General features: G+C 42.1%; 3 protein-coding genes and 2 non-coding genes across 13 annotated transcripts; 3 read left to right on the forward strand and 2 right to left on the reverse strand.

Moving 5' to 3' along the window:
* The first annotated feature begins 13,562 nt into the window (after window positions 1-13,562).
* On the forward strand, window positions 13,563-89,099 carry LOC136748656 (band 4.1-like protein 1). Of its 8 annotated transcripts, none has more exons than XM_066702594.1 (24): window positions 13,563-13,904; window positions 49,547-49,689; window positions 50,555-50,728; window positions 53,993-54,097; window positions 56,708-56,750; window positions 56,954-57,029; window positions 57,525-57,743; window positions 61,140-61,227; window positions 61,379-61,531; window positions 62,925-63,022; window positions 63,872-64,047; window positions 64,652-64,791; window positions 68,743-68,781; window positions 69,873-69,908; window positions 70,653-70,802; window positions 78,389-78,439; window positions 79,270-79,620; window positions 80,749-80,889; window positions 81,390-81,467; window positions 81,724-81,795; window positions 82,555-82,650; window positions 83,652-83,732; window positions 84,101-84,217; window positions 84,844-89,099. In XM_066702594.1, the coding sequence occupies exons 2-24, from the start codon at window positions 49,564-49,566 to the stop codon at window positions 84,847-84,849; spliced, it is 2,616 nt and encodes an 871-aa protein (XP_066558691.1). In that variant the 5' UTR covers window positions 13,563-13,904; window positions 49,547-49,563; the 3' UTR covers window positions 84,850-89,099. The 8 variants fall into 8 exon arrangements, with proteins under 8 accessions (XP_066558691.1, XP_066558692.1, XP_066558694.1 ...); XM_066702595.1 differs by having other exon boundaries at window positions 64,667-64,791; XM_066702597.1 differs by lacking the exon at window positions 78,389-78,439.
* A 797-nt stretch (window positions 89,100-89,896) lies between these two features.
* Window positions 89,897-95,434, reverse strand: trim107 (tripartite motif containing 107). The gene has a single exon (XM_066702603.1). It carries the CDS (start codon window positions 92,009-92,011, stop codon window positions 90,494-90,496), a length of 1,518 nt encoding a protein of 505 aa, XP_066558700.1. The 5' UTR covers window positions 92,012-95,434; the 3' UTR covers window positions 89,897-90,493.
* Window positions 95,435-96,337: 903 nt separating this feature from the next.
* LOC136748655 (phosphatidate phosphatase LPIN2) lies at window positions 96,338-116,511 on the reverse strand. Of its 2 annotated transcripts, none has more exons than XM_066702593.1 (20): window positions 116,419-116,511; window positions 108,738-108,938; window positions 108,279-108,374; window positions 107,859-108,079; window positions 107,621-107,728; window positions 107,392-107,500; window positions 106,286-106,949; window positions 106,040-106,133; window positions 105,616-105,803; window positions 104,723-104,816; window positions 103,376-103,445; window positions 103,177-103,269; window positions 102,749-102,822; window positions 102,135-102,270; window positions 101,583-101,731; window positions 101,024-101,110; window positions 100,641-100,793; window positions 98,915-99,029; window positions 98,184-98,287; window positions 96,338-97,921 (listed from the first exon to the last, which is right to left on the reverse strand). In XM_066702593.1, the coding sequence occupies exons 2-20, from the start codon at window positions 108,927-108,929 to the stop codon at window positions 97,777-97,779; spliced, it is 2,892 nt and encodes a 963-aa protein (XP_066558690.1). In that variant the 5' UTR covers window positions 108,930-108,938; window positions 116,419-116,511; the 3' UTR covers window positions 96,338-97,776. The 2 variants fall into 2 exon arrangements, with proteins under 2 accessions (XP_066558690.1, XP_066558689.1); XM_066702592.1 differs by having other exon boundaries at window positions 106,277-106,949.
* A 20,123-nt stretch (window positions 116,512-136,634) lies between these two features.
* On the forward strand, window positions 136,635-136,748 carry LOC136748980 (U5 spliceosomal RNA). The gene has a single exon (XR_010816692.1). It is a non-coding gene; the product is annotated as a U5 spliceosomal RNA (small nuclear RNA).
* Window positions 136,749-141,316: 4,568 nt separating this feature from the next.
* LOC136748979 (U5 spliceosomal RNA) lies at window positions 141,317-141,431 on the forward strand. The gene has a single exon (XR_010816691.1). It is a non-coding gene; the product is annotated as a U5 spliceosomal RNA (small nuclear RNA).
* The last annotated feature ends 2,748 nt before the right edge of the window (window positions 141,432-144,179 follow it).

The following is a 144,179-nucleotide window of genomic DNA, read 5'->3' on the forward strand; positions in this document are numbered from 1 at the left end:
ACCTTTGTGAGTGTATAATAATAATAATAATAATAATAATAATAATAATAATAATACGTTACAAAATATATTCAGTGTCCTGCTCTGAACACATTTTGTCTCTTGTGGAAAATCACTAACTGAGAATCAAGGCTTGAGTTCAAGACAAGATGGCCTCCTCTCCAGCACTCCAGGGGCCTTCCTTATCTGCTGATTCTCAATGGTAGCAGAGTACCTCAGAGCAATCAGAAAGATAATCGGCAATAACGATATTGAGGGACTGAACGACAAGTCTAGAATCACAGGTCTTGTAAGAACATGAAATAGATGTGAATTGGTGAATGGAAGCCCATTAGCCATTATAGTAATTACAATAGTGTCTAGCAGCTCTCTCATAAGTTCGAGAAAAGGACCTTCAGGGGGTTTCTACACTATAAACACCAAACCTGTTCCAGAAGTGAAGCATGAAATCTGATTTAAATTAAAAGAAAAGTTCCAGCAACAGAAATACTCATGTGAAATAACAATCATTGTGGAAATGGTCTTATGTGTCCACTGTTTTCAGATGTCCTGGGAAAGTGGAATGGTATATTATTGCATTGGTTTGGGGTGATGCTCTCTCATACTTTGTGTGTTTTTAACATTTACTAAATGTCATGCTATGATGCTCCACATTAAACAGTGTACTTCATTACTTTCTCAGACTAATTATATTAGGAATCCCCTACTAGCCACAAAAGGCTTAAGTATTTAGGCTGTTAGTACAAATAGGCTGACAGGTCTGCCAGTAATATGATAGTACTCACAACACCAGCATAAAAAGGATATACATACAAAAAAACGTTCTCATGTTAAAAACAGAGTAGCTACTGTTTTTTACCATTTTGGTCAAAGTATTCAATTATGTGAATCTTTTAGTTCGGCGAATCAGCATTTAATGAATTAATTCTGCTTAAGGCACTCTGAAAATATATAATTTAAAATAATTAAATTAAATATTGTTTCAGATGATAAGTGTCAATACTTTAAGCTACAACTCTATCAATTTGTCTGTCAGCCTCTCTCTCTCTATCTATCTGACTGTCTGTCTGTGAAAACCCTTTCCTCTCTGGGTTGAACTTAGCAGTGACAGTGTGGTTGGGAGGCTGCAGTGACAGAATCCTTTCCCCCTGTGAAGCGGATCACAGAGACAGAGCTGAAGCAGACTGGAGGAACCTGGAGCTACGCTGGAGCTCTTGCAGGCAGGGAACTTCAAAAGATGTCGCCTCCCCCAACCCCACTGCTCCCCATTCCACCCACCTCCAAGGCCCCCTGCTGACAAAATTTCAATATCAGAGCACCTCTGTGAGCCTACCTCCACAGCTTGCAACTGGATAACAAGGCCTTTAACTTCAGAGCTTATATCTTCTGTATTTTCACAAGCATTTAAATTGTTATACACTATTACTGAACACAATGAGAAATGCCTCCACCACTCTGGTTATGGATTGAACTAGAGTGGTATACACCTGTTGTTTCTCATTAAGGCCCTGACTGCTAGTATGTATTGAGATATTGTTGACAACAATGTGTTGCCAGTTTTTATGATAATTTGTATGCACATATGTCTTTCCAAATCACATTCAACCTCTGGGAGGGACCAGGATGTTGAATCACCAAAAGACTGGCTTCTCTCACTGCACTACACAATGCACGTCCAGAGGAGTGGCACTGTAATTCCCTCACTGTCTATAGCATTCATGCAGAACAAAAAACAAATTGAATACTTTGTGAACTGCTGTCTTTTGGTAAGTGTCTGTCCTGATACTTTTGATAATATAGTGTATGTTGCATATCGTATTTTTTCATTCTGCTTTGTTTTCAGATCTTTGTATGTTTTGAGTTGCCTTAAGAAAGGCCTCAATAATGTTGTGATTTTAAGTGTTGCACAAGGCTCTGGAGGTCTTGCAGTGTTGACTGAAGCCTCTGCAATTCCTGTGTCATTTCCTCACCCCCTTCTTTCTGCCAATAAACCAGATAGGCATAGAGCAACGGTGCTCTGAGCTACCACACAACATCAATCCTCTGCCATGTCCTGCTCCATGCACAAAGGAACCAACCCTGCATGGATGACTTGTAGGATGTATCCCAAGCATGTGCTGTTGCCAGTTTTGTGATCCATAGACAGTGATTTATTTGCCCTGTCATTACCCCAGGTAGAGGAAAGGAAATCCTCTGAGTTTGATCTGTCTTAAAGACAAAATCAAGATGTATAAAACTGCTAAAAGGCTGCTAACAACAGAGGAGATCTTTATTGTTTTCTGAACAGAATTTGAATCCTGGCACACAAAACGATACACGTCTGAGCTGTATCTTCTCGCTTTTCGCTTTTTTTTTTTACAGAAGGGATTCCCAGTAGACAAGCAGGCGTGACAGTATCACACACCACTGCTCTCTACACCTTCTGTATTCACATCAGGCTGTGGTGGAGCCTTTCTGCATCCCCCCCCACCCCTTGGGACTCTGCTGCAGGGAATCGGAGTGCTTCTGCTCCTGTTCTCGTATCTTCCCCCGAGCAGACGAGGCTAGTGAAGAGAAAGTGAGATGTGGTGAGCCCTACAAAAACTGCAGGTGTGGTAGAGCAGAGTATTGCTTTCTTGATGCCAGTCCAGAGAGAACTTTGCATACTTGGTTAATCTTCTACAGTATGAAGAGAGAGATGGGCACCCTGAGAATGTACTTGTTTCTGTTTTCTTTTTAATATATATATATATATATATATATACATAATGGTATTCTAATTCACCCACTTAAGAGCCTTCCACTTACTTGGGCAGTGCAGAATAGGGGTTGCAACTGGAGCCATTTCATTTTTAGGGGTAAATGCTACCACTATCCCTAAATCTCTCGATAGTGTACATAAAACATCCCATTTTGTAGTACGATTTCTGTTTTTGTCTGTCTATTCAATCGACATTCTTCGGCACATGGTCAATGGCCTTGCCGTTATTTAACAAAGAAACAATTCAGGTCTCTCATGCTTATACAAGTCCTATAGTGTGTAATTTATTTCCAGTATTCAGAGGGTGGGAGCCCAGAACTGACCTTTGTCCAAACTGCTGTACATGTGATGTCCCTTTCCTTAGTTTTAATGCTTACACAGGGTATATTAATCAGGGCCTTGAGGCACTAATCAAGGGGTTACACAACACAGCACGACTGGGTCATGTGGGAGTTCTTCCCAAACAAGTTTCTGCTTTTTTGACTGGGACTCAAGAGTCATCTGAGATTCATACTGAAGCAGAAGAGCTTTCCAGCTGATATGCAAGGAAGAGGATCATTTCTTGACCACTGTGGAGGGGAGAGATGGTATCATTAATGTTTTCCATTCACTATTTTATGTTGAGATTGATTGACAGATCTTAGACCACATTAAGAATTGTTGTTTACTTGCACGTGCTATGGTGCCACTGTTATTGTTATCTGAAGCAACAGCAGCAGTAGTAGCGGGAGCAGTAGCAGAGTTAGCAGAAGTTTGGCATGATACTCACAGGCCAACGTGAATGATCAAACACTTAGTTGTGATGTGCATATGAAATAAGCCTTTAAAATCCAGCAGTTCAGTGAAAAAAAAAACCTGACAGGAGCAAAGGTGTGACAGAGACTTATCTTCTCCCTCTCAGGACCTCATTTGGTTTGCAAATGCAGAACAGCAACCATTCTGGCTTCAGCCTGTGCAAAAGCAGATTTGTGCTCTCGAGTTTTGTTTCGTCTTTGGCTTTTTCCCCCTCTCTGTCTGTCTATCTCTTGCAAGCCAGATTTGTTTCCTCCCTCCCGTAGGTTGGAAAAGAACAAGGAAACACCGGCCTTCATTTGCGTGTGCGAAACATATCTTTAAAGATTGCCGTGGCATATGCAAATCCCATGATGCAGTCGTGTCTGTGTGTAGCTAGTGACATAGTTGTATCAAAGAGTCATGAAGCAGTACTGTGAAATTTTAGTGTTTCTGTCTGTGTCCATATATCTATCTTTCTATCTATCCCTCTGTGTCTCAATTTCTCCATCCACAGTATGTATATATACACTCACCTAAAGGATTATTAGGAACACCATACTAATACTGTGTTTGACCCCCTTTCGCCTTCAGAACTGCCTTAATTCTACGTGGCATTGATTCAACAAGGTGCTGAAAGCATTCTTTAGAAATGTTGGCCCATATTGATAGGATAGCATCTTGCAGTTGATGGAGATTTGTGGGATGCACATCCAGGGCACGAAGCTCCCGTTCCACCACATCCCAAAGATGCTCTATTGGGTTGAGATCTGGTGACTGTGGGGGCCAGTTTAGTACAGTGAACTCATTGTCATGTTCAAGAAACCAATTTGAAATGATTCGACCTTTGTGACATGGTGCATTATCCTGCTGGAAGTAGCCATCAGAGGATGGGTACATGGTGGTCATAAAGGGATGGACATGGTCAGAAACAATGCTCAGGTAGGCCGTGGCATTTAAACGATGCCCAATTGGCACTAAGGGGCCTAAAGTGTGCCAAGAAAACATCCCCCACACCATTACACCACCACCACCAGCCTGCACAGTGGTAACAAGGCATGATGGATCCATGTTCTCATTCTGTTTACGCCAAATTCTGACTCTACCATCTGAATGTCTCAACAGAAATCGAGACTCATCAGACCAGGCAACATTTTTCCAGTCTTCAACTGTCCAATTTTGGTGAGCTTGTGCAAATTGTAGCCTCTTTTTCCTATTTGTAGTGGAGATGAGTGGTACCCGGTGGGGTCTTCTGCTGTTGTAGCCCATCCGCCTCAAGGTTGTACGTGTTGTGGCTTCACAAATGCTTTGCTGCATACCTCGGTTGTAACGAGTGGTTATTTCAGTCAAAGTTGCTCTTCTATCAGCTTGAATCAGTCGGCCCATTCTCCTCTGACCTCTAGCATCAACAAGGCATTTTCGCCCACAGGACTGCCGCATACTGGATGTTTTTCCCTTTTCACACCATTCTTTGTAAACCCTAGAAATGGTTGTGTGTGAAAATCCCAGTAACTGAGCAGATTGTGAAATACTCAGACCGGCCCGTCTGGCACCAACAACCATGCCACGCTCAAAATTGCTTAAATCACCTTTCTTTCCCATTCAGTTTGGAGTTCAGGAGATTGTCTTGACCAGGACCACACCCCTAAATGCATTGAAGCAACTGCCATGTGATTGGTTGGTTAGATAATTGCATTAATGAGAAATTGAACAGGTGTTCCTAATAATCCTTTAGGTGAGTGTATATATATATATATATATATATATATATATATATATATATATATTAGGGCTGGGGGAATTAATCTTTGCGATTAATTACAATTGACACAGCACTTTGTTTGCCTCTGTTTTAATTACTTTAATGACACAATGTCTAGAAAAAGAGAGCTGCTTTGTCCCCTGATAATGTAAACCGACTGGTCTGTCTCAGTTGCTGGCTTAATGTAAAAGAGTAGACAAAATCTTGGGGTGAAAATAAATAAATAAATATTCTCTTTTTGTTATTCATATTGCAAAAACTTATGTACCTTTTTGAAATTCAACTGGCACTTTAACATTTTGTTGTGTTTGATATTGTTGGTGCATATAAAGAAAGTATTTATTTTGGCCTATTGGCTTACATTCTAAGCTAATCCAGTCTTTTTGATAACCTTGATGGTTTTAATATTCAACTTGCACTTTTATTGTTTATAATGTTGCTGCATTCAATATATTTGATGGGAATGACTACTCTGTAGTTATGAGGAGAGTCTGTTTACAAGATGTCATTAAAAATATTATTTAAAATAGACTTCCTTTGTGTTGATTAATTTAATTAGGTCATTCAACGTTTAAATATTGATGATTACAAGCTTGGGGAAAAAATGTGATTAATTGCAATTAATCACAGCAAATTGTGCGATTAATTAGTTAATGTTTTTAATCGATTCCCAGCCCTAATATATATATATATATATATATATATATATATATATATATAATTTAAAAGTAGTTTCCAGACCAGGCTTAACCTTTTGTATTCCTGCACCATTCATTCAGTAATTAACCTCAACACTAACAAAATGACACTGCTGCCCATTGCACAAACAGAGGATGTGAACAGAAAAATAAGAAAACATGAACAGGAGAGAAAAGTAGCAAAGTGCCTGGGTGTGGGCCTTGCTCCTAGTAGTTGGTCATATCAGCAGCTATATCAGGGCCAGCACATGCGTAATCACACCGGTCTCTGACATGCCCATTACTTACCATGCAGCTGCTTAAGACGCCAGGCTAGCCATGTGGAAAGGCTCAAAACAAAAACAGCCCATGGGACACATATGGCCAGCAGAACGTGACAGAAGTGCAGTCCAGTGATCCACACGTCAGCTGACCCAACTGCGATAACAGGCATCCATAGGCAGAAATCTCAAAGCCGCCACTCCTAGATTAGCACGGCGAAATGTGTTACGAGAAGCACAGTCTGCATCCTTGTGCTGCAGAGGCTTAATTGAAATTGTTAAATGACAGCTGGGATTTAGACACCATACTCGCCTGAGCAGAGAACCAATATAGAACTACGAACCTATAGAACCTTCCTATCTTCAGATTTACAAGGGAAAGACATGTGTGTTTGTGTATTTATCTAGGCAAGGTGGTTCACATTGCATTATGTACGTACAAGGAACCATGAGGAGTTGGACAGTGTTCAGTGGGTTTAACAAAATATTTGTATACAGTGAATGAAATAGACCCGCTACAGCCAATCAGGTGCTTGCATGCGATACATTTGAACAGCGAGCATGCAAAACCTTGGTCTAATAATGCAGTAGAAAGCAGAGTGATGTACTGTATTGGGGATTACAGATCATAGGTATGTATAGGTTTACAAAAGAGAGAAGGTATATAGGACATGGAAGGACTTGATGCAAAGAAAGCATCAATAATCAATTCCTTCATGAAATCTTAGACTGAGCCGTCACTGGCAACGGTCCAAAAACTGAAAACTCTTAACTTGGAAAGTCAACATTATTTTGCACGGGGCTCTAGGATGTGCTGTCGTCATTGTAGAAAGTAAACTATTTTTTTCAATAAAATACCTCTGTTGTGTGCAGCTCTCTTCAAGTTTCTGGTTAGTCTGTCATTTTCAGCACTGAATGACTCTTATATTTCAGGGCTTATAAAGGGGCATCTGAAATTCAGATTGCAGAAAAATGTAGTGGGGAAGCAATTTAGTGTTACAAAGCACTCTAAGGCCTGGTGTAGCTGGTACACTGCTAATACATATCTCGGCCTCATTGACATTACAATTAGCGTCTGTGACTGAATCCTTTTTAAATCAGAGTAATTACTAAGGGTGGCCTAGGAAAATGTATGCAGAAAGAGCAAAAGAGAATTAATAACAATCACAGTAGGATTTTGTTTCAGATTATTTTAGTGTAAAGATAATCTTAACAGCTCCCTTCCATCACTGCCATACAACCCCAGAATGACTGAGAGTATGTCTGTTTGTAGTGCTGAGACTATTAAATGGACTCTGTTTGGCTGTAGCTATTTGCATTTAATTTGCTTTGATGGAGGAGGAATCTGAACAATATGAACATTTTGGGAATGAGGTAATAATTAGAAACAACTTAATAATTGCTAAGGCATTTTCCATACCCTTTTGTTTGCCCAGGATATTCACATTGATGTGTATTTAATTCTCGTAAATACAGGAAATACTTAAAAATTGTGTTGAATTAGCATTTGCTCTATTTCAGCAGTTCTGTGGCCCGCAGTGCAGCTCTGGCACTGCCAAGGAGCTGGCTGTAGTTGCAGATTTGGGCACATTTTGCCTGAATGTCAAGTATTGCTAATTCTGGCAATTTCCTGGCCGGGCTCATTTCCAAGCCAGGCTTATGTTGACAATGAAGCCACATCATCTTTAACTCACCAGACCTGGGAGAAAACAGACCAGGAGGCACACCTAAAGAGGCAGCTACCGCACAGAGCCATGGGACTGGCTGAAAGTGAGAGCCATGGTGCTACTGGTTTTGCTACTCTTGATGTGCAGCATGCTTATCTTTTGCATCTGCATTGGCCGCCCCTCTCGGAGTCAGAGAGATGCGCAATCAGATCACTGCACTCTCCACTCAATCTGCATGGTGGAGACCTTCAGTTCACCTGCTGAGCTGAACACAGCTACATCCTGTTCAGCCACGTGCTTTCTCAGTGTGAGGGTCTAGACCAGGTCGACTCAAAATGTGGCCCACAGGGCAAGTTACTGTGGCTCCTGTGAGAGACTTAAAACACTCCTCTTTAATCCTGATTAAATCATGCATTGTTGTGAGTATTATCCATGAAAAGTGTGGTAGTACTGTCAAGTGGTTGCTTTGGTAATATAATTTCAATTGATGCAGGCAATTCCTTCCTCCTATTTCCTCAGCTGCCAAAGTCATGCTCCATGTCACTCAGAAAACAAGCCGCAGTACCCAGAATAAAACCTAGAATAAAATCCAACAATTACCTGCGGTACAATACAGCTGCCCATGTGTGTGTGCAATTAGATACAGTTTAAATCGCACAGACAAAGGTAGTCCTGTTGGACTTTTGGAATAGCTCTGATTTCCTGTGAAACCTTATTTTCCAAAAATGTTCTGAGGCTGCTTTTGTAACACTGCTGCTTACTGCAGAACTTTACAATGGATTCTGATGATACATTTCCATTGAAAATAGGTGGAATTATTGCATTAATTTATTTGGTTGACATCATCATATAGTATTTTGTAAAATAGATTGGTAAATCCAAATCAACAATGAGACATGTTTTATGGAATCCAACAATCTACAAAAAAAGCTGTAAAACATATATTAAATAAATAAATAGTATTTCAGCCTATTAACCAGGATGATGCAGAAAGTGAACCATTTCAACTTATTTGCCCTGCGGTCTTTTTAAGATTAAAAGGGGCAGCATGAAATATATGAAAATAAAAAACTAAAGAAATTCACTCACATTGCCAGACAGCCAGGAATTCAAATGCAGTTCTCAGAGACTATATTATAATATGTTATGTTAATACTATGCTATTAAGGCCAATTACCCAAGTATAGAATAAAAGCTAAAAATATAGTCCTGGTGGAAACACAGTCAGGTGAGGATTTGTAAAAAGTCTTGAGTTTGGATGGCTTTTAAGATCATAAAAATAAACCAGAGGTGTGTGTGTGTGTGTGTGTGTGTGGAAAGTCAGTTCAAACTCTCAGTGATAGCCCAGAAACAAATGCCAAAACATTAGAAATGTGCTGAGGAGGTGGAATTTGAAAAACACTCAAAGAGCAGCTTCTCTCAAGCAGCTAAGAGAATAAGAAAGGGAATGCTCAGAAATTAAAAAATCAAATCACTGCAGTCGTTCTAACCACAGATGGTGTATGCGTAAAGAGTAACAGCACTGCAATCTAGCATGGCAATTACCTGAAGGTATCCAAAGACAACACCAGCAACACAACAAAGATTCTGACATACATGCATTATTTTGTTAGGTAAGGTGGAAACGGTGACATTAAAAGCAATAATAACAGACACTGATGTTTATAAATAGATCACCACTGATACATGCATTTGTTTAGAGCCATGGAAGCCATGCCAGTCCACGCACACACAGCCTTAAGAACACTAGGGGGATAATAGAGGAGAACGATAATGGTAATTACTAATAACCTTCTGTTACTTCTTGCATTTTTAATGTAGACAGGCGAGTTATTCCTGTTGTCACCGAAGCAAATGAAAGGCACGTTCTGTCCCAGAGAGGCAGAAAAATAAAAGACACTTGTTTAATCAGACACCGCGAAACCTTCTAGAATGATCTTCTATTCCTTTAACTTTTGAGAGATTCTTACTGAAACATCCCAGCTGGGCCCATGTTTTGAAGCATTTTAAGAGGGCTGCATCCGTTTGTGCATTTGTGGAACCATGCTGGTTTTGATTGCTCATAAATCAAAAACATATTTTTTTTACTTTTTACTGATTTACTGAAATCTACAGAGTAGCAATCCAAAGTGTACACCCCTGAATAGCCCTATTTCATTTGCATTGCAGTATATTCAGTATATTCATATATTCAGTATATGCAGGGTATATTCCTACTTTATTTCTTTATTGGCCAATGCAAACCTTTTGATAGATGGCAAGAGAATGTATTGCCAGTCATGGTGCTCTACAGAAACCCTGACCCCTGCAAAGGTCATGACCCCTGGCAAAAAACATTATCAGCAGAGATGGGGCTGTTCCATTCAATTTGGTAAAACACTACAGTTGTAGACCACCTCCACACCAGCCTCTCTTTCTCCTGTATGTTGATCAAGTTTCTCACACTTCTGATTGCTGTCCTTGACCTTTCACTTAAAAAGAAGCACACTTTCAATCTGGTTAGCTTCTAATTATAAAGAGACTTTGAGAGCTTGATCTGTTTACTCCTACTATGGCAAAAGCTAATTGGAAAAAGTGAAACTCCAGTATGTGATCATCATTTTAATTGAGCTTCATCTTTTGATAGTTTAATCTTCACATTTTAATGTCCCAGCATGAATGCCTATTTTTTTTATTAATTCTTTCTCTTATAGCCATGTACTACATCTGAGCTATATGAGTTTTAATTAACTGAAAGTTCTGAGGCGCTACTACTTCCAATATTTTCAGGAAATGCATAAATTGGTACTGAGGCAGAGGGGTTTGATTCATTCATTGTTAAGCTGTCCCTTGTCTAGAGAGGAAGGGTACGTTATCCCAGTGCCTAGAAAAATATATTCTGTGCATCAACACACCTCTGAACTGCAAGAACTATGAGACACGTCAGGTAAATCAAACACCTACATGACAAATATGTACAAGAGCCACTGTATATACAGTATATTACCAAAATAATAAGAAAGCTTCTCTCTACAGGTACTGGATTGTACCAGAAGTCAGATGCTATGCAGAGGTTTTTCTATCATGGACGTCAGTATTGTGATATTGTGGTCAAGAGAGTATCGTCAGCATTTTACTGAAGGACCCACGCATATACTGGTATTATAAATCAAATGCTGTATATAGATCTCTAAACTCAAAGCAAAAAATGCTACAGAAACTGCGGATGACACAAAGAAGCAAAGAAGACCTAGAAGACGACAATATAGAAGATGGGAAGATGAAATAATAAACTTAAGAAAACTTGGAAAACGTAAGCTATAAATTGAAGCCAGTGGAAGCAGTTTGGAGAGGCCTTTATCCAGCATGGTTGTGTGTGTGTATGTGTGTACATCACATGCAATTCAAAACCTACCCACTTTTCATTTGTGACCTGGCTGCAGATCATCTACATTCAAGGGAAAATCTGCACACGCGACTAGACTCCAATATTTCTTATCTCTTGGTAGCCGATAAGACTGAATCTGAAGGTGACATCTCTGCATGCTGGAGGGCAACCTTGCAGAGCACTGACCACTGTCCAGCACAGCACCCAGGAGCGGAGCACAGGCAGGCGTAGATCACCAGGTGATTTGGCGGAGAGCTAAAGAGGGAGAAATCCGACTTAACATTGCATGCTTGCATAATGAATAAGCCGAACAGTCACTGCATAGTCTCCAAAGCCACAGCATTGTATACCGTTTTACAGATTATTCACTTTAAAAAAACACACACACGACTGGGAACGTCTGACTTCTAATAGCAGCTCACGGGTGTTTAAATGTTTTCTAAAGCGATATCCAGAATAAACGTCCCAGTTCAATTATAAATACAAGTGAGCGCCTTGTTGAAAAATGAAGGGCCTGGTCGTGATTAATTAGCAAACCTTCGGTAGAATACGATACTGTATACTTCGCCTTAATTCCATAATCCATCAGGCAGCTGCTGCGGTGACACAGTGTTTCTCAACTGCAGACACTGACTCAGGCACAAAGTTGTACTTTTCCACAGCACAAGGCAATCGAACACTTCCCGTGGAGGGGGGGGGGCAAGAGCTGTTATGCTTTCAAGAGACTCTGCAGATCACAATGCAAGCAGGGTGTAGTTGTTCAATATTTTATCCTCTTACCAGGAAAAAAGAGAAAGAGATATATATAAAGCAATTTTTAGAGCCTGAATAGTTTTCCACACCCATAATGTAGATGCTGTAATAATAATCTCATGCATTGTGGATGAGGGCTTTACAGTTTAAGGTATACAGCTGCAACTAAAAATAGTTTCATAGTAGGGTGAAACTTGATAAACACTGCATTTGTCATTGCTTGAAAGTAATACAGAGGTTTACCGGTGGGAAATTCAGTTAATAATTCATTAATTACCTATCAATTATTGTTCAGTTGCTCGGCCTGTGTTCAAGAAATTATACTCAATAATGATCGGAAAATATTGGAAATGCCAATAAAGCCTTCCTTAATTATGCCTTTATGATCAGAAATATATTCTAACTAGACATTTATTACAAAACTACATAGATTTTTTTACATTATGGACTTTTTACCTGCTGTGACATGCCTAGGGTTGCTGTTTTTATTTCCTTGGGGGGGAACACAGGTCATAGTGAAATATGAATAGCCTTCAAACATATCTAGCCATAAAAACTCCTAGATATCTGATTAAAAACCAAAAGCAGAAAATTAATTAATCAGTGTGTATGATTGTACAATGACCATTAGCCAAAGCATTAGAAAACCTGTAAACAAATGTAAGGGTGACACAGATGGTTGTAGGAGTAACAAATGACCCAGTCATGTCATCTCAGCTGTACTCCTTCGAAGTACAACAGGATGAAATCTTTGGATCAACTATGCAACCGGATTGACACTGTTTTTCATGTCCTTATATGTAGAAGAGATGTTGTATGTCTGATTATACGTTGACGTGTCCATGGAATTGGTTCAATACAGCTTTGCATGCCACACAGGTAGGTATAGGTATAGTGTGAAGATCCAAGTTTACATCTATGTGACTGATGACTTGATTGATAAGTTACTGAAAACATACAAAGTTTTTTTCTACAGATGCCCCTTAAAATTATAGTGGGTCGATTCTGGGTCAAAACAGCAACAGAACTTAATTAAAAGCCACAGGTTACATTTTGTCAATAGTGGGTCAAAACAGGCCATGCCAATAATTTGTAAACAACTATAGGAGTTTACATGCACACTATATCTTCATCAGGTTCTATTCATTTGCATATATGTATTTACATGTCTATTTGTTTTTGTATGCTTTATAAAAGATACAAAAAACGCCGTGTCTGCATCTGCATGGAGGCTGGGTGCTGCGATAGTGAGGGCATAGCTGTCTTCGTAAGACAGTAAGAATGGCGCACCGCTGATCAACGCCAAAGCTGCTGTTTCTGAAGACAGGTGAGCGGTGGTGCAAATGCAGTACAAACGTCAAACACCAAATACAACTGAAACGTCATAGATGGTTGTTCTTATTCTTGGTTCTAAAGCTGCCGTCTTGCAGAAGCAGGGATTTCTGGTGCGCTCTGGATGTTGCTGTCAGGGTAGTATTGTGGGAGCAACAGAAAAAAAAAGGAAACGAAAAGAAAGCGAGCCGTGAGCCGCGCACCAGTGAGGGCGCCGACGTGCTCTCATTGGCGTGGCGTTGGCGGAGCGGAGGCAGTCCCTCGCATTTTATTATGCCGATTCGCTCACACCGACGATCTCTGGGATCCCAAGTCTTATGAAAACATCTCTCTCTCTCTCTGCTTCTATCAGTCCCTCCCTCCCTCTCTCTCTCTCTCCCACACACACAGGCACACGCAGCTCTTCCCTTCTCTCGGACTATCTCCCGTGTTAGGGGAAATCACAGACCCAGCGGCGGGGCGGCGGCGGTGGCGGTCCGGGATTGCGTTGCGCGCTGTGCCCCTGACCTCAATGCTCCACACCTGGACGCGGGACTGACAGATCGTGTGGCAAGGTGAGCGGGATCAGCCCCCCACGGGCAATGCCAGGGCAGACCATCGTCGCGTTTTGCCCGTCACTTGCACCCTCTCCACACCCCGTACTCGACCCGGCGCTTGCTGGAGCCTGTGTCCGTGTCCGCGCTGCTAGGTAGGGGGAACTTTAAATGCCGTGTCTCGCGTTGTGTGTATGCGACAGCAGCGGCTTGCGCTTTAATCGCCTGTCCCCACGGCGTCTGGACATCATGTGAGATTTTTCTTTCCGTGCTTTTACACGTATGATCGTGCTGTGCTGGGGCTGTGTTGTGACTGGGACAGGGTCAGGGCGTGTGATCGCAAAAAAGGGCGATTGTGACAGCTGTGCGTTGCAGGCGGACACCGAGTAGGGAACTGCGCTGGTTTAGTGTGACTTGGCGTGGGTATCCATAGATGTTGAACAAAGCGCTTTTGGGGAGGCACCCTGTCAGAGAGACTTGAGACACAGGTATATTTTGCTGGCGCTCTGGCGGTTTACCGGGGGTGTGAGAAGAAGGAGACGGGTTTTCTGCATGTATTGATCCCTACCGGGAGACAATATATAACGACGGGGGAGCGGGCGGGGGTTTATGCGGGATCACAGAGGTGCACAGACACAGGACTGCGCTGTGTCAGCTGGGCAGGGAGTGCCAGCGGGCGCCTTTGTGACTGTTTAATGGGTGGAAATATTGATGGCGAGTGTGATGATCGATGGGAATAGATATTCATTTAGGGGCTAAGGAGGCAGGGTGCGTCCGTTTTTTTTTATTTAATTTTTTTATGTGCTGCTGCTTGTATTGTATTTTTGTGACAGGCGTCCCTTCCCCCGCCCACTCCAGGGGTGTTTTTCGGCAGTGCGGGGGGCTCGGGTATTGAGGCTGGGGGGACGGGTGCTGTGACAGTAGCTTTAGCTGACATTAGTCACATTAGTGATTAGTATGTAAATGCAGTTCAGACAAGTAAACCTTTTAGGTAGAGGCAGTGGCTGATTTTACACACCGTGTCCAAATTGTTTCATTTGCCTTCCATTTCTGCCATTGCTACAGTAGCCTAATGACTGCATTTCTCCCTGGTTTCAATAAATTATAACACAAGAAGTCACGCTGCATTCAATCCATTTGAGTAAAGATGTTTCTCATCCTTCATGTAGTAACTACATAAGCAAGCGCCACATGTATTGTTCTCCTGTGGAGAGTTCGCTTTTTATTGGGAGAAATGTCAGTGAAGATGTAACTGTATGTGTTAGAGCAGGGGTTTTCAAACTGGTCCTGGAGGACCCTCTGCCCTGCTGTTTTTTTTCCAACCTAGGTCTAAATTACTTAATTGAATGCTATATTGCTTTTTTAGATCAGTTAAGGATTCAATTAAGCAATTAAGACCTTGGTTGGAACAAAAACCAGCAGGGCAGGGGGTACTCCAGGACCGGTTTGAAAACCCCTGTGTTAGAGAATAGGGCAGCCAGATAGTGTAGCTAAATATTTGAAAAGTGTGCAGTTGTGGGATTGAAGAGATGAAGTGGTGAGTTTGGAGATGTTTTGTCATGATGCATGTTACTGAAAGGCGCATGTGATTTTAGTGACAATACCCTTCCACAAATTCATCAGTTATATTTTATTGGCCATGGATCCTTGACTTGCGTTACTGCCTTATGTTTAAGTGGAAGACTAGTTCAATCTGATTTTGTGTTTGTTTGTTTGTGTCTGTTGCGAGTCTGTAATTGTATATGGCCCAGCGGGGCAGTGGAGCAGAATGACAATTCGATGCCCCCGTATGTTGCCTAGGGGCACACATTATACACCTGACCGTGGAAAGTATGGGAGGGGAGAAAAAGGCCGCCCACAGTCACTGCTTCACTAACTGCGTCTGACTTTTAAATAATTTCTCGTGATTTCCACCAGCAATCAGGGCTGTGAATGCATGATCGTGCAGCTGGGGAGGAGGAAGGTCCTAGGAGAGTAGATTACTGTGAGCTCAAGTTTAAGCTCTATATGTCTATATGAAAATGTGTGTGTGTGTGTGTGTACTCCATAGATTATAAATGTTTTGTTATGGAGTGATATTCCAAAATATACACCTTCCATGTAAACTGTCTTCAATCACATAAAAGCTGTAGTTTCCTGTAGGCTAAATCAGTGTTTAAAACTCTGAAAAGTATCCAGTTGATAAATATTTATAGTTTAGTGAACAATATTGCTACTAAACTTGTAATAAAGCACATGAAATAGCATAAACTCCTGATCCACACAAAACGAATTGCAACAGAGGACATATTTTGGCATAAAGTGACTGTCATCCTATTTCCTGATTGTGTCCCTCCTTGTTAGTTATGGCGTCTGCACAGAAGAAAATCTATTCCCCACTCTCATTCAAACAGACCACTCCAATCACATGACGAACACATGATTGTTTGCTGTAAAAACTGCTCTAGTCTGGAGGGAGCCTGCCTGCTCACCGCCAACCCGCACAACAGGAGCTTCACGAGTATGGATAGATTCTGACAATGGACGCACATTTTTTAAATTGGGCCTGCTTTTTGCTTCTGCCAAGTTTGTGTCTGGGCACAAACCAGACAACCCAACATGGTCTCGCCAGGCCATGTTTCAGTTGCTTTCTCTAGAGTCCAATTGGGTGAAGAAACTAGTTGTTTTTTGTTTCTGTAGCCCCGTGGTATTATTTTTGTGCTGTCTGTGGTTCCCCAGTGTCCCTTATATCTGGCTTTACTTGCATGCTACTGTTCTTATGTGACCGATGTGTAAAAGGGGCAGAGGGGATCGGCAGAGGATTCTGAGGCCTGCTGAATGCTTGAGCTCAGTCCAACAGGATGCACTTGACTGACCTCAAGTCTCCTGGAGCAGTTTCACATAGCCTGGCCACCTTTGTTTGCCCAGGGGATACACTCCATAAGTTGTGTAGCCCTGACTGACGGCCATCTTCCTGAACTTGAATGCTTTGGCATGTTTTACATCAGCCAGGATTGAAGCAGACTGGAGATTTACGTTACAGTCGCTATACTTTTTTTTTTTTTTTTGTCTTTTTATTCTAATTTGAAATGAGAAACCGCTAACAAAGTGCAAAGATGCTTTCTCCCAACTATAGCTGAGACTCACGGGGTATACTGTCTGGAAGTGTGGTGCTCAAAAGTTCCATTATAAAGCTTTTAACAGTTAGCGTAATCTTTCAGGGCCCCTTTCCTAAATTTGCGAGTGATGACCGTACTTGTACAGTACAGTATGTGGGAATGGCAAATGTACATCTTTTTGCTGGTTGCTTTAGTAGTGTATTTATTTAATATCATAAGTCTGACCCAGAGCTTCAAATCCAGGCCTGCTTTTTACGCCAGCCAATTTAATTGTGTGACTGACTGGTAATGCCCCCGAAATATCTATGTGATGAGTGATTCTGTATCTAAACCAGAATGGCCAGATATTCATCTACTTGCTTTTTGCATGAGAGTGCCAGGTCTTGTTTTCTAGTTTTTCAAGCACTGTTGGTCCTCAGATTCTTTTTTCTCATCTGCATGTCAGTGATCTGTATTGAAGTTGGCCCCACGACACATCTCGGCCCCTAAAGCGGCTCCTTTTCAATCCCCCCCCCACCGTCTGAACCATTACCTAGGATCTCGTTAAAAGAGTCACAGGATTTTTTGCCTATCCTCTTTCAGATGCTGTCTCAGCCTTTGCCATCTAGATAGATAGATAGATGAAAGTAGAGGGGGTCTTAAGCTTGCACTGCTGACACCTTCACATTTTTTTTTCCTTTTTCAAATGTGCTTAACACATTTTTGTCTGCCTTCCAGAGAGAGGGAGAGACAGGAAGAAGCTTCATAGGTTCTGTTCAATTGCTCTCTCTATCATAATTCACTTGCACAGTAGTTTTGCCTGCTGGGTGGCAGACAAACAGACAGACAGAGAGATGGATAGTGAGATGCCTCCTTCTGTCTTGGTACATGCCAGGGCTATTAGCGGTGGTGGGCACCACGCCACTTCATGTGTCAGCTGAGGATCGATTTTGTTTTCTTCCCCGAGTGGATTTTTTTCAGGCTTGCTGTTGAGGCAAATTGGATTTTCCGGCCCAGTGTAAACAGAGGGAGAGTGTCAGCAGTCCATTCATACGCTGCCTCAGAGACACACAGGCTTCAAAAGCACAGAGGTACACTCATAAACAGGCTGCTTGATGACTAGGCCTGTAGGCCGAACAGAGTTAATCATCTCAAACTTTGTGTTAATCCGCCTTCTGTGACTGGCCAGTTTCCCCTTCGGCAATTTAACCACTGCCCGGACATCCAATCCCACATTTGTGCAGGATATTTTGTTTAAGGGCATTTCAAGGGCATTTTTAATTTCAGCTTCTATTTTCCTTTTTGACTTTCAGTGAGTTATGGAGTATTCCCGCTCTTGTACATAGAACAAAAACCTATACCTGTTTACACACACACACACACACACACACACACACAAACTCATGCACACGCAAAGGCAAGTTAAGCCTGCATCCACAGGTACACACGTTGCAAAACAAGTTATTCTACAGGACAAAAGAAGTTACTGAAAATATTATATGTGGATTAAGGACAGAATTAAAGGGGAGGGCCTGAAATTTAGGTGCAATTGTAGCAGCTTTATTTCAATTGCAGCTTTGAAGAGATGACGTGTAGTGAAACTCAAACTGTGATAGGTAGGATTCCAGCTGCCGGAGCTGAACTTGCCATAAGTGTCAGTTAGAATCCCCAGTCTGTTTTCTTTTTGCAAGACATGTTACCTTCTTCCAGACATTTTCAAATGCTTGTTTTATGTCACGTGCTTTACCAGCGAAACCACAACTCCAGAGCAGAGAGTTAGTTTGATGTGTCTGTCTGTGCAGTTCCAGTGTTGAGCGTCAGTAGGTGTGACTGTCTGATGTCGACAGTTGTTTAAGGATCACTTGTAGGGTTTGTTGACAGCGATGAACCTAAGTTGGTAGATTGTGTCATGTTAATGGGACAATATAGGTCTGAAGAACAATGTGATAAGAGGTTTGTGTTGGGCTGAGTTGAACAAAGGCCTGTCCAGAGAGATTGGGGAAATGACAGGGTTAGAGAAACTACCTTTTGTAGGTAGAAGATAAGGAAGATAAAAACAGTGTAAAAGATGTTGCTGACCATAACATAACTCAATAAACTTTATAGACTATCGAGTCCATCTGAGCTTTGTCTTTTTCCTGTACAACTGTGTCAAGCATGGTATAGAAAGATCCCAGCATATAACCCCTGAATCCTATGGCAGTTTATGCTATTTTAATAATACTGAGTGTATATTCTCCTTTGCAATGCCAACAGTGTACTTTTTATTTTAAATCGTCTCTTATTTTCAGTTCAAAACCTTAAAAGCTTGATTTCTCCCCCCCCCCCCACACACACAGTTTGGAATGGCACATCTGGTTTTGTCATGCTGCTACAGACATCAAGATTTGGGGGTTGGTGGTTTGGGGGGGAGGTGGAGAGCGGGGAATTTAAAGAGCAGGACACAATGCTCACCTGAATTTGCAACTCAAATGAGAAGGCAGCGTCTCTGACCTGCAGTACCGTGTTTGACAGGTGGCTCTGTGCTGCGGGGCCTGGCCTTTGTGAACCGTTTTCATCCTCTCTCAGGATCCCAAAAGTGTCTCCAAGCTAGGTTGTCTGTTCAGACTTGTTCAGCGGCCAGGGCTACAGATTAGTGATGATTCCAGAGGTGGGAGTCTGTTCTCCACTTGTGTAATGTTATAATTCCCAGTATCCCACTGTCTTATATGGGCAAGTTTGCCAAATTTATGTGTTCTCACATTTCCTATCCACAGTAACATATCTAAGCAAAACTAAATCGCTTGACTTGTCAGGTAATTACAGAAAACTTTATCTTACATCACAGTATATAGGGTTAGTAATATGGGAGATGTATCCTGGATAGTATAGGGCTGTGAAACCTACTTCAAGTCTTTGCAAAACAAGGTGTTTTTTGTTGGTATTGCTGCTGTTGTTTTTTCCCTATTCAAAATCTTTATCGTATGTGAAAAAACTAAATTTGCACATGAGGTGGTAATTCTATTATGGAGTTGATTTTAAAAAACAGAGTGAAGTTTACTTTTAGTAGGTTGGCTGATGTTGGATTGATATTAAACCAAATAAATTGTGTTATATAGGCAATTTTTGCCCCCTGACTACCATATAACAGTGTGCACCACCATTCTAGGTTGAGAGGTTTACTTACTTCATTACGTTTGGTACAGCGGTCAATTGATGTGGCAATTTAAATGACCGTATTACCTTGAATAAAAGCAGAAGTGTCTGGGTACAGCCTGGACAAAATAGCTGCTATAGAAATAAAGCTCCTTTGACTGGCAGAGAATATTTAGGTTGCTGAACACATACACATACTGAAGACCTTGCTTTCTGATATTTGAACATGAAAGGTGGATGGGAATGTGGGTTTCATGGCTGAGAAGGTTGAGTGTTTTTTTATGTGTTGGATTAGGAGGGGGTTGGCAGGAGGCATTGTGAAGACCCCCAGTCCCCTTATACACCTTCAGCGGCTGAGTGACTAACCTGATTTAATATGACAGGAAGAGAATCATCTGAGGGTCAGAGGCTATTTACAAACATTCAATCATAAGAGGCTAATGGTAGCAGGGGGAATAACTCCAGCTTGCTGGCCAATGAGTTATCTGTCAATATATATCCCTGTCTTCACAAGGTTTGTTTTCCTCCGTCTGTGGTCCTGGGTGGTACCTGCAGCTCCCCAGGCAAGATCGCACCGTTCAATACAATCTTTTTATTAACAACCCCTTGGACATCCATGTTTTTCACTTTGACTTACATACCATCTGTTTAAGTAGAGATGCTTATATTTGCCTTTGGTGACAGTTTATGTTATTTTGCATATAGTGCCTAGATTATTTTACTGACTGAAATACCTGTCCTACCTGAATCTTTATTTCTGAAGCACATTTTTCTTGGGGTTGGGGGGTTTGCTTAAATTTTATGGGACTCGAGTGGGGCTTTTAAAGAACTGCATTCTCATGTGTACCGAAATCACCAGAAGACCAAAGCTAGGAGGCAATCATGCTGATTAGCTTCCTTATATCTAATCAATCTTGCCCTTTCATCTATTGATGTCTTGGAGAGACCAGAGAGTCAGGTTTGATTAGTAATGAGCAGAACTATATATTTTGGTTGTCTGTCTTTTGTGAAAATCCCAATTTTAATCTAATTTAATTTTTAGAATTCAGAAAATCCATCCATCTTCAAAACCACTTATCCTGGTGAGGGTCACGGGGAACTGGAGCCGATCCCGAATGGGCAACACACACACACACACACACACACACAGGGTAATTTAGCATGGCCAAATAACCTAACCTGCATGTCTTTGGACGGTGGGAGGAAACCAGAGTGCCCAGAGGAAACCCACACGGACAATTTGCAAACTCCACACAGACCATGCCACCTGAATTCAGAAAATATTCTTCTGAAATCAACACGAATATTGATTTTAATCTTTGGACATTAATGAGAATGATTTGGCTCTTTGATGTGAATTTTTGTTTCATTATATGAGATGGATTGATAAGGCTTGATCTGAAGGCTTGGTCTGAAGGCTGAATTGTTCTATAGCAGTGTTTCTATACATAGTTTATGGGAATCTGTGGGAATCAATAGTGGCCATAGAAAAACAATTACATGACTGTAGAAAGGGGGGAAATTGTTGAATAGAACCAGGGCCCTGCCATTCTGCTTCATGGGATTACAGTGAGTCAGCAAATTCTGAAACAATGCAGTTATCTCATCCCCCTTTTTTCTGCTTTCCTACTGACATCCCTGAATATGGCTTCACTCTCTTAGTATAGGATACAGGTTTTGGCTCCATTTCTAAAGTCCATCCCTTCTATGGTCTCAGTCCAGACAGAAAAAGCACAAGAAAAGCTATTTGAACGGACCCTTGGACTTGAATTTGTACTGCTGTGGTCTTTTATGACTAAATTCTGCTCCTTGTTTTGGGCCTTGAAAGATTGTAAGGAAACGATCAATACATATTTCCCATCTCAACAACATTTTAAAAGCATGAAAAAAATAAAAATAAAAGAAACTTGTGCCAATACCACAGCAGTAATTTCTGGTGTAGTGGAAAACGAGCAGGAATGGATATGTGTTTTTCAATTTGACACAAACCGTGCCAACGGCCACTATATTTTCTCCGCACGGTAGAATGCCATACGTGAGAGCTGTGTGAATCCCCGCCACAGGAAAAGCAATACATTTAAATTACACCTCTTGTTTGTCAGAATGAATTAGTCAGTTAACGTCAAAGTAGGTTTTAACCAGAAGTGAAAGATCTTGTGTCACAGGCCGGAAATACTTCCAGAGCTTTTTGCTCCAGTCTCAAGTGCACATTTTCAATCGCCAGTCTGTTGATACACTAGTGCGCATGAGAAGAGCTCGTCTTCCAGTCTTGAGTCTCTGTCACTAGGGTTAAACACTGGGCTGTCCGCCTCTCAGGAAACTGCCAGGTATGTGGAATTTCAGCCAGCATGTCTTAGGCCATCCTTCTACACTGTTGTGGTTCCTGGCCCTGCAGCTCTCAGCACAGCAAACCGGTCTGACTGGTTGAGTGCTTGAGTATTCCTCTGAACCTGACTTGGTCCCTGTGGTCCTTCCCATTCACAACATAACCACAGACAGCTCCGTTGTCAGCGTTTTCAGCTAACGAGCACCCAGACTTCAATTTCTTAATAACTGCTGCAACAAACAATGCCTTCTATACTCCACACCCTTAAAAGTGACACCCAGGCCCTTTCAATTTTTGCTCATCCCTGAAAATTATCCCTGAACATCAACATCCAGTGACAGTGAAAGGATCTGACAGACTTTTCCCTCAATAAAATATTCCACTTTCCCCACTCACGATGAACACTGAGACTCACCTTTCCTTGCCTGCTAATGGTCTCACTTCTGTCACGTCTCCATTTTCAGCTTCTCACCTCTCTAACATTAATACTAATACACTCTACTCGGAGCTCTTAAGCCCTGACAGGTGAACTCTACAACTCCCCCCATCCAGCTCACCTTGAACTCCAGCCAGTGTGCCTCATCTTAGGAGTAGCTGGCTTTCCACACCCTGCCCAATGTCACAATGCATAGACCTCTCCAAGTTTCTTTTGTGTTTTTCTTCATTGTTAGTTCATGCAATATTAACAGCAGATAACAGGGCTGGGCTTATTCTTAGGTTAAGTTTATTCAAAAACTGCGAAACAAGCAGCAGCTTGAGCGCCTGACTTCACCCTTTTTCAGTATTTGCGGTGTCTCCTCAGTTCACAAGGAGTGTAAGTTTCGAGAACTGCTCTGGAAATACTAAGGGACTCCATTATGAAAATGTAAATGTTTTTTCTTTAGTGCTATATAAACAAATGGGATGTTAGTTACTGCAGTAATACTACTACTACTACTACTACTACTACTACTACTACTAATGATAATAATAATAATGATAGCAATAATGCTCCTAATAATTATTATAATTCGCCTTGTGGAAGTGAAAGGAAAGCTGCAAGGTTTGAAGTCTACACCCACTCTCTCTCTCTCTCTCTCTTTAAATTTCCTAGTTCTCACTCTTAACGCCAGATATAATCATCCTGGGGGTGTGCTTGTATTTCTGTGCTTTTTGCAGTGTCGGAAAATAAATCCTAATTATTTTTGAAACGTAGAAACACTCTTCATGTGGCGATGGGTTCACTGGGCAGAGTGAGTGTTCAGGAGTGTGGGAAGGGCTCTGTGATTTTAGCACAGAGCCTGACATCGCGGTTATGTGGTTGCCCTGTTGATACACCAGCCCCCCCAAACTTGGTATGCATCGGAAAAGCTAATTAAAAATCTCTCTTCAGTTATAACCACAGAACCAGAAGCACTGATCCAAATGTTTGGGAAATAGTCTTCTGTTCTCCAGTTCCTGCTTGGCAAATGTGTGTGTGTTTCAATCTGTAATTGAAAGTCTCAAGGCCAGTGGAAACAGTTTATTGTTATTTTTGGTGCTTAGTAGTGTTTCCATGGTAACTTTTCGGAATAGGTGCATCCCCCCCACTCCATTTTCTATTGCTGATGTTCTCTGTGAGTGTGTATACATATTATTGGGTTTTCTTTTTGTTCCTGGGAGAATTTCAGGAATGTTCCATCCCTGCTTTTCTGAAAGTCACTGCGAAGTCTGCCTATTGTAGCTTTGATTGACAGGGTGGATGTATTTTTAAAAGGCAACAATGAGAGTGTCAGCTGAGACCTGAGGTGGATATAGGCATGTTTTGCTTGTTAAAGATACAAGTGGAAAGCAGCTCTGTCAGAGGATTGTGCAGATTGGGTGGAGTGTCTTTAAAGGTGTGGGGCTGAATGGACTTAACATACTGTGTTAGAGACAGCCAAGTTTATTTTGGCACATTGTTAAAGCAGTGGTAACTTAACACCCAGGGATGGACTTGGACTTGGAAGTCTAGTAGCTTTTGAGACGGGAAGGTCTACAATTCATGTAGCCTTCCTTTCCGTTAAAAGAGTAAAACTGCAATAGGAAGTTGTGATTAAAGGACTGGTGTTGCCTCCTGAAATAGATTTACTAATGGGGAAATAAACCAATAAACCAGCTATTTTATCAGGACCTTTGTATTGGAGGTAATTGAACAGCATGGTTGGATTTCAAAAATGTTATTGTACTAGTTTTGCATACTCGGATGAGGTCTCCTCAGACTCCAGAAGGTCTTGAAGAAAACTCATTCAAACAATAATGATGTAGAAGGTGATGGGAAGCAGACTTTAATTAGTCCTTCACATCTTGATGTTTTTTTTCCACTTAAATTTAATTAATTGAATCGACTTGTAGTATTATACTGATAATGTGATACCTCTTTTTACTTCCTGTCTGGGAACAAAGATAATAATAAAAATAAATGCAATTGGTGGTGATAGAGAATTATACCAATTTAAATTGAAAGTATAGCTAAAGTAGCAATCAGATGAAGAAACATCCGCTAGGAAATTGCATATGGTCACTGTTTATCTCTTGAATCCTTTGTACATAAATAAACACCGACTGCTGGACCCACAATATGCTAAAGCATCTGTCTTTTTAATATTTTTCCACATTTCCTCTCCTATAGGCCTAATTGAATTCAGTGTAAACCCAATTGTAATTCTGTAAAACCGGGAATGGGTTGTGACCTAGTTCAGTCTCTTAAAATACACTGCACTGAGCCAGAGAAGAATTGAAAATATGTATGTAGAAGCCTCCACTTTAGATGTAAACATGGAGGCTTCTTCTCTTCCTCTCACCATCTTTCTTTGTTTCTTGTCTGTAGTGGCATAATTGGGTGTGTCCTTTACAAATTAGTGTTGACTTTTGGAAGGTATGTCGATTTGTGCTCTTTCCATTAACCTTGCTTTTCCAATTCCCTATTACTATTGCTGTTATTTTTCTTACAGTGGTAATCTTACCTTAAAAAACACACATACATTGAAAGGCACAATATTTTTTCACAAAAGCTGAGGTCCTCATTTTGTTCCTGTGCTTGTTTCCACAGCAACCATAACAATTTAAAGCTTCCAGCCAATTGAATGTTATTTTGCAGCTTTTAATTAGAAAAGAAATGTCCTCATAGGATTAACGTGTTGGACTTTGCGTCTTGTTCCCCACCCCACCACCCCGTGTTTGTAATTCACAAGGAATTAGAAAAGTCGTATTAAAGTTGTTCATGGAATCTGTATCCGCAAAGAATGAGTGTCGTGAGTGTTTTGTGAATGGTCTCTCATTGCTAAAATTGTGCTCAAGTTCTAATGAAAAACATTTGTTTTGAGGGCAGGGGTAAATGAATTCCCCAGTCCAGTTAGGCTTGGAATTTGTCCGACTTGGCATTTAGGCCATTCGAGACAATCTAAAACCCCGTTTACGACACTGTTGCTCCGTGTGCAAAAGCAAGCGGGTGAAATAATAGTATGTTTATTTGATGCAGAGGACTAATGACTGCAAATTAAATTGACAGTACTGCCTTCAAGTGGTTTAAGGAGGGGGGTGAAAAAATCAGTGGCAACATTGGAGGAAGAGGGTTGGGACAACTCATACTGCACAGGGTTAGTGCAGTGAGATCCATGCAAACACCAAAGTAATGCATTAATGGACACTGTGGCATTAAATTATTCATTTGTTTTTTAACATGCAAGATAGATGAGTACCGCAGTTCTATATTCCAACCCGCTTCGTCAAAGGGGGTGCTGTTATGGTGAGGTTTGGCCGTAGGTCTTGGAAAACTCCTTGAAGAACCTTAAAGTAACTCTGCTACTTTCTGAGGAGCATCGTGGCTCTTTTTGCTAATGTCTTCCCTATCACTACAGTCAGAAGGGGTGACCCTCTGTAAATCTGGAGTAGTACTGACAGGAGAGGGTCGTTCTGAGGACTGGTGCGCATTGATTACCCCGGTCGCAGGCTATTAGCTTTCTTTCTGTTTACGCTACAACAGCCTGCAAGCTATAGGACAATTAATACCTGGATAGCTGAAACTGGATCAATGTTGGTTTGTGTGGGATTTCTGCTTGTTTTTGTTTTTCTCTGTTTTTTTGGTGTTGGTGGGGATGCTGTTTAATCATAACTGAATGCTGTGTATTAAAAAGGAAGGAAAAGAAAGATGAGAAATGGGGAATGAGAAACAAAAGCTGGATAAGTTATGGCAGTGATTCCTCTGTGACAAATATGGGGTCTTGTTCAGAGCTGGAGTAATTTATGGTGCGAGTAAAAGCAAACGAAAAGGTAGCTATTGAATCTACCCATCTGTGGGGAAATATACAGTGCCTGCCTTTAAATAGTATTGTATATGAGGGAATTGTTTGTGCTGAGGTTCTTTATAATGTTCAGTTGTGTCGGGCGGACTTGAGGGGTGTTTTCTCTTTTTAGTTTAATACTGTAACATTTCATTTTGAATGTGCAAACATTTACCAGAGGGTTGTGGCATGGGATTGAGCATCTTACCGGCTGTCGCTGGCTCTTTGGTGCAATGTTGTGATCTCCCTGCCGTAACAGTTTATTGCACAGTCGGCCTGATTTGTGACTGACAGAAGTAATGAGAAGCAAGGGGCAAGAGGAGACCTTGTTTGGTGTCAGGCTTGCTTCACTCTGCCTCCCAGCCCTTTCCCACACTGCACCTCTACCAGCACCACCACTCTGATAGGAGCTCTGTGTCCTGGGGTTGCCTGGCACCTGGCCTATCTTGACCTTTTGTTGTGCTGTTGTTTGCCCAACAGCTGTAAAGCTGACACACGAGGTCAGGGAGAGCTGGAAGTAAGCGGCAGCCCAGGCACCTCTGAACTCTCATCTGCAGAGGAAATGTGTATCTGTGAGTCTCCGAGTCTCCATGTTAAGTGAAGCGATGGGGGCAAATGCTTGGGGACTGATTGATGGTGCCAGCCTGGAAAAATCAGTGCTGCTGAGGGGGTACATTTTGAATGCACACCAGAGACCTTTTGTTGTAAAGGCCAATTCATTTGTTTCTGGTGTCTTGCATACGCTGTCAGCTTCCCTGAGCCACCCTGAACCAAACCCCTGTGCTGTGTATGCGGTGCTAGAGAGCGGTCTTCAATACATCATGCAGACTTGTCTATGTATGCATCAGCTTCCAGTTCCATAGCTTCTTCAAACAGGCATTCATGTACCCCCCTCCCTCTCACGCACACTTACATTCAAAGCAACATGCCTACACTGTCCTGATCCTGACATAGTTCTGTTTGCTGTGACTTAAGAATCTGACTATTTCTCTGTGCTTCTCTGGAACGTTGCTCAGTGTCTGGATTGCCTTCAGTGTCTGGTTTTCATGGTTGCTTCCTTTTTCGTTTCTCTCGTTATCTATTCAGTTGATGCTGATCAGATGCAATCTCTCTCTCTCTTTTTCCAAGGCTAAGCTGCAGGGTTACTCCCAACTAACTTCCAGCCCATGATACGGATAGTGATCGGGTTATAAGCTGTTTATGGTTCAATATATTGTGAGGCTATCTAGTGTTTTATTGACAGGGGCCAGCTGGGTGGATTCTGTTCACCTGAGTTGTTTGCTTAGCATTACTGTAGTCTTTCATCATGAAAATGCTATGGACTGCTAAAGGAATTCAGCCCTGGCCACTTGTTCCTGCAACTGTTTAGATTAGGAACTGGATTGGCCTGTTTTTCATACTCTGGATATTTGGTTTTGTAGCACCATCATCGGTTTTATTTGTATAAACTATTCTCACACTCTGATTTAAAGTAAAATAGTTGTGTTTTTGTTGTATTTTTGTTTTTATACTCGCAGTAGTTGTTTTTAGTTGTAGTATTATTATTAGTAGTAGTGTCATTATAAGTCAGTATATTTTTATTGCCTGGAATTGCCTTTTTTCCCCTTCAGGGAAAGCTTAGATTAATCTTATCCTCAACTGCTGCTGCCCGTTTATGAGGGAAGAAGACAAACGATGTGTTCAATAGCCCTCGACACAGCCAGACAAAATAATTGTTTCATCTCCTTCTTCTTGCCCCCATCTCCCCCCTCCACCCCTGCCCCTGTCCTCGTCTTCTCTTTAGCTTGAACCATTTCACCTCTCCGTGCGCTCATTTTAGGTATTTTTTTGGCCTAAGATGTATTTCTTAATCATTTCCCCTTATATTGAGAACGTGCTCCCCTGACATGTACTTCTCTCAAGAAATAATTCCCTTCCCCCTTTTGTGTCTCCCCTACACAGTGCACCAGATCCTACATTTTGCTCCCACGTCATCCTACTGACTGGTGTAGAGTGCTCACTTTGATGAAGCCTGTATAGTGTATTGTTTTTATTTTATTATTATTGCACTTCCCATTGTATCCCATACTGTGTAAACTCCTAAACTGCACTGTGTAAAGTACGGCACTTATTTATTGCCATGGGGATCTTATCACATTGCTGCCGTTCAATGCTATCTTTTCTAAACATTTTTGTTTTCCCTTTTCAGTATTTTTATATATAACTGTACACCCTGCAGGCCACCTCAGATCTATCAAATCTCAAATCTATTCTTATTATTACAGGGGAGGATTTAGGCTGGTTCACATCAGTTCACAAGAACTGTTCAAAGATAAATACAAAGAACATTGATAAACGGGACCTTTGTATTTATTTGTTTTAAATCAAGGAAGGATCTGAATGGGGATATGTATCTAAAACAGTAGAGAGGTGAGAAAGCTGACTTTTTATGGAACTGGAAGAATTCAATGAACCTACCAACCCTGGCCTACCTGTCACCTGTTTGGAAGCTTCGACTCGGAGCAGTTTGGTTGTGCAGATTCATGACAGGGTTAATGTGCCTCAAGTTCAGAGGCTGCGCATATGTAAACACCTGGCGTGCCCTGATCATGCCATTCACAGCAAGCCATGCCAACCTTGTGATGGATTGGCGGAGCAGGGAGGCATTAAAGCGAGAACTCCATTTCTCATATTTGCTGGCCTCCCCTCTCTTCTCCAGCACTGGGACATGTTATATCTGATACAGTAAAGCATAACCGTGGAAGGACTACAAAATACAAAAACATTAGCTGCAGAAACGACTAAATAATAAAAAAAGACATGCGCAACTAGGTTGTTTGGGCACTTGAAGATATTTTTGTGAAATATGTATAGGACGCAGTTCATTAATTGTTTTGCTGTGCTTGTGACTCATCAGCTCTCTAATTAGACTGCTGTATGTTCTCAAAACTGTTTGCTGGAGTGAAATTCAAGCAGCTCGGTTAAGAGGTTAAAACAGACTCGTTTGAACGGTTATTCGTATACACCTCTCAAATGACCTTATATCCTTATAAGGTTGACTTATACTTTTACTGTTAAGAGAGAATTAACAGTGAAAGAAATTGTGATGAATTGCATTGCATCTCTAATGTTACAATGTTACAAGGCATTATTGTACTTTATACTTTGTAGATCACAAAAAGACATTTAACCTGATAATTAACGTTTTCTGACCTCCTGTCATCTCCGCTGGCAAAACATGTCTTTTGCAGGTGGGGGGAAAAAAAACATGTCTCGCAGATCGTTTGAAATCACGTCGATAATGACTCCCAATATTCAGAACAGGGTGGTTAAAGGCTGATTCAAGTCTAGATTTAGGAGACGTGTACTAATTGCAATTAAAGTTTAAAAAACGCTTTTGAATGCTCTCGTCGAAATGGTCCTCGTTATAGCTTTGAAGTTTCTTAGCATAGGTTTTGATAGATTATAATTTGAACTGCCTTCAGATTTAAGCGGCACATTTATCTCAAAAAGATTTACCCTGATCTGTTTGAGACAGCTTGCCGGCCTGAGACTAGATCCACTGTGAAGTTCCTCCGGTCCCCAGCTCCATGGGAGGCCGCCAGTAGGAGGTGTGGAGGACCGAGCCATTTCCCAGAACAACACGGCACCCTGCTGCTGCTAAAGGGATGCGGCGCTCAATATCGGATTGATGCATTTGACGTAAACGACATTAACCTAAAAGTTTACTCAGGCTGCCGCCAAGCATACTAAGCAGGTTGCGCTGCAGGATGATAAAAAAAATAAAAAATACCACCGTGCAAGTGACTAATACTGGAGACATTTTGTCAGGGCTGCTCTTCTCTTCTTGCAAGTAGCTTATGTGAGAACTGAGGGTTTGCCATACACAGGTCTGGGCCCTCGTCAGGGGATGAGATTTTAAGCACTGCCTAAATACCAAAAAAAAAAATCCCCCTCTTCCCTGTTGTTTTTTGCAGTATAGAGTGCAAGAGTACAGACTTGTGTGCCCTGCGTCACCTTGAATTTCAAGATGGCCCGTGTTCATGATTTAATTGTGACTCTGCCAAATCAGCTGCTGCCCAGTCTGATGTTTTGGTAGCCACTTTGAAAACCACACTTCACTACAGTGAAAGCACTTTGACTCAGAGGTGTTTCTAGATGGTCTGTAAACCCAGAGAGCACATTCAGATCCATGCTGCTGCACCACATTTATCAGCTGTGCCACTGGTTGGGTGCTAGTGGTAAAACTGAAAGGGTGTCCCACAAGATTCAGCTAGAGATATGCAGTGTCCATGATTCAGTCTGTAGCCTCCTAAAGCTGTTTGAAAATCCAAAGTTAGCAAAGTTATCTGTGCACCACAGCAAGTCCGCACTGAATTCGTATTATTAATTTATTTTGGGAGCGTGCTCAGTGTCGATCCTGCTCTGCAAACCTGCAGCGTCTCTGGGCTCCGCATGGGCAGGCCTGGTGCAGTGACGGGGGGAGGGAGGGGGGCTGCACCGCTCTGCAGTCGCTCAGACTCGTCCAACCTGCAAGAGTGAGGAGACAGGCTTGGGAAGGTCAGGCCAGAGGAGGCTTTGGGAGTGTGTGATTGTGTGTGTGTGTGTGTGTGTGTGTGTGTCTATGCCACAGCGAGAGAGATACTTTTACCGCAGCAGTGTTTATCACTGCTTAAGAAGCACATGATTCAGCAGGGAGATCTGGCGCATGGACAAAATATGCACAAAGTTTCCATTGCCAGCTGCTGCTGTGAACCAAGCAGTTGACTAAGACACTGGCACAGTCCCTTGCCTACAAGGTCACAAGCCTGTCACATTATAACCTGGGCTCTGTCTTTCTCTTTTTCTATCCAAAGCATATGATGGTACACCTAACTAATTATACTGAGAGTAATCTGGGAGTGCTTACAGTTTGAATATAATGTACAATTTGTTATTGAATATAAGTCCAGTAGAGCTAGTTCTATGATTAGCCACTTGGTCGGCATCTTTTTGGACTCCTTCCTTCAGTTTATGTTTGCTTGGGGTCACCTCAGAGTCCTCTTGTTTCATAAGCATGGAGAATGAATGGAAACTGTGCCATGGATTCTAAAGCACATTATTTGTCCCTTTCTGGTTGCCTTGAACTATTTTAGACTTTCATGCCAGAGATTAAACATTAAAAGTGTGCCGCAAACAGTGTTTCTAAGTTGGAAGTGTTAAACATTAATTCACAAGCATTCATTTTCTTCTGTTTTCTGGAATGCCTTTGCTGATAAGATGTCTGAATGCAAAGCTGTGATTTTAGAGGTGTTTGCTGAAATATCATTATTTTGTTTTATGTGTTTATAATTTTGTCTAGAGAGGGAATGATATTTGACCATACCTCAGTTGACTTCCTACTTCTATTCAGGCCAGGAAAAAACATATTGGCAATTGTGCTATAGGGGATTGGAGCAATTTTATACCATCATGATGCACAAAGCTGCAGTCATGAAGCATTTTCTTGCAAAGTGTATGGTGCATTTATGAAAAAAATGAAAAAAACAATGTTTTAATGTTGCAGAATGAAAGAGAAACCTTTAAACTGCCTATAGGGGCTACTAAATTTGTCCCCTTGCAGATTGATGTGACATATTGCAATTCTATTGTGGTGTTTTCTTATTAGGGGCTAACTTAAGCATGGTGGTAAATGTTTTATGAATATTGGCCAACAGCGTCTTGCTATAAATGAAGTCCTATAAGCTCTGGCGATAATTAGCTCGAACAGCAAAGCTTCTCTGTCTGTACATAAATTTTCACACACCTCCAGCACATTTTACCTCACAGTGTGAGCTGTGTGCTTTGTGCAGCTTTTTATTGACTTGCCTGTATAATTGCATTGGAAATATATATGTATGGGTCGAATGCGGGAGAAGTCTCAACATGCCATCCATCCATCATTTTAATATCTGCTTGCAATTTACAGAGGTGGAACCCGTGACAACGTGTTTATTTGAATAAGAGTTCATCTTTTAATGAGATTATCTGTTACACCAGGACAGAGCAGAGAGATGAACTCACCACTCCCACAGTTTTCCAAATGGTAGGCCCAGATCTGTGAGATTTTGAAATGTCAGCCTGGTTCATTTAGATTTATTTGGTTTGTTCAGTCTTTGTTCTTAGTTTCTGCAGTGTGGAAGTGTGTTTGACTTTGCAGCAGCCAAGGAGCCAGAGCTTTGGGTTGGGCAGCTGGTGTTTACACGCAAAAAGCTCAAAAATGGTTGTTCCATTTCTGAATCCCAGAAACGGGCCTGGATTAAGGCTATTTAGATCTTAACTCTGGTTTTCTTCAGCTCTGGGCTGCAGTATCCTGGAGAGTACTGCAGTGGGATTAATGACAGTGGAGACACTATATTTGGAATGTAGAATACCCATGTTTCTCTGCAGTTAAAATTGTCTCCTAGTACTCATGTAGTGTATGCAGTCAGTCCAGAGAGTGATGTCACAGTAACACACGGATATGAACAGTCAGCCAAAGGTGATTGACATGGACTAATTGGCTTAAGAGCGAGCCCTCTGTATTTCTGCTGGCATGATGTTTCGGCCTTTAAAACATTTGATTCTTTATGTATTTAGTCAAACGATGACTGACAATCAGGCTGACCTGATTGTGATTAAAGCATGCATCACAGACCACTCAACAGAGTTAAATATTGTGGGGTGTCCCCTTTTCTCTCACTCAAACCTCAGAAATATATCTCTGCTGAGTGGATTACTAGAAATATTCCCAAGAACGTCACTTAGGAAGCAAACCTGAGAAGTTAGTTCTAGTACTTGTGTTGTTGTGGAGACCCACTGTGTGTTGTTTTTTCATTTTCCACAAGTCTACTCTTACAAACAGTGTGTTCCCTCATGCTTGATTCTTGTCAGGATGCAGCCTGGGGTTGGAATAACCCCCCCTCCCTACACTTGCACACCTCCTCCCAATGATAACAAGCAATGCTAATGGTACGTTCCTCTTCCCTGCCTCCTCTCCCTGCAGTAGCTGTGCCTGCTGTCATAATTGATTGGTTCTGTTAACAGATTGTTCTACAGATGTCTGATAATTCATTGGGTGGCAATGATTCCCTAAACATGTTTCCCTTTAGCTTGTGAGGCTGCGAGCCTTGGTGGTAGCCTGCCGTGGAGACTTGAAAATTGGTTTTAACAAATGGTTTACCATTGCCATCCTCCTGCAGACAGAAAAGGGGAAAAAAAAGATGGGGCCCATTTCATTGCAGCTTGTGTGTCTATCGCCTCTTGCTTCATTCAGTGCTTCTCAGGTCTGCGTTAATAAACCTTACTGCTAGAGAGAAGAAACTAAAACAAAAAGGCAATATATTAAGACAGATTAGATTTCTGCTCTCCAGGATATCGGTTCCAAAGTCTGTCAGCAATCCCGTCAAAGATTTATGGATTTTTCCATCCCTTTCTTTCTTTCTTACTTAGTGACTTTGAGCAGCAGAGTTGTTGTGGACATTTGCTCTTCAGCATAGGGAACGAGGTGTAATTAATCACCAGAAATTGTCAGCTGTTTGCTGCTTCTGACTGTGAACCTGAATCGACCAGAGTTGGAGCCGCTTTGGTTCCCGAGGCGATTAAATATGAAAATCCAATAGACATATTAATGGCGTATACGGCGCAAGTGTATTTAGTGGATGGCTATGCCATGAGCACAAGCAATCTTTCATATTGTTTAGCTACAGTAAAATGAACTATTGAGTCAGTGAATGATAATTGCATTGTCAGGAAAATGAAGTGCTGTGATATTCTTTTGCAGGTTTACTGCATCTGCTCTGTTCCGATTTTAATTTTCCTTCAGTCAGGCTGCTTTCCTCAAACGGTCCGTTAATCTGCGTTAACCCCCGGTTCCCTGATCATTTATAACTTTGAAATGAATTTGAAGAAAACAACAACTGCGGCAGGTTGCGTCCAGTGGAATGTAGACCGGAGCAGAAGGAATGAAGAGAATACAGCTTTTATTAGCTGGATACTAGAAAGGAAACGGCTTTTATTGTTTAGACTTGGATTTAAAATGTTGCATGGATACTTTTTTGAATGAGTCTCTATAAAAACTGTTGATGAGATCTTTGTTTCAGTTTCCAGTAATTAGATCACAACACATGATCCAGCAATTGGTAGGTTTTTAATTCCATCCTTAGACACAGCTGATACCATTCTAGACTATTGATTTGAGCTGCTTTAATGTACCATGTTCAACAGAGGGCGCTCTGGAGCAAATAACAAAACAACACCCAATGATTCTTCCTGAAGATGCAACACATCTAGTCTTGTCATCTCTGTATTTAAAGGGGCTAAATGAGTCCCATCCAGTTAAAGGCAGTTCCTTTTTTGTTATTGTTTTTTTATTATTTACTTCCCCCGCTTGACATAAATTGCTAACATCACCACTCCGAAAAGCAGGAGTTATTATAGCCTCACTTCCTGAATGCACTGCCATGTAGTAATTAATTAGTCAAACCACAGGCTTTCTCAGCCCCTCTCCATACCTCCACTGCGGCACACAGTCCCTCAAATAAAGTTCCCCATATGCTCTGGAGTGGTGCCATCTTCGTTGTCCACCCCTGAGCGCCCTCTCACAGTGAAAGTGCTATGGAAGGTTCGCTGTTGGGGGGGGTGGGGGTTATTTTTGTCTTTTAATACAGTGTTTGAGGGATTATCTCTTGGCTGTCATCGGAGTTGTTAAAAGGCCCCATGTAAATCTTGTGATCTGTCACAGGAATGCCTGAATGCTCTGATACAATCCCCTGTTGTTTTTTTTTGCTTTTTTGGTTGGTTTATTGGCCTCTCTGGACAAACCAATGGTGGATACCCTGGTCAGGTGGGGCCCACTAGGGTCCTGCTGCGTTGTGTAGTAGGGTGTGACTGGGCTCAGGAGGATCCACGAACAGGAGTGTGTCTGGTCAAGTTCCTGAATGTTTGGGGTGAAATGTTGACCATTATGGATGTTCTACAAAATAAGATAATTAGGATTTAGGGAATTAATCTTTCTTTTATTTTTTATTTTTTTCATCAGGACTGGATGGGTTCTTTCTGTTGGTTCTGGGCTACAATTCTAGATGTTTCAGCTTCTAGTGGAAGTGCCAGAGTATTCTGAACCTAGGAATGATTACATTATACTGTATTGTTCCTGGAGTATTCAACTAACAACAGTGGTATTTGACTTAATACACCCTTTCCCCTTTCTTCCCCCAACGCTCCTTTATTCCCAGTACACATTTTGAGTGCTTTGTAATTGCCCTGCATGGCACAAGAAAATGTGTTAACAATCATGATTCATGCATTATATCAGTAATCTGAATTCAAGCATAGCACGGAAGTTCGGCTTGATACAGTGCTGTGCCGAATATATGTAGCACTTGGAAAAAACAAACCGAAAAAAAAATCTCTCTTACTGTGGACATGCAGGTGCCTGGGGCAATTCGTGAACACAGTGTGACAGGTACGAATGCCAATTATCTGTTGTTTCAGGGGGCGCTTGCTATTTTCCTCTCGGTAAAAGTGCGAGAGCAAATCTGTGCAATACAACTTCAGCACCGATTCTGGCTTCTGTACAGATGAACAGCAGCCAAGTCTTTGATGAAACAATTCAGCATTCACCTCTTTCTGAAGGCTAACTTCTATTAAGTTGACAAGAAATTAAAAGAAGAAGAGATTTGAATTTTTCAGCAGCCTTCTGTTTTGACATTCTGTCACTTTCTGCTCCTGGGAATACTGAGCTTTGGGCCGCCCGAAATGTTGCCAGTTTGTGTTTAGGCTATGTCGTCTCCCACACAATGTCTAAGATGGTGGGCTCAGAGAGGAAAGAGATGCAAGGCTACATCTCTTCAGCTGAAGAATTAGCTGTCAAACCCCAGCCTTCTTAAAATACTGTTTTAATAAATAATCCTGTGGTAAGATTTAATTTTTTTGGGAGGGGGGAGGATCTTACAGATTCCATTCCAATTTCAGGTCTGCCAAGATTATTTGTCAGGTTTTGAAAATACTGCTCAAAACAAGTCAATCAGGAAGGGAACAAAACGAGTCTTCCAATGGTCAAAAGCACTTTGGTTAAATCTTTTGCACCAATGACTGTGCAACACTCATTTCTCCTATTTCTTTGCAGTCAACGGTTTATAACGATCTAAGCAAAAGGAACAGACAAGAAAATATGGCATGCTGTAGGACGTTAAAGATGCCAAAACCCATTCCTTTCAGCCCAGGTTTCTTTGAACCGAGATGTACACACAGAAAGGTTTTAATGCTGCCTGCAACAAAAAGAAAGCATCACAGATTAATGTTACATAAGCAGACTTAAAAATCCCTCTACTTTTAGTTTGTTTGATGCAGGACTGTATTCCCTATGTGTTTCTATTCCTCTAACATCCAATGCGGAGTGTAATGTGCTGTGCAGATCCTAAAATAGCATGGTGTACTGATATATCCCTCACTGACAACATAACACAGTGGGTCTTCCTCCTTCTCTTTCCTAACTCCCTACTCCTGGGAAATCTCAGTCAATACACTGGAAACCTGAAACAAACCGCTCGCCAGAAAGACAACCGTACAGTGTAGAGTACAAAAAATAAATATGTACATTGTATTTGTTAAAATTGGCTGTATTGTATTGCAACACAGTATATGATATGATGGTGGAAGTTCTGTTTGAGCTTTTAGTTCAATCTCTGCATACAGTAATTGCTAATAAGAGAGATTCTTCCAACATCAGACACTTGAGTGCGTTTTATGCGCTTTCCAGTAAGACCGCACTCATAATTGCAGAGTTCATCCGCAGTCCCGCCATGAATTATAAATGGGGCCCATCAATGCTACCCATGTCGTTTCCTGAGACGGGGGTTCACCATGCCCAGTCCCACTGAGCAATTGCGTGACATCTCCTCCTCCACATCACGTTTTCTCAGGTGAATTCGGCCGCCCGCTTTCAATACATCTCCCCTCACTCATCCTTCCTCGTTAACCGGGTTGCGATGCGTCGCTTTTCTCTGGGAAGTCATCTGAAGAATTGTCTGCCATCCGTCTTCATGGGTCTTTTAATTTATGTGGCTCCCGCAGCCATCTGGAGCAGAGGAGACCGTACGCTCAGTCACGGCTGTAACCATGCATCATCGCCGCTTTTCTGAGTGAGCAGAGCCGTTCTGTTGAAACGTCTTGTAATTGTATAAAAACCCATCGGGCCCTTTTTAGAGTGACAGCCCGGGGCCCAATCCTAGTGCTAAAGAGCCATTCTGTTTCGCAGCTGCTTTAATAAGGCAGAATAGGTTGCTGGGATTGGACTGGTTCCAGCTTAATGGACGCACAGCCTCTAGGATGTGAGCCGGCGACTGCAAAGAGGTCACTTGGGGGGTTTGAAGGAGTTGAAAAGACCCATGGCACATATAATCTTCTCCTGCCCTTTTGACAAAGTTGGGGTACAGCATTTGAATGTTTGGTCTTCACATCCAATTAAATGGAGTGAAATAAATAAATAAACAAAAAGGAAATCTTGGTGTGAACGCAAATTCTAATTTCTTGTTTGCCCATGGTGACCCCTTCCTGATTATTGTTTATGTATTGATTTAAAAAATAACTACAAGTGGACAAACAACATTTAGCTTTGGAAAGAAGGGCTATTCTGTTTTCCTCAGGCAGACTTTCCTTATTGAAATGAATAAATTAATAAATCCTCTCGCCTCGGCTTTTCATGTACAGGATGCTGCAGAGATCAGCGTTTGAACAAAGGGTGTTCTGTTGCCGCCCTGTTCTTTTGAAGAAGGTCATGAGAGGAAGTGCGGCGACTGTGCCATCTTAACCCCCGACTCCTTACCTCCCTCTGCAAGTGGTGCTGCATACAAACGAGAGCCGCGCGTGTGCGATTAGCAGGCCCCTGGGTTTCAAGAGCCTGCAAGCGCCTGTTTAAGTCCTTGCGTAAAGCCAAGGCTGGGAGGAGAACCGTTTCCTTTCCACTGCAGGATGGCCATTGTTGTCTGAGATTTTTGACCCCAAATGCTAAAGCGGCAAACTGGGCAACTTGCTCTACTACGTGCTGGTCCTGGCGTTCTTGCAGTGTTTTTTTTTCTCTCTCAGTATTGCCAACTTGTTCTCAGTCTCTGAGGTTTCTTCTGGGCAGGCGATGCTTGGTATCCCAGCAGTAGTATTTTACAATGTTGTCACGTCTTGGAGTCTGTTTTCTTCAAGATCGATTTTGAGTCTGTTGTTCTCCTCCAGCTGAGATTGGGGCTGATTTGAAGTGATTTTTTCCACCTAAGATGTCTACATTTTTAAAACATAGAAAAGGATTCAGTATGGTTTTTTAAATACCATTATGAATGTTAGAATATGCAGACATAGACCAAGGTCATAAGAAATGGCATCAATACAGCTGTCTTTGCCAATAGTCCTCGAACCAGCACTGATATCCAGCCCCGAGGTCACTGTGATGATGATGAACGCAAGGACTGCAATAACATCTTCAAGAGGTTTGGTGGGGCACTGACAGTGAATTATTGATATTGGTTTTCTCCACACCTTTCAGAGTTCATCAATCAGAAAATAAATAAATAAACAACTGATCTCCAAGAGACTGATGAGAATGGATAGGCTGAATATTATTTTTTTTGTTAGTGTGAATAAATCAATGTAATTTCCTGTACGGTTTACTCTTTTAGGCTTTGTGACTGTTGAAGTCAGAGATTAACCAATGAGCCATACAAGCCTAAGTAAGAGTAAATTATAGGTTCTGTATTTTCTGTAGAAATTTGACATTCGGAAGTGTGCATACAACAAAATGTTGATATTTTTATGCGAACAGAAGGTAAGATATTACTGAGCTTTAACAAGCACTTTCGTAGTCCTGTCACAAGGAAAGTAAATAGAGTTGACAAAATGGCAAACCCTGTAGGCTGGATTGTCTCTCTCTGTAGTGTGAACAAACAGATGTACAGTATAAGCAAAAGAGAATTCTCGACTTGCAATTTTCTCCGGTTTGATTTGGCACAAATTATTATGCCACCTGCTTTTTATGTTTGTTCAGATGTCTTTTAATTTTTTTCTGTGTACCCACAATGCAATATGGTCAGAAATCAATATGGTGAGGCAATAAGCATAATAGACCTTTCTTTATGTCATAAGTTTAAAATGTATCGCAGCATATCACACAGACTTAAAACAAATTCTGTCAAAAATAATAAAAAGCAAGAATTCACATTGTGAAAGAGAAGCTGCCAAATCTCAATATCAGAACTGTCTTTGTAGTGAAATCAGATTTGTACCTGCATTTCTAGTGCACTTTAGACAGAAGTGCAATTGCTGACAGCAGCAGACCTTGGACATTTTATGTTTTTTTTCCCTCTCTGCTAGAATAAAGCATTTATCTGAAGGATAAGACTTAGATGAGGCCAATCCATTCAGTAAAATAAATAATAGCCATCCAATTCAGTTCTGAAAAAGGAAGAAAAGAGACCGCAAGAGTAGGGAGGGTGAGCATTTCCAGACAGCCCTGTCAGATTCACTGGTCGTATTCCAGGACCATTAGACCAACTGCTAATTATAAAGCTTTCTGTCATTATTGTTTTTAACAGTTGTTAGCATTATTAAAGTGACAGGATCAGTTGAAATGAATGTAAAACATAACAAACAGACTCTCCAGGGTGTGTCTTGTCTTGAATCCTTACTGGCACTCTTAATGTCGTACCTACTTTGTTTGCAAGCTAAGGATAATGGAAATTGCTTGATCACAGCCAAGGAGATTGGTATCCCCCTTCTGGTGGTGAATGGGAATATGTTTCGTGTGCCCTTGTTTCATTTAGCCATTGTTGGTTTTATATTTGATAAACCCTACTTTGAAAAGATGCTTTCATCATTCCTGACTCTTTGCCTTTTGTTAGTGCACTGAGAGTCAGGTCCAGGGAGTTGCTGGTGTTTTCCACCCCAGAGACTATGCAGTTGTTGCCGTCTAGTTGCTAAGGACATACTTGTCATTCAAAATATCTGTTCCTCTCCTACAAGGAATGCAAGTGAGGCTGTTGCCCCAGGCCTTTACCACAGGGTGGGGTAAGTGGACAGAGAAGCAAGGGAGGAGTTCACATGGGCCCACTATTCACCCCACCCCCTGTCCATTGTAAAGCTTTCCCAGGCTCAGTTGGTGAATATCTTTGTAACTGGTACAGGATCAGCCTGTTCCTATGGTTTCTTTACTCCTGCTTCAGAAACGGGCACCTGGAATGTCTCTGTTGTTTGTGTGCTGGAGCCCATGTTGGCCCTAACTTCAATAGGTCAGTAGTTCTGTGATGACAGTTATCGCAAAGTTTTGGATTAGGCCTATATTGTCAACAAAAAGCCAGTATGGAGAGCAGGCAGGACGCACTAGGGCTCTGTAGATCAGCGAGATCAATGGACTCCTCTATGGCTGATTTGCATGTGGTTCTGACAGCGTTTCTCTGCGGCGTCACTTGGGTTGGCAGATCATGTTCGTTGGCTCCGGGTGGGCCAGTTTAGCTACTGCTTCATGAAGCATTTAACGCAAAAAGCTCCCCGAGGTAGCTCATGAAAAATGGATGCGGCACATTTGTAGTGCTGAAATCGTAGAATTGCTCAGCCCACCACTGGCTCCTGACAAGTGGATGAGGGTGGGGAGGATGCCAGTTGCCTGCCAGGAGGCCTGATTCATTGGGTTTCTGTGGCGCATTTACCACTCTGTTAGAGGCCGAGATTCTGGGGCCTGCGATCAAGACTCATTTGATAATTTATGTCACCGTCAAAGGTTCCTCTTTTTATATACAATCAAAATGCGAAATAAAATAAAATCTGTGATCACATTTCAGAAAGATGTTTATTCTTAGCCCTTAAAATGGCGATGAATAAATTAGTTTGCACATCCCATCCCACCCAAGAGAGTTAACCCTTGCACTTCTGGGAGCTGAAATCAACAGGATTGCTGAAGGTCACATAAGGTTTCCTAATCTCCAGCAAAGATCACTCTCTGATTTGGGGTTTGTTAGCTGCTCTTGGGAACCGTCAGCAGAAAACTTGTGGTTATTATACAAGGGTTATTCAGAAAGACTCAGCAATTAGGCTAGTGCTCTTGGTTCTGCCCCCAGACTGAAGATCTTGAAGATCAGCATGTTTTCTATGCTGCATGATTCCACTTTGAGTAAAAACGGAAGATTGCGAGAGGAATTTGGCATTACCAAGATGTCACCAAGATATATTTTTGTTTTTTTGCCCCCAGGTGTTATTTTTGTCCAGTTTTTGCACTATTGTTTAAAATGAGAAGGCAAGTTTGCTTGTATTGTTCGGTTTTGAATGCATTTTCTTAATGATTCTTTTGTTTGTTTTTTTGTTTGTGTTTAATTAATGTGCCTAGTGCCTTTTTTCCAGGGGTGACTTACAATGGCCAAGTGATCACAATACACTGGGTATTTACAAGGGAAACATCGTTACTATACAAAGTATAGATAATGGGATAATGCCGTTTACACCATGCACAGAAGGCAGTGTTGACAATGTCCAAAGAATGATGTGCAAATGAAAATACAAGTAAAGTGTATGTGGACTGTAAAACAGGACAGCAGCAATGCAGAGCAGCACTCCAGCAGTGGGTGTGAAGCCGAAAGGTAGAATGGGAGGATTTATTTTCTTCCAAGTTATTTTAACATCCAGACATTTATGTCTTTGTGACAGTGGATGGGACAATTTAAAGTCATCGCTGGAAGTGCACGAGTTGAGACATTCCTGTGCGTGACTTTTTTTGTATGCGTTTGTTTCTCAGCCTTTGACATTGCCCTCTCCTTTCTCACCCTGCTTATTAATCCTTTACAGTACGCCTTCAGTCTTCAGGGTAAGCCAAGGGTCTTTATTGACAGCTGGCTTGTGTTTGTTATTGCTGTCCCTTCATTAGAGAGTTAAGGATGGACTGCACTTGGTGTTCTTTGATTCCAGTAAGTGGGCTGCTTTTTTGATGAAAACATATTGTCATGTCATTAGCAGCACTTATTCTACCCAACAACAGCACCTAAAACAGCACCATTAAATTAAGCAGCTAGTGTTCACATCGTGTGAGAGACTCTTCTGGGTAAAGAAGGCTATTGTTATCAATGAGCCAACAGACTGTGTGCACTCTGTTGCAACCCGGTCTGGTAGCTTGAGAGAAATTCTCCAGTGATCTTAAGGATTCAAGGCATCGGAGGACTGTGACTGTTTGCAACTGTGTTCTTAAGAAGGCAACAATGCGAACACAAAAGAACAGAGCTGCAGGGCGACGTGAAATTTTACGCTTGTGCAGGAGAAGGATAAAAAAATCATTACATTTATTTATTGAGAGCAAATCCCCCCAGGGAAGCCATTAATTGGATAAAATATCCAGGGGGCGGGGGGAGCTGCTGTTTGTGCCACCACGATCCATATGTCTTTGAATAATGATTTCATCAGGTTGTTTTGTGGTTGACAAGTTTTATGTGAGCAAATTAAGTGAGCCATTTTTGTTTGCATAGTTATCCGCACACATCTTGTATCCTCGGAGTGCAGCCTGTTGATAACTGTTAGCACACCCCCCTTTCATAAAAGTTAATCACAGCATTATCATAGCATAGCGTATTAAAGCTCAGTGAAAGTGAGGCTTATTGGATCATGGCAGAAACCTGGTGGAACAAAGCAAAGCATATTGGTTCATTATGAAAGCAAGGTCAAAATAGAACACATATGGCGAATTAATGGTACTGTGTTAAATAATTGTAAGGATAATCCCCTCAAAAAAGGAAAAATGGAGTGGAAGACAACATCTCTGCATCGGCCTCCACATCAAATTTAAATAAGTTTCTCTTTCATGCTTTTGTTTTGGCCTTTTTGTATTTCTTTGACACTGTGGAAAACAACTCAACAACATTAATGGCTCTTTACCACCTTGAACTGTTGTTATTAAAAATCAATAGACGGCGAAGAAGCAATTTAGTTTGTAAAACCATGGCACTCTTTCTCCTTGTTCTTCTTCCATACATTTAGAAGATGGTATTGATCCCAAGGGCAGAGCGGATTTTCACTTCTATAGAAACGCAAAACAAAAAACAAGCAAACCTTGAACTGACCATGTGTGTTAAAAATGATGGACATGAGATGAGTGTGGTGTGAGTTAGAGTTACAGCCATGAGGTATGGAGACCTTCTGTCTCCCATCTGTAGCTGTGACTGACCACATCTCCTCACGGAGCTGATTCATCCCACGCTGCAGTCACACTATTGCTGCTGACTTATTAAGTGATGGCTGAAGATGCATGGGTTTAAAGCAGTGTGCTCCAAAGTAAAGCAAAGGGTCTGAATGGCGAACAGGGCTGAGGTTCAGGTGACTGGTTGCATTTGCGGTTCCTGTGGTGATGGCTAGGGCTGTCAGGCTCTTAACCGCCCCCAGCCGCTCCAGGGTTGGCTAAGAGTAGGTGACAAGAAGTGGGATGGGAAGGGGTGGAATCTAGAGACTGTTTCCCAGTGTGGCTGACAGCCAAGGCTAGTGTGTTCCTAATGTGTTCTGCGGTCTCTGAGAAAATTATGGTTCGCTCCACTGCCTTCCCCTCTCCCGTCCCTTCCTACCTCCATGTCCACACCAGGACACCGGCGCTTGCAGGACTGTCTTCTTCCGTCGCCGCTTCTCCCTTGTGCCAAGCCTTGCCAGTCACCTCGGATCAATAGCCCGGCGACGCGTTCTGTCAGATGCTGTTTGGAACGGCGGCAGGGAATACGGGAGGAAACATAACACTTGTGTTGAACTCGGGAGGCTTAAATGGCTGGGGCCTTCAATCTGATTGAATCTCCCATCATCTGCCACTGAGAACCCTGTGCTTCAAATGCAAACCATTATCCAGGAAGCTGCAGTTCAGCTCTGAGATTCACTGTCAGAATTATTGATTGTTTTACACCATGAACCACATCCACGCCACATCCATATCAGGATACCCCTTTGTACTGCACCCCTTCTGTCTATAGCAGGACATTTCTGTCTTTTTCATCAATATTTCTGCAGTAAGAAGAGCGGAGGGCGGTGGCGGAGGAGTGCTGTGGATAATTGTCACCCACAGTGGGGTTCAGAGGTGTACTGGGGCAGCTGCTGAGCACAAAACGCTTCCCTCTGAGGATTACAGTTTTGGCACCGGTGGCGTCCAGAACCTGAATGGACGGAAATCAGAGGGACCGGGTGACTGTAATCAATGAATCAATCAACTGGCCGGCTCTTGCTGCACCAGCAGTGGCCCGGCACTGAACTCGGAGCACCCAGGGCTGCGTGTGTTCTCTGCCCACCCTGCCGCCTCGCAAAGCGGGCCCCTGATGCCCTTCGTTCCGGGGTCTCTTAGGACTGCACTGCAGTAGAATACTAATCGCTAGACTGCTCATCCCGCCTGACAGGAAGCCCTCTCCCTCCCTCCGCATGACATCCCCGCCACATTCGTGTAGCGCCGGGGAAATTGTTTGAAATTCAGAGCCATCTCCATGGCAACCAATTCCTCTGTTCCTAACCAGGCGGGGAGGGCTGGGGGGCAGAGAAGGCTTTTATCTGTGTGAAGAGAGAAAAAGAGGAAGGGGTGGGGAGAGAGAGAAATGGAGACTCAGAGACTGAATTGGTACAACAAGGGAATAGAATACCAAACAGAATTTTTCTTTCTTTTTTGCTGTAAGTATTGTTCTGTTAACAGATCAGTGAAGTGTCAAACCGGGAGCTGTCTTTAACCGTAAAGTGCTAACTCGGCGTGCGTCTCTCACTCTGTTAGGACTGTTGTCTTTTTCGGTGCTGTGGTGGCACTCAGATCCACCCCACTGTCGGCTAGGTAGGGACTGGGTTGAGTCTGAAGGTGTGGCTTGCATCATTTCTCCTCTCAGTCGCACGTCACACTGCTCTTAAGGCCGATGTTGGGAACACTGTAGAGAAGCATCGTCTTTGCACTTGAGATCACTTATGCACCACGGAACAGGGCGAGGTCGGTACTGGCCCCTTTGTCTTTACACGTGATGCCTATAAATCATTCACGAGCAAATATTCTTAACAGTTAAGGCGGTGCACCTGGCAGCTCCATAATTAATCGTAATCCACTCCCACCTCTGAAAAAATAACTTGCCTCTTAAAATAAGCCTAATTATTCAAAGGAGTAATGCAGTTTGCCTTAGTGCTGCTTTACTGACGCTGGTTTTTCCCCCCTCCAGTCTCACAAATCAAGTGAAACCAGCTCGAAAAGATCCGTTGCTTTTGTTAAGAGCTTAGCAATGTCATGAGACCCTGTACTAATTACAGCTCTTCTTATACTGCTCGGCTGGCTAGAGGGGCGTCGATAGGGCAGAAAAATTGTAAAAACTCGGGGCTTTGCTTTTAGGATTCAGAAAACGGTCCAGTTTGAGTCGTCTTGTGTTATTCAAATGGAAGCAGTCTTATGCAGAATCTTATACTTGGGAAAATGATATACACTACAAGAGGCTCCACTGATGGCTTTTATGTAGCTTGGCAACCTTTCCTGAATTACTTTGGGGACCCACAGCTCACTACCTCTGTATGACTGTGCCCAATTAGGTTTTTCTGCTGTATATTATGTATATTTGTGCCTTATATTTTTGAGGCAAGGGGGTGTCTCTATTTTTTTTCTCCCCCTTCTCTGTCTTCTCTCTCTCTTGCATTTTCTTTAAATTAAAATCTGAGTTCGCCTCATTCTGGGGACACATATGTATTTGTCTGTACAAAATGGAAGGTGTAGGTGCTGGCAGAGCCGAATCATGTTCAACCTCAACATCTGCCTTTGTTGTCAAGTCTGTGCAAGTGATTCACATGAATTTGTATACAAGCGAACCCGATTCCCAAGTGAATCATGGGCTGCTCTGCTCATTAAGCCATGTGTCATTTATCACATGCAAATCACAGAGGGGCAGGTATCTGATGGTGCTGAGTCAAATAAAATGGGGGGGAATAAAACGCTTAAAGTACCTTAACCCGTACAGACAAACATTAACAAAGGCGCAATGAGCTGAGAAAACCAAGCTCTGCTTAATACAGAAATGCATATATACTATGGCTGGGATGAATCATTATGCTGATATAGCCTAGTACATATCCAAAATCTGTGGAGAGTCTTCAAGACACAAAACCACGGAGGTAAAAAGAACAGGGAAAATCACATTGTTTTTTTTCCTCTCATCATATAGATGAAATGGCCTAAAAATAAGCTACAGGGCTTTATTTAATGTATTCATAGTAAACTCCATCTCTGACATAAATGAACACCGAAGAAGCGTTGATATTAAAGCCAGATCACTGTATGCTTTTCTGTTTCATAAATAGCCCCGAAGGGATCGCAGCTTCAGTGAAGGTTTGTTGCTTGGTAATATCCCATATTTCAGCTGCTGAAGGAAAATTAATATATAGTTTACCACCAGAAGAGCTCAGCTGGGCTTGACATCAGGAGAAAATTAGCCTCGGAGCATACTACCTCCACACATTTAATTATATTTCATTTTAAAAAGTGCCCCTTTACCCTCAACAAAAAATAAAGGTGTATTTTTACTTTTCCATGTTATTTTTAATGACTTTTTCCTGAGATGGTTTGAGGATAAGATGATGACGGATAAGAGATGGATAGACACACTCCGATTTCATATGCAAATATTCGCTTCAATCCATACGATTATGGATGTAATTATGTTGTCGAATTCAATGTTTTTTGCAGCCTGTGGCCTATCGTGTTTGATGCCTCAGGATTGTTGGACCATAAGGTCAGAGAGGGAGAGAGAGAACATTCTTGGCATGTTTCAAAATGTAAAGCGTTTCTGTGAGATTGAGTCTCCCAAAAAAGTGATTGTTGAGTATAGCTTTCACGGCAGGAAGCTGGAGAGGTAAATGAAAGCACAATGAACAGCCACGCTGGAATTATGTAGAAACACTAAAGGCAATAAATGCTGCAGCAAACCTGGGGTTTCCATCATCCTTCACTTCAGATAGCGGCAGGAGAAAACTTAGATCACCAGATCGAAATATAAAGATGTTTTTCTTCAGCCTTACACAGGGCTGTGTAAATAGTTCCTGTAATATTCCATTGTGTGATGATGCTGTCTGTTAGAATTTGCAGATTCTGAACACACGGAGGCTAAAGGATTGAGCACCGAATGAACCCTGACATGCAGCTTCACTCGCACACCTGCCCCACCAGTGAATCCCTAGATAAATACACAGATAGACATGCATACCAGATTGTCCTGCTCAAGGTGAAAATGGTGACTTTCAATTTTTTTTTTTTCCTGTGCTTCTAATTCTTCCTTGTTAGCCATGCTGCTTTGCTTTCATTTAGGTCTGACATTTTGCTTCTCAAATGCATTTAGCAATGCCTATCAGGTCTTAATTTCACATCCCTTAAATAATAATAATAATAATAATAATAATAATAATAATAATAATAAAGTCCAATTTGTTCCTTTGTTTGGGCTTGTCTTTTTATTCTATATATTTTTTTTCCGATTTATTCCTCTGCCTGTAATTAACAATCCGTATTGGCAGCCAAGGGAAATAGACTCCGACAGATAATGATCTTCCCTGCTACACTCTTCTCTGGGGCTCAGTGCGGCCCCATGCTGTTTGAAATTGCTCATTGTTTTCTTATGCCGGAGCGCTGCACCGTGATTTTCGGGAGGTGCAGGAACAATGGAATCACATGGCACTGTGAAAGCGAAAAGAGATTCGGTGGGGCTCAGATAATGCCCGTTGTAGACCGATTTCATCAGAACCGGCAAGGCAGTCAGACACTCTGTGCACACTGGCACAGGTACGTGACTGGGATGTTGGGATTTCTTCGTCAAGAAGGCTGTCCTTTGTGCGAAACACTTAATCTTCCATTATATCCGCCGAAAACGTAACTTTCCTGAGCAAATTGCAGTTTCTGCTGGCTTTCAATTCATTTGTGTTCATTTGCCAAAGTCAGCTTTCACAGGGTCCTAATGTCATACATTTAAGCATTAAGAAATTTGTTATTTGATCAGGTCAAGAATGACAGTTGGATTTTTCTCCCCAGGACTCCCCCTCCCCATTGACAGTGGTGTAATAGGTAACATCCTGCAGGCGCTGAACAGGTAGTCTTTCTATAGGTGTAGTTAAAAGGCTGCAGCAGCTTGTAATTTATTTCAAATGTATTACTTATTATTTATTGTTATTACTAGCATCTAAACGCCTTCAACAACACTAAAATAGATTTCAAGTAAGGATCTCAGGTCTGTGTGCCTGTTATTCCTGGAGAACTGTACAGTAAAGATTTCTCAGCTCAGTCTCGGCTTCACAAAAGATGCTGACCAGAGATTTGTGGACTGTATTTTGAATGTGCTGGCTTGACTGACGTTTTCTGCCACTAGACTAGGTGCAGACTAGGGGCTATAGCCTATTTATCGCATGCTAGCAGAGGCAGGTGAGAATAGCGCTCATTACAACAATAGGTACATGGATGGTGTTGGTATGTTGCTTTTGAATCGTTTTTCAGATGGTTAGGGTCCTTTTAAACAATGGTGCAGGACAAGGAGAAGGAATGTTTTTGACATTTGTTATATGATGGACTGACAAGCAGATATAGTAGATCGGAAGTTTGTTATTTGCAGGTGATGGAGATTTATCGTAGATGTGAAGGATTTGAAGCATTTTCAGGAAAATAAAACGTGCATATCAAAATCATTTATCTGCTAAGAGCATAATGTATTTTTCTCATACATTTACTTATTTATTTTGCATTTTTTGTTAAAAACCCCAATTTTGTTTTAGTCACCCCACTTTGTCACCCATTTGGGGAATCCCAGTCACAGCTGAGATGCGAACGATGTCAGGACCCAGTCGAACTTGTTAAGAGGCCATGTCCCTTCCCTTTTCTCTTAACAGGATATTGAGCAGTTACCATGACTACCGAGACAGGCCCGGAGTCGGAGGTGAAGAACGCTGCAGAGGAGCCCCCCCAGCAGAAGGGGGCAGCAACAGGTGTGCAGGAGGCCAACACTGCTGCTGACGGCAAGAAGGCTGTGCAGGTAGGGCTGACTCATCTGATTTGGTGGTGTAGGGGTCTGTAGCCCATTTCCTTCCCCAGGCTCCTATCTTCTACCTTCCCATGATGCATTGAATGGTTCTGTCTGGGAAGTTGTGCCCCTGTTTTGCTGCAGTATTTGTGCATCTTTGACATGTTTTGCACTCCAGGGCATTTTGAAATTCTAGAGATTTCAGCCCAGACGTTGCCCAGATGCCTGCTTTAGTCCAGCTTTTTCCAGATGTTGCTTCGTATCAATTAAATCGCAATCCAGATGTTTCCATCTACCTGTAGCATGCAGAGGCCTAGATTCTTAAAATCCACCTCCTGCTTTTACCATGTCTGTATTTCATCGTACACGTCATTAATACATCATTTCAGGTCTATAATAAAATGTATCACATTGTGATGGTACAATGATTTGCCATTGGTGGCTTTTTTCTCTCTCCTTTTGACATATTTTGATAAGGATTCAGAGCGCTGCTCATTCTCATTAATCAGGGTCTTAATTATTGTGTGCCAAAGACCAGGTGGGAAAATACAATGTGTTTTAGCTGTCCCTTGCCCAAGTTTAATTTATGTTTTCACGAACATGTATTTTAGCCAGTGATCATAAAATGAGATCTCCTTAACGACCACATTAAAATGCATCGTTAAGTTGTCTGAAATGGATATGTCGCTTAAAGACCTTATACTGCTTGATAAAGGCTCATACTCTGTGTTCAAGCCCCTTCTTTATGGTGTATTTCCTAAATCACAAGGCATTGCTGTGCTCATCTGGTGGGTGTGGTGTAGTGCTCACTGGTACACAGGCTGTACGCCACTGTCAGTGTAGGATTAAAGGTAAATCCAACTCTGTTCTGCCAAAGGATCATGACACCAAGCTGCTGGATGACAAAGAGCAAAGAGATGCAGACGGTGCCTCTGAGAAGACCACTCCTAGCAAGACACCCAAGTCCCCTCAGAAAACCTCCAAAAGGCCAAAGACTGTCCCCTTCAAAGTGACTCTCTTGGACACCTCCGAGTACGAGGCTGAGATCGAGGTAGGTGCTGGGAACAGAGAAGTTGTAGCGTCAGCATAGCCGACGAAGTGTAGTCTATTGTAATCCTGCACTTGTTTTGATAATAAGACAGCTGTATTATTTACTGTAAGCTGTCTTATTTAATGATTTCAGACAAATGAATGAATAACCTTAATATTATCTTTTACTATTAACTATTATTCAATAACTCACAAGTTCTCCAACACCTTCCTGGAAAGTAGCTTTGAATGAAGGCCAAATGAACTATCGTATTTCCAGCAACCACATTGAATCATGTAGCTGCCATTAGCATAGCTTATAAGTGCTCTACTAAAGTAAAATTAATAAAATAATATCCTGACTGGTCGGTGCTGTAAAACCATTTGCCTTCAATGATGGGGGTGCATTGAGGAGCCGATAGTGTATTACTATGCAGAAAAAGTCATCAATCCAGTTGCCCTTTTAATCAAAGACGTTGCGGATGTGTCCTTTGTAACCAAGATGCTGAGTGACAATAACACGGAAAACATAAAGGAGAGGAATAAAAGTGTAGCGGTGCTGTGCTGGGAACCCAGTATAAGAGCTGCAGTAGGGAACATAAAGGAATCCGTATCTCTGTCTCAAGAGTCAAGAGTTAAAATTTATACAAACAAAATGGATCCTGTCCTCGGTTTCAGAGAGGAACCGTGCTAATCTGCAAGCTAGCATCCTTTATCACAAAATGTGGTTGTGTTTCATATCCGTAGTGCGATCACTGAGGTTATTGAAGTATAGAGTGTCGCTCCACAGAAACCTCCTACAGACACGAGTATAAAAGCTGAAAAGGAGCACTGCCAGCCATTATATGAATAGGAGGGTATGTGAGTAAGTGAGATGCATACAAGTTGGGGCGGGACAATAAAGAGCATCGAGATAAAGGCCGCTCGGACTTAAATGATTGTAGCCACTGTGTTTAAAACTATTCTCGGCTGTTATTTTACAGTAGAGCCCATCTGCCTACATCTCACAATGGCAGGTCTTTGCTTTTTTAACCTCCTGCTCTTCGATGTGATCCTTGGAAAATTAACCTTGTTAAATTCCTTGACTCTGCAGCAGCATTTAGAGGAGAAGACCAAAATAAATTCCAAGGTTGTGGTCTCCTGGGGTTTTTCCCATCTCTAGAAAACCGCCATGGTTGCTGCTGAAGAGGTCAGACGAACACGCTTGTGTAGAGGCAGAAATCCCAAGGAACCCCAGCAGTCAAAATAACATTAAGACAGAAGTGAGAGAAACAAAACAATTTGTTAAGGCAGACCCTAGCCTGTCTTGGTTGGAGGTGGTGTATTATTATCTAGACTACTCTTCAGCTTCTTGGCCTCCTAATCTCATTAGAACTGAATCATGCTTCACCTTGGCTGAAGTATCCTTCTTTGCTCTTTGCCCTGCGTGGGATCCATTGCCACGGACAGGTACAGATACAGGGTGGGGACATTAATAAACAGATAGCCCCCCTTATTCTGCTTGCTCTTGGCTAAATACGTTTAGACATGGGATATCTGTATATCTGTATAGAGAGGACAAACTACTGAGAGCTTGTGGGGGCGGGGACCGAAAGATTGGGCTCCACTCATGTTTTTACCGAAACCCCAGCTTTGTGGCACAGATCTAACAGCTTCTCATTGTACAGACATCTGAAGACTTTAACATCCTGTTCTCTCCTGTCTCCAGCCATCAACCTTACTCTCGAGTACTGAAAACACTGCAATTTCCGATTTTGCCGCACTTCAAGAATGGATATTTAAACGCTCCCAAGTATGTCTCTGTAGACATCCCCGGTATGCGTTAAGCCTATTCCCAGGTCTCCCCCCCCTGCTGTCATACCACACAGTTTCGCATTTCCATTGCTCATTCAGGTGAGCAGCTTCCAGCTTCTCCAGAAAAATAACAAGCGCATTGATGGGCTGTTCATGTTCAAAGAAATGCAACAAATGAGAACCCCACCCCCGAGACAGCCCATGAACAACACAGAGGAAGAATACAATTGCATTACATTTCTGCAAAAAAGCCTCAACCCCACAATTTGTCCTTCCTGTACTTTGCTTCAAATTGCAGGGCTGTTGTATCAGGCATTGCCCTCATGCTGCCCCGCTGAGTGCTGAGTAATAACAGTCTTTGGGAAACAGGCCCGGCAATTTGTGTCATTCTGCTGGCGAGGAACAGTCACTGGTGAGGATTAATTAGCGGGCTTCTGACACTGCCTGGCTATCTGCAGTTCTCATGGGCCTCATGTCTGAGTGGTTTTATTTTAATGTGTGTTTGGAGAATAATGCCATCTAGAACGTTGCCCAGGCAAATGGTTTGAGCTGTGGAAACAGTGCAAACCAGCCCTCCCCACTGTCCCTTGCTTTCTCTGTGACAGTCTCTTGACTTCGGTGACAATCTCTTGATCATCAGTCCAGTATTGTCTGCGAGGAATCCTGCTTTCTTTACACAGCAATGAATTGTACTAAAGGACCCTTCTCCATTGGTCGATATCACCTCTATTACTGGTGTCACTTGTTTAGTTGGCACCACTGGGAGTACCTGCCAAGTGTCATTCACAGGAAAGGTTCCTTCACTGCAACATCATTAACAGTTCTGGCCTGTGAAGTCCTGGGACCCGTCTCTCCCGTGCAACGCACTACGCCGTCGCTGTTTCCCTGGCAACCGCCACTCTTTCTCCCTGTCGCTGCTGAACTGAAGCGACTTGGCTGGTTTGTTGAGTGTGCAGACAGGAGCTGCTGGAGGCTGCCACAGGCCAGGCAACCAGTCAGAGCTGGAGACAGGGCGGGGCTGGGCACCCCCCAGCCCAACGCAGACCATGCAAACAGCAGCCATTGATCATCACAGCTCCAAAGACAAGAGCAGTTCTCTTCATTTTAAATCGTTTATTGTCCTGTGAAATGAATCTGCATAACGCATGCCTTTTTTTAATTAGATTTTTCTTAAGGAAGCACCATGCATAAATGTATTATTTGTCTTTTTTTGTGCTTGTAAGTAAATCTATAAAAATGCAGCATGAAAAATAACATGAATTAATTAATTAATCTCCACAGGGAGTCCGGAAATGCTTAATGATCCTGACAAATGTACGTTGCTTCATCTCTGTAAATACATTTATTTTTCCTAGGTTTTTTATAACTAATAGTATTTGGACTGTTTTTAGTTGAAAAAGAGCTTAAGGAAATGTAAATAATTTATCTTATGGAGCTGTACTGCATTGTGTTGTTGGAGTTGGTGTTCATCTGTATGCGTCTCTCTTGGCAGAAACACTCTCGCGGACAGAGTCTCCTGGACATGGTATGCGAACATCTCAACCTGCTGGAGAAGGATTACTTTGGCCTGATGTTCTCTGATACTGACAGCCAAAAGGTTGGTGTGTCTCCCTGAAGCCTGGGTCTTGTTAGTGCAAAGTCTGCCCTGACTGAGATGGCCATTTCCGCTCCCTCTATGCTCTCCACTTCCTCCCTCCCAGCGTGGGAGACAGAAAGTGGGAATCTTTGTGGAGCTGCTGTCCAGTCAATCAGTCCTTTAGTACCTGAACCTTCATGGTGTCAGACGAGAACTCTCTAATTTCTTCCCTAATGTTCATACAGTATGATACAAAACCTATTTTGACTATTTTGCATAACAACTGCCACTTGCTTGTGTTAGTGGTACTGTGTGACAGATGTGGCACACAAAAAGAAAAAAAAACTCCATAGTAGTCGATTAATTTACAATCTAGGAATTGGGGGAAATTATCTGTAAGACTATAAGCAGCATAGTTTTGCCCAACACCTTGTTTGTGAGACATCTGAGAAGGGGGAAGAGTAACAGCAAGGATTCAGGGGCGGGTTCAAAAATCAACAGCAGTGTCACTTGATTTGTATCAACAGTTACACCTACACAGCAAAACAAGCTGTACAAAAACCTGATGTAGTGCCCTGCTAACTGACAATAGGAATCCCTGAAACAGCTGTGCTGTGCTTTTTGTTCCTCACTAATCCTAAATCTGTATTGCTGAACACTGTAATTGTTGCTGATTCATTCCTAAATTGGCCCCAGGCAAGATTGAACTTAAAAAGAGTTTAATGGCCTTGTCATTCAGTCTTTATTAGGCTGCCTTTGGGCAATTATGTCTTGATAGTGTGCTGGGCACTGGGATTCATTCCTCCTTCTCATCAACGCACTCCCACGCCATTGATCGAATAGCTCCCCTTCAGTTTCATTAGTGGGGGATAATGGTCGTCTATTGTGATCCATTAGCTGCTAGCTGCCTGCTCACTTCCTGCAGACCTGAGCTCTGTGTGGTGGCACTGTAGTGGAGCAGCTAACAACCCATGCGTTTACAAGCCATTTCATGCCTTCTTTGCTGTATATTTGTATGGCATGTGTGCTCTATGGGATTTATCTCTGTTTTGGGCTTCAGTCAGACCCTAAAGAGCCTTTACAGAGGCAGTTGTTTGGCTTGAGTAGTGATTTAGTACTCAAATCCCAAACTAAGCGACTCAAAACATGAGACATTATTTCACTAGATGTTCTTTTGTGGGATAACTACATTTTTCCTGGAACCAGTACATGTAACCTTTGCACTATGTAACATTTTCTAGTTCTTCATTCTAACATTACACGATCATGTGGTTCAACATCAGCCAAAAGAAAGACATCTATCTATCTATTTCCATTACAAGATTCTGGCCAAAGCAGCTCATGAATTGTTTAATACGTTCGGTGGTTAAATCAGTTCTTCAAACAAGGAGGTGATTCCGTGCAAGACCTGCCGTGGAACACATTGAGCTCTGGGAGTTGACAGCTCTAGCATTCACTTGTAGCCCAAATTAGGAATCAGACATGCATGAAGTAAAAGATGATTCAAACCTTCCCCTTTTAAATGTGCCAAGCCCGATTTTCAAAGTGGGTTGCCCCTGCCGGAGAAGACTGTGACCTTCAGCTCTGTGCTTGTGATTGAAAAATTAGTTTCCCAGCAAGATGTTAAGCACATTATTGTAACGCCGTTTGGGGAAACTTTTATTCCATTATTGCTTCCTGAACTATGACAGAGCCACAGCAGATAATAGAACAATCAGTTGTGTTATTCCACCTGGACTGGTGAGCTGGAAGCTGCTTTTAAAGAGGAAGCGAGCCGGAGTGTGTAGTGCCGAGACTTCCTTTGAAGGCAGACTTGCTCCCTTTTGTCCCGGAGTGCAGGAGCCCTTCAATTATGCTCTGCTGTTGGCCTGGTGGTCTGTTAAACGGTCTTGAATCGAGTAATGTATTGTTTCAGTTCATTAATTTATTTAGTAGGTTGATTGAGCTCCAGAAGAGTCCCACTTGCTTAGACTGGGAGTGATTTATCTAAAACTGTCAGTGGTATTCGGGGCTGGCTTTCGAATTAGCAAACTGCAGCAAGCTTGTCGCAGAAATAGAAAGGTTGACAATTACTCCCCCTCCCTCCCCCCCTGTTTAAACTCCTCTAATTGAAGTGGGCAGTTATTTAACCCAACTGTACTGTAGTGCAAAAGTGCCGTAAGACTGCGAGGCCTATGGTCATGGAAATCCATTGGTTAATCATTCAAAGCCTGGAGTTTTTTTTTTAATTCATGCTTTACTTTGCGGGCTGTTGTTCAACATTCACGGTCAGAAATGGATCAGAGAAACTACTGGGATGAGAGGAGGTTTCTATGGGATGTCTCTCTTTGCCTGAGTTGTACAGCTCTGATAAAAGATCCTTTGTGCTGGATGATACCATGATGCAGATTGAGCCTGCTGTGAAGGGTTTGATGGTACAATCTGGGGTAATTTAACACCATGATTGGACGACAGATGCTTGAATGTGTGCTCCCTACCCCATGATGAAGATCTCTGTAGGACAGGCGAATTCCTTCAGTCTGTCAATTAAAACATATGGTTGAAGGCTTTCATTTGAAAACACCACAGCAATTCTGGTGTTGAGTCTGATGAAACACATATTGACTTTTGTACATTTCTCCTGTCTTGCAGAACTGGTTGGATCCTTCCAAAGAGATCAAGAAACAAATGCGCAGTGAGTGTCTTTCTTAATGGCTTATTACAATATGGCTCTAACTACAGGATGGATTCTCATAGATGGCCAATAAGCATCTTACAACTATCTGTATACATCCTGTACACATTATTTGGTTTAATTGCATACTGGCCTGTGTTGTTGTGGATCTTCTCCAGCTCGTACACACTGTCTCACTGTCTCGCACCTCTCTGTGTCTCCAGCTGGTCCTTGGCACTTTGCGTTTGCTGTGAAGTTTTACCCTCCAGACCCCTCCCAGCTCACAGAAGACATTACCAGGTATGCTCTCCTACACCAGCCACACTGTTCTCCATTCCCATCATGTCATTTCAGTCTTCTCTGTCAGTTGCCCACACGCTCGGCTTTCCATCTGCCTCCTCAAATTCTGCTCCTCTTTTCTACTGCCCACTCTCTCCCCCCTAGACTGCGTTTCTCTGGCTGGTCAAAATCCTTCTTGCTCAAAAGCAAAGCCAAAGCTTGGTAAAGTTGTGCCCAGTAGCTATGTTTTTGTGGTTTATAAGAAATTTCGCCTGGGATTTTGGCTGTCCTTGTTCAGGGACTGTCTGAAGTTACAGCTAATTATTCTAATGTGTAATATATTCACACATTTGTTTCCTATTTATTTAAATTGAATGCCATGTTTTAATTCCACAGTTCTATATCTGTGTTTTGATTCAGTCATCGCATGGTGGCTCAGGATGTGTACTGTAGCTTCAGAGTGTAAACCCCTAGCTCCTCTCTCTCCCTTTCTCTCTCCCTCTACCTCTGTGTCAGGTATTATCTGTGCCTGCAGTTGAGGGACGACATCCTGTCTGGCCGGCTGCCCTGCTCCTTCGTCACCCACGCTCTGCTGGGCTCTTACGCAGTGCAGGCCGAGCTGGGGGACTACGACCCCGAGGAGCATGGGTCGGACTATGTCAGTGACTTCCGCTTCGCTCCCAACCAGACCCGGGAGCTGGAGGAGAGGGTGATGGAGCTGCACCACAACTACAGGTCTCTCTATCAGCACGTTTCTATTGCAACAGGGTCGGACGTTGATTCATCTAGGCTCTGGGGATGTTTGCCTTTTAAATACGTTACAGTAACATTACATTACAGTAACCTGAGTTTATTTCATTAGAAATGAGGGTTGGTACTGTTTTCCAAAAAGCAAGTCCATTGTAGGTAGAAAAAGGTTACTTAATTGAACACTGTAATAATTGGGCTTGGAGTGTTTTTATTCACCTATAAATACAGCCATCTTCTAAACTCCAAACTTATTTTTGTTACTATCAAAAAAACTCTTTTTGAAATTCTTCGCATATCCAAAAAGCAAGCAATTAGTATATATAAGTGAAAGGTGACATGTGGCTGGTTTGAAATTTTTAGAATTTTATAATTTTTATATATTTGAATCATTAAGGTGACATTATATGAATTAATACATATGAATCACATTTACAAAGGAAACTCTGGTGTGCTATAAACACAGTGTTGGAGTACTGCTGAGAGTATTTGAGGGGAACAGGTTTAGCATTTAATCATGTAATCAAGATCTGAGAGGGAATGAATTGCAAAACGAAAACTTTTCAGTACTTAAGATTCAAAACAATCATTACTGCAGTAACAATTTCCAAACTTCATTTTTTTTCTTCTCCCACACATTTCTTGACCTCTGAGACTAAAACACACGCGGGCGGAAAAAGCAGTAAAGTGCATTAATATTTAATTTAACTCGGAGTGAGAACCGGAAAATAAAAATAAAGACGTGTCAGCCGTTGCACCCTTTGAAGAATCACAGTTTTATTTTTGGGGGGGGGGCGGGTGTTTTCAAACTCAGTGTGTGTGCGTCTTTCCAACTGACGTAAACAGAGACAATTGCTTAGCCTAGTTTGGCTAAGATGAAAAGCAGAGCTGTGGGAGGTAGGCAATTGGGCATTAAATATTGAGCTGCAGAATGTGTAAAAGACAAAACTAAACAAACAACCGAAAGAATATAGCGTGGGAATTTCAGACATCAGAGATTGAGATCTTATTAAGAATTATTTAATTTATTTTCATGTTTGGCTGCTCATACAGCCTAAACCTTTCACACAGGCCCAGCCTGACGCATGCAACATACAGTCAGATTTGCTGCACATCTCTTCTCTACTCGCCCCCAGCCCCTCGCAGCTGCTGTAGAGGACCAGTCACACAGCACTTTTACACACTTGGGTCGGAGCTTCAGAGAGCCGCATTGCACCCACTGACAGGAGCCTGCAATCCACACACACCCCTGTGGCCTCTTTAGATGTTTGTTCTCAGTCAGTGCCAGGAAACCACGTTTTTATGTCTTCAGCGATTTTATGGTGCGGTGGAGGTGACCGCTCAGTCACAGACATTTAACTGTCCTATTTAATGGCCTCAGCGCTTAAGAGATATCAGATCATGTTACAGTGGTGCTACCCTGATACTCCAACCCTCGCCCACCTACAGTGAGGGAAAAAAGTATTTGATCCCCTGCTGATTTTGTACGTTTGCCCACTGACAAAGAAATGATCAGTCTATAATTTTAATGGTAGGTGTATTTTAACAGTGAGAGACAGAATAACAACAAAAAAATCCAGAAAAACACATTTCAAAAAAGTTATAAATTGATTTGCATGTTAATGAGGGAAATAAGTATTTGATCCCCTATCAATCAGCAAGATTTCTGTCTCCCAGGTGTCTTTTATACAGGTAACACTCTTTTATACAGGTAGCACTCTTAAAGGGAGTGCTCCTAATCTCAGCTCGTTACCTGTATAAAAGACACCTGTCCACTGAAGCAATCAATCAATCAGATTCCAAACTCTCCACCATGGCCAAGACCAAAGAGCTGTCCAAGGATGTCAGGGACAAGATTGTAGACCTACACAAGGCTGGAATGGGCTACAAGACCATCGCCAAGCAGCTTGGTGAGAAGGTGACAACAGTTGGTGCGATTATTGGCAAATGGAAGAAATAAAAAATAACTGTCAGTCTCCCTCAGTCTGGGGCTCCATGCAAGATCTCACCTCGTGGAGTTTCAATGATCATGAGAACAGTGAGGAATCAGCCCAGAACTACACGGGAGGATCTTGTTAATGATCTCAAGACAGCTGGGACCATAGTCACCAAGAAAACAATTGGTAACACACTACGCCGTGAAGGACTGAAATCCTTCAGCGCCCGCAAGGTCCCCCTGCTCAAGAAAGCACATGTACAGGCCCGTCTGAAGTTTGCCAATGAACATCTGAATGATTCAGAGGAGAACTGGGTGAAAGTGTTGTGGTCAGATGAGACCAAAATCGAGCTCTTTGGCATCAACTCAACTCGCCGTGTTTGGAGGAGGAGGAATGACCCCAAGAATACCATCCCCACCGTCAAACATGGAGGTGGAAACATTATGCTTTGGGAGTGTTTTTCTGCTAAGGGGACAGGACAACTGCACCGTATCAAAGGGATGATGGACGGGGCCATGTACCGTCAAATCTTGGGTGAGAACCTCCTTCCCTCAGCCAGGGCATTGAAAATGGGTCGTGGATGGGTATTCCAGCATGACAATGACCCAAAACACACAGCCAAGGCAACAAAGGAGTGACTCAAGAAGAAGCACATTAAGGTCCTGGAGTGGCCTAGCCAGTCTCCAGACCTTAATCCCATAGAAAATCTGTGGAGGGAGCTGAAGGTTCAAGTTGACAAACGTCAGCCTCGAAACCTTAATGACTTGGAGAGGATCTACAAAGAGGAGTGAGACAAAATCCCTCCTGAGATGTGTGCAAACCTGGTGGCCAACTACAAGAAATGTCTGACCTCGTTGATTGCCAACAAGGGTTTTGCCACCAAGTACAAAGTCGAAGGGGTCAAATACTTATTTCCCTCATTAACATGCAAATCAATTTATAACTTTTTTGAAATGTGTTTTTCTGGATTTGTTTTGTTATTCTGTCTCTCACTGTTAAAATACACCTACCATTAAAATTATAGACTGATCATTTCTTTGTCAGTGGGCAAACGTACAAAATCAGCAGGGGATCAAATACTTTTTTCCCTCACTGTACGTCGTTGAGATTGAGGCCTCCTTGTCTATGAGGTTTTGCGGGACCAGTTGACCTAGGCCTCCCTTCCTTTATTTGCATTGTATTGGATTCCAAATCTCTGTTCTCGCCAGTCCTAAAAAAATGATGTGTTTTGGAACCACAAGAGATTCAAACTGTGATTAAAACCCTGCCATACAATGGAATGGAAAGCTTGCCCACCCAATGTGGCTCCTCTCTGGTGTGAAGTCCATGGCAACTGGATCAAGCTATGGCTGTGACTTGCTTTGCATAAGCAGTAGATAACAATATAATTTTGTGGAGAGAACCCACCAGCAGTTCTAATGTTGCTTTTTGCTTTTCCTTGCCTCAGGGGAATGACGCCTGCTGAGGCTGAAATCAACTTCCTTGAGAATGCCAAGAAGCTGTCCATGTATGGGGTAGACCTGCACCACGCCAAGGTAACTGCCTGTGTGCCGTCAGCCCCTCTCTCTTCTCCCCTCTCCCCCCCCACCACAAACACACATGCACACGCACGCACGCACACACACACACACACACATAAGCATATTCCCTCCTCACCCCCCATCTCTCCTCCCTCTCCTGCCACAGGACTCTGAAGGAATAGACATCATGCTGGGTGTGTGTGCCAATGGCCTCCTTATCTATCGAGACCGCCTGCGGATCAATCGCTTCGCCTGGCCCAAGATCCTCAAGATCTCCTACAAGAGGAGCAACTTCTACATCAAAATAAGGCCAGGAGAAGTAAGTGACCACAGTCACCCATGTTTCATGTTACATGAAGGCCACACTCTACAGCAAGGCAACAATGATCTTTCCAATGTACTATTGGTTTTAACCCACTTGAGTGGAGCTGTCTACTCATCTTAAAAAGACTGGTCCTAGCCAAGGTTACTAATCTGTTCTAGTATTCTGGGAGCTCAGTAGACTTGTCAATCTATAACAAAATGATCCACTAAAGCTTCAAAATGGATAGTTTCAAAACAGGACTTTGATGATGGAGCTGGGTCTGCTTACACAACAGCCTTCTCAACACACATTTCTCCTAAGATACACAGATTCGATTTTCTTTATTACATAAATCTGAATCTCAGTCTGTGTGGTGGTGAACTGATCCCAGCATCATTCTGACCTAGCAAGATACCTTCTCTTGCTTTCCAACAACACAAACCTGAATGCTAGTCATTTTCTGTACCCCTGACACATCCAGTCTGTCTAGCTTTCCCCTGCTCACTTGTCTGAAGTGAAGGAAAAGTTGTGCCTGCTCCAAAATTCCCTTCAGTAGCCGATCCCTGCAGTTCGCTGTGCTCTAATGAGATGGCCTCATTCCTTCAGCTCAATCAAGTGACAGAAATGCAGAAAAGTCAGCACTACAGTGGAGAGAAGAGAATGGAGAGAAGAGAAATGTGTTAATAGAACTGGAACAGTTGGCATTTTTTTTAAATCTACAAGTATATAAATATAAAATAATAAATTTTCTGCATATGTTCTATTCTAAATTGCATTTTTAACCATCTTAGTTTGGATACTACCTCCAAGAACTGGTCAAGAGTTATTTGTGGAGTACAGTAAAGCAACAACACTGGAGGAAGTTGTATTGTCTTGTTTGATCCATTTTAGATCAGTAAGGGATTGTCTGAGTTAAAAACATTTACATTTTTTTGCATTTGTGAGTTTCATTTTGCTCAATTTTTATGGGGTTTGAAATTAAACCCATTCCTTTTCCAGTTTATCTCTTTTTATTGGTAGCACTCCATTGCTCGTCTCCGCAGGCGCGCTCAGGATGCATATTTCATGTCTTTGTTCTGGGGCACAGAGCGTGCTTCATAAGGCCTGCATAAATAACAGATACTTTCATATCTCCGGCAAGGTGACAAATTCCACAAATTATGCTTTCAAACTCGTTGATTTAAAAGCCACCTTGAGGTAGTGCTCCAGACAAAGTTTAAGTAGTGCTGCTGCAAATCAGTTCATAATCAAACCTATCATCCATACATTGCTTTACAATTTTGTTACTGTTAGATGTTATTTTAATGCTGGCTGGTAATACATTATGTGATGCCTATGTGCGTGTTAAACTGTATCCAGTAGAGTGATCTAAAAATGCATATCTGTGTTCTGTTCCCCCCCTGCCCAGTACGAGCAGTTTGAGAGCACCATTGGGTTCAAGCTGCCAAACCACCGAGCTGCCAAGCGCCTGTGGAAAGTCTGCATCGAACACCACACCTTCTTCAGGTAATCCCTTCACTTTCAGCCCGATCTTTGAGTCGCACACTCTACCCTGCGCTGCCCGTAGACTCTGAGGTGTAAATAATGTGCACAAAACCTTGCCACAACTCACATGATTGTAGTGCCTCATGCTATCTGTGCCAGGGCGTTCTCTGAGAGTGCTGGGCGGGGTTTCTCTTCTTGTTTTCCCTATAGTGGGAGAGTGAGAGACAAATGCAGCCAAGAGGTGAGGGGAAGATAAGCAGAGAGAACAAAATGGGCTATAGGAGGAGGTGAGGGATTAGAGATTGGAGATTCAGGAGAGTGAAACTAAAGTTTAAATAAGTATTTTGGTTAAGGGGTTAACAGCTCTCTTCTCTATGCGAGCTTCGAATATGTCCCTCAATGTCACTGAGCAGCCTGGGCCGCTGCTGTATGTTGCAGGCAGCCACATTCTCTGCAGTCAGACTAAAGGTATTTGTTTAAAACTGATCTCCTTCAGCTGCTGCTTAACTTCTAGTTTAAAGAATGCTTGACGTTTACCTTAATGGAAAGTTACCATCTGCTTCTGATGGCTGGCCAACTCCAAGGTTGGGAGCAACTGAAATACTATTCAGTCAATCTGAGAGAGCAGAGCTTTCTGGTGTGCCCTGTGTGTAACTGCATTTTATAGCTGCATTTCAGTTCCGGTTCCAGATGGTTCTGCTTCTAGCATTTTTTCGCAATTGGTTTAATTTGCAGTGCTAAAAATTACCTTACTGCACACAATGTCGAATGGGTTCATACATAATTCTGGACCAAACCTGAGGTGACTACAGTAGTAGAATACAGGTGTTCTTCGGGTTTCTGTTCATGATTTTCTTTGTTGACTTCCAGGCTGGTCTCCCCAGAGCCTCCTCCCAAAGGCTTCCTGGTGATGGGCTCTAAGTTCCGGTACAGCGGTCGGACACAGGCCCAGACCCGGCAGGCCAGCGCCCTGATCGACCGCCCGGCCCCACACTTTGAACGCTCAGCCAGCAAGAGGTACCTGCTGTCACGCAGCCTGGATGGAGGTGGGTACAGTTTAGGACTCCGCCCTTGCCTTGCCTTGCCCCTGCCCCTGCATCACACTGTGGGACTCGGCCTCCTTTGGTTTAAAGTCTCTCTCAACAGGGTTTAGTTTAAAACCACATAGAAGCAAAGTGAATTACAGTACATAATCATGCTAATTTGAACATACAATTGAATGCGTTCATGCGCTGGAGGCATTGCTTTTACTGAAATAGAAATCAATATTGGGTAAAGGTTGAATGGATTTATTGGTCCTTAAAGTGGTTTCCTAGAGACCTCCTCTCATGATCTGCTTTGAGTGAACTTTCTGCACTGCTTTGGGAAAAGTATCTCATTCAAATCAACAACAGGGAAGCCCATCAATCCAGTATAATTGGATCGTTCGGTGTTAACATTGTCATTGACACAATATACTTTGTTCCACAGTAGTGTTTTCCTTTCAGACTTATCCAACCTCCCCTTATAACAATGCCCTCTTCTCGAGCCCCTCCCACCCCCTGGTTCTGTCCTGCCCTCTCCTGGCCACTCCAGCCCTGCCCTTTACTGCCCTCTCCCAGCATACCCTGGCCTATTCCCTTGCTTCCCTCTTACATCTCTGACCTGCAGAATTCTCCCGCTCAGCCTCCGCCCTTGACGAGAACCATGATGGCGTGTCCCAGCGCAGTGCCAGCGAGCGCCAGCGCCGGCGGTCCAACGACGAGGACCAAGATAGCGTTACCACACCGACCAAGATCAAGGAGCTCAAGGTAACGCCCCCCAACCCCCTCCAGCTGACATGGGAGCACACCATTCTGGGAGTAACAATAACACAAGTGATAAAGTATTTTTCAAGTTGTTTTTTTATTTTGTATTTTTAAAAACACTCAAATCAAGGTGCTTAAGAACGGTGCCACATTGGGGTGAGTTACATAGGCCATGGTGTGTCAGTGTTTGCATTGTGGTCTTGGGTTCATGAGGTACAACCTCTCTTCGTATCTTACATTTGTTGTTTTAAGAGGTGGAAATTAGAGTGACTTCTTATACGTTTCCGGCAGCGCACTGTCCGTCTGATCACCAGAGGGTTGTGTGCTTTGAGGTGGTCTTTACCACTTCTGCCGTCTCCTGTTGCCCAAGTTACCAGTCTCACCGAGATAGACTTGAGATCTAAGGGAACAATTGCTCTCCAGCCCTTTCTTTGACTAGGTATAACTCTCCCTGACATTGTCCTGGTCACTCCGTGCGTTAACTTAAACATCTTTGTTTCTTTCTCTCAATCGCTCTGATGTCAGAAGGAAGAGCCGTCCACTGCCTGTGTCAAACAGGAGGTATTTCCTGTCTTTAACCACCCTCTTGTCCCTGATGGCTCTCTGTGGGCTAGTCTGTCCCTTAGTTTCATTGTGCTTCTGTGTGTGGAAATAAGAGATTCCCCATTTCCCTTCCTGTGTTATATTATCACTGTCCCAAAAGTGAACGCACAAGCCACTAGTCCTTGCACCCTCACCGTGTGTCCAGCCTTGTCCCCCAGACTTGTTTCAGTTGCACTAAAACATTCTCTTGTTTTATTTTTGGACCGTGTGTTTGACAGAAGACCGAGGAGTCACCTATTGAAGAGAAACAGGAGGTATTCAAAGTCTGTCTCATGCTTGCCATAAAACAAAAAAAGCCCTCACTTGACCTTTCTGAGACTGAATGTATAGTTGCTGTTTTTTTTTATCTGAGCTGCATTTTCATGGCAATTGAGATCCCACAATTGTGAAATTTAACTTCACAATTATATATTTGGATGCTTAATACAGCATCCAAATATATAAACTGCAATTAAAAAATAATCAGTTTCCCAGGATATATTGCTCCCCTGCATAATCAAGAAATGCTATTGTTTTAGTTAAAATGTATATTTTACATATAATGCTTAACCCATGATGAGAGAGAGAATGCTAAATCCACAGCAAGCACGTTTGCACTGACTTTACAGTAACTTTTAGGCTGTACAGAGTATCTTTCACACTCTATAAACACTGAGTAAGGTTGGGAGAATCTGCAGTAATAAGTTTAACAATAGTATTGACAGATTGTTGAGGCAATCGGCGGGCTCAGTAATGAGGGAAATTAGATAATGTGAATGCACTGAATGAAGGGGGGAAGATTGTTTTAGCTCTCTGAGGGTTTGTGTTCATTGCATTTGTGGATTTTTTTTTCTTTTCCATTCCTTCTGTGCTTTGAAGAGTTACTAAATTATTCACCAGCTACCATTGCCTTTTGTTAAAAGGGTTTGTTGGAATGTGAAATGGTGCAAAAAGTTGAAAAGAAAAAGGTTTATTATTCTTTAAATACACTCCTGTCTTGTGTTTCAAAAGCTGGCTGTTAAAGAGGATGGGGAACCACAAACTGCAGATTCCAATTTGGAGGTACACCCTCTCAAACTGTCCCCCCACCTCCTCCCCTCCACCACCATTCCAAGTTGTGACAGAGCCCTGTTTCTGGCCAAATGTGTCCCTGGGTCTCTTACCTTAAAGTCTTCCCCTGTGTTAGAATCTGTATCTGTTGCATAAACAAGCATGTATGTTCAGAGCAGGGTTTCCAGCAAAAAACTATTCTGAAAAGACTACCAAGAGATGAAATTAGAAGCAGAAGGTTAGGACTACTTTGCCTTCCCTGTAGCCACCTTTTACAAGGCTTTTTAATTGCACCTGAATTAAGAAGGAAGCCCAAATTATAGCTTTTAATTGTGGACACCCAGTCATCAAGTCATTGTGAATGTCAAAATGCATGTGCTGTCCTCAGGTTTGTGGATAAAATTTGGGGAATAGTAATATACCATTTTGCCTATGCAGTAATAACTATGGAGCCTATTTCTGCATATTATTGGGGATCTTTTCCTGGGCAAGGCTGTTATGAAAACTAATCTCCGGTTTGTTCAAGTAGCTCTGATTAAGTGAAATTTGCCCATGCACAGCACTTATTAAGGGAGATTTGCACACGAGTATATGGTAATTATGCTTTAATGATGTCAGTTGTGATGACATCCGCCCTGCGATTTGTTTTCTCAAATCCCGTTTGATAAGCAAAAAAACAGGCCTGTCAGTCAGGATTACTTCTGGAATAGGGGGTTGGGACACGTTTTGAGGTGTCCTTTACTCACGTTTCTCTTACCACGCACTTCATGACACACAACTCAAAATGCATGTTAGCAACCTGCATAATTGGTAGGTATTTCAGAGTAATTGCCTTTATAAGAACTGTTAACCAGCAGGGGTATCTTTTGATACTAGCTTTATCATTCTAATGGAGACCCAGGAGAGAGAGAACAGAGGACAGTGCTTAACATATTTTTTAACACATCTGTATTTTTAGTTTAGAGGCATAGTGTAATATCTCTGTGAAGCTTTGCGTGCCGGACATATATTTTCTTGGTTTGTCAGCAGTCGGTACATTTACATGGCATTAAATATTAATCTTATTGTATTATTTCTCCTCTGTGTAGTTGCCAGTTAGAATACAATGATTATATGACAAGTAGTTTCATAATCGGAGAAGTTTTTTTCTATAACTGTATGGAAAATGGTATTCCTGCCCGAGTCCTATACCTGTGTATGGCCACACCACACTGCGTCAGCACAGAGAGGAATTGACTTCCACCCATGTGTTTCTCATCTTTGTTGCTGAGATACAGATAGCTGGGCAGTAGTGGAGAGGTGCCATTTTGTTACTAATTTGAATTGACATGTTCTTATGGGGGATGGCTGTGCTGAAATTTAAAGGTATATGACCACAGATTTGGTACAAGACATTTGTCAGTATTCGACTCAGCCACTTCAGCTATATTTTCTTACAGTGCAACCCAAGCAGCAAAAAATACACATATACGTATGTGGAGTACACTATATTACAGCAGAAATCTTGTCTTTAAATAACTTCCAATAATTGTTTGACTGAAGACCAGCAGTAATATATGACAATCGCCTATAATGATAAGGAAGATTAAAAGTGATAATGAGAATACTAATACTTCTTTACTGCCTTTAAAGATATGAAAAATAAATGACTGCACTTTCCTTAATGTTCTGAATGTTCTTGTGTGCTGCTCCTTCGTATTGCCTCACTATTATTGCTGACACCCGTGTACGCAAGAATACACGGGCAGGTGGCTCTGGGGTTGTTCCAACGCAATTCAGATGGGTTAATCCATGTCTTCATGTTCTGGAATACCCTCTTCATGCACATTAAATAGGATGTTCTTTACATGTCATTGGATCATGTCAGTTGCATTTAATTAATGTGGTTTGTCAGATCTACTTTTTGTGGGGTATCGATTTCTGAGGATGCCCACCCTGTCCCCTCCTCTCTCATGTGTCCTTCCCATACTGTGTAATTATGAATTCCATGGAGACAAATGAAAATGCTAGTTTCACTAATCATCTGGGATTTGTGCATCAGTTGCACAGCCTCTTCTTCCCAGTGGATAGGAGACCACTCTCCACTTTCCCCTGGATCAGAGTGGTGGTGGTCTTTCAGCCTTCTTGGACTGAAAGGAGGTGGCCTTTTAAGTTGTGAAAGCACCCTTTAGACCACTTGTTGTTTACTGACGGCGACAAAAGACTATTTTCCCCATTTCCTGCTCTCTCCTGCTCTACTCTGAGTGTGCTCTATAGCAGCTGCCTTTATGTCCTCTGCTCCTTTCACTTAACCTCCTTTTCTCTTTGACCCCCTGCTACCAGAAGGAGGATATGGAATCACCAGCTGAGAATAAGCAGGAGGTACCTTGTCAATGGTGACCAGTGTTTGTCCGTCCTGCTGTCTTCTGAGTACATGCCTGTTTGTCTATCTCAGTACCATCTCTAGGCATGTCTCCAAGTAAACCTTGCATTCATCATTGTGAAAAACCATTCCAATACAGGGTAAAACAAGACCACTGCAAATGGCCTCATATGTGTTTATAAAGACATTTGGCATTAACTATTATGTGAATTCTTCTCCAATTTAGTGCTTTTGTGTGCGTCTATGAGTGAACAGCATGTCTTTATTTCCCTCATCTTAGAATAACAATGGAAAAGGTCCGATCCATATATTTCAAAGAGTTATCCATTCTTTTACTCCTACTGATTTCTGTTACTGAGTTTTTCCTCTCTCTGCTCTTCTGTGCAAAACATTTGTGGTACCACATACTGCGTGTTGTTCTTCTGCCAGGACTGCTATTTTAAAACGTTCATAAAATTGAGATGACAAATTAGGTTTAACCTCTCAGAACCCAGAATGTAATTTAAAAGTTTAGAACATGAAGAGTTTTAGATTTTTATTGATGTATTTTTTTAAGAGAGATCAGGTAATAGTAACATGGAGTTTAATACATTTCCATAGGTTTCTAAACCAGCATATATGTTTTGATACATTTAAATTGATCATAGTAACTCGATTGTGCTTCACAGAATTAATTTACAGTAATAATGATTGTTTCGTACCTTTTACCTCTTGGAACCTCTGCCTGTAGAAAGCTATTTAATAAAACTTTAAAAGCACTTTCATTATATTACTTTGAGGTCATCGCCTGTATCGCCTCCAAAAGTATCTCTATATTGAATGGATTTTTTATTGGGTGTCAGCCTGCATATCAGTTTGTATGTGTGTTTGAGACCCAGCCTATCAGCCTTTCTCTCCTGGTTGGTGTGCCTTCTTATTGATTTGTTTGCCTAAGCTATGTGGTTCGGTCTGTGGATGTGCCTAACTGCCTATCTGTGTTTTTGTCTGCATTTCTGTCTGCCTGCCTTCCTGACTCACCCCTGCTGCGCTCTCCCTCTCTGTCTCTGCACCCAACCCCCCCACCCTCACCCCCACCCTCACCCCCACCCAGTCGGACCAGGAGTCAACCCCACGACACAAACAGGAGGTACCTACTTTTCTCCTCTGTGCACGTTACACTGAACCATCACTCTGCTGTTCAGAGACTAGCAAAAACGTGTCCGTCTTCTTTCATGGGCGTAGCGCCAAAAGTTCTTCATTACAGAAGCGAGTGTGTAAAGTTCTGAAAGGGCTGTCTGGTTTGACCATCTTGTGCTTGTCTGTAATGAGGTGAACTTTCCCCATCCATTAAAATACCACTTGGTAGTGTTGATGCAAGTTCAAGACCCCCCTCCCTCCTCACCTCCTCACAAATCTTTTTAATGACTGGAGTTGTGAACTTGCAAAAACTCAACTCCAGAAATGCAGTCATTACCTAGCTGTTTATTTCATCCACCAACAGCTTTTGATTTCCACGGTAATGTTCCATCCGGGGGTGGAAATGAAAATCTCGTAGGTTGGTGAAAGAAAGAAACAAATCAATATTAGATGGGTATTCATTTACCTTCTTTAGTGGCTGTGCTTGACAATTATAATTCTACCAATTCGGATATATATATTTTTTTCTACCTGAACTCATTGGCAAATCAAATCAGGGAACTGAAAATACTCAGCTGTTCAGACAGCATACCGTTTTTAGATGGTCAGGAGACCAATGAAGCAAAATTCTTTTAATTTACAAATATATGTTGTAATCAACGTCAATGTCTGGTTTCGGTCTCTTTTTTTTGAGAAATGGTGAAGACTAGCCTTGACATATATGCCTTTCTTCTCTCTCTCTCTCTCTTGGCAGTTCCTGGACAAGTCAGAAGACATTCTCCTGAAGCACCAGGCCAGCATTAACGAGCTGAAGAGGGCCTTAAAGGAGCCCAACAGTAAGCTGGTCCACAGAGAGAAACGTCTGTCAGGCACATCACCAGGAGGCACGCCCGAAAAGAAGGCTGTGAGTTTGGGCAGAGGGTTTGAGAGGGTGCCACCCTGGCATGCTTAGAAGCAGGTCTTGTATTTGCATAGAACACGGAAGAGAAGAGAATTTGGTGTTGTTATTGTGTGTGCTACTGACATTTTCTTTCCTTTTTCTCCCCTTTTCGGTCACATATTTACCAAGAGGTACCAAGAGTATAGAATGGTTTCTAATTAAGTAGTTCAAGTTCACACGTGGAGTTCTGATGTTGCGTTCTTTGAGGCTCCACACCTTGTGCTATGTAATGTGATGGATGGAAGACGGACATGAATTATATTTTCCTCTGTTTTGGGAAAGGCACTTTACTTCACTAGCTGTGTTCTACAAATTCAATTGCAGCCTTTTGGAGCTGGTCAAGATTTGTATAATTATTTGAGCTTAGATCGGTCAGATTCTCTCCCTTTCTCACTTCTCACCTTCAAAATGGTTTGGCCATTAAAATCAAGTTGCCCATTTTATGGTGGACGTAAGGGCAGAGGCTGTTACAGGTAAGACAAAACAAAATTATAATCGCTGACAGTGGGGAAAGCAGGATTTTGGTAAATAAAACTACGGTAATGAAGGCCAGAGAGATCTGTAAAAAAATATATATATATCTCCAGGAGTCTGATCTATTGTACTATTAGCAATGCTGACAACATGTAGGTAGGCATCAGCTGGAAGAGTAATAGGTTTCACTGGATTTGTTTTTGGCCTTGATTAGTTAGCAGCAAAAACAACTGCTAATTTGCTGGTATCCATCTGTACAGAAAAGCAGAGCTGCTGAAAGAACCCAGACCTGATCAAGCTGTTCAGATAATGAGGTTGCTTTGTCCAGATAGCTCCGTCAATAAAGTGTAGTTTTTATTTATTTTGTGACCGACTCCAGACTCTCACTCAGCTGATGTCTGAAGACGATAAAAGGTGTGTGCTATGGATATTGCTTCAAAGAAGTCTGTCTGACTCAGAATCCAATCTCTTTTTGTTCTTGAAGCAAAGCAAGGAGATTGGATCTCCCTAATCGAATTCTGATGAGGCAAGGCTGAGAATTATGCCTGTGTGTCTTTAAAGCATCTTTATCTCCTCTCCATTAGCATAGGAAAAAAGTTAGCTGACATTCTGACAAAAAAGTGAATATGTTGCATTAGGGATAATAAAGACTACATATTTATCTATGTAATGAAAATTGTATGGTATTCATGAAGCATAATAATGTATTTTCATATATTTTTTGTCATACTGTGTAGATCTTTATGCAGCGGCCAAAAATCCTTTTATTTCGAGTCTCTGAGGTTGTTGTATGACAAGTGGCTGGTTTCACAGAGCTTCATCAGCACTATTGTAAGACGACTACCTCTAAGAGACTAGTGCTAATTTGGGGTCTGTGAAACCAGCCCAATCTGTTTTCTTCTGTAGCTCAGTTTTGCCATTAATCTTTTATTCCTAGAATGGTGAATGTATTTTGTTTCCCAGTTCAGAAAACATGGACCCAGATTCACACAGTTGTGTTAAATCCAAAGATGCTTATTTATTGTGTTTTTCTGTTGGGTGTTCCCCCCAATGATTAGCCTAACACTGTGTGATTATTATGTAATTTGATCTATTGTAGTGTGTAGTAGCCATGCCTGCATATGAGATCATACATAATATTCTTGGTTTTAGTGCAATTATCATGTGTCCATAGTTACAGAAAGATTGGAAGCTCTTCACTTTGAACATGGCTGCAGAATTTAGACCTGCAAATGCTAATATGAGAATATCTCATTCATACTTGTCCGGAAATACATAGTCTGAATTGTCTAACAAAGGAGTTATCAAAGCCCATTGGAAAGTTGGGACAGACTTCAGTATAGAATACTGGTAGGACCCCTAAAGCCAGAGGGGCAAACTCCCGTTATTGTGTAGCTTTCTTATTATGAACAGTGTCAGGATGCGGTAATAGAACGTATTGGTGGCGAATAGCGGACAGGGAGTTCATGTATAACTCCTGCTCTCTGCTCTCTGTTCTCTCTTTTGCTCTGCCCCTGTGGGATTGCTAAACAACCAATCAGGTGTCAAGAGGAGAAGGGGGGGAGGAGTCTGTGATCAGCTCTGCTCTGGAAGGCTTCATCCAGAAGACTGTGGTGTCATCTCCAGAGGTTCTCTTCTACCTTCCTCCTCCTTGTAGTAGTATATGTAGAATCAGCAATCGTACATCAGCGAGATAGGGAACTCCATAGCTAAGTGTTTTGAGGCGTTCTCAGTCGTATCCCGAGGGGTTTCACTAGTAGGTATCAAACCTGGTCTCCAGCCAACTCCTCTGTGGGTCAGTTGACCAGTGAGTCAGATAAACAGATGCATTACATGAGAGAGCGCAAATTTGAATCTCAAGTTGGACAGATTAGTCTTGGGTGAAAGGTTATCTCTGTGCAACTATTCCATCCACCTTTGAGAACTGAAGGTCTTGAAAGTGATTGTAATAAATACTGAGAAACACTATTGGAAATGATCAAATATTTTGTGTTCAGAGATTATTAAGATGACTAAGCCTTGCTAGAGATACGTTTCACTTTGCACAGGCCAGTATAATAAGTTCTACATGCATGCTGAACCATGTGGTAAGAAATTCAGGGATCTCATAAAACTCAGTAACTCCTTTTGTTACATCCATTTGTTTATTGTCCTTTTAAGAAGTTCAAATGCTTTAGACTCAGTTTCCTCACTGGCAAAATTGTAGACCTAAGGAACATAGTTATAGAATTAAAGCTACTATCCATTTGTTGCTTTTTCCCACAGATTTTTAGTCTAGAATGTAATTATGATTGCATTTTATAAAGATAAAGTCTCAAACACTATTTCAAGCAGAGTTGCTTATCAAAATGTAGATTTTTCATATTTATAAATAATTTAACATTTGTTATTATTATTATCTACTAGTGAATGGCCTACCAGAACACATTTGTCAAAAACAAAAGAGATTTGAAAACATAAGTCATTGTATTTAGTGTTTTGTTTCAGAAATATAGCCAATATTGTTCTGTAGAGTAACAAGCACATTTAGGTGGTACTCCACGAGCGATGCTAACTGTGTTTAATCTATATCAACATATAGGGTTCAGAGGAGTGGGTATTAATTGAAAAACAAGATACTAGCCAGGAGGACTTGGCTGTTGAGTTGAAAGATGAGAAGGACAAGACTTCCTCACCACCCCAAGAGGCAGGTGCTGACTACCTAGTTGAAAGACAGAAAGAAATGAGAAAAGAAAGAGATGGTAATGACATGCTGCAAGACCAGGGGGGGAAAGGAGTGGAGTCTTGGGGAGAGAAGAAATGGACAGATGGTGTTCCCTTAGTGGAAGAGTTGGGAGATTTGGGGCAAACCAAACCAGAGAGTCCTGAAGCGAAACGAGAGACAGAGGTGCTTCAGCCCCCATCTGCGGCTAATGACTCGGAACCCATGGAAGATAAACGGCAAGATAATAACACACCTCAGGCCAAAAACAAAAACAAAGTGGATAATGAATTCCAAGCTCTCCTCGCTGACATCAGAAGAGAGCAGCAGGGGTGTAGAATCCGTAGAGAAAAGAGACCTCAGAGCCTCAACTTGGGCAGGCCCTCAGAGTTTGTGTATGAGAGAGAAGCCGCACTGACTGACACCGAAGAACAGTATGAGGACTCTGACAGTGACAAAAGCCCACCAGCAAAGACAATGAAAGAAGAAAAAGACGATGACAAACTTGAAGTCAGAGGATCTGGCGCACAGGAGAGGGTGGCTGCGTATGCAGAATCGTACTTGCAAATGGATGAAGTAGAGGGACCAGGAGAAGGTAAGACCAGCTCTCCTCATGACTCAGCAGATGTGGGATCAGATGTGGAAACTCAGCCTGTGGGTTCTGATGAGCATCCCATCCATCAGGTAGAAGAAAACGACAGTCAACTAGCGCTGTCTCAGGATGAGCAGAAGCCAAGGACAGGACCTGGTGAGAAAGAAACACAGAAGAAAGTGAAGACTTATTCTACTTCTGCAGACTTGGAAGATGAAGAATCTGCTGCGACTCAGGTGAGTGAAACCGTTAAAGCAACAAAACCAGCATGGGAGCAGGAAATTAAGGCTCCTCTTCCACCTGAAATGCATATCTCCAAAGACAATGAGAAACCTGATTTGCTGAAGAGCCAGACAAAGATTGAAGTTGTGGAAAATGATGAGGTGATGTCTGTAAGTTGTTCTAGGGAAGAGGAAGCCCCACTGGTTGCCACTGTGGGGCAAAAAGTGGAATCCAAACCAGCAGATGCATCAGCTGATGAAAACGTAATCCAGGACCAGAAGCAACAGTCACTTGAACCAACTGAAAACAAGGAGATTAATTCGCTTGAAAAGGCAGGGGAAACATCAAACATTCCTGGAGAAGAGAGAAGTGGACATGTGCTTCTCATGGTGGGAAAAAAAGCAAGAGAGAATACCTCAGAAGAAGTGGAGATTCAGTTTTCAGAAACTGATAGAAGAAAATCCACAAGCCCAGAGCAATCAGAAAAAGAGATTCCCGATAGAGGCACACTGCAGATCACTGGAGAGAGTACAGAGGACAATGAAGGTGTCCCATCAGATGAGGCAGAAATATCTAATGATAAGGAAACTGAAGAGGACATTTCAGAAAAGGCAGCAATAGTGGCTTTAGATATGAAACAAGGAGAATCATCAGGAGACCAAGACGAAACCAAGGAGGTTAGAGACAACCAACAAATGAAGAAGGTTGCAAGTGAAGATACAGGAACTGAAAATAACCAGGAGGTTTCTGTGGGTAAGGCTCCAGCAGATGAGTACTCAAATGATGCCAACCAATGTACAGAACCCAAACCCAGTGAGTCAATGCGGTGGTCAGAACAGAGCGAGTCACGGGATGAGAAGGGCTCAAAAAAGGAAATGGATATGGAACTGTTGGAATCCAAAAAGCGCTGGGGTGAAGAGGGAAGTTCTTCTCAGGCCTGGCAGGGACATAAGGAGACCCAGTTCTTCGCAATGAAGACCTCCATAACCCACAAAAGCTCCCCCCCAACACCCCCAATTAAAACACAGAAGGCTCGAGAGTCTGGGCTCGTCCTTCGAAACAGCCGGATTGCCTCCAAGGACCCTAGCCTGGAAACGTCCAAGAAAAAACATGCGGTAACTCTGCTTGGCATCCACTCCCATCATTGGAATAACGCATAGCATGAGCTTCAGATGATACTGCGCATCCATTACTTATTATTTATTTTTTCCTTTTGTGTAGTGATTTGAAATATACATACATGAGAGTTTATGTGCCTGTATATGAGCGGGAAAGGAAAAAAAAAAGTGTAATGCAGCACTTTTTGGCTTCGTTTCATTGGCTGATGCAGTACAGCAGCCATCAGCATTTCTCCTTCATGAGTTCTGGAACTCTCCAAGCAACTCCCCCATCCCCTTCCTCCCCCACCACCTTCCTCAATCCTTAGCACACCTGAGGCTCTGTTGCTTGCGTGCCAGTAGAGAACAGTAGACGGCTGTGCATTATTAATCCTAGCAAAGTAGTATTCATGCTTTGGCTTGTGGCTTTTCTTCCCCCTACCCTTAAACCCCGACTAGAACTCCACTTTCCTTCCAACACTCTCTTTATCCGGTCGGTCATGTTTATGCTTCCTTGCTGGAGGGTTGTAAGGAAAAGGAGTCCTCTTGCATCTTGCCATGACTCTTCCTTCTGCCAGACTCCAGTTTTCCTAGACAGTACTTGGTGCAGACTGGAGTTTTGATAGCAAGCTATGCTTAGTAATGCTATAGAAGGCAGACCGGTTCAGACAGTTTAATTTAGGTTCAGGGCTAGGATGTTGCGGATGGCTGAGCATAGCTGGGTGGTGTATAATCAAAAACTGGAGTAAACGTCACTCAAACGTCACACAAAATTTGACCATTACCGTGATACAAGTATGTAGGATCTCCTTGACATCTTGAAATCTCTGGCAGTTATGGGGATGTGGCCATCAGTTGTACCTGCTTTTAACATGAAATTAGTAAGCTAATATGTTTGGAAGATGGTGATATATAGTACAAATAGTCATGCCTCTCATGGGATTGAAATGCCGCCACAACCTTTCAGTTATAATTGTTCCTGGTTTTCAGATTAACCTCAGGTTTTGTTATATTCTGTGCAGTACAGTTAGACATCTACGTTTTCAGGTCAATTGGAATTATACCTAGAGGTCTAAATGGCAAGGTTTTCCACCATGTGCGTTGTCTTCTATTGCTTATTATCTGAACATTTTTGTTTTAATTAGAACTGCAGCTTTCTAAGATGATATGTTCTAAAGCTCTTGTAAACTGTAATGATTTCTTTAAAGCAGAGAGGCCTTGGTAAGCCTCTCTCTCGTTGTGCGTTATAGACTAAGTCTTCAGGTGCAAGTAGTTAAATTGAAGGGTTTAATACCAGTTTAAAGCCAGCAGTTATCACCTTTCTGGGTTACACACAAATACCCGGCTTGCCACAGTAATTTGGCGAACTGTGGTAATGTAAAACTGCTGGTTTCAGAAACTGAAATGTAAAGAATTTTAAACTGTAGTTGTTAGATTAACAGCAGCCCCATGTATGTTTCTTCACTGCCTAGTCATTCTGGCCTTTCATCAGCGAACTGTCTGGATGTATCTTTAGTTTATATTGTCATTACTTCAGCCTGATTGTTAATGGGGCAGGTGCTCTACCATGGCCACTGCCTGTCTCCAAGTCTTGATCTCAAAATTTGCTGTGGGGTTGCCAGAAGTGCTGAGCTAAACAAATATGCTCAGTGACACAGCAATACAAACCCACCACACTAGAATCATACAAATCCTTTTTTCCTTTTTAAATTCTCTGTGTCCCAACTCTATTGTTAAATATCCCATGCTGGTGCAGTATGTTTGTTGCCTCCTGGACACATGTGAGTCTGGTTCCTTGGAGAAGTGGTTCTAAATCTTTATAAAAGAACATTTTAATGTTCATTATCTTTAAGAAGGTTTAGAAAGATATATGACAAGGTTTAACTGTATAAGCTTTGGACACTTTTGTCACACTGTAGAAACACAAATGTATTTTAATAAAAAGTAACATGTCGGGAGTTTGAAGGGTTAATATAGAAGTCCGCAGTTTGAAGATGGAAAGCCTCAGCATGTTTTACAGCTGACAAATGGAGCTGTAAATTGAAATAAATTAAATGTACTGAAGAATATGAGCTTTGTAAGACCGGATACATTTACAAATAGTATTAAATGTTACTAAATATTATACCACTGAGTCAACCCATGGGAATTGCTTAATCCATATAAATAAAATGTTTTGTAGGGGGGACTCCCCATTAGTGTAAGTGGGGAGAGGTGGGAGTGGAAAGCGTAGCATATGGAAGGCAAATTTGCATGGAACGATTTGCTATAAGTGACTTTTGAAATCTTTTCAGTCTTTGCTTGGTGGTTTGGTTGCTCATTGGGCATTTTGGAGGAGAGCTTGATTGATAAGTGTCATCTGGGCTCTGGGCTTGCCCTGCTGCACCCTGTTGCTTTCTTCCCAGCCCTGTTACCAGGGTAGCTTTGGATTAACTCTAGACTGCTTTCCTTTTTGCTTTTGCAGGAGCCCCTCTCCACCCCCGCCATTCATGAAGAGCCACTAGATGAATCTCAGGTTGCTCACTTTTTCTTCAATATAAAACATCACCGCATCCATAACCCATTAACCCCCACCATCAGCCTACTACCCCCCCACCCCAACTCACCTTGGTTCATCTCCTTTCTGTATTCATCTAATTAATACTTATCACACCCAGCATTCAGCATTCAGCATTCCTAATCCCCTGACCTTTTCCCTTCCCAAACTCACTCTGGATTTTTTTTTCCGCATGCTGCCTAGTCCATCCTGATTTGTCTATAGAAATAATCAGCTCTAGTATCACTCTTCCTTTCCAATTTCTTTCTTCAGTCTGTAGAGTAATATTATAAATCAACTTTCTGTGTATTTCTAACAAACAATCATGATTAATATGTTAATACTAAGAGCCAATACTGAAACACCATGTAGCATGTTCTGCTTTACAAAATACCTTTGAATGAATTTGTACAGAAGTCCCAGGCCATACCTCTGTTGGCATTTTTCTATCTTTTCAATAGGATTACATTTTTTTTTCTCTTCATGGACGTGACACACGTTTGCATGCTACCAAGAAGTGGTGTCACCTTCACTCTTTCACAACTTGCATGGACCATTACATGCAAAACAAATAAACCAAAAACAAACAAAAAAAATCTTTTAAAAGAGTTTCGGAACAGTCCCTTAATGGACACGATCCCGGAGTCTTTGCTTCACGTGCTGTAGTCAGAAGAACAAGGCTCTCTCATTGATCCTCACTGCCCATCTCTCATCCCTTGATCACCTCCTCTCTGCCCCAGGTTGACAATCTGACCCTGGGGGGCTGTGGCCTATCTTTCTGTCTCACTATATCTCGGTCTTTTGTCCAGAGGGAGCCCTGGGAGAGGCGGCCAGGCTCGGCCTCAGAGGACGACCAGGAGCGCGAGACTCTGTACCTGAAGGAGACCCACCTGGGCATCGAGCGCAAGTGCTCCAGCATCACCGTCAGCTCCACCTCGAGCCTGGAGGCCGAGGTGGACTTCACCGTCATCATGGACCTCCACACAGGCGTGGAGGAGTTCTCCAGGGGCATGTCCGAGCTGGGAGACAGAGACCGGTTGCCGGAGGTGGGCCGCGATGACTTCGAGGAGACCTCCCGCTTCTACTCAGCCAGGCTGATGGCTTCGCAGGATAAGGCTCCTATCGAGGACAGACCCTTTGAAGACCATCTGCCACCCGAGGTAGCAAAAACACGCCCATCCATCCATCCATCCATCCATCCATCCATCTATCCCGGCCTGAGACTGCCCCACGCGGAGTGCTGCATGAACTGTGTTTGCCAGCGAAGCATGCTGAAGCCCCATTCTCTTGTGGATGATCTTAATTTTACTTTTTTCTTATATCTCCTTCTTGAGAAGCATGGCACCATTTTTAATTTCAGTATTTTTGCTTTTACAAATCCACGTTCTGCGTCGTCTTATTATTTTTACTTGTGCCTTGTGTGTTCCATCCTCCTGCGTTGATTTTTGTGATTTTTTTTTTTATGAAGGATTGTAATCAGGGCTAGAGCACTGGTTCTTTTTCCATCACAGAAGCCTTGAGTTCTGCCAGGACTGTGAGGTGCGGCATCTTAACCTCTCAGGTCTGGAAGCCCTGAGTTTCATGGTTAGTCCTCAGACAAGGTCATCCCTAAGAATGCCTTACATTCAGAACGGTCAACCTGATAGAAGCCCGTTAGTTAGTGACCCAGTCCTATCTTCTAATTGGTTCGGCTATTTGTTCTGCTCCATTCCTTGAGATTAATTCAGTTTTTAGTCAGTATGGGGGAGACATCTGTTTGTTAAAATGTCACCCCAAAAAGCATGCAGGGCCAAAAAGAATTGCAGTTGTGAAGAAGCCAAGTTCCCTAACCTCTAACACACCTTAACAGAAATGCATGTCTAATTTCTTCCTGTGGCATTTTTTCCAATAATGTACACACTGTGGCTTTAATGAAAAAGATGTTGAAGTTACATGTTATACATTTTCATTGATTTTATGTTTTTATTTGGGCTATTTCCATGCGAATGGTTGCCCCTGCTATAATGGACAGTATGGCAAGGGAAATAGGAACGGTCAAGCTAAAATAGGTACTTCAGCAAGCATTTGAACATGAGGTAGGAGGATCACTAATCAACAAGCCTGTATTATCAGTGGTCTGTAGTGAGGGAAAAGTGAGAGAAATCAATCATGGGAATTGGTCTAGAAAGACCAGGAAGGATCTCCTTAAGAGAGTAGCTTTTGCTGTCCTTGTGGAGCAGGCAATGCCAATCACAGGCCCTATTATAGCTGTCTATTGTGTCACCTAGCAAAGGCTTTTGCTTCCACAGCCGCCTGTCGCCAAGAAGGATGCGAATGCTGTGAGTACCGCACACTCCTTCAAGAAGACGGACACCAAGGCAGACGCACCTCCCAATGGAGCACCTGTCACCTCCGAGACCAAGACTGCAGCTGTGGAAACGCCTGAACAGGTACAGTGTGGGGATTTTACAGACCGCGTGCAGCGCCTGCCAATAACCATAGTGAACCACTACACATATAAACAGTCAGTTCAACAGAAATATCCCACAAATGCATGCATATGTCTGGCACCCTAAAACAATGGGTCAATTATCAGAGCCCCTTGACTACATTGCTGTTGACTAGTTGCTGCATCCACAGACCATGAATAATGATAATAAAACTTGTACCTGTTTATCCCCACAAACAAACCCAAAATGACCACTGATGCGCCACAGGTGTCTCATTAAACTTGGAAAATGTCTTTTACGTTGAAAATTATCTCTCTTAAACCCAGAAAGTGCTTCTGAAAGGGTACATGGGCAGAGTGGGGGATCATCGGTCAAGTTGAAGGATGTGAGGTCAGCTTTAGTAAACCAGCGGCTGGGATAGAGACTTGTTCTGTGGGGCTGTGTATTGATTGTGTGTGTGTGTGTGTGTGTGTGTGTGTGTTTGTGCATGTGTTCATCAGGTAAAGGGTGACCGAAGCAGTAAGGAGGAAGGGGCACTTTCTACCCCCGTAGCCACCCAGCAGGCTGACGTCTCCCCGGTATGTCTCTCTAACAGGCTGCACTTCTATTTCAAACACGTTCCATTCCAAATTAGTCTTTTATCAAATTCAGTAAAAATATATATAATTGTTTTCCATTTTCATTACTTACCAGATGGTTTTGACATTTTGTACCTATATCTATCTATGTATCAGTATACAAATTATATTGAATTGTGTATCAAATTTCATAACACTTTTAAAATATATAGTGTGATTAACGGACTAAAGGATCTGAGTCTCTATCCTGTTCTAGAGCCACAGTGTGAGCAGTGGAAAGGAGGCCCCCCCTAGCCCCCAGCCCACCCCTCCGGATACCAGCTCTCCTGTGAGTAAAGCTCTCCCTTCATTTCTTGTGCTAAATCAGCCCCCAGCTTTTCAATTCCAAGACATTGATGGTACTTGTGATTATTCATAAAAAGTGCCTGTTCAGTGGCCAAACTGATGGAGCGAGATGTATATCTGTGGTTAGAGGCCGTCTGTTTCCATCAGGTCATTAATGATTGCCACACTTAAAGGGCGTTGTTTTCAAATTCAGTATGTGCTTCACCTCATCCTCTTGGCAGAGTTAACTGCACATACTGCGATACTTGTTAAAGAGGAGACGCAACCTTGTTATATCCGAGATGATGTGTTCACAATTGAGAATATGCAAACAATTTTTAGTAAAGTGAAAATCGGGGGGGATTCATGACTTTGCAATTTTGCAGTTTAGCACAGAAATAAAATGGCATCCAAGATTTGTTCTTGTTCATTGAGACAGTTGCTTTGGAAGGCAAGTGTACAGTGTCACACAAACATGAAAACCACATTCATTACATACCACTCTGAGGGGCGTCTAGTACTGAATATGTCTTTTGTCCTAAAAAATATATATAATAATCTTGCCTTGGGGAGAGCTTAAGGACGTCTACTGCACTGAATTTAAAATTTAATTCTGGATGCATAATGTGTGAGTTCTTTGGCTATGGTCTGAATGCAGACAGGCAAGCCAACTATTGATATGGATTACTGTTGCTGGGCCACTTGACCAATAAGCAGCAGGGCTTGTTTAATGCTGTGACTCTGTAAATGTGCTCCTTCACAGGTGAAGATGGGTTCTCTGGTCAAGGAGGGGGGGATGTCACCACATACTGTCACCACGGAAAACGTTACCTCAGCAACCACCACGCACGTTACCAAGGTAACTCCCCCGAGGTGTGTGGAAACGGTTCTGGTGTTCTTGGCCTGTGAAGTCCAGAGCTGGCTAATCCAGGGACCGTTTTGTTGTGTGGGCCTAACATTACTTTAGCAGAAGGTCAGTAGCATACGAATTAAATAAAAAATAATTGCAGACTGTAACTGGTTGGTTATAAGGAGCTGTTGACGTGGTCATTCATATTCCAGGCATTGTACTGACAACAGCAAGATTATCCCAACTCCGATGCCATGTATGGCACACAGAGCCAAACCTCTGTTACAGACGCTTATTATATTACTCCAGTTGCAGGTAGTTCATGAGAGAGTGACAACAGAGATTGCCCGGTAATGTACTTGTTCTTGAAAGCAGAGACTAGAGGCTTTTGGCTCGGGAAAGAGTTCAATTACAGGATAGACGGGGGCATATGAATTGTCCAAGTAACACAAGCATTGATTATGTCATGGTAAATACTGGACACCCTGCGGCCAAGGGAAGCAGCTTGTATTTCCTCCATGCGTGTCTGCGAATGACAGATAACAGTGTTTTGTTTTCGGTTGCCATTAATTCAACACCTTACACTAGGATTAACATTCAATTCATCATAAAGGCTGCAGCAGTGCCGGAGTGGGTTGAGTTACTGCCATTTCTTCTTAAGCAATTTATTTAATGGTGCCACAGCAAACAGCCAGATTCTGTGTATTAATTACAAAAGGTATGTGGAATATGTGCTCTTCCAAATTGAGATTTCAGCAGGAGCCTTGTTCCAGTGTGTTGAATTACAGGATGAAGCATATTTTACATTTTGTACTTGCAGGCAGTGAATTTTCACTCAGTGCATAAAGCTGTAGTGGTTGTTATGATTGTATACAAGTCTCCTGGGCTGGCTTACATGTAATTGTTGATTGAATGCGTTTTCCCCTCTTACAAATCCACAAAAACAATGCATTCTTCCTGTCATTCTTCAAGAGCAAAATGACAGCGCTGTTTTGCTGGGTGTCTTGCAGACAGTGAAAGGAGGCTACTCAGAGACGAGGATCGAGAAGAGAATAATCATCACTGGAGATGACGATGTGGACCAGGACCAGGTAGTGTCTGTTGATAGCCGCAGTTCACAGTGGGTTAATAGAGGTACCGAGTGGAGGAAGGCATGTCATTGCTGCATATTTATGCATCATACCAATATGGATGATGGAGATATTTAGAATATGGTTAAATAAATGCTGAGTTATAAATATATAATAGATATGACACCCAGACATATACTGTAAATATACATGTCTTCTGTGTGGTTACTTTTGTTCAGCATAAAATCTGATGATGTTTCAAAAGCTAATCTTGAGAGCTGCAGTCCATAGATGTTGAGATTTCTAGGTTGGAAAATGACTGGAAACCCCCTTCTTTTGTGGTCACTGAAGCTGTGAAGAATTCAAAGGATTCTTGCTTTACTTCACAGGCCCTCGCCATGGCAATACAAGAAGCCAAGCAGCAGCACCCAGATATGCTGGTTACCAAGGCAGTGGTTGTCAGGGAAACAGAATCCTCTTCTCAAGAGAAACACAGGAAGTCAGAGGTACAGCAGTGACGGCTCTCGCATTGTGTACCGTGTGAAGCAGGATGCCTCACCGTAGGCTCATTCAGAGGTTAACTGTTGTAAATGTTGTAAATTAGCTAAATTGGTCACATCCGGTGGCTATAGCTTGTTAGTCTGTCTCTCTCCTTGGTTTACTGAATGATATTCAAGTGAAAAAATGTCAGCATATGTATTTCAGTGCTAGTAGTGCTACACAAAATGGTGATATGACTGTTACAGTGTATTCTGGGAAATGTATAGAATAACACTGAGCCGAGAGTCCGTATTGATTATTCAGCACTGGGGGAAGAAATTAGGGAAATTGCTTTCACCTGATAGGCCCTGAAACCTTGGGATGTGCACAATTCGTGTCGCCTCTCGCCAGGAGAATCAATCTCCCTCATGCCTCCCCGTGGTGCGGATTAAATCGATAGAAACGCTTGCAGCTGCTCCTCAGCTTTCAGTATCAATCACCCTGTTCAGTGTTATGCTGTGCCCCTCCCAGATGACACAATCTGCATAGTTTGCCCAACGGCACTGTAGTTCCAGCCTCGCTGTGACGGCAGACAGGGCGTCACAGATGCGGCGCTGCAGGCTCCTCACAAGCTGTGCGTGTTCTCCCACAGTCCTGATCTCCAGAGTGACCGCTGCGGAGACTGGGCCTCTGTTGGGAATGGGGACTGGAGGGGACCCTCACCTGCTACTGCCCACCAATACCTATTGAGCCCCCGGCTGCTTCCAAATGACAACACCACTCGTCGGCAACCAACGAGAGAGACACCGAACAAAACCATGCCTACTGCACAAGAGGACAAGCGCAACTGCAAATGCAATATCCGACGACAACAACACATGGCTTGCCCTCTGCTGCTGTTTTACCTAATGACATCATCTCCCATCTCCTGGCTAGGCCCCCTGCCTATCAATCACAGCATGTTTTTGTTTATTCCCGCCGCCTCCCCCTTTAGGTTAGGGTGGGGTGGTCTCTTCCGCTTCTAGGAGGGACCTCTTCTTCTCCCCCAACTCACAGTTATTCTCACTCACACCCTTCCCCTATATATGCAGTGTTAACCATGTTTTAAACAGATGCAAAATGAGAAATCATTTTTTATTTTAATTGGTTTTTGATGCATTTTGCCTAGATTCAGGATTGTCATGGTAGCTGAAATACTTTGCTCTAGTGAACAGATACTGAGATGGGGTGAAAGGAGTGAGAAATACCCAGCAGTGAAAGATAGCAGTGGCTACAGGTGGAGCCCGTTCTCCTTCTGATCAAGTACAACTATACATTCAAAAGTGGTGCACGTATTCCAATGCGAAAGCAGATCTATGCGTGACCTGGGAAGTAGAGCACAAAATACTGAATGTAGTGCTTTCATTTAAAGGGGAAATGGAACCTCAGGATTTAAATTCCTGGGGTATTTTAGGAATGAATATTTAAAAAAACTGCAAAGAATAATAAAAAAAATTATTTAATGGGACTGTTCCTCTGGGTTACAGTGGACTAGAAACCCCCATCCTATTGCCTCCCCTGTACTAATGTCTTTCCAGGCTGGCATTAAGCATTCAGCAGCATGGGGTTTAAATAAGTATATAGTGGCAATGCATTTAGTAAAGAGTGGCTCTTATAGCCAGTGACAAGAATTCACGGGTTCACACCAGGTCCTGAAATAGTGAGGGGAGGGGGGCAGATTTCATATAAAGCTATTTTGAATAACTTGTAGAAAAGGGTTTAATTTTCCCTCCTACTGTATTCGATTTCAAACTTTTACTTTATATTTTTGTGACATGCATTGAAGTATTTCAGCTCACTTACAAACATGACAGATGGAATGATTCTTCCTAAAGTCTTAATGTGACATGTATAATACATTGCAAAACAGTATTGGGCTCTTCTGGATTTAAACACATTTTAAATGTAGACGAGGTCAACAAATGAATTTGCTCTGCATGTAAACAGTGGCATTATCAAAATGCGTGAGGGCAGGGGGATGTCTAAATAAAACAGCAAAAGGTGGCTTTAATGGTTTTGTTCCATTAAGGTGAAATCAGAAAGGCAACTTTACCATCAAAACAGTGGCAGAATGCATCCCAGTAAAACCTATAGCTGATGTATACCGTATACCCATGCAAAACTGTGGGCAGAACTTGTACATCATTCCCCAGTTCGCCCTATAATCCCCACAAAAAAGGCTGATTTTGTGGGACTTCGCAAGGATACGCTGATGCTACATTACAAGAGTATGAATAACACATAATAAAACGTATAAATAGAAAAGGCAAACGAGTCAAGAATGGACTACACCAGTGTGAAAATGGAAGCAGAGCGGATTCAAGAACTACACTGTTGCAAGGCATCATGGGACATAACGCCCCAGTCCAGATCAAACTAAGCCTGCCAGACACACTGCTTGACGTGATCCCATCCCCACCACCGGCCCAGGGGCCTGTACTCTACATCAACAACAATTAAGGGCAGAAGATCTTTTTTGTTGTATGTTGGTTTTTTTCTCCTTTGTTTTTGTTTTTTAAATCGCTAATTTTTCAAATATGGGCTTGGCTCCAGAAATCTGGGTTCCCACTCCCCCCCCCCCTCCTTCTACCCACCTATATCGTTCTCCTCCAGTGACCCTACTCTCTTTCACCCCCACCCGTCCCTGCAATGGTTTTCTATCAATAAGTTAATTGATCATGTAATCTCATTTAGATTGGATCCAAATACAAACTGGTTCTAATATGAATTTTATTAAATAATATTGAAAATGTGAGGATTTTTATTTTCTGTTTTTTTTGTTGTTTTTTTTTAAGTTATAATGTATGAATTTGCCTGTGTATTTATAAGAATGATGAATGTGAGTCTGGGGCTTTCTCTTCCTTTAAACGAGTGCATGATCTGTTTGGTTGGGGTTAAAAGCGAGGGTAGAAACGTAGATTGGACTGATAAAACTGAGCCACTAAATAGAGATTAGGGATCCTATGGGGGGATACATAAGGAAAGGCCCCTGCCCTCATCCATCTTACTTTTGATTGTTTAACAAAAACACCACCAGAACAGCCAGTAGACAGAAATGTCATACAGTGTTATTTATGTATTAATATCCATCAATAATATCGAAGTAAAAAAATGGACACAAACCTTCAGGGACTTTGAATGCAGGAAATTAATTGCTGTAACCCCAGATATAGTACTGGTGTCTTATATATATATATTTAATTTTAGTATAGTTGCTTTGGCTTCCAAATAACTTCTCTTGTTGCTAAATAAAATAATGATATACAGCAAACGGCTTCACTGTGGCAGTACTTATAGGATTCACAAGTTAACACTAGTGTCAGCATGGTTAATTAAGGCCAAGCAAAAGCCTCTCTGTCTGCCCAGAGTGCCCATTGCCTTGTGACAGCTTAGACTCAACTGTTCCTCCTTGCCTCTTTCAATGCACTCGATTTGGGACAGGGAAGACCCCATGTGGACCACTAATCTACCCGTTTAGGAGTAAAAATGAAAAGCAGAGAAAAAAAAAATGTCTTACCTGCTGTTGTGTTATTTCTGAAATACATATAAATATATTTTTTAATTTTAGTTGTTTTTTTTTGTTTTTTTTTCTTTTGTCAGATAAAGCTGGAGTTTATACTTTGTCTGTTATGTTCTTGGCACTCCATTTTAGAAAGCAGCTTTAGTTGCTGTCAGCAATGGTGGCATGATCCCTTGCCCAAAATGTACCCGATATATTACACCACACAATCCGGTACTGTACTTTACTGAACAAACCCCAGATGATACAAGTGCTCTTTAGCATAGTAGTACAGAATGAGGTAGAAGCAGTCTAGGAGTGACCCCTGCTGGTTGTATACAATTACACTGCAGAACATCTTCTTAAAATTGGTCGAGAAGGGGGATTATGCAAAGAAAATTATATGTGAGCAGAAAGATCTATACCACTTGCTTTTATTTCCTTTTGTCTGTCGAAAATACCACAAGCAAATTCCTGTATAAGAAAACACAAATCCTGTGTTACCAAGTATCAAAGCAGTCATATCTTCAAAGGACGCCTTATCATCACGGTAACGGCACCTAGATCTACAAGTGTCCTGCAGCTACAGGCCACAGCTGTGTATCTTTTTAGTTGTCTTGCTATCGTTACAATATTACCCTTAGAAACAGCGTGATAGTTCTTACACCTTTGACCTCGAAGTGGATTACGTCACAAAAGCATGCAGAGACAGCCTTTCATCAAGACTCTGTATCACGTGAAACTTTCACACAAGCCATAGGCAGTCTGTAATAAAAATAAGTCAAACAAACAGGAGCACCGCTACCTGTACATTAAGGTGTCCCTCTGTAATGGCTCGGGCAGGTCACCAGACAGCAGGCCGGGGTCAGAGCGTGCCTATCATTGCTGACAGTACAAAGAGGTTGTGTGTGGACTGGGGCGTGCCGCTGCGCTGCGATAGACAGAGCTCGGCGCACTGCAAAAAGAAAAAGTAAAAGAAAAAACGCACTGGAGGAATGAGAATCCCAGTCTAACCCTCATAGCTCTGTGCACGGCTAGTAGGAGCACTTACTGAACTCCCTCCACCCCCTTTCCCAACCCAACACCTCCTCCTACAACTCCCCTTTGCTCTACATTGCCCCCCCATCCCTCCCACTCCTTAGTGCTTGGTGGTGTGTGTTTGCTGTATTTGCATTCGGTCCAAGTGAAATAAATACATAAATAAATAAATGTCTCGGTGCAATTCAGCCCTGGCTTTCTGGGTTTTCATTCATTTTGTCGTGCGTATCCATTAATCAGACTGCTTGACGGAGACCCCATCTGGTAACGAGATTCCAAACTGTACAGAGAAGCAACACAATAGCAGTCATAAAAAAAAAAAAAAAAGTCAATCTAGGCCTCCTGTGAAGTGAACCATCATAAACGCAGCAGTTTATGCTTCTTGAATAGACTGCGCTGTAATATAATTTTATTTTGATAAGGAGTTCATCCAAATTTACACTGGCATTTAGAACAAGCTGTGTTATGAAGGTGTTGCTGCCGAGTCTCACACTGACCGTCTCCCCACAGAGCCAGTCCCAAGCTGGTGACGTCAATCAGGCTCCATCCAGCACCGTAGCCTCTCAATGAACTGATAACAAGCAAAAGCCACATGCAAACGAATTATATTCATTCCATTATCACTATTTTTTGTATTTTAATTAGTATTATCAGTAGCACAGCATTTCTACGATTCATTTGGAAGTAAATGTAATGTAGGCATGATTCAGGCAAAAGAACAATATATAAAAACAGAATTTGGGGAAACAATGTGCAAGCCAGGAGAAGACCGAGACATTGTTGACTGAGCAGTTTGTTTTAACTTGATATAGAGCATAAGTAGTTTGAAATTGCTTAATATAAAATGTATATGTAAAACACTTTTTTCACCATTCATTTGTTCTATAGCTTTAAAGGGTAAAGATGCTGCATCACAAACATGTTTATGTCAAAGTGTTTCCTTCTTATTTGTTAAAAAACTAAAACGGAATCAACAAAATGCATCATTCACAAGTTGTAATGAAAAATGTAACTAGCCATCTGATTGTGAACATTGAACACCAAGAAACAGATTAAATGTATTCTATTATTATTATTATTATTATTATTATTATTATTATTATTATTATTTTTAATTGCATACAGTTTTTTTTTTTATTGTTACCACAACATTCATAAACTTTAGTAGATAAATATTATTGGTATATTTCTTAGCTGACACCCTTATCCAGGGTGACTTACAATAGTTACAATATATCACTCTTTTTAATGTATACAGCTCTGGAAACAATTCAGAGATCACTGCAACATTATCAGTTTCTCTGGTTTTACTGTATATAGGTATGTGTTTGGGTAAAATTAACATTTTTGTTTTATTCTATAAACTTCTGACATTTCTCCCAAATTCCAAATAAAAATATAAATGGAATATAAAATGCAGGGGTCTCTTAATTTTTTCCAGAGCTGTATTTATCCATTTATACAGCTGTGCTTTTACTGGAACAATCCCAGCTGGGATTGAACCCACGCCCTTGCACGAATCCTGCACTTATGAGTCCAGAACCCTAACAACTCCACACTGCATTCTGAGTAAATTAATGAAATGCAGATATCCTGCAAATTGTTATTAATATTTAGATTTCACATGACTAAACTGTATTTTTTTGCAAAACATGTCCATAAACAACAGGTTTGTAAGGCTCTCATAACATTTCATATATCTCCATCTCCATCCTTCTTTAGTTAATCACAAATGCACAGTTATCTGAGCTTTTGGCCTACAGGACACAATGCGAAAGCCAAGATGCACCGGTTCTGTAAAGGTTGTGTTAAAAGTGTGCAGGTGAACCCTTTGATCTCTAATGCTGTGAAAGGACACTGTCCCAGTCTCATAGTTCAGTGCCACCTCAACCTTTGTAAGATGAGTGGCTTTCTTCAGGGAAGTGCCTTTACCCTGACCATAGGCCCAAATCATGTTGTTTGTCCAGAGAAGACACCAGGACACCGCACTGCTTTCCAGACCACTGGCCATGCCTGTGCGGCTCACACCCTTATAACACACCCCCACAGCCCAGTCACAGTCCTTGGCCTCCACCTCCCACGAATGTTTTCCACACGTGAAGCTCTGGGAGCTCAGGAATTGGAAAAAGCTGCTGAACCTCTCAGGGTGATTGGGGTACATTTGTTTTGTGGTGGTGTATGTCACTGTCCTGAGGTCCTCAGAGAGAAGGAGGCTGGGGTGAACTGTGTTGGGGTCAAACGTGACCTCTGAAGGAATCATCAGAGCCCTCAGAGCTCTCTGCAACTTGGCCTCCTCTGTCCAGAATTCTGTGTGCTTCTCCTGCAGGCTGTAGCAAACACTCTTTGGGTTTGAATGTGCTACACATGGTTCTTTCAGAGGTTGCTTCAGGACTTCGGTTATTGGAGTTTCGATGGCTGCGAGCTTCTGAGCCAACACACTCTCGTCCTGCTCAGCCAGGACTGATTGGGCCTGGAGCTGTGTGGCCTTCAGAAGCTCCTGCTGCTCAGCCACTTGGTGCATGCTCCCCTGCAGGCTCTCCTCACTCAGGCTCTGCTCTGTGTCAATCAGTTCAATCACCTGGGATCTGTAGCTCTTCACCAGCTCCACCATGTGGTCCAACAGCCCCACGGCCTTCTGTTTGAGTTCAGAGTTGGTGGCTTTCACTGCGGCTTTTGTCTTCTCTCCATTCTGCAAGAGCAACTCGATAGTCTTCAGGTTGGCTGCGATTTCCTTCATCTGGGAGTCCAGTCTGGATTGCAGTTCAGCAGGGTCTGGTACTTGACTCTGTGGCTGGTTCATCATCTGGGCCCGGCTGGGGCAGGAGAGTAGAATGGCCCCTACCAGAGTGTGGTTCTGGAAAGACAATTTCTTTGTGTGCAGATGAAGATGCAGGGAACACATTGAGGTCTCACACTTCAGGCATGTCTTTACTGCCGGGAGAGGATTCTCTAGACACATAATGCAGAGTACCTCAGAGTCGCCGGAGCCCTGGCTGGCTTTGTATCCCTCCACAATGTTACAGAGCTTGAAGCTCCTCTGCAGCGCTGCTCTCCCCCTGTACTCACTCTGGCACTCGGGGCAGGCGTGCCGTCCTCTCCCACTCTCTTGCTCAATCACTCCCTCGATACAGGAGACACAGAAGTTATGACCACAGGGCAGCAGGACCGGCTCAGAGAAGAGCTGCAGACAGATCGGGCAGCTCAGTTCATCTAGGAAATGCCGTTCTGGTTTAGAGAGAGACATTGTATGATGTTTTGCTTGCTTCCGTGTTTGTCAGCTTCAGGAAAGCAAACAGAGGAAAGTTAAAAAAAAAAAAAAAAAAACAGGAAGTAACAGGAAGATAATCAAGATCTAAGATCAAAGTCCACAGGTGTTTTCTTTTATTGTCGTTCAGAAGATAAAAATCGAGAAGTTTAATCTAGGGAAGACCAACCAGTTTCCATTAATGATTGTAAACATACAGGATAGTGTTGTTAGATATGCATATTTTCTTCATATATGTATTTTCTCAGCAGATGCCCTTACTCAGGGGTGACTTACAGTAATATGTACAAGCAAATGAATAAAAACTGCATCTACAATTATGCAATAAAAAACAAAGAAAGAACACAGATATCTAGAATGTATAGAGTATTCCATCTTGTAAACTTGTGTCCACATTGTACAAATTGAGAAACCTTCTACTAATTGTGTAGTATATTCATGCATAGTTAAATAATTTAAAATGTTATATAAACACACACACACACATTATATAATTGCCAATATATGTCCATACAGTGTAAAAAAGTTTTGAACACAACTGATATTCTTGAAAATAATGTAATTCTGGTATATCTACAGACATGGATCTCAGATGTTATGACATTATCCTATGAATTAAACATTTTACCAGACTGGTAGCATGATTCCTTTTCCTACCAAATCAGGATGATGAACCCCAAGCAAGCTCCACCATACCTAAAATACTTCTACATACATTCAGCTGAACGGCACCCAACACACCTGCTGCAGAGACGATCCACTGCAGGCCAAGCCCAGATCTGTAAGTCACCACAAATTACACAGAAAACCTTTCTTCCACAGGTTATGCTGGTAATTAATGTCCCTTTTTCATAGTCAAATTATTTGTTGCAGGGTGTTTTGAAACCAAGAAACTGAGTTCTGAATTGGAACCTTTTAATTTTGCAAAAGTAACCTAAATAGATTGGTGAATTTACAAGCTTATATTTATTTTGTTAGCACTGAAGGAATTATCTTGTGGTTGTTATTGACTTGGAATATAATACGATACTAATCCAGATTTGGCATTTTATTAATTGTAGTTAATACTATGCAACTTCCTTTGAAATTAAAGATTCCTCTATGGATTTATTTCATAACATTGTTGCAGTTGACAGGTAGGTCTATCATATTTAGAACAATATTCATGTAACTTGCCATTCCAATTGACGTTTCTCTCTAATTGAAAAAGAACAAAGAAATGGCATGTCAAATTTCGATATCTAACTGAAGTTAAGAATGTAAATGCTTTTTAAATTAAATTACACTATATCTGTTCTTATTTTATTTTTATTTTTATTAAGGGTCATGACATGACAAAAACTGACGTTAATGTATTAGGACTTGAAGAGTCCAAATAATCGAGAGATGTATTTTCAATTAAGGGGAATTTATTATGAGTGGCCGCACAGAAGAGGTGTTCGAGAGGCGATCTCAAGAACAGTCTTGGAGAAGTTACAAACTACAGGCACGTTTATGCAGAGCAGGCAGGAGAGAAAGATAACGGGCCCATGTCTGTCCTGTGAGGAGTGGAAGCTCAGTTTCTGCCTGAAAACTGCTCAGGAAGACCCATATATAGCTAAACCAGGGAAATATTAAGGCATATGTAATGTTTAATATAATGGGGGCTTGTAAGATGTATAAAGCCCACATTGCTTGTAAAAACTGGTTCTTGTAACACCCTGTTATTTTGGGAATTAGGGTTGAACTATAGCACAGTACCGTAGCCAGTGACCTAGTTTACACAGACACATGGGGAAAAAATAAATGCAGTTCTTATGGACTCAACCCAAGAAACAAAACATCTGCATCTTTCTGTTCAGTTAAAGAATACTTTAGAAGGCTTTTCGTGAGTCTCACAAAGAAGGAGATACAGGAGACGCACAGCTCTGGAAGACTCAATGTGAGCAGTAGAGAACATCTTTTGCCACTGATAACCTTGAAGGGAATCGCATTTGTTCAACCTGAAGAAAAGATTATGGACCGAACTGCAATGTTCCAGGCACATTCGGGTGACTTGATTATAGCCACGTACACTAAAGCAGGCGAGATAGAGAACACAAGGTTTCTGTTGTGTGGCAGGCTTCTGTAGAAATAGGCATTTGTTTAGATTTCTTGGAGTTTCTGACTTAAGACCACTCTCAATTGAGCTGTATATACATACAATTATATACATATTCAACGGGAGAGAATTTTTTATTTTTTTATTTTTTTGAAGTTGCCCAGAAGTTGTGTTGAAATATGGAAAAGAAGGATCTACAGCTAGAGAGCCTGGTCTTGAGAAAATAACATTAATATTAGTGTGCATCTTAGGTACCACACTAAAGCTCTGTTTGGGTTGTGGGCTTGAAGGTTGAAGGTTGAAGAGTCTTTTTTCTCCTACAGTTTCCTCCTGAATCCCTATTAATAATAATAATAATAATAATAATAATAATAATAATAATAATAATAATAATGTATTTCTTAGTAGATGCCCTTGTCCAGGGCAACTTACAAAATCTCAGAGCAATAAAAAGTGCAATAATATAGTGCAATACAGTACAATACAATAATAATACAACCTTGTATGTCTTAAAGAGCATTTCGGGGTGACATTATGTTGTCACCCTTACCACAGTAACAGATAGGTTTAAACCGAATTCCAGGTGATTTATGTGGCACGCAATGAGAAGGACACACATTTCGACCAGATGTCTTGACCGGAGCCTGGAACTTGGGAAGAGTATCATGAGAAGTTCATGAAGGGCCAGCGTATGTTGCCAGCTTTTTTATTTTTTTATTTCGCTCTTCACGTTCGTTTCAGGGAGAGGTCGGTTACTGAGCTAGCAAATTGTGTTTTTTCTCCCCATTCCCTCAGTGGTAAGGGGCTCATTGCATCATTGTACCACGTGAAGGGCTACTTGGGCAGCAAAAGACCAGAGGAAGCTGCTGTATCTGTTCTATGAAGACAGGAAAGAGGTAAAGAGCAACGGACTGTTACACCTAAATGACAGCACTCCACATTAGCGGTACACCCATTACACTAGAGATTAAGACTTTATTTAATAAAATGTTCTATGTTATAAAAATAGAATACTCATTATTTTCTAAATCAAAACAATGCACTTGATCTACATCAGGGGGTGTCCAGCCCTGGTCCTGGAGGGGCCCCAACACAGCTGTTATTTTTGTTGTTTTTTTACCAAGCTCTCGATTACTTAATTGAACCTTAATTTAACTAATAATTTCCTAAATCAGAACATTATTTTAAACAGTAGGGGTTTTAAATTAAGAATAGAATTGTATAAATGTATTAAAGAACCAACAATTTTATTACCCAATTTAAAAAGTCAAATCTGAGCAGATTGTTACTTTAATTAAGGTTCAATTAAGTAATTGAGAGCTCGTTTGGAACAAAACCCAGCAGAGTAGAGGGTCCTCCAGGAGCAGGGTTGGGAACCCCTGCTCTACATAATAGACATAGACACAGATGGATATAATTTCAGCCTTTAATAGTATTACTACCAGAATTGAAAGTTTCCCTTTTGAAGGGCTATTTGAATACATTTTCGGCAAATCAAGTTTCTGGTAACACGATTTGAGTAAACAATTAAAACATAAAATCAGATCTCCGCCTTACCACGCTTTCACGGCTTCTCTTCCCTGCCAGAACCTGAGACAGGAAATCGATCATGCATTTCCTTGGGTGGTCACTATCGGAGGATGTCATCAACGGGATTGTGGAGCTCACCATCTTTTCCAAGATGAAAAACAATCCCATGACCAACAACAGTTCAAATGAAGCATCTGACCAGTCCATCTCTCCTTTCATGACAAATGGTCTTATAGCATAATGTACCTTTCCAAACTATAGCTTGTGAACTGGGGCACATCACAGTAAAAAGCTTCACATACACCAACTTCTAACAATTCAATATTATTTGTATTTATTTCTTTCCAGTAGCCCTTATCTCAGACTGCAGTCTTCAATGAGGACTGAGAGACAGAGGTCTGGAACTTCTATCCCTTTCAGATCGCTGATATAAGTGGCTTGACTGCACTCTGTAATAGACTGGCTGCATATTTTATAACCTTTTATTTAGTAAAATACATACTCCTGGCAATCTAATTATGGATGTACAATTAAAAAATGTCACTGTATCTTTACTAGATACAATTTTAATAACTAGTCATTCAGGTATTGTTTTTTGCAAGTTATCCAAAGTACCAAAAAGAAACAAACAACATAATAATAATGGAAAGAAAAGACCAAGTATTTAAAACCAAAGAAGCAGTATTTTCCAGATATGCATGAAAAACTTTGTCTTTTTTGTTTAATTGATAACAGGTTTGTAAAGTATGATAAGAATTCACAATAGTCTGCAATGGTATAAATCATATCAAGGTAGTGTTTTCTTAGTGTTTGAATAGATAATGTGCAACTTTGGCCCAAAAGTAGATAAATAAAATATAATTTCCATTCCCATTTGTGTCAAATGTCCAGTCTTTGTTTGCTAGTGTCACCTAAAGAGATCATCTTTCCTTGAAGGTTCATGTGTTCTGCCTTCTAGTGTTCCACTTCCAATGCAGGCAGTGCTGAATCTCGTGTCCACAGGGAGAAGTTAATTACGAAGGGAAGCTCTGTACTGTGGCCGACCTCGTTATACCAAAAGTCGACTCCAAGGACGAACATCCTGCTCACATTAATAGGTGAAGTAATTTGCTACCTTAATGATACACACTAACTGGCCAGAATTAAAATGACACAATGCACAGTGAGGTTCATTAACTGTTTTAAGCCGTCTCTGAAGTTCTCATCTAGTTCTGATGGTTTTGTTGGGATATGCTAATTGCTGCTTCCAACAATTAATCGCACAGTATTGGGAGACACTGATTAATATACATTGGTTGTTCTGAAGGTTTTTGCTGTGCAACCCAGACCTAAGACACCACTTGAAGATATTAAATCAACTGGATTATATTCCTTGTTAAATCAAACTCAAACTAGAACATTCTTGTTTTGGCACACATTTCCAGTGTCGTCATTTTGTAACATTTCGCTGTAGAAAGTGCCTACACATACACCTCCTTTATTACTTCTTCTCAATTATAAGAATGCTGTGCAATGCATGGAGATTAGACAGTGCTAGCATTGTGCTTAAAACATTCAGTTTTGAAACCATAGAAAATGGAGGGAGTAGCAAGAAAAGAACATCACCCATAATAATACAATCCCAAAAATAAGTATAAAAGTAGATTCAGCTTATTTTGACAATTCAGGTTACCATTTCCTTGGTGCTCCCAAAACAGATTGTCATGCAATCGGAAAAAAATTAAATAAAGACTAACAAACTGACCTGAAAACCTGTGGACATTCAGTGCAAAATAAAATCATCTTGCATTTTTGGTGCATGAGATAAGGCATGGGCAGTCTGATGCACCACTTTAAACCCAAGAGTAAATGGCAGTAAAGTGTAGCACATTCAGAAAGTCAGCCCCAAAATCTGGCCCCGTCACTCAAAATGGTGCCACCTCTAGGATGGGTTGGACCAGGTTGACTTTCCCTTCGGTACCTGTCCTTGGCTCGGTCTTTGGTGCATCATTCTAGGACAACAGAAATGTAAAAAAAGTGTAGCTAACAAACCCAGGAGATTCCCCTGAAGCTCTACAGGACTGCTATTATTACACTGCCATGAATGGAGAGTGTCCCTGCTCTCCCTAGAGGGAGCCCAGAGTGAGACAGGAGGCTACTGTAGGACACTGAGGTCCAGGGCTGGCAGAGGCTCCCTCCAGAAGGAGAAGTGACTGTAGTCTGGGCAGTCAAAGGAGGAGCTCTTGCCCTGTACAAGGAGGGGAAAGAGGTGCTCTACGAGTTCACTGAGCCGGGAGTACCTAAATCAGAGAAAAAGAGAGAGAGAGATGTACAAATTACACTGAAGAGTGCTTGGGTTGCTTCAAGGAAATGCTTCTGCATGCTGAATATGTTGTCAAGTGGGAGTTGATGTTAACAGGGAACCTAATGCAAATTTTAGGATGAACCAATGAATGGCAATTTGAATCACTTAAGCCTAAGCTAGCTCTGTATAGGGAGTACCACTGAAGTAGATCAAGCACTAGAATTAAGTGTTCTTGTTTTTAAGACACGGGTGCTTACGATGACTTGTTGCCTTTGGTTTGTTCTTGGATGAGTTCTCCTTTGGGATTCACAGTGAAGATCCTCGATTCTGGCACTCCCACCTCCTTATAAGCATAAACATCCTGCAGGGGGAGATGAAAGAATTGGCACCATGGGAAATGTCTTCCTCGAGAAGTGTACAGCCACATTCTGAGATTCAGTGATCTACATCTCTTCATCTGACAGTTCAACAGATTTCATTGCGTGGTTAAGTTTTAGAAATAAGTTACAAGGCAAAGAGAATGACTTTAAAGATGTAAGCTTGCACTCCTGTCTGACATCCCTCACTGCTGCAAGAAAAATAACTGTCAGAAACGTGACACGATGCAAGAGCCTGAAGATGGCCTCTCTAACAGTTGAGATATTACAAAAACTTCTACAGTCGTGTTAAAGTTAAAATAATTTAAAAAGTAAAACTAATGGGTAAAAAGCCACATACATCTCTGATGGTGCTCATCTAACAGTGTACCAAGGCAAATTAGAGATTTCTTCATTTTAAAAGGTGTGGTGCCCTTAACTTAACAAGCAATTAAAGTTTTATCTATATGGCCCCTTTAATTTATTCCAGCAGCCTATTCAATAGTATGCAGAGTCAAGCAAATCTCAGGATATAATAGCGATGTCTTATCAGATCATCTTCTCAATTTCACAGCACCCTCTCTGACCCCTGGCAGACATCACATCTCAAAGAAGACCGTGTCACAGCTTACATTGGTCCGGTTTCCAAAAGCTGCGTAGAAGGGATGTCTCTTGGGGTTGAACAGATTCCTGATGTCTGTCAGACAAGCAATCTTGAACACCTCTGGCTTCTTCTCAATCACCTCCCTGTCAAAGAAGCAACAGGTCTACAATAGCTTGCAAGGGTCGGCCTACACTTCCCAAGAGCAGAATCAAACTATAAAACACATATATATATATATATATATATATATATATATATATATATATATATATAATTAGTATTAGTATATAATATAATCTATATTGTTATATATATAACAACATAGACACAGATATAATGTAATCCAATATAACGCAGTAAAGCAAATAGTTTTGAAAGTTGAAATGCAAAGCCGAGTGCACTTATAGCATTTAAAAAAAAATAAACTCCCATCTCCAAAAAATGTCAAACTATTTAATAGTTAACACTTCATAATACTTATATACATATAACATAGTTGGCTAAGTAAATGACAAAGTGGGCCATGCTCCTATTTGCTAAAATAAAACTTTGTGTCTGCGTATCCCACAACTTGCTGTGCCAGCTGCTTGTGACTGTGCTCTGTCTGACGCCACAAGCATCTGATCAAAGAACGCCGGTCGCAGCTCCACCAATGGAATCGATAGGATTCTGCAGATCTGCAACTTTATTGTGCATCATAGATTTACATTTGTTAAAATAATTGATTGAATAAAGCACTGGCAAAGCATGGATCCAGAATTCTATATTCATGGCTTCATTATGTGATGATAAATTGACGTTCGCCCCCGCTAACGAGGGGGCAGCAGTAGTTTTCATTCAGCTTAACATGACCGTCTTCATTGTTTCTTTTGTCTCACAGCCACAGCTCGCTTCCCGCAGCAGCTTCTCAGAGCTGTGCTGGGCTGCGCGATTCTGCGTAGATTTCTGTGGGCGGGGCTTAGTGGCATCACGCAGAAACACTCAAGAACACACGTCTCTGAATCTCTGTGCAGAACTGCTTCACGAACATGACCCTCGTTTTGGAATGAATGCTGCCTCAGCCAATTAACGAAAAGAAATGCCACATGTATTGCATGTTGACAAGATGGAGGGGAGTAGTGTGAGCGAAACTTCACGGCAAAGTGACCCCAGTGAATCTGTCCCTAAGAAAGGTGCATCATTTATAGTGTATGCAAGTTTGTGTGTAATTGGCACAGTGTTGAATAAAAGTTAAAATAGTATTAATTTAGTCAATGTTAGTTGTGTCCCATAATTTCTGCATTATGAACAGTATACAATGGCCATTAAAACCACTTAATTTTGTTGCCATGGTTATGAAAGTCTAAATATATTTAGACCTTTCTGTTGTAAAAACCAAACAAGCAAAATATACGTGATATGATATTTTGGCCAGATCGCCCAGCCCTACGGAATATGCCCTAGTGCTACTGTTGCATGCGACATATTGCTACGCCAATATGGAAGAGGAATTAGTCCCCAACAAGACTCATCACATACGACTTGCCCTTAACACCGCACACAGCACTAGTCGATGGAGGGTAACCCCCCAACGCGCTACAGTATCTTTTTAGTAAGCTTATAAAATAATTGTTGTAATTTAGGAGATACAATTGGACCATTATAGAACAGAGCAATTTAAATCTCTTCTGGTTTTCCTTTCAAGCTAGACTTCATCAATTCGACATCTTTAATGAGATCTATAGCAGTGGGCCGCAAAGATGCATCTTGCTCACCTGTGCAGAGCAGAGAAGAGGCTGCTGGGGGCCAGCAGCACCGGACCCTTGGGCAGGACGGTGCCTCTGTCATTCACCCACTGCAGGTAGCCCTTGGTGATGTCAGCCATGCCGATAGCTCTTGCTGAGCAGTACAGGAACTTGTAGCCATTCCTGGGGGTGCAACGCTTGCAGGGTGAGACAATTTTAACAAAGTGCTCATCAATATCAGCAGTATGCAGTGCTAAGCTACTAAACCCGAAAAGCATATTTTCATATTACCACTGGGGAACGGGCTGTTAAATTAAAGATACAGATTAACCCAGCGTGACACAACCGTGTCCTGCTACAGGAGTGAGTGTGGGTGCTGTAGGTTTCTGCGACGGGGCGACACAAGCACTCACTGGTGGATTTTGTGATACAGCTTGGCAATCCCCCTGTGGGTCCAGTCTTTCCCCAGCTGAGGCAGAATGTGGCCCAGAGCGTCGGACCTGTAACAGGCATATATAATCTTCGGATTTGTGACAATTTGTGCTGGCAATAAATGAAGGACATTCTTTTTTTACTTTCGCCTTGTGGAATTTACATCACACTGATTGTGACAACCACCTCACAAATGAGTCCCAGGCTTCTCACGGTAAAGCCTCAGTCAATAATGTTTCCATAGAAAATCTTGAAGGATTAATAAATAAATACATAAATACAAATAAAAAGGATGCAGCTTTTTAAATACATATATTGTCAATACTCTTTTGTGTATTTTATATAACAAAAACACACACAAGCTTTTAACTACAAATAATAGAACATGATCCCATATTTTAATATTTTTAGCGAATATCACCTGCCACACTTAGAAGTTCATCTGAAGTAAATGAATTCTGACACCCCACTTCGGGTTACTGCTTTCACAAATACAGGTCAACAGAGCTCAGCATCTAGAGGCCGAGTGGTGGGGCTCACTTGGTGATGGTGCCATCAATGTCCGAGATGATGACCCTGTCGTCCCAGTTCCACAGGTAGATGGCGGCCTCACAGCGACATGTGCCCTGGTACTGAGTGGTCACACTGAATACAATCTCATTCGCCCCCTCCCGCAGGTTCAGACGCTCCTGTCAGGCACAGTACAGCAAGGGCAAAAATTACAAAACTTGGACCCACCCTGAGGCTTAAAAACGAGTGTAAATCGTTCTGCTTATTCTGGAGGACTATAATTGAGATTTAAGATCTATGTCTAGAAAGCTAGAAGCAAATGGTAACTTATCACAGTAGGTACAATTTTGTTTAAATTAAAACAAACGATTTAATTAGAATGACCAGAAGTGAATTTTGTGTTCGTTGTCTTACGCAGTCATTCATGAAACTGACATCTATAAAAAATAAATCTCTACTGTTGCAGTTCTGTCATTAACCACCTTAAAGTAAAGGTCTAGCCCAAGCCTCTCTGAGCCAGAAAGCCTTCCCAGAATGCCTTTAGTCAGAGCCCTTCCTTGTCTCCCACAGTGAGTGGCTTACAATCTGCTCGGAGGTGAGGCGCAGAGACTTCCGGTACATCTGACTGATACACTGCGCTGTGGAGAGGGGCTCCAATGGCCGTGTCCCCCTTGCTGTCCTAGAATCATCGTCGCTTGATGTCTCCTCGCGTTTATCCCTTGGTGAAGGAAGTGCCAGTCAGTCTTAACCCTTATCCACCCCTGGTCATTGATAGTCTTTATGAAATTCACTAATATCAGCCCCCATTCAAAGGAAGGGTATAGTCACAGATACCTCAAGAGATCTTACAGATAGCCCCTAATGTTATCTACAGTTTCTGTATTGTTGCGGCTTTTATTTTTTGAGTTGCAGCAATCAATAATGGACACCAAGCACTGTAGAAAAGTTTTTGAATAAAAGAATATTGGCTATCAAGAAAGTAAAGAGATTCACCACCTAGATTTTCAAAATCATCTTAATGTCCATACAATAAGAATATCTTTTAGGACACTAAATATTTCCCTACAGTTTTTTTTTTTTTTTTCTCCATCAGCTGACCGCAACTTGAACATTAGCCACAATAGATTACAACATCTCAGAAATAAGTCGACTAAGCTGTGGTTTTGTACTTTCATCAGTAAGAATGAAATACTGACTGTGAGGTGGAGGGACCCTGCTCAGGCACCGCCATCTCCCTTGGCTCCCCGTTGTTGCCATCTTTCAACTCCGGCTGGAAAGACAAAGGATCGACAGTAAATATTCTGCATCCTACAATTTGGGGGTATTGCACTTCTCTCATTCGTCATACACGCCATTGTGATTGTTGTACACAGTCCTCAGTTTCTGTGCTGCTAAATCGCTTCTAAAGATGCACTTTTACTAGAGATTTGCAAAACAAAGTGGTGGAGGGAAACAATTTAGTGTTGCACAGTGCACTGAAGCTGGCAGCCAACTACACCAACATACTTCCCTGCTTGCATCACTCCGATTCACCCTTGAAGAATGCCTTCTAAAGCTTATTTTGATAGAATAGTGCATCATCCAAGTACCATCCAAGTGCTCATAACATGTAATCAGTCTGTACCTGGTTAGTGTTCAGGTCTTTCCTACGCCAGGAGAACCACCATCTTCCTGATTTCTTTGGCATCTTGTCCTTTACTAGTTGGTCTACAGCACTCTGCAGAGAGAGCGAAGAGAAAGGAAGTTTAAAAGGCCTACAATGAATTACACCTACTCCCTTAATACAATAAATATCTCATGCACAAGTTATTAAAAATGTATACCTTTGGTAAGTTTTTCTGAAAAGCTTGCATTGACAAGACCATCGGAGCAGCGACAGCCCAGTTATAGTACCTGGAAAGAAACAGATGCATTTTGTTTCATTACTACTGTTTAGGGCTGGGCGATATGGGCAAAATACAATATCGCAGTATTTTTAACATTCTTGACGGTATGACGGTATTTTTAATTGCCATTTTATACTGTTCATAAAGCAAAAATAATAGGACACAACTGACACATTGACTACATTTCCTGTTCTGTGTCAGTTGTCTTGAAACCAAATAATGTACACACTATCGACGACGCACCTTATTCGGGACAGATTCAATGGGGTCACTTTGCTGTGAAGTTTCAGCCACACTACTCTCCTACATCTCGTCTTCATTCATTGTGCATTGATCACGTTTGTTTGTTTATGTCAACAAGCAATACACATGGAATTTATTTTTGATATTTGGAGGCACATTCATTCCAGAACAAGGGTCGCGTGCGAGAAGCGCAGCTCTGCGCAGAGATTCAGAGATGCGTGTTACTGCATAACTACTACAGGTAACTACTACAGTAACTACTACAGTCCCCTTGTTAGCGGAGGTGAACATCAACTTTCATAATACAATGAAGCTGTGAACAGCATTGTCAAAACCATAGAGTTCTATATCGACACTTATCAATGCTTTATTAAATAATTACATCAATTATTTTTACAAAATTGAATGATGTACAATAGTTAAATTGTTACTTAAATGATTGGCAATTCTATTTTTTTAAATAACTAAAATATAAAAATAAATCATCCAATTACATTGATTTCTGCAGGGTTTGTGAAGAAAGGTGGTCACGTTCTTGTAGTGCAGATTTGTTCAGTTCTGCGCAGATCTGCAGGATCCAACCTATCCCATTGGTGGAGCTGTGCAGATCTGTGCAGATCTGTGGAAATCTGCGCTACACAAACACTATCAGCATTTTTTTTTTATCAGATGCATCCCATGTCAGACAGCACAGTCTCAAGCAGCCGGCGCAGCAAGTTGTGGGATACGTGAACACGATCCAGTTTATTGGTAGCTGAATGCTATGACTCAATGACACAGAAAATAGTAAATTATTCAAAACTTTAAAATTCCGATATGAAAGTATAGTAAAAGTCCAAACCGGTCTGTAAATGAATACCGGTATATCGTTTTTTTTATGGTATACCGCCCAGCCCTACTACTGTTATTTATAAACTGAGAACAATCACATTAATTTATGTATTTGTCTCTACTCTATACACATACAATTACAGCTTATTTCAACGTTATGATACATTGAAGTGTTTTACAGAAAGAGGTTATTTTCCTTGACGGCCGTACTTGGAATTGATACAGATGACAAGGTTCGGGTCCTCAATGATCCCAGGGTTGTTGACAAAGTCCTGGAAGCTGACCACATGTTCCATGAATTTCTCTGATACACAGAATGAGACAGTGGGGGAAAAAGGGATTTATTTTCTATGTACAGAAATCACAAGCAGGATATTGTAGCCTAAGGCTTCTGAGGGAGTTTCACATCCTGAAGAGAACTTCAGCATGTCTGCTAAACCGGACTGGAGTTTCTGCTTTAGAAACCCACACATCTCTTTCCTGAGATGCAATAGCTATGATAATAATCAAGGAACTTCTATGTATGACAGAATTACATAACGGTGTTTAATTGTTTGGACCACAAGTGAACAATTTTGAGACCAAGCTAATAGCCCTGAAGGATACACAATGGCATAGGCACCAGTAAAGGTTGATAATCTTTTGATCTGTGCCGCATAGCAGTGTAGCCATGATGCATTTTAAAAACCACTAGCACACTAATGTCATGGATCACACACATCTACAACACCAAAACAATAAACACTTGAATATATGAATTGCATTTCTAAACAGACTGAATAAGTTAATTCTGTTCATATGATTGAATGTCAACCAGTGTAGTCACTTCTGATAGGTTAAAACCACAATCTTGAATTCTTCACTTCACGGGAGCGGAGAACTCTGGTTAAACTGGATTTGTTTGTTTTTTTATAATATACTTGTGACATTTTGACCCGTGTTTGCAGAGAATTTCTGAACCTCCCTCAATTTCCTCTAAAAGTCACAGTCAGCACTGTCATATTGTGAAAAAATCTAAAGGTTGAAATGCGGTTCATTTCTCAACCAAGTGTTCCGAGTGACTTGCTGTTCTCACACAGTGCCGGCCCTGCCTCCTGTGTCACCTTTGTTGATGTGACTGGTGTCAACCACCTTGCCGCACAAGGACATGGTGACTTCTGGCAGGTCCCCTGTGGAGTCAGACAGGTACTCTGTGCCACTGTCCATCGCCCCGCTGCCCACCGACTGCGGTGACTGGTTATCGAATTGTAACCCTGGCTCCGCCCCGGGCCGAGGACCCATATCATTGTCGCTGCAGAAAGGAAACCGCAGAAGTTAGCAGCCCTGTCCATCTACCACGCTGACCACCAAGTCAAAGTGGAACATTTCAGACACTGAATAATTGTACTGCTATTCAAAGTGTGTACCTTAAAGATACATTTTTCAAGACAGAATACAATGTGTGTTTTGAGCATACATTACTTTAGCCTGAAACAGGACTCCCACTCTCAGACCAAGGAAGTGCGGTGAACCTGATGAGGGGCCTACCTCTTGGGGAAGTAGAGAGCTGCGACTTCTGGGTCCAGGTTGGTCAGGTCATCTAGGTAGATATCGGTCGGCCCGAGATGTTGGCTGCGTTTAACTGGAACAGCAGCAGCAAATGTTACATCGAGCCGAGCACAGAGATTCGGCTAAAAAGTCAGTCTGTCAGACATTTTTTACATCTTTACACAGGCTTACACAGTTTCTTCCTAATGTGGTAATATAGGGTAATATTAAAGTCACCTTGCAAACCTTTCTTCTTCTCTTGAGGTTCAGGATTCAGAGCCGTTTCTGCAGAAGTTACCGCACCCCCCTGGGAGCTCTCCGTCACCTTGACACTCTCCGTGGCTTGACAGCTCTGAGGGCCCTCTGTCCCGATGCTTTCTCCCTCTGCGGTCACAATCTGGGTCTGCTCTTCAGCCACTCCATCTGCCCTGCCCTGTTCTGGGATCTCAAGTCTAATATCCTGGGCTGCCATTTCCTCAGCTTGGCCTGGACAGGCAGCTGAGACCCCTGGTAGTTCAGTGCTCTTTTCCATGGGAGTTTTAGATTCTGATATGCTGGCTGCCTCTGCTTGCAGTGACTCCAGTGACAGTGGCCCTGTGTCATCTGAATAAAGGATGACAGAGTTTGTTGGCGGTGGTGTGGTTTCCCCCAGGGCAGAATCTGTGGTACATGACTCTGGCTCTGCTGTAGGTGGCACTGTGTCTGGGGTGGGCGGCCCTGGTGGTCTGCCTCTTGGCTCTGGCCTCAGGACAGTCACCCCCCTGCCTATAACAGTGCTCCCCTCAAGCCCCTCAGTATGCAGATCGAAGGAGTCCTGCCGCTGGATGGTGCGGAAGTGGGTATTCGTGGAGTGCTGGATGGAAGTGGAGACTGACGGGGCCTCTGCTGAAACTCTGTCACTTGGTCTGACCTGCAAACAGCAGCAACAGGGGAAGCAGTCCAGCATTTTAGCCAGTATCCCAATTCACTTGATATTGTAAAATTCCCAAAACATTAAACAGTGATAGGACAAGATAAATGTGGTGCAGAAAATAAGATTAGAAGGAAAATATATTTACAGAATACAGAGTGTGTGTGTGTGTGTGTGTGTGTGTGTGTGTGTGTGTGTGTAAAAACTAGAGCATGTTTTAGTATACTGAATACACTAGTACCATTAAATAAAATAAACAATTTGAACAACAATGCATTTTCAAATACAGGGAAACTTTGCATATGTTAGATTATCATGGCCTTCAATTGTAGAGGAGAAATGTCATTCAAAGAAGCTTGGAGTGGATATTTTTGATCTAATGAGATCTCATGTCCTTAATTGCTCAGAGTACCGCATTGCCTGTAGGCGTTTGCCCACTTACCTTTGGGAAGCTTCCCCAAGCCCAGTGCATTTGGGGGCCTGTGGACTCCTGGGGCTTAACCAGCAGCTCAGAGTCACTCTTTGGGGAAGAAGGCCGGCTCTGGAACACACTGGAGAAGAGCAAGAAAGATTGCAGTTGCTTTCTTGCTTAGCTCTTCCATTGGGGATTTCCCTACTGCAGCTCACTGCTCTCATCAAGGGGGAGGTGCTCAAGTACGTCTAAACCTCACCTTTCGGACGGCGACCACTCCCCGTCTGAGTAGGGATGGACACCCCGGGACTGAGCGCTTCCCAGGTTTTCCATTGGCTCCTCCGAAAACGAATAGTAGACTGAAGCGCTGTTGAAATGACAAGGATATGGTTTTTAGATTCAGAGCAGCAGGGGAAGTGTCATTTTGGCAAGCGAACAGTCATGGCTGCAGCTTGAAGTGTCCCCGACACTGAAGTGCCTGTGTCTGCGATACTCGCCTAGGTACAATGTTGGTGGTGAGCTCCTCCCCTGGCCCCTCACTCTCTGGGACGTCCCACTCGTCAGCAGACGAGTCCTCCTTTTCTCTCCAGGGGGCGTCTGAGCGAGTGCGTTTGCGGCGACGCTTCTTCCTTCGGGACGTGGAATTGAGGGGGGACTCGCTGTCTTCGTTGCCCTCCAGGGTGATCGGAGAAGTGCAGAGGTGCGCCGGTACCCTCTCCTGGGGGACAGAGAGAGACTGCTCTCATATTCCAAAACACAGTGGGGGTGGGGGTGGGGCAGCTGCCCTCAGATTCTATTCTGTCTAGGCTTCATCTACTGTGGCAAAGTGGCAAACATTAATTTCATTTTTATGTGAATCTGTGCATAAACACAGTGATGTTCTGAAGGATCCTCTCCACCCCTCTCTTGCCCCCTACCTGGAAGTCCTCGTTCTCTTCCACAAAGAAGGCCTCCCCGTTGTCTCCCAGCTTCATGTGCAGCTCCACAGGCTCCCCGTTGATCTCGATGTCCACCTGCAGGACACATTAGGTTCTTTACGTCTTCATCCATGACAACAGAGCTACATCATCTTCAGCATAAATTGTGCAAAACTGAACAATGATGCAGGCTGGGATTTTTTTTTTTTTAACAAATGAATGCCATGAATTAAATTCCAACCTGAAAACAGGTGCCTAGGCTGGTGGAAGTCTACTAAATTGCACATTTGGTTCGTAGAGGATCAAATACAAGCATTATTAAGGCCCTTTCAAAGAATACACCTCGATCAATCACTCACAGCAAGGATTCTATGCCATCATAGAGTTTGGGTTCACAGCAGCTGCCGTTTCTGTTCACCTCTGCCTCTATGTAGGCTTCCCTCCCAAAGCGACACTCACCACTTTCTCGCGGGAGCGCAGCACGCCCAGCTTTCCGAAGCGCACGTGGAAAGGGGAGCACTGCAGGGAGCCATCGGGCTGCCGCACCACAATCACATCGATGCCCCCGGTCAGCGTGGCCGGGTTCAGGCCCCTATAGAGCTCCTTCACCGTCACGAAGACGGTCTCCGCCAGCTGGCCCACGTAGTTCATGGTCTGAGACTGCAGCGAAAAGAGGAAGAGGAAGAGGAACAATGAGCCGTGGAGCATCTTGTATGGGAACACTCCATCTGAGACTGGCGTCTGCTCACTCAGAACAGAACAATTATGCCTCCTTTACAGACTGAACCCAGAGACAGCGGGGCGTTGGGCAGAAGAGCTCAGGTAGAAACACCTACATGCTATGCATCCTACAACTGACACTTCCAAATTGATAACCAGCCCTCTACAGTGTATTTTCTCATTATTTTGTCAAGCCTATCCCCAATATGCATTAGGCTACTACTCAAGATGGCCAGTGCTGCAGGCAGTGTCTACGTCAGTAGCGATGGGAAACCACATAGGTGCAGAAAAGGTGTATTTACTTATATTTAATTTAAGCACCAGATTAAACATGTAGTAGATTACACTGCTCTTTAGAACTCAATTAAAATTATTATTTAAACTAAATATAAATTCCAAATATTTGTACAAACAAGCAACAGTTGCCAGCTGGAAACACTTCATAGGAACATTGATAATTAAAAGTGGATAATTATACAACCTTGAGAGCTGCTCATAACATAGACTGAAGTAATACCAAAACAAGAAATTTTCTTTGTTTCTTAACTGTAATGAGAGTCTGAGGATCATTCAGTTAAGTATAAAGGAAGAGAGATACATACTTAGTTCTGTATCAGAAGTACTGATCACAGGCTTTCACTCGATTACAGCCAAGGAGTACACACAAAGCGAAGTGCAGGGCTTTACCAGTGGAATCCAGTTACACTAAATTGAAAAAGGATCGCATCAATCCATACGTGACCAAGGTCTAACACTTATCTACAGTTTACAGCAAAATGGAAGGGAGGAACTATTGACTGACTGCTGATGCATACTGATTAGACAAATAGACCTTATTTGGAGTTCAGAGCATCCACAACAGGCAGGAAGTGAGATCACACAAGCTTTCCACACACAGGAAGCAATTGTAGGTCTCTGCACACTACATAAGTCAGGGATTTCTACTTCTCCATGTGACAAATATGACCACTGTTCATCGAACACTGAACACTGATGGATACGTCACGGAAGATAAATAAAGTGCAATGAGACAAGCTCTGTACAAAATCTTGCAAATTTCTTGGGACACTAATTTGCCTACTTAGGCCTATATAATCGGTGTATGTAAGCTACTACATTAAATTCCAACCTATCTTCTCATAATAGTCTATTTAAATTAATCCAACCACATGTCAAAAAGCATTTACATAAAAATAAAAAACAAAAGGCCCTACTCAGATTCTGGCAGTTGCATATTTTTTTCCCCACACGATTGCACACTCCATATGAAGAGTGCTAATGTAAACATTTATATTTTATCATGAATTTCAGAAAATGTGTGGAAAGTTGGACAGAAAATACAGGCTTATATAATTTCTCTTTTCATTTCTACTGAATAGTTAGTAGGAAACCTGTCATGAATCTCATACATGCATGTGTGTGTGTAAGTGTTGATAGAATGGCAGGGTGTGTGTTGGAACGGATTTCAATTTTTCGCAGTTATTTATTAACTTACTGCCTACATATTAGTTCCCCTTTACAATGACTGACACATATGCTTTCTTGAAAACTGGATGTATAGTGATTAGTACACTGGAGATATCACTTGGTTTTCAGTGCATATTGGAATTAAAGGCCAAAAACAGTTTGTATGGCAGAGCAACAGAAACCCCAAGAACCCCTCAGCTAGTCACTTCACATGTCAGCACAAGGAGAAGACAGTAGGTCAAGGGCTGCCCTATCAGTTGTATGTCATCTCCATGCCAGCCTAGATTGGGTTTCTGCTTTGTAATTGTAGCCACAGTCACAACCGCCCAAGGCATTACCAAAATAGCATGTATCCAAACCGAAAACACACTGCAGCATTATCTTCCTGTAAACTCAATTGATTTGCTAATAAAGAAAAATATAAATAATGTAGGTTTGGATAGTATAGTTAGCTCTTTTTTTAAGATCAGAAAAAAATCAGAATCCAAGGAATATTGAAGGTCTTCCTCTCAAAGACCCTCGAGCAGGCGTTCCACTGTCAGCTCTCTTAATTTCTTTCCAATCACTCACTCCTGGATCCTCCTCAGTCCTCATCCTCCTTGATCTCTCTGCAGCATCTGACACCGTCGATCACTCCATCCTCATCTCCTGCCTCGCTGACCTTGGAATCTCTGGGATTGCGCTCACCTGGTTCTCCTCCTACCTCAGCTACCAGACCTATGAAGTAACATGGCGAGGTCCCCAAGGCTCTGTCCTGGGCCCGCTCCTGTTCTCTCTCTACACTCACTACCTGGGCCTCCTCATCGCATCCCATGGTTTCTCTTACCATTTTTATGCAGATGATGCCCAGATCTTCCTGTCTTTACCTCCTCTGACCCTCTCATCCCCTTTTACATCTCTTCCTGTCTGTCTGCTATCTCTGCCTGGATGCACTCGCACCACCTCAAGCTCAACCTCTCCAAATCTGATCGCCTCTTCCCCCCCCCACCCCATCTCTAATTCTGCCTCCTCTCCACTCCCCTTCCTCCAGAGCCGCTCCTTCTCATCCCTGGCTCCTATGTGGTGGAACGACCTTCTCATTGAAGTCAAAACAGCAGAGTCTCTGACCTCCTTCCGGCACTTACTCAAAACACATCTTTTCAGACAGTACTTGTAATTTACTCATTTTCTCTCCTGTAAGATTGCACTTATACAACATTTTGTAATATTTCTTTGCTTTACTAGTACTCATATTGTTCATTTTGATTTCCCCTATGCCCCCTTTCCCTCGGCACTTGACTTGGATTAACATCTTGTCTGCACTCATCAGCTTTTACAATCTAGGATGCAAGACCTTATATATTGTTTACTGTATATCTGGTATACACTTGTGCAAATTGGAACTGCACTGTATTTTTGCACTTTGTATTGCTCTTATAATTTGTAAGTCACCCTGGACAAGGGCATCTGTTAAGAAATATATAATAATAATGAAACTAGTTTAGAAAAGAAAGAATTAATATTCTTATAAATAATTCTTATAAAAGTCTTATGGTTCTTTTCACACCACACATATTGCCAGCATCTGTGTCACAAGGCAGACTTTTTATTTTTATTTTATGGTTTACATTTTTCTTCCTGTGGTCTGACAAAATAGACTGTTCACAACATCCAATCACAAGCCAACAAACATTGCCTGGGATTTGAGAAGTACAGTTGTGTAAGTAACAGTAAAGAACATCAGTTTGAAGTTGGCACACTCTTGACAAGAACTTTTAAACATGACAAAAATTACTCTCTGGCTCAGATCTATGATCTCACACCAAAAACAGCCTTGCTCTTATAAAATAAAGCAAAATATAATTTGGTGCACAGAAGACTAGCAACCACCAATCAATTAAAAAAATCTTCATACAAAGTAGAACAACTGATTCTATTTTTGAGGGCCAATGGAGAGGGGGATAGAAAAGAAAAAATAACCCACCTGCTCTGCCACATTTGACTAATCTAATTTCTAATTAAGCTACTAGGGTTTTCTGTGCTTACCCAGAGGGAGGGGTGGAGGGGCACCCTCCCCATGAGGCTCTGTTCCCCAGACCCCCCAGCTGCCATCAGACACCAGCACTCCCAGCATTCCCCACTCTGAAGCTCCCAGGAGTGATCTAGTGTTCTCTCTCCCTCTCCCTCTCTCTCCCTCTCTCTCCCTCATTCATGCTTCCTCTTGTGCTGCACATGACACCTCGGCACCACTTGCAAGCCAGCAGTTTCTAAATGGATCAGTTGCTCTTTCACACATGGTCCTGCAAGCAGCTTTTAATAAAAGCTCTGCAACCAAACACCGGGCAGATGCTGTGCGCCATATTGGTGCACAGCGGTCACAGGAAATGCAGCTATCGCCATCGTGGACATCGGTGAGGAAATAGCAAATTTCCCTGGTTGACAGACGTGCTTCGGAGGGTACTGTATGGACCCTGTTCCTAGGGAAAAGGTCTCCTTCTCACAATCAATGGGGTGAGGAAGCAGAAAGGTGTGCTCGACCCACAGTGCAGTATCTAAAGTTCTGGAAGAAGCACTCATGTGACAGACAAGCCAAAGTCACTGGAACGATCCTGGACTGCAACTATGCAAATTGTCTATGGTTTGCTCAGTCAGGGTTTCTGGTAGTGCTTCTGTTTTGTACAGATCCAGTTTTTGGTTAAAGGATCTGCAGTGGCAGCAGTTTCGGATTCCAGCTGCAAAGCCCCAAATCCCTGGAGTCAGCTTGTACACAGGGAGATGGACAGAGAGTGGAAACAGTCACAGTGGATGTTGGAGGGAACTTAGGACAAGTATGAGAAACGCATCACAGAAACAGGAGAGTGGGAAAGAGGTACTGCTCTCATGTTAAGAAACACAAGTGCTACTGTATATAATTTACAACATCAGCTAATTGAATAGGCACTTTTGATCCCTTAGGGAGGAAATTAAATTGATTTGAAATGATGTATGGAAAGTTTCTGCTTCCAGTTTTGTTATGATCTGCTTGTGAATTCCACTGTAGCCTTGGAGAGAAACTGGCACCCATCAAGCAATAAAGAGAAATGTAAAAGCCTTCTCAAAAGGAAAATATTTGATTATATATAATTAAACTCAGTTAATAGAAGGGGTGAAAGGATTAATTAGCAAGATGTAGGCCTAATGCTTCCAATTTCCTTTTTATTTTTTTCAATTAAAATAAATAAAACCTTTAGATGTGTGTTTTTGTCAGGAATTCTTTAATGGTTCCTTTCCAGTGAGTGCTGGTTAATAAGTACAAACCCTAGACAGCTGTACTTCAGTTTTAAGTGAATCATTTCCATCAGATTCACCCTTTCCCAGAGGGCACAACCTCAACAAATAGTTTTGGGAAGCTCTAATGATTAACTGCTCTTGATTTTACGTGTTGTGTATCTGCGTCTAATTACATCAATAATACGAATGAATCGCATACATCTACATTCACATGAGCTCTCAAGATCAATCAAAATTCCATATAAATCAAACGCAATGAATGAATGAGTGCTCGGCTCTGCGCTTTGACTCGCACGTAGTGTCTCCACTGGAATCACTGCAAACATATTTTCCGTTATTTTCACGCTTATATAGCAAAACTACCACGGTGATTTCGCATTCATTTGTATTTGTTTTACTTAGGTTTTGACTTTCTTCATAGCGTCTGCAATTCCCCCCCCCCCCAAAAAAAAAAAAAATCCTCCTACAGCCCTCAGACACACACACACACTTACCTCTATTAAATGTATAAATGTACAGTATTCTGACTTGAAACTAGTAGAGAGTTTAATATACTACGGTTTTATTTTAAACGTGTTCAATAGAATAATAAGCGCAAACATATTAATACCGATCTGATGAAAAAATAGGAAAATTTATTCCGATGAATCCAAAATGTTGATTACAACATCAATTGCTCACAGAATCATCAAGGTTGTAGGTTGTAGTCCTACAAGTATTCCGTATTGTTTTTCCTTTTGAGAACCTCAAAATATAAATATGTAGACCTGTACTTTGCTGTGTGTTAAATTGACTGACAAAATAAATGTATGTCAAATAGCCAGTTTGTACATTTCTATCCTTTAGTTGGATGATGTGAATTTCATGATTTTAAATGCATTTCTAAATCCAACAACTTTGAATTGAATCGAATCGCATTCGAACTCACGCAAAGCCGAATCGAATCGCATCGAATTGTTAATTTATCTAAACGCATCTTTCCTGTATCGTATCGGTGACAGTGTATGCGTATCGACTGGTCAGAGAGGGAAAGACACACATCCCTAATTTACAATAATAATAATAATATTAAGCTGTGCCACCCCACTCCACGATGACACTACCTCGGTTGACAGCCCTTCTCTGAGGAATCCTTTAGTTGCCATTTGTTTGTTCCAGCGTATCTGTCACACACCATATGATATAACATAAGCTAGCTTTAAAATAAAACACAGTCCAGTCTCTCTGAAGTTGCGGTTTACCATTTAACAGCTCCCAAGCCTGTGCAGCTGTTCAGGTCACACTGAGCTCAACACTGATTAAAAGGGGCATGGGTGCAGATAATAAATGCCACTGCCTATCGTTTACAGATCCTTTTCACGATTATAATGTCCATGCCGTGTATCACACTATAAATTAATGTGCGAACAGAAGCATAAAGACAATACAGGGAGTGCTATTGCATCCATTGTTCATTGAGAAATGGGCTTCACATGCAAAGTCCAATAGCGCAGTCTCAGAAATGACACTTCAAAGTTCAAACACTTGTTTTTTCAGTACACACATATCCTGCCCGGATTTGTTTCGACCCGCCTGTTCTCGACAGGACAAAACACGACTACAGCAAGAGATTACACAGGAGTCTTGAGGGATTATATTTTAAGTACAGCCAAAACATCTGGAAGCCTGCTGCAGGCCATTTTAAATTGAACTAGAGGAAGGCGTGTAATGTACGTTACTTCAGTGAGATTTGGCTGGAAACAAGCAGCACTGCAGAAAGAATGAATAAATGCAGGCACATGGATTAGCTGCCAAACTGGGGCCTGACTCTTCCCAGTGGACAACAGAAACTGAACTGAACTACAGCCAAGGATAGTGTCTGTTCAACAACCGTTTTTAAATGTGTGTTTGTTGTTGTTTGGTTTTCATATGCATTTGTTTATTTTTATTTTTTGCAGCGGAGACGTTCGTGTTTAGCATTTGTGTTGATGGAGCAAGAATCAACACATGATTATAGATGAGCAAACGACTACACGAAGATATTATTTGACATAGATTATCTTCGAAGGTTAACCGGCCAGACTAAACACAATTGCTTTTAAGATGAGGTCATACAGCTCGTATTACCAATAATAACAACGCAATTTTGGTGATCACGTCCCCCAATGCATGAGAAACGTCGCATATTGGGTTTCCATTGCGTCACAATAAATAAAACCAACTCAAACACAACGATTCATATTAAAAGCCAGTGGATCTCAGCCCAGATTGATACAGTGGACACCCCAGTTCAGTACTGTTGAGAACAGCTATAGCCATACATTAAGACAACCATTTAAAAAAGAAAGGATTTAGTTAAGCTTAACTACAACATATCTAGAGTGAAAACACAATAACCAGTCAAGTAAAGCTAGATCGTCCTGACCAAAACCAAAAACACAACACGTACTGCCTAATGGTATTTATTAGACAGCACGCTGAATCACAACACGTACAACCTACATGCATAGAGACAAATAGACTAACATTATGTACATTAGGGTATATCTGTACAGAAACAAAGGGATGTTGTAACAGAATAAGTCTGTATAACTCATAACAAACCGGTACCTGTCGAGTTTCAAACACAGCTGATAATGTGATCTATATGCGATGGGAACAGCCTGTATTACAATGAAAAATACACCCCACGGCAAACTGAAACGTGTCCAAAGAAATCACCTACCTCGCCGGCCGCGACTGCCACACAGCCACATCACTTCAAAATAGCTCAGCGGCACTTCCTATTTCCTGCCATGCGCAAACGCCACGGTGTTTACAAATCATCGGATTGGAGGATGATACGTCAATTGTCAACTTATTCACCAATCACACACAGGAGAAAGTGTTAAACACGCCCTTTCCGTCCAAGGGTACCGACGCTGGGAGAAGGTAAGGCTGCAGACTCGCCGCCGCTTTGAAGAGAAACACGCAGGACATCAGTACTTACAGGACGGAGGCACCGCGTCTCTTACACACCGAGGCTGCTTTACGCGTCTGCGTCTGCGTCTCTGCGCACATGCGCGGCGTCGTGCGCAGCCAACACACTCGCACGTAAGAGTGACGCGTCCATAGGGGGCAGTGTCGCATTGACACATCGCCATCAGCAGGAAACAAACCCGATTTCTGTGGTGCACCTATGATTGTATGGATGCAAATTAACACATGCTGTTAATGACATGTTACAGAAGCTACATATGCACACACACACACAAATTGCATCCTGTATGTGCAGATCTCTATTGTCTTGCTATAGTTGGCTAGAGACTTAACCCTAGAACATACACACACATCTCTGGGTATGTGAATTTCTCCTGCATATCCGTTCTTATATGTTAATATATATTAGAATTAAATCACACATTCTTCAGAATTGGGACAAAACCTTTTTTTTTACTCTTCATTATCCTGGGAAAATATATTTAAAAATATCAAAGTCTTGTCTATTAAACCTTGTAATAGGCCAACATCCCAGTGATTACGTTTTTTCATAATTAGCATTTTTTGCAGCTGAGGACTTGAATTGTGTCAACTTTGTCATGCACATAAAAAGTCATAGTATTATAATATTAAACATGAAGGAAATGTTGTAATGATTTTTGTTGTATTAAATACATGCTTATTTGATTTGCTGTATAATCAAAAGTTTGATATCTTTTTATTCGAGAAATAAATACCATTATAATGCTCCCCACTAGGCATGTAACGATTCACTCAACTCACGACACGATACGATTCAGATATGTTTTTTCTCACGATTTTTTTTAACAAAATGAGATTTAAGACAAATTATAAATGAAAAAGTGTCCTTTTATTATTTCTCACTCAGACAAAATGCTGCACATTTCTTTGCGAAATTGAAATATCTTTTATGTCAAATAACAAAACTAAATTGAAATTTTAAAACAAGTCCTAAATCAAATAAATAAATAAATGAATAATACAAATACAATAAATATCTTCATATAAACAAACTAAGCCTTTGCTTGTGCTCTGTCCTAGCTTGGATTTTTTTTTTTTTTTTTTTAAGAAATATCAGCATATCCACATTTTCCGGCACAAGCTGAGATCTCTGCACATTCACAATGTCACAATGCTGTGGAGAGGGATGCTTTTGCAAGCCTGGAGGACAGTGGACAGCCTAACATTGTCTTTCCGCCACTATAGTGGACAGCTATGAGGGAAATGGATGTTTCAGCTCTGTACTTATTCATTAGTGAAATGGGGGATGTTTTGAACATTTGACTGCGTCTGAGACTGGTAAAACTAAATACAATACACTTTTTAGTATTGTAAACTTTTAATTTGGCACATTGATTAGTACTGTTATGACAGCGATTTGGAAGAGGGGGAGGCAAACGTTTATCACGGGAATAGATGCGAGGGGTGAAGATGCAGGTTAAGACGTTTCTTTCCGCTGGTCAACATCAATGTCAGAATCTCCCTTTGAAAATAAATAACAGATAAGACACAAAACAAAGCTGATCAGAATAATACATCTGAAATAAGTAGTAATAGTCCGAGATGTATTTTCACACGGCAACCCGACCGGCCCATTTCTCCGCAAAGCAGAAAGAGCCGAACACACGCAATGTACATTTATTATTATTAATAGTAGCAGTGTTATTGCTATTATTATGAAATATTACTGGTAGTAATCAAGACAACAACAATAATAATCTGTACATTTTGAAGATGTTTTTATATTTATTCAACACACAGCACCAGCCGACCAGCAGATTAGTTTCATTTTTGTTGTTTTGCGGTGTAATTCTGATATTTTCCAGTTTCTAGACAGGTTCGCTCATTGCAAAACGTATTATATCTCTTGAACAAGAATTTGTAAACATCTGCGGTTGTTTATATTTTAAAAAGAACATTCTGGCGATTCTTATGAATATGATTTTTTAAGTGTTTATAAGACTGAAATAATTATTTTATAAGTTTATAATTCTGAAAACTGGGTTGTTTTGAAAATAAAAATGGCGTCTGTTTCGTTTCTTTGCCAATGAACATTTCTGTATTCATTCCAAAAATAAACGAATTATAGAAGAATGAAAAACGTCAGTGTCTTGTTTCTTGTGATATATAGGTTTCATATTATGCTTATATGTATTTATGTAAAATGTAGTAATTTGCTGCGCTATGTTAAGCGCTGTGATGTTTTTGGGAGCGCTAGGCCTGACGCGTACAGCACCCCTGGGCCTATGCTCTGAGGGTTAAAACGTGTATCGCGATTCGTTTAACATCTCAACCGACTTGAATCTTAACATATTTTCATTGATTTTCAACCGGCTCGGAGTGCATCGTTACATCCCTACTCCCCACTTACAATTTCTGTTGATAATGTAATTTGTCTTTGTGATAATCAACATATGATATCATTTATAACACAAAGAACACAAATTAGGTGTACCATAGAAACTTTTTATTGACATAAACTCATTTTATAAATAATTAGAACATATATTTAATGAATATAACAGAAAAAATCCGTCTGACGGAGGTGACTTCTCAATGACGGAGTTGACAGCCAACTGACGGAGTTGACATCCTATAAAACACAAAATAGTACACAAACATAAAAAACCTGGAAGCACACAGAAAGCCATTTCAAACATTAATCCTCTCTTTTTGATTGTTTCAGACTTTAACAGAAATCAGCTATTACATTGAAACCTTAAAACAAATCTGAGAAGATGTGAGACTTAACCAAACTGATCAACTTTCAAACAGAATAACAATAACTGTGCAAGACCTATTTTCCTATTGCTGTTTAGTCACTGTGAAGCAGATGGCTAATGTGTTCACCTTCTATGAAGTCCATTACATCTGAAGAAATGCAGTATATTTCCCTTGTTCGACTGAGACGCATAGAGCTGCATTTCCCACCAGTTTAACCAGAACATCTTTAACAGGGCAAAAGCATTCATCTCTCCTGCCATGTTGAGGTGTGAATTTCTCATTGAGGCCATGGGGATGCAGGAATTCCACTCTCACATCCTGATTTTCACCATCCACAGAAATAGCTCTGGCCAACCACCAGTGCTCATCATAAACTAGTGCCATCCAGTCATCAGGCATAACACTCTCAGCAGTTCCTGTGGATGTTCCCTCAGGGCCTGATGGTGGCTCTTCTTCCATTTCCATCAGAAGTTGTGCTAAAGGTCTTAACACATTTCTTTTGGGGGCTGCAGAATATCTCTGGTTATCCATGCTGCCTTGCTCAGTGCCTAAAGCAAAACAAACAGGACTGAAACAGTGACACATTCTTGGTTCAGTGCAGAAACACGTCAATTCTCTGTACCAGAGACTCTTTTGATCTGGGATGATTTGGTGAATCCTTCTTGTTGCAGGCAAAGGTTTCAGGGTAGGAGGAAGGACTTTGTTGAACCTCTCAATTTATTTTCCATCAATGAGGTAGAGCAGTACATTGTTCAGGCTGTTGGAAACCTTGTCATGGAACTGCTTGGCATTGACAATGTCATGTCCTCTTAAAACCAGACTGTCAGCTGCCCTCTTCACTGCCCCTCCAATTCCATGTGGAGCGCCCTTTCCATGTGAAGTTGGGAAAAAGTTCCATGTTGCCCTTTTAAACCCCAATTTCAGAGGAATGTCACTGAGGAGGAAGATTTTTTTCTTATTCTTGTATTGCTTGCTTGGATCATCTGACCAGAAATGTACTGTATCAACTGATGGATGTGCCCTTTGTGTCTCTCTCAGTACGGGATCCATGTAGACCCAAATGGATGCAGCATCTTGGTGTTTAGATTCAGAGATTGTGCAGAATCCTGACTTAGCTTCCTTTGTGTAATACATACCAGTATGTAAATTTAACAGAGGTAAGTTCTGTCCGAAATGGCATGCCTGGACTTCAGCATGGTACTTGCATTTCCATGCAAAATCTATGTGTACGATGACCTCATTCTCTTTGCATGCTTGAATTAGGTTGCGGTATTCTTGTGACTGGTTTCGGACAAGACACACATGTATTGTGGTTTCGCTGAGTTTTTTTTTCATATAATCATATAAGCTCTAAGAGCTTGCCTTCATGAGATAACATTATTGTTGAGGTGTATGTTTCATCTGCTGTTGATTGTCCTACTCTTTCCCATTGCCTCCAGTGGACATTAGTTGCCATTAGTTTACACAGCGTGTACATTTTCGAAGGAGGCAGGACTCAGTTGCTGGTGTGCAACACACCAATTTAAAACTATCCTCCAGTTTTGTTGAATCCACAACCCCTGATGATTTCAGCACCTCCAACATTAAAGCTACATTCTCATGAAGTTGGCATAGGCATGTTATGCGGTCAGAGGGTTTTGGTGCAGTAATATTAAAGGGCCTTAAAGCACAAAAGGATGAGTAACTGAGTTTTACTGTAGGGCTGCTTTTGGTGAATTCTTTGTGTAAGTTTATCTGTATTAAGATCATCCTCTGATGCTTTACTTTGTTCCTTGTTATGGTGTCTTGTTTATCTGTTGTAATCTGGGCAGTGTTGTGGAAGAAGTCTTGAATGTCTTTGGTGATGAGACCTGGAGGTATCTTGCTTTTTTGCCTTGGTTTGTTTTTTGTTTAGAGATTTATAAAATATTCCAAACTGTTGAATCTTGTGGAGAATGCAATATTTTTTCTGAATTTTTCCAGATAAAGTCAATGCTCGTTTCCTGGGTAGAGTTTTGTGTTTGTCTGCGGAGAGCTCATTTACCAAAGCATGGTGAAAAAGAAGGGTCCTCTTAATTGAGGGATTTCTCAAGTCACTTCTGCTAATCATTTTCTCAGTCATGGTTTGTGGAGAGTTCATGACACATTTGGATGCATGCCTTGCTCTATTGCACTATTTATTTAAGACGATCCCTCTATCTCAGCAGCTTTTTTTTTAAAGACTTGATTTTTCTTAAGCGCCTTTCCCTGGTCCTCTCTCCTGCAAGGGACTGTCTGCTAACACCTGGCTCATCAAGGCCCTCATCTAATGGACTACCTGGTGCTGTGTCTGCTATCTGCAGAGCTTCCTTCCGCTTTCTTGACCTCCTCTGAGAACTTCTCCATGTCCTCCTCTTTAATCTCTTTGCTTGCTCACTCATGTCTCCTACTTGTTTTATTTTCCCCTCTACAACCCTTTTTCTCCATCTTTCTCTCTCCCTTTGTAGTTCTTCTGCCTTTGTGTCTGGCTGATTATTTATCCTCTCCCTTCTCTTTCTCTGATACTCTCTGTTTCTAGCCTTCACCTCTAATGAGAGTTTGTGTTTAGCCATTTGTACCTGAATCATTTTGAAGTAAATAACCTTCTTAGTCATTGATACGCATCCATTAAAACACTTGATTAATGTAGTAATGGTATTTAAATAACTTAATTGAAAATAAAGTACTAATTTCAAACACATTATTAAATTATTAAAGAGAACTGAGAGTTATGTCACCTTTGTCAGCATAGATGTCAGCTCCATAATATGGAATATCTGACGGAGATGACGTCTTATGGAGTGGACAAAATGTTCTGTTTTTTCCATTCACAGCATAGTCATAGTGAGTAGCCTTTTTATTTTTCAAAATTACTAAGAGTGCTCTTAATGCTAATCAAAATACCCATTTTTAAACCATAATACTTATTTAGTTTTGATTTAGAAGGGCAACATAGTTGACCTGTTATGGTTGAGACACACCTGATAGCAATACTATTTAATGAATTTATCAAAGAATAGAAAGCTTACCAGTGCTTGAGCAGCATTCACACCTTTTTTGAAACCAGGAAGTGAGACAGGGGTCCTAAGGTTATAGCTAACCCTTTCTATGGGCTGCTGCCATTTGGGAGCAACAGGGTGAGGTGACAAAGTCCCTGACTGCCTTCCTCACACACTTCCTGGAGGTCTTCCATCACCCAGCGGAAGGGAGAGATGCCGGGTAACAGCTCCTTGCACTGTGCCAGGGCTCGTTGTCTGCCGCGGATTATGCCCTGAAGTTCCGGACCCTGGCAGCAAGCAGCGCATGGTGTGATCGGGCTCTGCTCACTGTGTTCCGCCGGGGACTGGACCAGGACCTGCAAGCTGAGCTCACCTGCTGAGACGAGGCCCTCACGCTGGAGCAACTCATCCAGCTGTCAGTCAGACTGAACAATCCGATGAAGACGAGGGGAGCCTGGTCCACTCCTGTTGTGTCTCGTCCGCCTGTCAGCCTCAGCCCTTCACCCAGCTCCGTTGGGCAGCTGGGCAGAACAAGCCTGTCCCCTGATGAGAGACAACTGAGAGTCCAGCAGCACCTCTGCCTGTACTGTAGTCAGTCGGGGCATTTCCGGGATGTGTGTCCGACTCGTCGTAGCTCCTCTGTCACTCCCCCTGACGACCTGGTGAGTGCAACACTGTGTCCACTCGTCACTCCGGCTTAGTGCCATGTTCGGGCTTGGATCCAGTTCGGCTGTTGGACTCCGGTTCTGCGGGGAATTTCGTCAACCGAGTGACAGTCACTAAACACCACATCCCTCTCTCACCGTGTGTGCCTCCTCTCCGCGTCCGGGCTGTCAACAACCAGCCCATTAGTTCTGGTCCGGTGTCCCAAAAGACTAAACCCATCAACATGTCCATCAGTCTGCTTCATTCAGAAACCCTGCCTTTCCGCGTAATTTTTTCGCCTGGAGCGGACATAATTTTTGGCCTGCCGTGGCTCGCTCACCACAACCCTGTCATTTCGTGGACTAATGGGGACATAATCTCCTGGGGGCAGAGCTGTTTTTCTCGGTGCCTGTCTCACCCCTGCCGGGCAACACACATAGAAAGCCCCCTTCTCTCTGCACTGACACAGATCCCCCCTGAATACACAGACCTGGCAGCAGTGTTCAGTAAGACCCAGGCTTCCCATTTGCCACCGCACCGACCCGGGGACTGTGCCATTGACCTCCTTTCAGGCACCTCTCCTCCCAGAGGGCGCATTTACCCTCTCTCTCTCCCAGAGTCATAGGCCATGGAGGAGTACATCAGGGAGGCTCTGGACCTGGGAATCATCTGTCCGTCCACGTCACCTGCCGCCGCCAGCTTCTTTTTCTTTACAAGAAGGATGGCGGTCTTCGGCCCTGCATTGACTACAGGGGGCTCAATGCAGTGACGGTGAAGTACCGATACCCGCTGCCCTTAGTGCCTGCCGCCCTGGAGGATCTGAGAGGAGCCCGCTACTTCAACAAACTGGACCTGCGCAGCGCATACAACCTCATCCGGATTAGAGAGGGGGATGAATGGAAGACGGCGTTCATCACACACTCCGGCCATTATGAGTACCTGGTCATGCCGTTCGGTTTCGCCAATGCCCCTTCTGTCTTCCAGGCATTCGTCAATGAGGCTCTAAGATCATTTCTCTATCACTTTGTCATTGTCTTCTTTAACGACATCCTGATCTACTCCTCCTCCCTCTCAGAGCATGTCTCTCAGGTGCGCCAGGTGCTCCAGTGTCTGCTGCGCAACGGGCTCTACATCAAGGCAGAGAATTTGCGAGTTCAACCGCCAGCATGCAAGCTTCCAGTGGCGTACATATGGACCTGGAGAAGGTGAGCACTGTTACCGACTGGCCGCAGCCCCGCACTGTGAAGGAGCTGCAGCGCTTCCTGGGCTTTGTGAACTTTTATAGGCGGTTTATCCGCAATTTCAGTTCTATCGACTCTCCACTGACCTCTCTATTAATGGGATCCCCCTGAACATTCACCTGGACTGACGCTGCCACTGCCTCATTCGCCCGCCTCAAGACCCTGTTCACGACGGCCCCCATCCTCGGGCACCTGGACCCCTCTCTGCCATTCATCATGGAGGTGGACGCCTCTGAGTCCAGAGTGGGCACTGTGCTTTCCCAGCACCACAGACAGCCATCCAAGCTGCACCCCTGCGCTTTCTTCTCCCACAAGCTGTCACCGGCAGAGCGCAATTACGACATCGGCAACCGTGAGCTCCCCACTGTGAAGCTGGCTTTCGAGGAGTGGAGACACTGACTGGAGGGCACTGCACATCCCTTCCTGGTTCTAATGGACCACCGGAACCTGGAGTACATCCAGTTTGCAAAGCGCCTCAACACCCGCCAGGCACGCTGGGCACTCTTCTTCACCCGGTTCAGCTTCACACTGACCTACCACCCGGCATTGAATAACATCAAGGCGGACTCTCTCTCCAGTTCGACTCCTCTCCTGTCCCGCAGTCCGCGGAATCCATCCTGTCTCCCTCCTGCATTCTGGCTCCGATTCAGTGGAGCATCTGGGACCAGATCCAGCACAGACTCGCCTCTGATCCGGCTGCTTCCACCTGTCCACCGAACCCGACCTACATCCCGTCATCGGTGCGCCCGCAATTGGATCCACTCGACTCCTGCCTCCGGTCACCCAGGTGTCAGCCGCACCATCACCTTGGTTCGGGGAAAATTCTGGTGGCCCGGTTTAGCATGTGACGTCACCAGGTTTGTCGGCACCTGCTCCACCTGTGCACAGTCCAAAGCCTCCAGACACCTCCCCGCCGGGCTGCTCCAGCCGTTTTCTGTCCCTCACCGTCCCTGGTCCCACATTGCCGTGGATTTTGTCACGGATCTCCCCAAATCCCAGGGCTACACCACCAACCTGATGGCCATCGACCGGTTCTGCGCCAGGTCAATCTGGTCGCCTACCGCCTGCAGTTGCCCCCACACTACCAGATCACCCCCACTTTTCACGTCTCCCTCCTGAAGCCGGTGGTTTCAGCTCCCTCACCTGCTCCTGCTCAGCCTGCCTCTTCTCCTGCTCCTCCTCCTCCCCCCCCTGCTCTGGATCTGGATGATGGCCCTGCTTACGCAGTGCGCTCCCGGCACAGCTCCCATTGCCTCCGGGGGAGACTGCAGTACCTGGTGGACTGGGAGGTCCGGAGGAGTGATCCTGGGTTCCGGCCTCTGGCCTCCGATGTCCTTGACCCTTCCCTCATTTCAGACTTCCCTTCTGCCCATCCCTCTGTGCCTGCTCCTCGGCCCCGTGGCCCACCCCTGCCATGTCCAGCCCAGTTCGGCTATGGCTGATCGTGGAGGCGGGTTCTCCACTAGATGTCGCCATCACCCTTCTTCCCCAGTCATCTCTCCCAGCTCCCTTCATTCAATCATTCAATCAACATACCTGAAACCCATGTGCACTTCTGCAATCACCCTCTGCTCCCATTCGCCCTGCACCTTCCAACCTGGTTTTCTGTTCCACTTATAAACCCCTCAGTAACTCCCAGCATTTGCAAAGTTTTGTCAGTTTACAACTACATGTCCGAGCATTACTCCCCGTGCCTTGATTATTGCCTGGATTCCTTGCCTGACCTCCCAACCACGACTTTGGACTTTCCTCTTTACTTTGTTTGCCTGATCACCCAACCCTTGCCTGTGACCATGATCATGTCTTTGCCTTGCCCTTGATTGCCCCGTCCTGCCGGTATCTGATCCACGCCTGTCTGACCTCCTCTACCACGCACCGCAACTGGGTTCCCATGTTCCCGTGCTGCGGTACATAACAATATAGCTCTCCTCTGATCGGTGGAATTCAATCTTGATCTCATTGCAAACCCAGGTCTCTGGATCAATGCCTTGATCAGTCACCTGTTTGATCATGAATGCTAATTGTTCATTCCGTACACGGAAAGCAAAGTACATTTTACCTTTCTCTGACCTGCTGCAGCGCATACAGACAGACATCGTACACCAATCGCCCCAGCACTGAGCAATTGGCAGTGTTGCCAGGTCCTCTCCTTAATTTCCCCCAAAACTGGTTCCAAAAAACCCCTAAATCCTATATTCCCCAAAATCTTTTAAACAAAGTGAGGTCCAGGGGTGCTGCTGGTGACATGAGGTGGGGGGGAGAGGGAAGTCCCCCCTGGGGGCACTTAAAATCCCCCAGTTTGGCAACAAAGACTTAACTACAGAGCCCAATATTATTGGGGAGTGGGGTAGTCCATTTTCACTGGTCAAGGACAGGATTAATATTTTAAAACTTAATGAAATGAGAGCACTGTGGGAAAATTTAAATGAGGAAAGAACCCCCCGTTTTGTACTTTAGCCCCCTTTGATATCCTTTTCCCCCAATGGCAACCCTGTCAATTGGCTGTGGCTGTCAGAATCTCCTGCTGGCTTGACGTGCTGTTGAGATTGTGGAGCTGTGTGCGTCGGCACCTCTGCGGGCCCCGCTTACCCAGAAACCCCTGCCCTGCGTCATTATGCAGAGACGCATACGTACCTACGCAGAAGTATAAATCTGCCTTAACTCCACCTCTACAGTGACGCAAAAAGAGGTGTGAAATGTGAGATTGAAATCACAAGCACCATCGTAGGAAGAGCAATTATATTTCAAACCACGGAGAGATTGTGCAAAGTACGTAACGTTTAATCAGATACATTTTCAGTTTGTGTTGATTTATCTATTCATTTATATCTTAACTATCACCATAAACTTAGCTACATTGGGCAATCAAATATGTTAATGCATCCCCACAAAAACAAATGTATAGTATTATTTTCCTTTTCAATGTAACAAAGATTCAATTAGGTTATATGTGAGACTTCTAAAGTTATACCAATGTTTTAACTATTTTATTATAAGTATTATTATTAGTATTACAAATATATATCCTATTTTTGGGTGTGGGCTGAGGGGGGTTTGTATGTCTGTCTTGGGGGGTCTTATGTTTGTCTTGAGGGGGAGGTCTTGCATTGTGCTGTATGTGTGTATGTATGTGTGTGTATATGCAGTGAGGGAAAAAAGTATTTGATCCCCTGCTGATTTTGTATGTTTGCCCACTGACAAAGAAATTATCAGTCTATAATTTTAATGGTAGGTGTATTTTAACAGTGAGAGACAGAATAACAACAACAAAAATCCAGAAAAACGCATTTCAAAAAAGTTATAAATTGATTTGCATGTTAATGAGGGAAATAAGTATTTGATCCCCTATCAATCAGCAAGATTTCTGGCTCCCAGTTGTCTTTTATACAGGTAACGAGCTGAGATTAGGAGCACTCTCTTAAAGGGAGTGCTCCTAATATCAGCTCGTTACCTTTTTAAAAGACACCTGTCCACAGAAGCAATCAATCAATCAGATTCCAAACTCTCCACCATGGCCAAGACCAAAGAGCTGTCCAAGGATGTCAGGGACAAGATTGTAGACCTACACAAGGTTGGAATGGGCTACAAGACCATTGCCAAGCAGCTTGGTGAGAAGGTGACAACAGTTGGTGCAATTATTCGCAAATGGAAGAAACCCAAAATAACTGTCAGTCTCCCTCGGTCTGGGGCTCCATGCAAGATCTCACCTCGTGGAGTTTCAATGATCATGAGAACGGTGAGGAATCAGCCCAGAACTACACGGGAGGATCTTGTTAATGATCTCAAGGCAGCTGGGACCATAGTCACAAAGAAAACAATTGGTAACACACTACGCCGTGAAGGACTGAAATCCTGCAGCACCCGCAAGGTCCCCCTGCTCAAGAAAGCACATGTACAGGCCCGTCTTAAGTTTGCCAATGAACATCTGAATGATTCAGAGGAGAACTGGGTGAAAGTGTTGTGGTCAGATGAGACCAAAATCGAGCTCTTTGGCATCAACTCAACTCGCCATGTTTGGAGGAGGAGGAATGCTGCCTATGACCCCAAGAACACCATCCTCACCGTCAAACATGGAGGTGGAAACATTATGCTTTGGGGGTGTTTTTCTGCTAAGGGGACAGGACAACTGCACCGCATCAAAGGGACGATGGACGGGGCCATGTACCGTCAAATCTTGGGTGAGAACCTCCTTCCCTCAGCCAGGGCATTGAAAATGGGTCGTGGATGGGTATTCCAGCATGACAATGACTTAAAACACACAGCCAAGGCAACAAAGGAGTGGCTCAAGAAGAAGCACATTAAGGTCCTGGAGTGGCCTAGCCAGTCTCCAGACCTTAATCCCATAGAAAATCTGTGGAGGGAGCAGAAGTTTCGAGTTGCCAAACGTCAGCCTCGAAACCTTAATGACTTGGAGGGGATCTGCAAAGAGGAGTGGGACAAAATCCCTCCTGAGATGTGTGCAAACCTGGTGGACAACTACAAGAAACGTCTGACCTCTGTGATTGCCAACAAGGGTTTTTCCACCAAGTACTAAGTCAAAGGGGTCAAATACTTATTTCCCTCATTAACATGCAAATCAATTTATAACTTTTTTGAAATGCGATTTTCTGGATTTTTTTGTTGTTATACTGTCTCTCACTGCTAAAATACACCTACCATTAAAATTATAGACTGATCATTTGTTTGTCAGTGGGCAAACGTACAAAATCAGCAGGGGATCAAATACTTTTTTCCCTCACTGTATATGTGACACAGGACAGGGTGTCCACCGGACTGTATAACTCAAATTACTGACAAATGTCACTGGAAAATGTAATCTGCTGATCTACTAGTGTTTACCGGGCACTAGGACCCAGGATGAATAACAGTCCCAGACTTTTACTCTCCGCACAGGTTCGTACTTACACTAGTTTAGAGCAGATGTCAGACCAAAAACCACACAGCAGTTCTACATAGGTTTGGCTTAATTATACAAAGATTTGTTGCACGAGTTAAACAAATGCTATTTATCAGCTCCACTAATTAGCTAGGAGACAAAGTAGCAAATAAAAACCCAATGCAATAATTACAGAAAAAGAAACCTTAAATTAAAGTGCCAAGTGTCCGCATACACAATGTAAACGATTAGGGACTGCAGCGTCCTCCCGTGCAAGAAACGTCCCTCACAACCCGCAGTCAGCTAAAGAGAGAAACAAAGGATTCAATTATACTCACACAACTGCAACGTACGCCCCTCTCAGCACGGCAGGGATCCTTGCTTATGGATCTTTAAATAGGTATTTATTTTCAAAGTCAAGCACAGGTTTGGTTCAAAAAAGTGAAACCTCTCAAATCTGGCCAGGACAACGCTAAAAAGGATGAAAAAGCATTAAACTCAGAGGCACTCATCAAGGATGGAAAACTCGTACAGGGCAGTGGGAAAAGTGAAAAGTGCGACTCCTCTGCGTCTGGAGCAGCGGCTGGAAAGGCTGGGGTCCCAGGGCGCCAGTGCGGCGCTGCCTTCTCGCTCCCCGGTGCTCAGCTTCCTCCAGCTCACACTCTTCAGCTCTTCTGCTCAGTTTCCTTTTGGTAGCGAGTTGCAGACTCGGGGCTTCCTTGCTGTATGTGTGTGTGTGTCTAACTGTCTGTCAGTGTGTGAAAGTGTGTGTGTGTCTGTCTGTCAGTGTGTGAAAGTGTGTGTGTGTGTGTGTGTGTGTGTGTGTGTGTGTCTTTCAGTGTGTGAAAGTGTGTGTGTCTGTCTCTCTGTCTGTGGGTGAAAGTGTGTGTGTGTGTCTGTCTCTCTGTCTGTGGGTGAAAGTGTGTCTGTGTGTGTGTAAGTGTGTGTGTGTGTGAAAGTGTGTCTGTCTGTGTGTGTGTGTGAAAGAGTGTGTGTGTCTGTATGGAAAGTTCTGATGATTGAGGCCACAGTTGATCTTCTGAGGTTTGGTTGAATCATTGTAGCTGCCTCAGTCATTGTCATGCCGTGATTTACAACATGGTCTACAACTATTGCTCGGATTCCACTGGACACTATTTGCTGTTCCTGCCGCTGTCTTGGTCCGTGGCCTTGTCCTCTACCACGTTCCCCCACACCTCTCAAATGCGTCTCTGGGGAGGCCTAAGTCCTCCTCTATGACGAGGCCCACGACCACCTCTCAGAAGGGGTGCTTGTCCCCTGCCATTCCTTTGACCACCATGTCTTCCTCCTCCCATTGCCTGACCTCTATTGTGACCGGGATCACCTGCCGGCTCCATGTTATCACTGTGTCGTTGAGCTGGATAGCACTCATTTCACTATATACTCGTACCACAATGTGAAATCAATCATCAATAACGAGTTGGCAGTATTGGAAAAGCAATTACAAGGGCCTGCATACATGCAGTAATGTCAAATCTGAAAACATGGTGTGGAAAAGTGCTACATGGGACCATAGAAACAGTGTCTGATAAAGAATGATGATGATGATGATTATTATTATTTTTATTTCTTGGCAGACGCCCTTATCCAGAGCAAACATGGTAGAACATGGTAAATCATGTTAGAATGGTGCCTAGACCCCCCCAGTGAAGTTTTTTTAAAAAGACCAAGTGGGGACCTGGGGGGTCCCCAGGTGTGTGACTTTTGTGCTCAGTGCTGCCCCTGTAGGCTGGAGCTGGTATTTTGGTCACTAACACACCCGCAAACCTAACACACTTTGCCTTTGAGGCAGCTGGGGATCTGTCACTGATGGCCTAGAAACCATGTAGGGCTGAAACTGACTGTCATTCAGAACATTGCATTGACATTTATATTGACAGTAGGTACTTTAATCTGTATTATTAGTAGTAAGTACATGCATACCATTATTATTTATTATAATTATAATAATTATAATAATTCATCATCATAATAATAATACAATTAATATCATGAACAACAACACCATTAGGAAAAAGGAGTATTTTTTTTTTTAATTGCATTTGGATCCTAACCCAATTCATCCAGAGCACATTTAAAAACATTATAGTTACAGAAATATTTCAGATTACCTGGTATTTATGAAAATATATTTTTATAATTATCTTAATTTAAAAAATCTTAATAAGTAAATACATCTGAATCGATCAAATAGTATAGTATTCCCCAAAATGATTTGTTAATTTGTTAAAAATAAATATATATATATATATATATATATATATATATATATATATATACACTCACCTAAAGAATTATTAGGAACACCTGTTCAATTTCTCATGAATGCAATTATCTAACCAACCAATCACATGGCAGTTGCTTCAATGCATTTAGGGGTGTGGTCCTGGTCAAGACAATCTCCTGAACTCCAAACTGAATGTCTGAATGGGAAAGAAAGGTGATTTAAGCAATTTTGAGCGTGGCATGGTTGTTGGTGCCAGACGGGCCGGTCTGAGTATTTCACAATCTGCTCAGTTACTGGGATTTTCACGCACAACCATTTCTAGGGTTTACAAAGAATGGTGTGAAAAGGGAAAAACATCCAGTATGTGGCAGTCCTGTGGGCGAAAATGCCTTGTTGATGCTAGAGGTCAGAGGAGAATGGGCCGACTGATTCAAGCTGATAGAAGAGCAACTTTGACTGAAATAACCACTCGTTACAACCGAGGTATGCAGCAAAGCATTTGTGAAGCCACAACACGTACAACCTTGAGGCGGATGGGCTACAACAGCAGAAGACCCCACCGGGTACCACTCATCTCCACTACAAATAGGAAAAAGAGGCTACAATTTGCACAAGCTCACCAAAATTGGACAGTTGAAGACTGGAAAAATGTTGCCTGGTCTGATGAGTCTCGATTTGTGTTGAGACATTCAGATGGTAGAGTCAGAATTTGGCGTAAACAGAATGAGAACATGGATCCATCATGCCTTGTTACCACTGTGCAGGCTGGTGGTGGTGGTGTAATGGTGTGGGGGATGTTTTCTTGGCACACTTTAGGCCCCTTAGTGCCAATTGGGCATCGTTTAAATGCCACGGCCTACCTGAGCATTGTTTCTGACCATGTCCATCCCTTTATGACCACCATGTACCCATCCTCTGATGGCTACTTCCAGCAGGATAATGCACCATGTCACAAAGGTCGAATCATTTCAAATTGGTTTCTTGAACATGACAATGAGTTCACTGTACTAAACTGGCCCCCACAGTCACCAGATCTCAACCCAATAGAGCATCTTTGGGATGTGGTGGAATGGGAGCTTCGTGCCCTGGATGTGCATCCCACAAATCTCCATCAACTGCAAGATGCTATCCTATCAATATGGGCCAACATTTCTCAAGAATGCTTTCAGCACCTTGTTGAATCAATGCCACGTAGAATTAAGGCAGTTCTGAAGGCGAAAGGGGGTCAAACACAGTATTAGTATGGTGTTCCTAATAATCCTTTAGGTGAGTGTAGAAGACACATATTAATGATCAAAATAATACATATGTGAGGATGTGCACTGAGGGGTGACAGAAAGAAAATTGGAAAAAAATTTACCAACAAAGCTAAATAACTACTTTTGGGTGTTAAATCTGTAGGTTTTGGTGTAGGCAGCTAATTTCTCACAGGCAGGGAGGAACCCACATTGTGTGTCCTGAGTTGAGGGACATCAGTCTACATAGTTTAGTGGTTTTTTTTTTTAGCTCACAAATACATTTCAATATACTGGAGAGTTTACTTTTAAGTAGAATGTGCACACATCTCAAATGAATATATCACAAAACACAAGTCACTACACATTTGTATAAAAAATATTCCAACAGTCTGAAGGTTGTAGACAAAAGACATTTCTACTTATAAAGGCATGTTTTACTTTTCTGAAACTGTAATTTGAGTTGGGGAGACCAGGGTCAGTTGTAACACCTTCCTTGCTCTAATCACAGTGCAGGTAGACTGATATCCGGACACACAATGTGGGTTCCTCCCTGCCTGTGAGAAATGAGCTGCCTGCACCAAAACCTACAGATTTTACCCCCAAAAGTAGTTATTTAGCTTTGTTGGTACATTTTTATCCAATTTTCTTTGTGAAATAGTTCTGTCCCCCCTCAGCCCAAATTCTCACAAATTTATTATTTTGATCTTTAATATGTGTATTTTCTATTCACATAATTGGTAGATAAAAAACTATTTTTATTTCTGTGTTTGCAAATTTGTAATTATGTTCTGAGTCCTCATTAGATTAGCATAGGATCAAACATTTCTTTCTGTGACAGAATGGTGAAAGCAAGAGGTTTCCTTTTTATTTATTCAAATGAAACAGTTTGAAAACATTTAAAAAGTAAAAAGAAAGTCTTCAGTAAAAAATCATATACACGTGTGTCTATAGTCTCCGGGTGTGTTTACACTCTGATACAGTGCAATGAGAGACACTTAATGGATGATGGAAAGCAAATGTATGAATAAAGACAGTGAAGAAAGGATGAGTCCAGCGCTGGGCCTGCCTGTCTGGACCCGTGAAGCACCGGAGCAGTGAGATGAACAGAGGAGCTGAGTCTGAGTGAAATATATGTTGTTTCTATTATCTATTATATTATATATGTTGTTTCTACCCAGTACAGTCACTTCAGAAGCAGTTGAATCACTGTGGTAGCATTACAGAATCAAGTAAGAAGTAAGAGCCAATGTAACGTAATGAGTAACGTACTTTATGAAATTAAAACAGGTTAAACAAATCACCACAAATCTCTTTGTTTCTCACATATTTTCCTTTAACTGAAACAATTGTCTCCATATGAAACATGTCGGCTGCTGGCATTTGATGCACACAGTAATCAATATGAATTGGAAGGAACTGACTATGATTATTGTAAAGGCATTGACTGTTTAGACGGGCATGGCAACTAATAGCTCCACATCTTTTAAAGTCCAAGCCACTGCAAATCTAGGCAGACAGGCCTCACAGACAGCTCTCCCTTACTAAGAGGACAATATAAAATCTCACTGACGACTTTTAGTTCATCTCATAAAACGAATCGAGAGATCAGTAAAATTTTCAGTGAATCGAAAGAGTTTTTTGTTAAATTATCTCCTTTTTGTGAACAAGCCAAACAGAGTTGGTTGCAATTTCAATTTCACCTGCACGAGAAGCCAGAACAGATATTACAACACATTATATGGCTCAAATCAAATATACTAATACATAGACAAAACTTTCTTTATGGGGATTTTTTTTTTAATAATGGTGTGATTTTTCTGAAAGGTATGAACAATAATGATGGAAAGATGTCACATTTACAGCTGGACAAAGTATGGGGGAAGGTCTGCTCACTCCAAAGTTACAACCTACCAACTGCGGCCTGATACTGCAGAAATGGAGGAGTCGAGTGGGTGAGGGGGAAGGAAGTGAACTCGTTTGTCCACCTTATATTAAAGAGCAGAACTGGCTAAAACACATTCCAATAAACAGAAAAATATATCCGATTCTGGCGGTCATATATATGGGGCATCAAGCGACCCCAGGCAGCTGTTTTGGTTACAGGTTCAGGAGTGGTTGAAAATGCAAATTAATTTACAACCAACTCTGCTGATAGCTATGTTGGGTGAGTAATATTCAAACAATTAATAATATAATAATTCTTCTGTCAGAATCTTAATTTTTCAATCACAGTCTGTGAATACTGTGTTTAGAAAGGTTCAGAAGCTGAGGGATGATGGGACTGATCAGTAGGCAACTGGTGTGACAAAAAAAACAAATTTAACTTTGAGAATTGTGTATTGCTATGTGACTGCTATGAGAAGTACCGTGTTAAAGCCATGTATGTAACATACACGTAACACAACTGTATGTCAAAAAGTTTGTAAAAACAAGGTTACTTCTGTCCTCCTAAAGCAGTGGAGAGCAACCTAAATTAATCAGTGGGCCACAAGTCTGGGTGTCAAATAAGTGCCTGCATGGGCCGCAAGACCCATTTAACCACAGTTACAGGCCCACACGCTACATTTTAATTTAAAAATAGAAATAAATGCAATACATACATATCAACAATGTATTAAAGGAGTAACACATTGATTAAAAATAAGCAGTTGTCATAAATATATTACTTTATTCTTATTTTTTTTACTTTGGGGGGTCGGGGGTGGGGGTCGTGGGCCGCAAGTGGATGTACTTTGTGCCGCAGGTTGCCCACCACTGTCCTAAAGGGTGAAATTAAACATTAAAAATTAAAAATTAAAATCAGGTGTTACAGAACCGTCGCCGTTAATAACCAATGCACCCCAGTTTTTTAATAAAAATTCTGTTGGCTATATATATTACAATTACATACCACTAGTCGTCTGACCCAGGATATGTTCCATTTTAAAGAAATTTTACGTTTCGGCTAACTTTTTCTCGCTATGGTCAGCGCCATTTTGGATTTCAAAACGAGGCTATGAAATGAACGTGACGTAGTGGAGGCCCCCGCACTGCCTTCAGACTAGCAGGTACAAAGTGCTTTTGTTCACACACCAGGCTTAGCAAGCACTGCAATTTGAGTAAGATAAGTAAATTATTATTGTTGATCAGAGTTTTTATTGTTCAAGCAATGTAAAACAAACTAATCCAGATGTGACACCCAACTCTCTCTCCCTCTCCCTGCGTCCTCTGCTCTCCCAGCTGTGGCTCTGGCACAGCGCATAACCTGACACCTGCCATAGCTTCACCCACAGGCTAACTTAGAGTTGAAGTAAATCTTTCCATTGAAAATGGCCGAAGTCTACGGCGACACAGTCACTGATGCTGACAGGTGGAGACTTCGGCTGGCTCACACACCCCGTTGTCCAGCACACCAGCAATCTCCCAAAACACAGAGACCCCTCCTCAAAGATTTCAATAACCAACTGTATTTTTTAACGGCACTTCTGTCATTTAGAAACTGAGTGTTGTGCCCGGTTTGTAATTTTGTACTGTATTTAGCACTTTTGTTTTCCTCACTTGTCCTGCAAGTCGCAATGGATAACTAGTGCCTCTGTATGAGGGGCCGTTCAATTCAAAATTAACAGAAAAAAGAAATCATATACCAAAGTGGATATATCATCTATCAGAAAAAATATTTCATATACCAAAATGGATATTTCATATAGTAGAAATAATAATTAACACACAGACCACTTTCACACACAAACAGACAATTTCACAGACAGACACACACACTTACAGACACACACAAACACACACTCACTCTCACACAGAGACAGACACAGAGACACACACACACACATACATACATATATACATACATACATATATATGGAAAAGAAACATTACAAGTATAAATCACAATGAGATGTAATAAAGTACAGAAAAACAAAATGTAATAAAATGTGATCTTTAATACACACAAATATGTAAGGCTGGTCGGAAGCGTCTTGGACTCGGGTTCCTCTTCATTACGTATAACGCTGTTGCCTTTCGCTGAAGCTTTCCGTGGAGGGGAACGTGGATGAGTTTGTACATTCTTGGGAGGATCTGCCTTATTGGTGCGGAGCTGTGATCCAGGTGAACAGCAGATCGGGCATAGGTGGGCATGTGGGCGGAGGAGGAGGAAGGCCGGTCAAGCAAATAAGCTAGCTAAGATACGCAGCAGCAGCAAGCAGCCCCCCCATCCAGCAAGCCAGCCAGTCTGAGTGGTTGACAGACGGCAAGCAACGGAATGTATGTGCTCTGTGATGTCATAGCAGTCAGCTGAGAGAGAGGTTTGTGATGTCATCGCTGAGCTGGTTGGCTCTATGTGTCTTGCTGGCTGTGTGAGTGTGTGTGTGTGTGTGTGTGTGTGTGTGAGAGAGAGTGTTTGTGTGTATGTGTGTGTGTGTGTGTGTGTGAGAGAGAGAGAGTGTGTGTGTGTGTGTGAGAGAGAGTGTGTATGTGTGTGTGTGAGAGAGAGAGAGTGTGTGTGTGAGAGAGAGAGACAGAGAGAGTGTGTTTGTGTGTGTGTGTGAGAGAGAGCGAGTGTGTGAGTGTGTGTGCGTGTGCGAGTGTGTGTGTGTATGTGTGTGTGTATATGTGTGTGTGAGAGAGTGTGTGTGTGTGAGTGTGGGTGGGTGGGTGGGTGTGTTAGTGTCTGTCTGTCTGTCTCTCTCTCTCTCGCTCTGTAGATGCATCATAGGGAACATATGTAACAATCTCTGTTTTTGTTTACCAAAAATGTGAATGAACGTATTTCAAGTGGGTTTTGCCTTGGTTGGAAACATTTTAAGATTATTTATGAAGTGTAAAGACTAAAATCTCCATAGTTTTCAATGTATGTGCCATTCAGTAGCGTTCATGTTACAGATGTGCCCTATGCAGTGGTAGGGTCAATAAAATGTAATTAAAACTTTATTTTAGCAATTATGGAGGGGAAGAAATGCAAATAGAGGGTCCCCACTAATTATCTAATTTATCAACAACTTTAAAATTAGGTCTTACGAAGCTGCCAAAAATGTTGTATAATCGTATGTGTGTTCATACACCGGCTGCTAAAAGCCTGATAGCTTTGACTATATATTTTTTTTTCTCGTGAAGCACAAATGCTATTTGCTTGATTTTTACAGGGTATGTTATAAATACCATTCTTATGAAGCCTGACAAATTCTATGCTGTAATATTGAATATTTTCAAAGTTACATCATTTGTTTGTTTTTCCTATCATGTTACAAATGTTCCCTATGTGAAAGATGCATTATATCTTAATAACGTCTAAACAATTAAAGATATACGGATTATTATTTTCGGTAAAGTTATAACACATTGCTATTAACTATGTGTGTCAGTAAAAGTTTAAAAAATCCTAACAGTTTTTTATTGATCCTGCAAAATAAGTGTTTAGGGAACATTTGCAACTTAAAGTTATGGTTAGGGTTAGGGTTAGGGTTATGAATATAATTGATATATAGAATTGTTAAGAAGTGTAAATGTTTACATTCCATTTTACATGGATGGTCTGAAAGTTTCAGTTCTATATTCGGTTTGGAAACCGTTTTTTTCTATGTGTGTATATGAAAGATATACATCTATACAACATCTTCACTATTAAGGATAAACGCATTATTATTTTCGGCATTGTTAAAGCACATTGGTATTATCTATGTGTATCTTTAAAAGTTTAAAATTCCTAAAGGTTTTTTTATTGATCTTGCAAAATAAGTGTTTAGGGAACATTTGTAACATAGAGATAGGGTTAGCCACTGGGTAAGGGTTACATCTTCAACAGTAAGTTTATTCATGTTAATTATTCTCATCAATGTTAAAGAACAATACGTTCTATTATGTGTGTCGATAAAATGCTGATATTCCATAACGTTTGCTTGTGTATTCTGCAAAACACATATTTAGGGAACATTTGTAACATTAGGGTTACGATTTGCCATAGACGCGGAATGAGTTTGATTGTGATGTTAAATAGGGTTTAAAGACGCAGTCGCCTCGGTGCTGATTATTATTGCTGTGTTTCTCCACTTCTACTCCACGCTTGGGAACGCCCACATCCAGTGACGTCAGCGTTTGGTTCCAAAACCAGTGGAAAAGCGGGCCGGTCCACAAAAAGATCTGCTGGATCCCAGGCCGAGCAGCGGCTCCGGCTCCAGCACCGGCACCATGTCGGTGGAAAAGCGCTAAGTGAGCTCACAGTGAGCTCAGTGTAATGTCTGTTCTGGTGAGCTCACAGTGTGACCTAGTCGTGAGTTCACGTCTTCACTGGGTAGTCCTTGACAACTTAATTGACTCAATTCTTGGGCTTAATTGGTCAAAATTACCATTGGTTGAAGCTACTCAGGGACTGATGTGTAGAGAGACTTATTAAACCTGCAGGATTGTGGTTTTCCCAGAACAGAATTAACCAGGTCACCACAAAGGAACATGGTAGGTGCTATTGCAACATGGATTACACAAATACATTGAAATCCAACTTTGCAATGGTCCTTGGGCCATTGTGTGGTGATGCAGATCACTTCAGCACGAATTTTGCAGTGTCTGGACTACAACTCCAGGGACTACTGTGCAGTGGTCCGGACCTCAGAAACTGTATGCATATGAACACTGAAGTAGGCATCATAACTGTAGCCAATACTTTGTGGTTAAAATACTTAATTTAATCCCTGTATTGTATGGAATAATAATAACAACTGTAAAACACAAGAGAAGGGCCTAATAATAAATACAATACACAATAGACTAGAACCCTTAGAATATAATAATATGAACATCTTCATGATTAGTATGATTGTAGTTTGGATAATATATTAATGCAAGTTGATAACATATGTTTTAGGAATTGTGTCCAAAAAACTAAAATAATTGCTTTAGGGACCACTGCTCTTTTATTCCAAACCAATGTATAGCCCACTTTTCTTTTAAATTATGTTTAAAACAACATTGAAGAAGCAGTGGTTAGTTCTGAATCAATCATATTGACCCCCCTCGCTCAATCTGTAAGTCCTGCAGCAAACATTGGAATAGGCATAGGTATTTGCACAGACTGGTATAAATTTCCCTTATAACTAACCAAATGTCATTTTTGTTGTTTCAAAAGTGCTCAACATCTTACCAGTATGTCCATTTAGTATGTCACAAAGGTTCCCTAATTCGTTTTACAAATGTTCCCTGTATGTTACGAATGTTCCCTAATTTATGTTACAAGTGTGCCCTAGCACCTCTCTCTCTCTCTCAATTCAGTGCATTTGTATTGTCAAAGCAATTGGACATGCATACATACATACATACATATACACTCACCTAAAGGATTATTAGGAACACCTGTTCAATTTCTCATTAATGCAATTATCTAACCAACCAATCACATGGCAGTTGCTTCAATGCATTTAGGGGTGTGGTCCTGGTCAAGACAATCTCCTGAACTCCAAACTGAATGTCTGAATGGGAAAGAAAGGTGATTTAAGCAATTTTGAGCGTGGCATGGTTGTTGGTGCCAGACGGGCCGGTCTGAGTATTTCACAATCTGCTCAGTTACTGGGATTTTCACGCACAACCATTTCTAGGGTTTACAAAGAATGGTGTGAAAAGGGAAAAACATCCAGTATGCGGCAGTCCTGTGGGCGAAAATGCCTTGTTGATGCTAGAGCTCAGAGGAGAATGGGCCGACTGATTCAAGCTGATAGAAGAGCAACTTTGACTGAAATAACCACTCGTTACAACCGAGGTATGCAGCAAAGCATTTGTGAAGCCACAACACGTACAACCTTGAGGCGGATGGGCTGCAACAGCAGAAGACCCCACCGGGTACCACTCATCTCCACTACAAATAGGAAAAAGAGGCTACAATTTGCACAAGCTCACCAAAATTGGACAGTTGAAGACTGGAAAAATGTTGCCTGGTCTGATGAGTCTCGATTTCTGTTGAGACATTCAGATGGTAGAGTCAGAATTTGGCGTAAACAGAATGAGAACATGGATTCATCATGCCTTGTTACCACTGTGCAGGCTGGTGGTGGTGGTGTAATGGTGTGGGGGATGTTTTCTTGGCACACTTTAGGCCCCTTAGTGCCAATTGGGCATCGTTTAAATGCCACGGCCTACCTGAGCATTGTTTCTGACCATGTCCATCCCTTTATGACCACCATGTACCCATCCTCTGATGGCTACTTCCAGCAGGATAATGCACCATGTCACAAAGGTCGAATCATTTCAAATTGGTTTCTTGAACATGACAATGAGTTCACTGTACTAAACTGGCCCCCACAGTCACCAGATCTCAACCCAATAGAGCATCTTTGGGATGTGGTGGAACGGGAGCTTCGTGCCCTGGATGTGCATCCCACAAATCTCCATCAACTGCAAGATGCTATCCTATCAATATGGGCCAACATTTCTAAAGAATGCTTTCAGCACCTTGTTGAATCAATGCCACGTAGAATTAAGGCAGTTCTGAAGGCGAAAGGGGGTCAAACACAGTATTAGTATGGTGTTCCTAATAATCCTTTAGGTGAGTGTATATATATGGAAAAGAAACAATACAATTATAAATCACAATAAGATGTAATAAGTACAGAAAAACAAAATGTAATAAAATGTGATCTTTAATACACACAAATATGTAATGCTGGTCGGAAGCGTCTTGGACTTGGGTTCCTCTTCATTACGTATTACGCTTTTGCCTTTTGCTAAAGCTTTCCGTGGAGGGGAACGTGGATGAGTTTGTACGATTCTTGGGAGGCTCTGCCTTGTTGGTGCGGAGCTGTGATCCAGTTGAACAGCAGATCGGGCATAGGTGGGCATGTGGTCGGAGGAGGAGGAAGGCCGGTCAAGGAAAAAAGCTTGCTAAGGTACGCAGCAGCAGCAAGCAGTACCCCCATCCATCCAGCCAGCCAGTTTGGCTGGCAGTGACTGAGTGGTTGACAGACGGCAAGCAATGGAATGTACGTGCTCTGTGATGTCATAGCAGTCAGCTCAGAGAGAGGTTTGTGATGTCATCGCTGAGCTGGCTGGCTCTGTGTGTCTTGCTGGCTGTGTGTGTGTGTGTGTGTGTGTGTGTGTGTGAAGACTCTGTATAGGAAGTTGAAGAAAGTGTTTTGTGATAATTATATAATGTTTTATATTAATACTAGCATTAGAAGTAGCTTGTATACAGACTGAGCAGATTAGCTTTAGCAGGCTAAGCAAAACGTCAACAAGGTTAATTTGTTAGAAACTCCTGTCAGTAATAAAAGATCACACAGTGCCGAAATAGCCTACAGCTGTTTGCTGAAAATTTGTTTATGACTTAATCGTTTCTCCAGATAGGCAGGAATTGTTTCTGTTAATGAGCGATTGACACTAGGTAAATGACGACCGTGGGATCGCATCTTCCTAGTGCACATCAAAGACAGACATCTGCTTTTTGGATCCATCACCTCTCCACGGGAGGACAGATTGTTAACGGACCCGGAATTGTATCTTCTGATTGGATGAACGGCCATAAGATGTTACGTCATTTTCCTATAAAGTTGCTCTCATGTTTGTAAACATTAAGTCTCACTGAAGGAGTTTTCCTGATGTGGTGCTTCCGAGTCGGCTTGATTAACGTTCTATTTGCTTTATCTCAACGACTTCTCCACTTATTTCTGAGACGGTTCTACAGTGTGTGTGTGAGTGGGTGGCTGTGTTAGTGTCTGTCTGTCTGTCTCTCTCTCTCTCTCTCTCGCTCTGTAGATGCATCATAGGGAACATATGTAACAATCTCTCGTTTTGTTTACCAAAAATGTGAATGAACGTATTTCAAGTGGGTTTTGCCTTGGTTGGAAACGTTTTAAGATTATTATTATTTTGCTAAAGCTTTCCGTGGAGGGGAACGTGGATGAGTTTGTACAATTCTTGGGAGACTCTGCCTTGTTGGGGCGGAGCTGTGATCCAGGTGATACCAGGTGATACCTATAAAATATCAGAAGTCTTTCCCTACCATCCAAACAATTTAGGGAAACAATAAAAAAGGCAGACAGAATGTTAGGGCATCTTGTCAAAAGTGTAGAATTGAGAACAAGGGCAGTAATGTTAAGACTGTACAATGCACTAGTTCGACCTCATCTGGATACTGTGGACAGTTCTGGGCTCCACACTTCAAGAAAGATATTGCTGCTCTAGAGGCAGTTCAGAGGAGAGCAACCAGACTTATTCCAGGTCTGAAGGGAATGTCCTACTGAGAGACTGAGGGAACTGAACCTTTTCACCCTGGAACAGAGGAGACTACGTGGGGACTTGATTCAAGTCTTCAAAATCATGAAGGACATCGACCACATCAAACCAGAGGAGCTTTTCCAGATCAGCAGGGACACACGCACCCGGGGACTCAAATGGAAATTGGGCTTCAAGGCATTCAAGACAGAAAACAGGAGACACTTCTTCACACAGAGAGTTGTCACAATCTGGAACAAACTCCCCAGCGATGTGGTAGAAGCTGAAAATGTGGGAACATTTAAAAATAGACTGGATAGGATCCTTGGATCACTCAGTTATTAATGGACACCAAATGAGCACGATGGGTCGAATGGCCTCCTCTCGTTTGTAAACTTTCTTATGTTCTTATGTTCTTATGGGTCATAGCAGACTGGACATATTCTCACTCCTCCTCACATCACTAGTGTTTAGCTGTTACAGTTTCTTCAGAGTTATATTTGTACTATATTACCTTGTTATAGTTTTAAAATGTATTTTCATTTAATCGTGTTGTTCTGCAAAGTTAATACTTTTTATATACATTAATGCATTAAGTAAAACACACATGCTATTATTCTTTTAGAAAAAAATAATACTAATCGTTCATGTTATTTATTGTTTGTTTTTGATTGTTATAAATTGTTTTAGTTCACAAGTGTTTTGTTTTCTTTTTTTCACCTTTTTAATAAGTGCAAATAAGTGCTGTTTTTAATTTGACCTTTTTTTATATATTTGCACTGTATATAATGTTACATAAGGGTCCAGGAATTGAATGTTTCACTCATAACATATTTTTCAGACATTAATACATCGTTTATTTGTTTTTTTGTTGTTGGTTTTTTTGCATGTAAATATTCATAACACTGTTGTTTACACCTCCAACCCCCCACCTTTTGGAGTGTCCTCTTTATTGACAGTTCAGATAAACCTAGCTGGCTCTGAATGTCTCAACTCAACTCACTAAAAGGGGCTTCTTAATGCACAGTGTTAAAGATGCATTCCAGTGATGTTGGGGGGTTCTGTACCCATTCTGTCCAATCAGCAAATGCTCAGGGATGTGTCCATATTGAAGCACTTTTGGGGTGAGGTTAGTGGAGAAGTTGTCTATATTGTCTATTGTGTTCATGGCAATAAGGTATCACTGTTGTCTATTGTGTTAATGTCCATTTTAAAATAAATGTTGTCACTAGCAAATGGTAGCAGATATGGTGGCACATTGTTGCTGGATTGTTTTGAATAGCCCATCTTATCCTTGTAATTTACTTCAATCTTAGCTTACAAACTCAGTTTT

This window comes from Amia ocellicauda, chromosome 4 (genome assembly GCF_036373705.1).
Source record: "Amia ocellicauda isolate fAmiCal2 chromosome 4, fAmiCal2.hap1, whole genome shotgun sequence".
NCBI classification, from domain to species: domain Eukaryota; kingdom Metazoa; phylum Chordata; class Actinopteri; order Amiiformes; family Amiidae; genus Amia; species Amia ocellicauda.

Excerpts from the sequence above, each read along its gene's own strand:
- trim107 (XM_066702603.1), bottom strand. The coding sequence starts at position 92,011 with ATGTCTCTCTCTAAACCAGAACGGCATTTCCTAGATGAACTGAGCTGC.
- LOC136748655 (XM_066702592.1), bottom strand. The coding sequence starts at position 108,929 with ATGAACTACGTGGGCCAGCTGGCGGAGACCGTCTTCGTGACGGTGAAG. Across the intron at positions 108,375-108,737 it reads TGCGCTCCCGCGAGAAAGTG|GTGGACATCGAGATCAACGG; the intron begins GTGAGTGTCGCT and ends TGTGTCCTGCAG. Across the intron at positions 99,030-100,640 it reads CTCTTCTCTGCTCTGCACAG|GGAGGTGATTGAGAAGAAGC; the intron begins GTGAGCAAGATG and ends CTTCTTTGACAG.
- LOC136748656 (XM_066702594.1), top strand. The coding sequence starts at position 49,564 with ATGACTACCGAGACAGGCCCGGAGTCGGAGGTGAAGAACGCTGCAGAG. Across the intron at positions 57,030-57,524 it reads CTCACAGAAGACATTACCAG|GTATTATCTGTGCCTGCAGT; the intron begins GTATGCTCTCCT and ends CCTCTGTGTCAG. Across the intron at positions 81,468-81,723 it reads AGCAGGCTGACGTCTCCCCG|AGCCACAGTGTGAGCAGTGG; the intron begins GTATGTCTCTCT and ends ATCCTGTTCTAG.